Below are 132,477 nucleotides of genomic sequence, written 5' to 3' on the forward strand. Positions count from 1 at the left end.
CCCAACAAGAAAAATGAAATCTTTAGTAATGTAGCTTCAAAGAGGTCAAAAGAGAGATGGAATTGAGGCTGTGCAAAAGCTCACATATTAGATAGGGTTTTTTGTATATATAATAGCGTGTAAAAAAAGTGGGGTAGATGAAGTCGTTTAGAAAAATAGAAGGAGCATTGCAGGCATAAAAAAACTTTTTTAATCCTTCAGTGTTCTATGTTTTTCAAAGTGACTATGTAAAGCAATGTAATAGTAACTTTTAAAAGCTGTTGTGAAAAGGCTCAAACTTTAAAAATAAGCAGGTCAATAATAAATATTTACCAAATAGATTTTAGGTCTTTCACTTTAAAACGAAGTGGTTTTTTTTTTAAGAAAAAAAGCAATTTCAAATGAAGCTTAAGAATATTCAATAATTTGTTTAGACACACCAAAGTGATACAATTGGTTGACACACTCAAGACATATTTAAACTCTCTTTCTTTTTCTTTTTTTTTTGTGTGAATTTAAATGTAAAATATGACATGTTATATAAAAAAATGTACAATATGGAAATGGGTAAAGAATTCGAAATTTTTTTCATCACGTAGCACTATGGTTAATGATTTCTTATCCACTTGTAAGCGAGGGACTTTAGGTTCAACTCCCGTGAATGACAAGTTTGATACAAAATTATTATGATTGACCTATTTTGTGAGGTAACCAAAATCTCTCACCCCCTTAATATAAATATATGGTTGTATTAAAAATTATCTAGCACTTTCACACTTTTTTTTAATTTAGAAATGGAAAAGAGTTCATTATTTGAATTTGTGTTCACAATTCTTACCTTTCAAATAATTAAAACATTATAAAGGTATTTTCTTCATTTTCTTTTTGGAAAAATTTCATTAAAATCTTTTTACAACATTAAAGAAGATCAATGACCCAAAATTAACAAGGATATGTGAAAGGTAAAAATAGATGTGTGAATAACACTATCCTAACTTGAAAGGCACAATTAAACATACGAAAAAAAACAACTAAAGAGCATGTTTTGTATATTTTTAGGGAAGTGTTATTGGCATCCCGAAAATCTCATTCTATACTACTCATAAAAGTATTTTTTTCTTTCCTAATATAGAAAGTTTAGAGTGTAGAATAAAATTTTTAGAGTGCTAATAATAATAATTCCCTATTTTTATTGGATCTAACTTTTTGTTTTTGTAACTAACAAGTAATATGTAGTTTATTTACAATCATCACTTTCGAAAATTTTCACATCACTTTACAAACTATTTGCTTCATTTGTCACTCCTCACTCGTATTCCTTAGTTGAGCGCGTTTATCTATTTATTGTTTATGGGAAGTTGCGTGCCAAATTTAAAAAACGAGTAACCGCCCTTTGGCTGTCAAATTATCTTCAATGACTCAAACTGATTCTGGATCCTTTAACAAAAGGGATCCTCATTTAAAAAATAAAATAAAAATAGAGACATCTTTTTAAACGTTGGATTGATTTTAATGAAATTGTGTAATTAAGATTAAATCATAGACCATATAATCTTAATCATATAATTTTATTAAAATTAAATTTAACGGTCAAAAAAGTGTCCTCATTTAAAAAAAAAAAAAAAAAAAGGATTCATAAGGTTTAGATTCGATCCAATTACCTAACTAACACGAATATTCAAGCGCTCACTCCTACAAAGTTTCCACGATAATCAATTGTCGCAAATATATTATCCCTTAGCATGAAAGTTAATTAGGCCTTCTTTGTAGAAACTAAATACCATATTTTCTATATTTATTTTATTTCTATATTTTCTGCATACCATATTTTCTTTTACAAAAACTAAATAGCATATCAAATGAACTATTCTTGATTTATTTAAGGAACTATCTAGCATCTTTATATTGTCTGAACAAAGGGAAAGTAAGAAAGGTCAAATCTCCAGCGCATATCTAGATTTTAGCTGGAAAATCCAGACCTCCCGTAAAGAAACAAACTTTAGTACAAAATCCCATTACCTGTACCAAGTTGAGAGAAAGATGAGAGAGGAGAGAGAGTCATAGATCTGATAATTCAGAAGAAAAAGCTCGAAAAGGTTAGAAATTTTTTACTGTTTTTTCACAGACTTTCAGAGAGTGGAGAGTCAACCGGTCCTTTTTGGAGCTTTTGTATTTGTAAGGCTTCGAAGAGTCCACATAGTGCGTTTTATCTTCAGCGCTCTCTCTCTCTCTCTCTCTCTCTCTCTCTCTCTCTTCTGCTTCCTTCTTCTCTCTCTTGCCTTTTCTTTTCCTTTCTCTCTCTGCAACAAATCTTGGAAAAAAAAAAGCTTTTTCCTTTACTTTCTCTCATTTTTAAAATTTTCTCAGGCCTTTTTAGCTAGTCAAGCATGCAGCGGAACCAGGGATAAACACACTCGTAAAAACTAGGGTTCCCCGTTTAGATGTCCTCCAAACGAAATAGCAGTCATTTAAGCCCCCTTCTGGTGCTTAGCTGTTTTGGTGAGTTTTTAGAGAGAGAAAGCTAGATAGAGAGAGAGGGATAGAGAACGAAGAGCTAAGCAGCTGGAGTGTACCAAAAAAGGGTTTGCTTGCCTTCTTTCTCTTTCTTTCTCTCCAAAACCAAACTTTTCTCTTTCGCAAGAGAGGGATTTGGAGACATTTGGGTTATCTCTGAACCGTTTGTCTTCTTTGCCTCTCTTAAATTTTTTTTCTGTCCAAATATTTTAAGGGAGAGAGGAATTTAAGCTGTAAATTTGTAAAGAAATAGGAGGAGAATCTGGAAAGGCGTTTGGTTTGACAGGGTTGAAGAACCAAAGAAAAAAAGAGAGTCTTGGGGTTATTTTTGATGAGTTTTGGGGGTTTTCTTGACAACAGTACCGGCAGTTGTGGCGGTACGAGAATCGTGGCTGATATTCCTTACACCAATAGCAACAACAACATGCCATCGAGTGCAATCGGTCAGCCACACCTTGTCACTCAGTCTCTCACTAAATCCATGTTCAACTCTCCTGGACTCTCACTTGCCCTAGTAAAAATCTCTTATTTTTTTCATTTTTCCTATCGAATTTTTTTTTTTTTTTGGTTTCTGATGAAGTGATCTGAAATCTGATCTGGGTGTTTTTGTTATTTTTTGGTTCTGATTTGTGTTTTTATTTTTATTTTTTATTATTTATTATCAGCAGACAAATGTGGATGGGCAAGGAGATGTGACGAGAGTGGCCGAGAGTTATGAGGCAAACAACGGCGGGAGAAGGAGCAGAGAGGAAGAACATGAGAGCAGATCTGGGAGTGATAACATGGATGGTGCTTCTGGGGACGATCAAGATGCCGCTGACAACAACCCTCGTAAGAAGAAGCGTTACCACCGACACACCCCTCAGCAAATCCAAGAACTTGAAGCGTATTTTATTAAAAATCCCATTTTCTGGTTTATTCATTTATATTGTTGCTGCATAAAATGATAACTTTTTGAGTTCTTAACTTTTTTTTTTTTTATTTGTTTGGTTTTTTGTGGTTTTTAGGCTGTTCAAAGAGTGCCCTCATCCTGATGAGAAGCAAAGATTGGAGCTCAGCAGAAGGCTTAACTTGGAGACCAGACAAGTCAAATTCTGGTTCCAAAATCGCCGAACCCAGATGAAGGTAAATATGTTCATCTCCTGTATTTTTTTTTTTTTTTTTTTGGGGGTTTCGCTTTCAGTCTTAATTTTATTTTTTGCTTTGATGTGGATGGAGTTTTGGTTGTTGGATTTTTAGACGCAACTGGAACGCCATGAGAACTCGTTGCTGAGGCAAGAGAACGATAAGCTCCGAGCGGAGAACATGTCGATTCGTGACGCTATGAGGAACCCAATTTGCTCAAACTGTGGTGGTCCTGCAATTATTGGAGATATATCACTAGACGAGCAGCATCTCAGGATCGAAAATGCTCGATTGAAGGACGAGTTGGACCGAGTTTGTGCACTGGCCGGAAAGTTTCTAGGCCGACCCATTTCATCCATGGGGCCTCCGCTTCCGAGCTCCACTTTGGAGCTCGGAGTTGGGAGCAATGGGTTTGGTGGGATGAGCAATGTGGCTACATCAATATCCATGGGACCTGATTTTGGAGGTGGGATTGGGAGTGCTATGTCAATTGTGTCTCATGGTAGGCCGAGTGTGACGGGGCTAGACCGGTCGATAGAGAGATCGATGTTTCTAGAGCTTGCTTTGGCTGCCATGGATGAATTGGTTAAGATGGCTCAGACAGATGAGCCCCTTTGGCTGAGGAGTTTGGAGGGTGGAAGGGAGGTTTTGAACCATGAGGAATACATGAGAAGTTTCACTCCTTGCATCGGATTGAAACCGAATGGCTTTGTCTCCGAGGCTTCTCGGGAGTCTGGAATGGTCATCATCAACAGCTTAACTCTTGTTGAAACTTTGATGGATTCGGTAATAATCCGAACACTTATTTGTTTGAGATTTGAGTCAATTAATTGTTATAGCAATTGATGATGATGTTTTGCTTTTTTGGTATTTGTTGGTGCTTCCGATGCTTGTTATTTTTTTTGCTTATTTTATGTTCAAATTTTCAAATTTAGTTCTCATCTTGTTTGAATTTATTTTTCCACAGAATCGATGGTTGGAGATGTTTCCTGGCGTGATTGCAAGAACATCAACCACAGATGTGATTTCCAGTGGCATGGGAGGAACTAGAAATGGTGCACTTCAACTGGTAAATACGATCGTCAGTCCTAAAAAAAAAAAATTAAATTAAAACATGTACTTTGTTTTTCTGCAGTTGATCTCAATTAATCACATTTCAGATGCATGCTGAGTTGCAAGTCCTATCACCTTTGGTTCCGGTTCGTGAGGTCAATTTCCTGCGTTTCTGCAAGCAGCACGCAGAGGGCGTGTGGGCTGTGGTTGACGTGTCGGTTGACGTCATTCGCGACACCTCCAGTGCACCGACATTTATGAACTGCAGGAGGCTCCCTTCTGGCTGTGTTGTGCAAGACATGCCCAATGGGTACTCTAGGGTAAATCTAGTACTAATATCCTTGCCAGTCTCTCATGAGCTTCTTTGGTACATTACATATATTTATGCCTTGCAAATTAATATAGTTTCCCTACTGGTAAAATAGAAAACCAATTTACTAGCCTCGACTTCACATGCATCAACGGTTGGGAATCATCAAGTCAAAGTCATCCATGCCCGCGTGATGCGGACATGGATGATTAACTGTGGCACAACTCAAGTGCACACTTTCAGTTACATTACATGCTTCACATTTATTGTGCTTTTCCCAAGTGGGGGTGTTCTTCTCCCTTTGCTCTTTAATGAGTCTGTTGAAGTAACTGCAACATTGGGGCTTTGTTGAAATTAATTAGAGTGACATTAAGGAGATTCTCTCAAAAGTGAGATTGTCGATAGACTCGCAATCTAACATCAATTCTTGTGTTAATATTATAAAATATTGTATATAAAACATAAGGGGATAGAGTCTACGAGGAATTCCACTTTTAAGAGTCCTGTCATTTCTCAATTATTTAAGTCCAAATATCATGCATTTTTTTTCATTCCCAAAGCCACCACTTAATCAATTCTTAATTAAGTGATTAATTTAATGAATTAAGAAAAAGCTCATGCATCAAAGAACATTGTTTGTCTAGTGATTACTCACTACATTACCACACTGTCTCAGTTTCTTTGATGGTTTTCACCAACCCAATATTTTATGCCCTCCAGGAATCGGAACCTTCTTCAAAATCTTATCATCTGCGCTCAAATCTTATTCTAAAATATTAAACAATTCCAATCCGATTTTTTAATGACACTAAATTATTATTATTTTTAATTTATCACAGTGCCAAGGATTTGAGCCTTCAATTTTTTATTCATCAGAAGCCTCCATTACCCAAATTTCTGTACCCTTGAACACACTAATGGTCATATAAATATAATCCTAAATAACCCCAACTGCCTTGCAAATCTTCAAATTAGGTCAAATTAATTATTCATCCATTTGATGTTTCTATTCCAATCTTTGATGCTTGTCATTTGGCCCTATATTCCAGCCCTTTCTTAATCCAAGACCTCCTACTCTCAAACTCCCAAGACTGCCTTTTTGTTTGTTTCTATATGGCTCCCCTTCTCCCCTCTCTAGGGTTCTGTTAATATATGAACATATATATACAATATATATATATATATATATCTGTGTGTATATAATTGTATTGTATTATATACACCAACATCATTTACAAATCTCGATGTCACCTTCTTCCCCTTCAAATGTTGCGCAACTTTACCTACACCCAAATATTTTAAGCTCTTGTTTTTGCTTGATGGCTGTGTGATTGATTCCATGTCTATTATTATTATTTGCTCGACTTGCTGTATTTGCATTTTCGCATTCCACAACTATCCTGCAATAAAATTTTCGTATCGAAGAAAACCACTAAGGATGTATGTGTTATGTGTCATTGACCCCAAAATGCTGCAACCACTAAGGATGCACCAATAACTATTTTTGGAACAACTTCAATTTTGTTAGCTGGCTTCTGCCTACCTTGGCTGTAAACTGTTCTTGCTTTGTAATTAAATTTCCCACATTTTTGGTTTTTGTTAGGTGGGTTCAAGTTTTCCAAGTGTGCAAATCTGTAGCATATTGTGTGTTATTATGTTAAGCTAATTAACCTAATTACTAATGATGTACTAATGTGATCAGTAACAAAACGTTGCAGGTTACATGGGTTGAGCATGCGGAGTATGATGAAAGCCAAGTCCACCAGCTATACCGACCCTTGTTAAGTTCCGGCATGGGCTTCGGCGCTCAACGGTGGGTCGCCACCCTTCAACGCCAATCCGAGTGCCAGGCCATTCTCATGTCCTCCGCCGTCCCATCCCGCGACCACACTGGTAATTTATCAATAAGTCAATCTACATTATTTAGTGGATTGATTAATATGGATAATGTTTCTCAATTGAGTATTTTTTGTAATAGCTATCACTACCAGCGGGAGGAGGAGCATGCTGAAGCTGGCGCAGCGGATGACAGACAACTTCTGTGCCGGAGTATGTGCATCGACCGTGCATAAATGGACCAAGCTTAACGCTGGGAACGTCGACGAGGACGTCCGGGTCATGACTCGGGAGAGCCTCGACGACCCCGGCGAGCCACCGGGTGTCGTGCTCAGCGCTGCCACTTCGGTCTGGCTGCCGGTCTCTCCGCAGAGGCTATTTGATTTCTTGCGTGATGAGCGGCTGAGGAGCGAGTGGGACATACTCTCCAACGGCGGGCCCATGCAGGAGATGGCCCACATCGCCAAGGGCCAGGATCCCGGCAACTGCGTTTCCCTCCTCCGCGCCAGAGTACCTTTTTTTTTTTCGCCCTCTGAAATTGTCAATTATTTATTTTATTTTTGGATAATTGGTGGGGAGGTTGGGGAGGCGTGAGGTCAATTTACTTAAAAATCAGAAATGTGTCTTTTTGTGGGGGGTGAAAAAGGTAAATGTGGAAAGGACAAGTCTGGAATTTGGAAGTATGTGTAGGGTTGTTTTGGGGTGGCAGTGTTTGTTTCGTTAGCCTCCCAAAAAGTCAAAAGTTCGAGGACGATTGTCAACTTCTTGTGCAGTTACTTTCTGACCTCACCTTTTCTATTTTTTTATTTTATTTTATTCAATGAGAAGAAAAAAGTACAGGGTTTGACTTAAATTATGTAGTGGCATGGGTGTAAATTAATTGGACACTGAGGGTCTTGTTTTTGTGATGGTACAGGCAAACGCAAACCAAGGCAGCATGCTGATCCTACAAGAGACACGCATAGACGCTGCGGGGTCGCTGGTGGTGTACGCGCCAGTTGACATTCCGGCCATGCACGTGGTCATGAACGGCGGGGACTCCGCGTACGTTGCTCTCCTGCCATCCGGGTTCGCAATCGTCCCTGATGGCCCAGGCTCGCGCGGGCCCATGTCCGGCAAAGGCGCCACTCACGGCAGCAGCAATGGCGGCGGGTGCGGTGACGACGGTGGCAATAGAGTGAGCGGGTCCCTCCTGACAATGACGTTTCAGATCCTTGTGAACAGCCTGCCGGCGGGCAAGCTGACCGTGGAGTCGGTGGAGACGGTGAACCACCTCATATCCTGCACGGTCCAGAAGATCAAGGCGTCCCTCCATTGTGAGAGCTGATGATCCACGTATCCGATCGTACTGGCATCACGTGATCCACCCTTATCTTGTAGCTTTTGTTTTTCTTTTGTTTTGTCTAGCTCTTGTGCTTTTGTTAGGAGACTTTATTGACGGTTGTTGTGCATGTGCATGGCGGTGGCGGAGGGCGGTGGCGTAAGTTATTTAGGTGGTGGTAGTTTTATTTTGTTGTGTGGGAGAGCGGTTGGGGGGAACAACGAGTAAATGTGGTGGGGGTATTGAGTCAAGAACGAACCGCACGTGGAGAGTCCTCGCATGGTGATAAGGATATACATACATGGAACTTGCACGTGCGTGTGAAGTTGCACACGTGTGTGTTCTTAGCACAAGGCAAGGGTGGTGGTTCGGGCATTGACTCAGGTCCACCCCTGTTTAATTCCAGAAAGTGAGTCTGGCTCAACATAGATTGTGAAAAGGAAAAAGTGTTGGAGAAATTGACCCTTTTTCGGAGTTATCGATTTTATTTCAAGTTTTCTGAATTTAATATCAGATATTAATGTGATGTTCATGACATGGTTTCAGTATTCATGTTCGGTTTTACAATTCCTGTACCATTAGAGTAAATTAGAATAATGTAATCCTAAAAAAAATCCAACTTGTTATTAAAAATATCAAATGAAATTCGCTTACTTTGTTTTTATTCCTTTTAACAAATGATAGTATATAAGGAAATGGTTCAAGTTTCATAATCAGCTAGTAATAATATGGTTTAAATCTACTTTTGACGAGAATCAAATTTAAAATTGCTCACTTAAAAATGAAGAGAAATATTATTAAACCGTAAGATTAAGTGACACTTACATTTTTTATTTTGAACAAAAGAATTGATAGAAATATAATGAACATAATCCATATGCATATAAAGAAAGGAGATGTGCATATATGTGTTTGTGGTAGCTGTAGAGATTTATTCTAGTTGTTTGTTTGTCAAAATCATATTTATTTGTTCTCCTTTGTTTTTAAATATTGTTGGGCAAACAGTGAAATATTGTGGTGAAAATGTTTGTGGTGGTGGTGGTGATGGGTGAGTGAATGTGGTGGAGGCAATAAATAAGGGGCAGAATGAGGTGATGGAGAGGCGAGAGGATCCTCGCGGGATCCTTTTTGTGAGGATTTTGGGGATTCTCCAATCACATTTGTTCATCGTACATCGTGTGGTCAGTTTTCATCCAGTACTGTTGTTGACCCTAAAAACTACTAAGTCTACGTGGCGCGCAGGCCGAGTAACTAATGAGCTAACTATGTCATTCAGTTGATGCGGGGCGTGCCAACTCGTCGGCCGAGGAGTAAAATGTGTTCATATTGCGTTGAGTGGGCTGCTGATTTCTTGATCTTGCGACTGTGGTTGAGGAAGGAACACGTCTCGGCCTTCGGGTTCTAGAGCTTGAAGACAAGACTGCTAGTTTTGCGAAGTTCACGGATCGTCGGCGTTGTGGTTGGTTATAGTGATTATATTCGTAAGAGTATAAGCACGCCAAACCAGTACCAAACTGTATGGACACAAGTACTCAAAAGATATGTATGTCTTGATGGTGAATGTGGTTTGACCGTCAAAATGCCGAACTCTAAAACTTACTTGTGAATACCCAATCATAAAACAACTCGGTGTACAATGTGCTGAGCCCAATAATTTGTAACACCTCACTTCGCCAAGAAGGCTAATGAGATGACATCCGCCAATAAGGATTCGAAAATCCTTCTCGACCGAGACTTGGATAGGTAATCAGTCGGTCTCGACACAGTGCTGTCTATCCAAACTGAAGATGTTCACCGGTTGCCTTCATAGTGCTGTTTATCCAAACTGAAGATGTGTTGGCAAAAAAGGAAAACAAAAATCTCAAGGTTGTTGAGAGGTTTCGCGTAAAGCGAGGGTTTGCGCAGGGGCAGTTTGTGTGTTGAATTGGAAATGGCTAGAATGATGCACCCCTATCTTATTTATAGCAGCCAACCTCGTCATGGCCGAACTAGAACTATACTTGGGTTAGGATTCCTCATCCTAATCTAAACAGATCTCGCCCAATCGTTCCTCCATTAGGACTTTGAACCAACCTCTTTATCCGGTCACATTCACTTCTCAAACCTCAGCATCCTCATTCCTTTGAGACTCCTTATACTACTAGGATTCAACTCATTCGCTCCTACCCAGATTAATCCTTCTTGTAATAGGACTCGGCCGACCTGACTGGGTGGTTTATGACCACTGGACTGCCCATAGTATTTTTGGAAGAGCTTTAGACCGAACATAAACCTAACCTCGGCCTAATAATATTATTTTGGGCCCAAACAACTGTTTATATTTAATTTTAAATACAAAAATTACAATGATTTCTGACCACACGATGTATGATGAATGGATGTGATTTGAAGATCCCCGGGATCCTCACAAAGAGGATCCGGCGAGGATCCTTTCGTGACAGGGAGAACTGGTTGCTTTCAATTAATGCTTGTTTTTTGGTGTTGTTGCACGGTTAGATGCTGACATGTGTGTACGTACGTTTGTGAAGCATTATTTGATCATCTCACAACTATTCACAAGTCACGGATGACAGTTGACTAAGAGTGTAACGCTGTTTTGGTGAGAGAGAGAGAGAGAATAATAAGATCATCTCCAACCGATTTGATCAGAAGGTTAAAAATAATCTGAAATGACACGAAAATCATCTTCAACCAAGAACTAAGTTAAAATGCTCGTAGGCCCCACCGGGCTAAAAAAAAAAAAAAGAATCAGGCCGACTGGCTGGCCCAAAGGGCCAGCCAGCTAGCGCTGGGCCATACGTAGAATGGCTTGTAAGCGGAAGGCGAGGGCTGGAACCTCTTCAGGTTCTCCCCTGGAATCGAGGAAGCTGAGGCAAACCGAGGGTTTTGGAAAAACCCCAAAACGTAATCCTCCCCATCTCTTCAGGTGATTCCCTCTCTCTCTCTGCTCTTCTCTCTCCCCTTTATTTACGCTTTAATCTGGCTGTCATTTCCAGATTTTTTTTCTTATTTTTTGTAATTTAATTGTTGGAATTTAGGCATAATTAAGTGCATGGCAGCTGTAAGTTGTTGAGTTGTGTAAAATCCGTGTTTTGTTGATATAGATGTCTTCTCATGTGGGTTATTCTTGGATTTTGTTTCTGTCACTGTATGCTGATTTTTCCTCTTCAAAATGCGACCCTTTTGTACACATATATACAGATACACACAACAGAGTCCTAGTGTACGTTTTTCACACTCGATTTCTTCACTCGCAGCGGCCGGTTGATCGAAGATAAGATCTGTTCCCCATTTTACCTCTGCTGGCTGTCTATTTTCGAACCCCAGAAAGATAATTCAGTAACCCTTGAAATTTGGAAAGAGGAACTTACACTTGTATTGAAATTTCTTTATGATCTTGTTTTGAATACCGCTATTTTGATACCATTTTCAAATTGCAAAGAAATTATGATCCCCAGAAGTGTTGGGTCAGCTTTTGGTGTCAATGTGCTGGGTTTTTGTTCATGTACAAAAGAAATTTCACCATCTATTTTTCACTTTTTCTCCCTGTAAGCTGTATTGAATACGATAAAGGTGGTATAAATTTTTACATATTTTTTTCCTTTTTTCTCATGACTTAGTTAAGCTTCCATTCTTGACTAATAATAAATTACGATTCCCATATTAATTTAATTAAAATAATAAATTATGTTTGTTCTTATTGCCTTCCGACTTTTTCGGTTGAAGATAATTTTTTGTTACAGGATTATGTTTGACCTATGACTCTCTGACCTCTCGCTTTGAGATGATAAGAAATATGACATGATACTATTCATTAAAATATTAATTTTTTGGAGACCTATAAAGGGCTCTCTAACCTTCCTTGGTTGGAGATGGTCTAAGCATGGATGGATCGGATCTTGTTGGGTTTGGTCAGCTGGAACCATTGAACGGTGGGATTTTGAGATTGAGAGTTAACGATGTTTTTTCGGTGCGCCACTGTATTCATACCAAAGTTTTGGAGGCCGTCAGATTTCATCCTGCGGCTAAGATTGAATACCTGGTGACCTCCTATAAACTATTATATGTCGAAAATAGTGGAAGTCGCAAAGTTTAGTAGACGGGGAACAAAAGCAAACTGGACGGCTTGTCGGAAATACGAAATGCCCGGATCGTTGGTATCCGTCGGCTTCTTGAGCTTGTCGTTGAAAGCCTCCATCGTTACAGTCAGGGGCGGATGGAAATAAGGATTAAGGTGGTTTCAGGATCATTCGAATTTGAAAAATATATACGTGAAGGTCTTTCCCGTAATCTTTAGATGTTTGGTACGAGTTTCTTTTGTGCTTACTAAATATTTGATATAAAGCATGCTAGGCATATTTGACATGTTGCATCGGCAACACTCGACAAATTCTCTTTATATCGTTAATCAGATTGCTTCAAAATATGCCAGTATCTGTTAATGTATGGACAACAAGCCGACCAAGTAAATAAACTGATTTTTTTGCATGCTTCACTCTTTGTTCCTGTCTTAAAAACTTGTATTTAATATTGGGACCCCCAAGGTTCAAACATGCATGGATCCACCATGGTTATAGCGTTCTTCGTTGATGATTGGTTCGATTTAAATTACAAAATCTCTACCTATCTTGTTTTTGGAATGAGTTATATTCGTTTTTGCAAATTATCGTTTGACAAAAGTGTAAAAGTAGATCATTAAAAATATAATTTACAGTATACGTAAGAGTAAAATGCAAGGGTTGGTTACATGGTGGGTAAGTGTGTTTTTCTTTCTAATATTTGATTCTTAAAAAGTTTTAGTAGTATTCATTTTCACTTATAAGTGAGATGTCTTAAATTAAATATCGTAAATGACAAGTTCGAATCAATTTAAAAATATAATATTGTGTAAAAACAATTATATATATTTAACTCTTGAAGTGCATTTCTCTAACATTATGTGTTCTTAGGATGACTTTATTCCTACATGCACGACCAAATACTTGAAACTAGAGCATGTAGGTCGGCATTTTAAAGTTGTAAAACAAGCACATTTTTCAAAATTACTTCAGAAACTCTTATCATCGGACTCCATTTATTACTGCTAAATTTGAAAAAAAGTGCTAGCTTTGCAATTTGATCGTGAAATGTGCATATAAACTAGTGTTACACTAAGGAACTTAGGATATACATTCACAACAAAACCCTAGGTGTGACGGACGAAGGCAACAAAGTCAAGAAAATGAAAGTCTTCTTGAAAGAGGAAAATTTTTATGTATACCAAAACACAATCTGATACGTCATGTATTATATTTTAAGACAACAATACATCTACTTATATTATGACATATGGTGTACCACATTTTGTTTCGGATATACAGAAAAGTTCCCGGAAAGAGGGAATTACATCACATTAGGCCGTGATAGTCAAATGGTCATGGAGGACGTCGCCTTTTGGACCTTCATTTGTACCTAGTACGTCTATTCGACCATCTCAAATCTATCCATCCTCCAAAGTCCTTTACGCTTCACAAACACGATCTCCTCACCTTCTGCTGCAGCTGCTGAGTCCATCAGTTACCTGCATATACTGTTAATGTGGGCTCCAGCATACCAAATCACATGCAAGAGTGGGCTCCAACGTAGGCGGATCTTGAAGCCGTGATGGGTACGTCAATCTTCCACAGTAGTCCGGATGTATTATTTCTGGCCGTGGGCCATAACATGCGGCTGTGGATTACAGTGTGGAGGAGGAGGAGGAGGAGGCGGGACCATTGCCGTGTAGTAACCCTCTCACAGGCGAGGCGACGTTCCTCCTTAAGTCATTGCAACACGACTTTTACTTTGTCTCAACAGAAACCTTGTCCTACTACTCCTATACTCAGCCATTTCAATTAACAAATTTATGCCAGAAAAATTCAAGAGTTCAACATAATTCTGAAAGCAGATGGACAAAATTGTGTTAACATCCCCACGCGAGTGATATAGGGGCTCATTCCGTAAGATATAGACTGTTCGAATCGTTAAAATACATTACCAAATAAATCCTACAAAACAGGTGTAAACAACATGTATTCCTGAATTCTAACCCTATATATATAGCTATACGCTTAATGTTTGCATTTTCAAAAGAGAGACTTTCGTGGTGTCCCCATTTCATAACATTCCTCATTTCCATAATTTCTACAAGTCTCGATCCATATCTCATTGTGTGAAACAAACTACATGATCCAATGTGATGGCACCTAATTCAATACCCTAGGTTATACATGTATAAGTCAATCCTAAATTCCTAATATTAATTCCCAAACTCATGAAAATGTTTGGGTTAGCTGGCTTTTTCTAATCATGGAAACATGTATGTGTTTTTAGATATACGCAACTTTTCTTGGCTGCTCATTTGCCCTAATTGGAGTCCGCAGGCCAACTCACTTTCATGATATCGATTGCCTATTTATACAGATATGCACTCCATCTCCATCATTGGCGCCGCATCAGATGGGGCTGGCTGCATGCTGCTAATATTCAATCAATCATATTTGTTCACTTCGTCGATAATGTTCTGAGTTCAAATCTCATGTACGACATTTGTTGGAAAATGATTGATGAATACAATCACTATGTAGACATAATAACATGTATTAGAGCAAAGTAAGTTTGGATCATATGTTTATATTCAAAACTACGTCGTTTCAACTGTATATTTTAGTTTTATTCCATAAATTTCAAATTTTAGGCCTTAAACTATAACATTGATATACTTCCTAGAAAGTGTAAAAGTTACTGAGAGTAATGTGAGGATTTATGACCTCTTCATTCATCATTGTTTAAAATTAAACCCTAAACCCAAAATTCCTGATACGATTAGTTACAAACGCTTTTTGACAAGATTCACGGCACTGGTTCTCGTGTGAACCAAAAACCTATTAGCGCTTTTTTTTCTCTGCTAAACTGTAACCGAACAAATGTTTATATTGTCAAACTTTTGACTGCATAAAATCATGATTTATATTATGTTTTCAGGCCATGTATATAGTCAATATGTGTTGAATTTGCATTTAAACATTGAATGCAGTGTTGGGTACATGGATAATAATACAAGGAAACCTTTTTTTTTTCTTTGGTCCTCTTAAGCTTTGAATGAGAACGTGAGAGGTGGGTGTGGGAGACATGAACATGATGAGAGCTTAGAGGATGTAGATTTGCAATTTAAGCACACAGAAGTTTGGTGCATTTAAATTAGTAGGACCAATGCCAGGAGAGCAAGGCCCTCGAGTTTTTGTTGGAAATAAATAAATAAATGCCACTTAGTACTACAAAATAGGCATATTCTTTTTTACTTGTAAGTGAGAGGGATGTTCGGTTCTAACCAAATGCGAATTTGAACAACATTATTACTAGTCAATTGTGAGACTTAGCCACTCCCTCGCCCCTTAGTATAGAAAATATTGATCGTTCAAAAAAAAAAAAATATATATATATATATATAAATATAAGAAAAATCCCCTTTTTTTTCTTATAATATATTTATGCCAATTGTGCATGCGATCCAATTGTAGATTGCAGCAGACATTAATTTAGTGAGTAGGAGTGGGAGGAATATATTTTCAAGGTTTGAAGCTCTCCTCCAAATTCCATTAATCACATTATCAATATGAAACTTTATAGATTGAATTAAATTGCTTGGAAACAAAAGGAGCTCAAAGGTGACGTTTTCATGCTACTTTCGAGTTTATGTGCCAAAAATTTGATTTAATTTCTGAATATACACAGAAACTTTGTGCAAAAGGACTTCTTATGTTGACTTGCATTTAGAGCTCGAATTGCACACTCACGTGAGTTAACGTATCAACAAGTGCTGGTGAATTTTTCTGTTTGACAATTTCATCATCACATGATAATAATTTCACACTTATACTGTAACATGTATACCAATTTTTTAGTCGTACACTTTGAGTCCATAAGAAAAAAATCATGTATACTATTAATATGATAGTATCTTAGTATATAAATTAGTAATACCAGTAAGTAGCACACCCAAAAATTTCGTTGCAAACATTGTTTATAGTGTAATTTCAAATTACTTGTTGCTATGTCGGAATGCGTTGTTGAATATTGTGTTAATACGAATTATGAAATTCTATGACATGATATGTCAATCACCCATATTTTGGGAAGAAATGCAATGCAATCTTCCTCTTGGGACTTGGCACATGATGTACCAATGGACTCTGTTCTTTCCGATGGCCCAAGAGTATGCCGACCCATTTTTCTTGTGCCCATTAGCTAGGTAGAACCCAAAAGTGCAACAGCACCTAAAAGAAGGCCGTAGCGGCAAAAATGTAGAGCCCAATGGTGCATGGCTGGACTGGACATAGCACATAGGGCCGTTTGGTGCGGGATTGAACTTTTTTATTTTTAGAGGATTATCGTGGAATTAATATGACGGAATTTATTCCCATCCTTTTGAGGGGATTAGAATGAATTAGAAACATGTTTGCTTATAAGGAATGAACTTGCAAATAATGTGTATCATTTCCATTTTTTATATTACAATATGTTTACACTAAGGGGTAAAGAATAAATTCACGAGATTCATACCTAAGATGTCTTACTTACAAGTGAAGATGACTATTGTGGATGCAAATTTCCTCCTTCTTCTTCTTGGATGAAAATGCACCTGCAAAACAATTAACACCTAAGATCAAGGCCAAAGTTAGAATTTGAGAGAGAAAGTGTTTAGAGAATTTTAGGAGAAGAATGAACTTAGGTTTTTTGAGAAATGAGGGGCTATATATAGGGGTGTGGCCGGCCCTATTTGGGGAAATAGGGACCGGCCATTTATGGTGGTAATTTGGCTCTAATTGCAAGATATTATGCTACATAATATCTTGCAATCAATTAGGTAATTAGTCAATTAATTTTGGCAATTAAATAGGGACCGGCCACTTATGGTCGTAATTTGGATATAATTTGTCTATACATTCTTGTATATACAAACAATCAATTAATGTTACTACTACGATTTGATGGAATTCCTCTTCATTTGTAAGTAAGATATCTTAGATTCGAATCTCGTAGATGGTGAATTTGATACCAAATTAAGTTGCCCATAATGTGGCTTAGTAGAACTCTCCCTTTCTCTTAGTGTAAAATATATTTTTGCACTAAAAAAAAAAACCAATTAATGAAGAAAAATATATGCATATGAGTATCTCATACTTGAAAAGTCAAGGTATGAGATTACCATAGGTTTTATTTTTTATTTTTTTAATCTCATACTCAATTCTTTCATATTCTCATTCTTTAACATTATAAGTAAAAATGCCCTAGTTTTCTCAATAAAAAATTTACCATTTTTCGTTCATCTTCTATCTTTAAGTTGGACACAATTTTCTCATTTCTTCCCCTAATGCTCTAACATATTTATAATATAGTGAACTATTCAATCTTAAAAACCAAATCAGGTCATAGTTTAAGAAAAAGACATCATATTCCCCATCATGGTTGGAGATAGTTGGACAAATTTTATTAAATTCGAAAACCAGAGTGTCAATGGTGAGTTAGAAATACTTCAACTACAAGTTGAATTTAAGTTGAGAAGTTAGCAATCATATCACATTCGGTTGAAGATTGTGGGTTGTCTCACCTAAGTTCACACAAGATTTTCATATCATAATTTGCCTTTATAACTCAAACTTGTAACATCTAGTATATTAATCTGGATAATCAACAAAAATTATGTTCAATAAAACTTATTGCGATTAAAAATATGCAGTTAGTACACCCACTTAGAAACTTGTGATATCCAAGGGGTTAGGTTGGTTGGCAAGTGGCAACTTGGAAATGTTGTAACGGCGCTAATGAAGTTTGGTTGGTAGAATGACCATAGAAATTATGAGTAAATTGTAGTTATGGTGCCTTAACTTTAACTCAATTGGAGTAATGGTCCCTTAACTATAAATCTATTACCATTGGTCCCTCAACTCATCCAAACGTCCAGTTATGGTTTTTCTACTAAAAATCCATTACCATTGGTCTCTCAACTTTAATTCAACTGGAGAAATGGTCCCTTAACTTTAACCTAATTGTAGCAATGGTCCTTCTAACATAACTCGTTTTGACAAATTTTTTGACATAGTTGACGAAAAGGACCATAATTACACATTTTGAAGAGTTGAGAAACCCTAATTATATAAATGGTTATTCCAACATAACTTATTTTGACAAAATTTTGACGAAATTGATGAAAATGACTATAGCTACACATTTTGAAAAGTTGAGGGACCAATGGTAATGGATTTTTAGTTGAGGGACCATTGCTCCAATTTGATTAAAGTTGAGGGACCATTGCTACAATTTACTCTAGAAATTATAGACTCATACATTTCTTAACAATTGTTCAGTTCTTTTCACTGTTGCACGAGTTAAATAGGCGGTTATTAAGGAGACAGATTGTCTGCCCTCCTATTTGGATGCTCTTCCCATTCCCTTCTATTTTATGCATTCACAGTTAAGTCACGTCAACATTTTATATTGATTTTTTATTGAGATAATAAGATAAAAAGTAATATAAATATAAAATATTGACGCGACTTAACCATAACCGTATAAATAAAAAAGGATGAGAAGGACATCCAAACAGAAAGCCAGACAATCTGTCTCCGGTTATTTAATCCTTAAAGCTAGCACACTGTGTGCTTTTTTTTTTTATCACTGTTGCGCGAGTTACGCGGTTAACACGTGAACTTTTCTAAATTTACTGAACTGCTCATTCAATTATTACACCAACAACGCCCTTCCCTTCGAATGACCCTCCATCATTGCCTAAACACCTCATTACCTCTCACAAATTGGTTTACAACTAAAATTAACTATTTTAAATTTTATTTTTTTTTTGCAATGCTCTTTTTTACTCAATATTTTTTAGGCAATGCCCTCCATTTTCCAATTTCTTTTTTCTTAAAAAATAATAATATTTTAAAAAAACAATTTCGCATTTAAAAGGAAAATAGACCGATTCCTACGGTTAACGTGGCCAGCACAATTAATTAAGTAACCGTCCAATGACCAGTCAAAAAGGCACCTCAACGCGAATATTCCGTCACGGGCATTTCCGTAAATTTAATATGTCCTCTTCATCCGGAAAATCCGCAAACACGCGCCGTTTGATCCCCCATCAACGGCCGGAATTTAACCTTTGACCGAGGTACGATAAAGAAATGGTGCAAGGCTGGAACGAATGATTTTCTTCGGTCCAAGTTTGACCGCGGAATCAAAATTCCCAAAAAAAAAAACAGCTAACAGACGGAGAGATAAATTCTAGAGAGAGAAGACTACAAAAGCAATTCTAGAGAGAGAAAACCTGAAAATTTTTAAAGAGAGAGAGGGGGGGAAGAAAGGGAGCTTGTGGTTTTTTTCTTCCTTCCTTTCTTTTCGTGTGATTCTTCTCTTTGGGGGATTTGCAGGGTTTGATTTGAATCAGGGGAGGGGAGAGAGAGAGAGAGAGAGAGAGAGACAGAGAGACAGAGAGAGGAGAGGAGAGAGAAAGCTTGGCATTTCTCTCTCTTCTTTGACTTTTGTTCATTGGGAGGACATTCGAATTAGGGTTTTGGGTTGTTGAATCAGAGCAAGGAACGAAGATGAATATGATGCGCCGGCTCAAGAGCATTGCTTCGGGTCGGACCTCTGTTTCGTCGGACCCTGTAAGTTTTTGTTTCTTGTTTGTTTGTGTGTGTGTGTGTGTATTATTTTCATGTTTTGGTTTGGAGGATTTGAGCTTGTTTTGGTAAGCTCGGAAAGGGAGGAAAATAAGGCAAAAATGTTGAATGTTTTGGTTTAGGGCGCTTTGGTTATGTGCAAACACATGGTGGAGGATTTGTATGTAATTATTGACAACATCTACATATGTGTATTGTGGGGATTTGAAGGATCATTTGGTTTCCGTTGATTAGCGTTTGTATTTTGTATAAACTCTTTGGCCGCAGGGGCGTATGGATTTGCATTCTTGTGCATATATTTGATCAAAGTTGAAGGGAGATTTTGATTGTTGTTTTGTTACTTGCATATGGCTAAGGTGTTTAATGTTGGTTACTAGTTTTGATTGTCCTAGCATTTTTATCATGCATTGTGAGTGTAATTATCTGTGAGCGTCGGATTTTGTTTGTGTTACCACGGATACTAGTGTTTTAAAACAGCATCCTTGTTCGGATTGGTGACGGAACAAATGACTACTTTTGGTTTTTCTACGAGGCATCACACGTAATGCCCACTTTGTGTATATGTATACAAAGTTGGAGGAAAATGCTTTTCTACGTCATGAATGCCGTGGCTGTTTGGGTTTGCACATCAATGAGTCAGAATGTTATTGTAGACAAGTATATTGGATTTCTTCTTATTTCCGGGGCAATGTTCAACTGAAGCATACCGCTAACCTTGAGGAATGTGTTTCAATTTGAGTTTTGGGATGGTTTTGCATGGCTTTTAATGCGCCCAGTTAGCGATCAGTTTTTTTTTTCCAAACCTTTTCCTGGAATATGAATCTTCCGTGTTTATGTTAATGTTTGCATCTTACTACTTTCCTAATTTTCTTGTTATGAAAGGATCACGTAATGATCCATGCAGTTAGGCTAATAGGTAGACACACAACGGAGGCTGTGTGGTTTTTTTCTCTTTTCCACTATTTAGGGAATTGATTCTAATATAGCAAAGTTTAAACTTTTTTTTTTCTAGGGAATTGATTCTAATCTAGCAAAGCTTAATTTGTTTTAGGGAATTGATTCTGCCACAAAGAGAGCAAAGATGGATCAAGACAACGAGAAGAAGGCTAATAAACAGCCAAATACTGTTGAAAGAAGTGCCACTGGTCTAGAGCAGCATATGACTTCAACATCAGTGGAAACTGCTGCAAGCACATCCAGTGTGTCGTCAGTAGCTAAGACCGAGACCAAAGAAGTTAAATCTAGTTACGATCAGCTTCCCAAAGAAATGCATGAAATGAAAATTAGAGATGAGAAGGCCAACCACCATGATGACAAGGTATTTTTTTTGTTGACGTTGATTTTGTTTCTGTGAGATTTTCTTCCTCCATATGTGGCTTTATAAAAAAGGCATGTTTTAAACAAGCGAATTTTAGTTACGGAATAAATGGTGTAAATTTGCCCTGTGCAGGATATGGAAGAAACCATTATAAATGGTAATGGAACAGAAACAGGTCATATAATTGCAACGACAGTAGGTGGTCAAAATGGGCAACCTAAACAGGTGTGCTTAGTAATTCTGCATTTTTTATGTTGTCTCCTAGGAAGCCCTCATGATTGTTCTTTTTTTGAATTTCTCTCTGCATGACCTCGTTTTCTGCGGGTTTTACTAATTTTTCATTTTCGGTTACAGACTATCTCTTACATGGCGGAGCGTGTAGTTGGTACTGGTTCATTTGGAGTTGTCTTTCAGGTAGTTGGAGTTATTTGCATTTGTTCATTATTTTGGTCTCTTTGGTTCCTGTTCCACTGATACAGATTTCAGGGTCATTTTGTTACCTTGCTTACGATATTTATTCTGCAGGCTAAGTGTCTGGAATCGAGTGAAGCAGTTGCGATAAAAAAGGTGTTGCAGGATAAAAGATATAAAAACAGAGAACTTCAAATTATGCGCTTACTTGACCATCCTAACGTTGTTCAATTGAAGCACTGTTTCTTTTCAACTACCGACAAAGACGAGCTGTACCTTAATCTTGTCCTCGAGTATATATCTGAAACAGTTTACCGGGTTTCAAAGCACTATATCAGGATGAACCAACATATTCCCATTATTTATGTGCAATTATATACGTACCAGGTAATTTTGGAATCCGTCTATTTTTTCTTCCATGTTGTCAGGTTGTTCTGATTCCTTTTATGGCTAAAAAGTTGAATTGTTTTCTATTTTGTAGATTTGTCGCGCATTAAATTACTTGCACCATGTTATTGGTGTGTGTCATCGTGACATTAAGCCACAAAATTTGCTGGTAAGGTTTTCTTACAATTTATATCAATTTGATTTGTGTTGATCATGTACGAACAAGAGTTAAATTTCTCATAGTAGTCCGACTTTAATTGATCTGAGATTGTATCTTCAGTCATCGTACTGACGCTGAGGTTCTGATGCATATGCAGGTCAATCCACACACGCATCAGCTGAAGATATGTGATTTTGGGAGTGCAAAGATGTTGGTATGTTTTGTATTCTGTGAATCTGGAGGTGCTTTGATGATATTTGGAATTGATGGTCTTGGAACTAATGAATTCTTTTATTTCTCATCTTTAGGTGCCAGGTGAAGCCAACATATCATATATTTGCTCACGATATTATAGGGCTCCAGAACTTATATTTGGGGCTACAGAATATACCACTGCAATTGATATGTGGTCTGTTGGTTGTGTATTTGCTGAGCTTCTTCTTGGACAGGTACGTGTATAGCGTGTCATATTCTTATTTAACTTGTATGAGTTTGGGTTTGTTTTATTCTCATGGCTATTTCTGATATCTTTGCAGCCACTGTTTCCTGGGGAGAGTGGTGTTGATCAGCTGGTGGAGATTATAAAGGTAGGTTTGATGTAAACCATTTGTTTCTTGTCATGGTGATATTTGTGCTATTTTGTTTTCTCATCTTTCTTTTGGGTATTATTCTAGATTCTAGGGACACCAACCAGAGAAGAAATAAAGTGCATGAATCCCAATTACACCGAATTCAAGTTTCCTCAGATCAAAGCTCACCCATGGCACAAGGTCCGTTCAATTTTTTAATTCAGTATTTATGGTCAATTGGATATATTTGTGCTGGTCGAAATCTTAATTGTGTTTGTAATCTTTAGATATTTCACAAGCGAATGCCCCCAGAAGCAGTGGATCTTGTGTCAAGACTGCTCCAGTACTCACCAAATCTACGTTGCACTGCTGTAAGAAAATGAACTTGCTTTCAATAAGTTTCGATTAACATATGTGATTTATACAAGTCTTAATACTAAATTGTTTCCTTGTTTTTAGTTGGAGGCATGTGCTCACCCCTTCTTTGATGATTTGAGAGACCCAAATGTAAGCTTGCCTAATGGACGAGCATTGCCTCTTCTGTTCAATTTCACAGCTCAAGGTAAGATATTTCGCCATTCTATGGCCTGGTTTTAGCTGTTGTCACCTCTAGTCTTTATCTTGATGTCGATCTCCTTGCAGAATTGGCTGGAGCACCCACTGAACTCCGACATCGTCTAATCCCGGAGCATGCTAGGAATTGATTTACGAACCTGAGGGGGTCACATAAGTTAACGAGGTATATGCAGTTTTGATTGCTTGGATGCTCAGATGAGCCATGCTGCCTTGAACCCCAAGGGTCTGCTGTCTCTCGATCCTTTCAGTTCAGTCATGGAAGAAGTAGGCACTGGAGACTGTTTGTTCGAATGGATTTTGCGGGTGGAATTTTCAGGTGGATGGGAGCGGTGACTGCTTCGGCTTATTAGAGATTCCAAGACCAAATTTTTACAATGTATGTTGTACGCGTTGGCTGTGAAAGATGAGCTCATACATATAATGTTAAATCATGTTGTGACATGTAGTGTTTTGTGAGTAATGTGGAGACTGACTAAATTGGGATCATTTAGATAAAATTAGATTCTCATTGTATACCGTTCCCCTATTGCACAGAAATTCAAAAATTCGACTTCATTTTCCGGTTTGCCTTTTCTTCTATTGCTTTTCTTGCAGCGGCACTTCTACGGGTGGAAAAGTTTATATTACCGTTTAAGTCGGTGTTCACTTGACTGTTATAGGATTGAGGGCGTCGATGGCCGCCCTCAACCTCTGAAGTGTTGCAAGTGGACGGGTCACGGTCCTTAGGAAGAGGAAGAGCACCGCGAACGAGCCATTTGGTGTTAACAGATAAACCTTATACCAGTAGTCATCACAAGTGCAGTTCCCTTGTTTGAAACGATGAAATCAATTTGAATCTCTTAATATAATATGCCGAAGAAAGAGCTTCGATATAAATTTCATCTAAACAATTCGGATTGGTGCCCCTGTTGGTGTGGTTAGAACTTAGAAGCCCAAAAGCAACAGCCAACTTCTCAGCGTGATATGCTAGGCCAAGCTTCTTTGCAAAATTCATATCCGGCTGCATCCAGGCAATCTTCAGATTCTTGCAGCATCTTCCCATCCAGCAGCTGCAGAACACATGTCAGATAACTGAACATAAGGCACATCATTTAGAGGCGCCAATTTGAATAGGTTCGTTGCAGCCCGCTCTCCCAGTTCTATGTTCCCATGTGCACGACATGCAGTAAGTAGTGCCTTCCATACATTTCCATCTGGTTCCACAACCATTTCATTAACTAATACATCTGCCTCATTAAGCTCCCACGAGCGCTCCAAGAGGTCAATCATACATGCATAGTGCTCAGGACCTGGTTGTATTCCATAAACCCTACTCATTGATGACGACCAGCATGGCTCCAAGCAAATCATTTGAATTTGATCATAAAACTTTAGGGACTCCTTTCCTCTACCATTCTGGACATAACCAAGTAATCACATCTTGAACTTTCATAGAGTCGAAAACTCTATTTGCTTCTTCTATGCACCCGCTCTTTGCATGCATCGCTACAAAGGAATTATCTACTCATACGGATGCTTGAAGACAAGACTTACTAAAGTTTGCATGAATTTGTTGGCCAAATTCCAAAACTGTCACAGGCACTCAAAACACTGGCCATGACAAATTGATCGGGATAGGTCCCTCCAGTTCTCATCTCACAGAACAGTCTAAGTGCCTTTTCATGAGAGCCATTATGTCATAGCCTGTGACCAGGGAGGTCCATGAGATAACATCCTTGTCTGAAATATGCGTAAACACCCTCAAGCGCTGCATCTATGTTCCCTTGTTAGAATTTTAGATTGTAAGGAAGAAGTATGGTGCAAGAATTGAACAAAAAACCGAAAGAATTCAAAGGAATTTCAGTCTGCAAAACATAGCAGCAGCACTGAGCATTTCATTCATACATTCATCATAAAAAAAACATACATTCGTATCTGCACGAATTGCAGATAGTACATGTCCTTGAATTCACAGCTGAATTTGTAAATCTCAGCCTTTCACTTGTTCTAATCCTAGCCTTGCATCTGTTCTAAGTGACTAGGACTTCACCTACTACCCTTACATAAAAAACTAGCCGTTATACTTCAAATGGAAACTAGCCGTTGGAACCAATAGCAACACTTGGACTTCTTGGTTCTGCTATCGAACCCTCAAGGCTGCAAAAACAGCTTACATTTCAACGCCCATGCTTAGCATACATATATCAACAAAAGCATTTCCCACGAGTTAATAAAACCTCAAACCGGCCTTGACTATCGGACAATGAGTAGGCATTGCATTTTTCATGTCCTTCAAAGCGGCAAAGGAGTTTAGAACAGATAGGTACGTAAAGTGATCAATCTTCATTTCTTTTGCGAACCCTGCCTTAGACACCCCACAATCATGGAGTTCCAAGAAACGACATCGTCAGCCTCCATGCTTCTTAATGCCTTCTTAGCACCACTACGATCTCCACATTTGACATACATGTCAACCAAGGAGCTTTGGACAGACACATTAGCCCCGAAATCACTCTGAACATTGTATCTGTGCCCCTGAGCCCCGAAACTATGCGCTAAGACTAACGCAGAAGCTGTCAATACACTAGGGAACGTAAACTGATTGGATTTCAACTCCTTTTGTTCGCATGTCTCAAAAACATTTCCTCGATTAAAAGCCATCACCATTTTGAGAGTACCCAGTAAGCATGACAGTCCGCAAAACGTGGTTTTTCCTATCCGGCAGAGTCTCGGAGAGATACTGATCAGCTTTCGAAATGCGCTTGCACTTTGTATACATGCATGTTCACCAAACCCGTGACAACGAAAACATTAACGTCAAATTGGACCTTTGTCATATAACCATGAACAAGTTTACCTGTTTGGAGCAAACCTAATGCTGAACACAACCTCAAGAGTCTAAACTGTATGAAACACAGCACAATTAGTATATCCAATGCGCCTACGTTCACGGGAAAATTTTCGGGGCTTCGGCCTTATGCCAGGTGGTGCTCCCACCAATGGGAATTTGACACGGAAAGCTTTTAAGAATTTATTTAATTAGAAGAAAGAAAAGAATATCTAATTGAGTATCCGAAAAACTTCTCTTACGCTCACGTTCACTTTGTATACTAAACTTTCAAAAGAACAAAAAAAGTTCTACATTTGTTTAAAAAGAGAATACAAGGTTTCGGTTGTTTCTTCTTGTCTACAAAACAACTTGATAATTCTTTTGTGAAAGAGAGTGGTGTTCTTAGAATGTCATCCTACAACAGCTTTATAAAAACATGTTTTGTCTTTATGCTCATGCTAAGAAGGTAAAATTTGTAAACTAAATGATGTGTTATTCATAGGAATGAAAACATTTAAGTACTAAACCAATCATCAACTTCCATATCCTTTAATTTTTAAAATGTTATTTACAAATTTAATCTCCCTAACATTACCCTTTTATTCGAATACTTTGTTATATTTCTTAACTCACGTAATAAGAAAGAGATTTCCACTTGCGCTCATTTCTCGTTATGCATACTCATTTTCCTTTTCACCTTTGGACTGAATATATCCCTTAAGAAGCGATCTTCATTTATTAAAAGAAATGGAGACGAGTTATGGAGCCCACTCACCATTCTTCTTCAACGATCTGAACTGATCATTTAATTTTAAAAATATTAGTAAAACGGGAAATGATTAAGAAATCTAATTGTGGTGATCGAAATTAATGAATGTAGTGTTCTAAAAAAAATATCGAAATTTCACGATGAAAATTGTATGAGTGAATGATTTGGATTAAATGAGTTTTTTTGGAAGAATGATCTTTGAAAAGACTTACAACTTAGATAGTTCAGGGTATTGTAAAAGAACATGAATTGTGCCCTAAACCCTTTAAAGAAAATGAGGATCCCTCCTTAAAGGATAAAATTAAAGATCAACGTTTGAAAAGAATAAAAATGTGTATGATAATAATAATTTAGGGAGTTTTAATGAAAAATTCACTGTACTGTTCACTTTAACGAAAAACCATATTTTAATACTAAAAAGTCAATCATGGTACTATTCACTTTACCCTTTATTTTATCATTAGCATTAAAACTCAAAATTTTCAAACCCTTTTTCATTAGTTTTCCTAATAATTTATCATCCTATCCATTTCAATATTCTTATTTTGGAAAACAGATTGTTATTAATTAAAATGAATTAATGTACTTAAACAGTTTGGTTCAACTTTTGATTCCATGTTTAAGGGTGAGAAGGATGCTGATATTATGATTGATAGCATGGTATTGGATATACGACAGCTAGCTATGCAAATGGAATCCATTGAGTTCTCATCTGTGCCTCGGTGATGCCTCATTCGATGGCTTCGTTTGTGAATAGAAAAGGGGACAACCATAGATAGAGCTTGATTTTTCTTTAATTTCTATAACATTTCTATTCGATTTTAATTTTAATAGAATTTTATCGTTTGAAAAAACAAAAGAAAAAAACTTAAGCATGTATATACCAAAATGTACATAAATATATTAAGTGAATTAATACACTTAAATGAATAACACATATTAACCAAATACATTATAAAAAAATAGTCTACCGAAATGTTCTATGAAAAAAATGTACCAAGATGAATCGAATGAAAATTATGATTTAAAGCATTACCATGAGTGAACACATGGGTATTGTGACAACCCGTTCCAAATTTTACGTTTTTATTTTATTTTAAAAGCGTGAATTTTCAAAATTGCCCTAGAGGTAAGGACTTTGACTTCCATTGACCATCAACTCGAGAGATGTGGGACTTATTCTTTTAGCATATCCTCGTAGTACTTATTGGTATGAACGTATAGGCGAAAGCCATTTGCGAGTCCGGATTATAACGGTATAGTTACGGACGTTCGAAATTGGTTATTCAAGGTTTAGTGTTTATTTAAATTAAATCCCCACCTTGTGGGGAAAAGCCCAATCAGAAAAAATAAAATAAAATAAATAAATAAATAAATAAATAAATAAAAAGGAAAAAGGAAGTGGGTTCTCGTCCACCCGCACCCACCGTGGGTTCCCATTTTCCAAGGCCGATTCCGGCCAACTCCGGTGGAGTTTTTTGATGCCACCACCACCATCTTGAAGCTCTCATTCCCCTCTACAAAACTCACCTCACCCAAGAAACACCTTGATTAACCATGGGATGTGGAGGTTTGAGGCCACGAAAGTTGACGAAAATCAATGGTGCTCCGGCCACCCTTCTCAGTTTTCCGGCAAATCGGCAAAGCAATGGCTGATGCCACCATTTGGGCTTTGTAGCCCATCATCCCAGGAGCAAAACCCAACCAACCTTGACCCCGTTGGACCACCGTAGACGACGAATCGACGTCAGGAAGTTTTAGGCACCCGCCGGCTTCGTGGGAAAAATTGACCATCTTCCGTCCACTTTTGGACTTCGTGGCAGGTATGAAAGTTGCTCCACTCACTGAGATATTCATTTCTATGAAGTTTGAGAATTTTTAGAAATAGTTGGATTTTCCGGCAAGTCGGGGCGGCCGACTGCCACCAGCGGCGGCGCGTGGCCAGTGAGCCGCCAATGCTATTTTTAGGCTATGTCGAATGTTTTGAATTCAGTTTTGTCATTTGAATGACATAGGTTGATCGTTGGAACCTAAATTCGTTACGATACGTTACTTGATAAAAATGTGAATCGATGATCCAACCGTTGGATCGTCACCAAAATTGGATATATTATAATACATAATATTTAAAGATCATAGGAATTTACGGATCGGGAATCCGACTTACGGATCATCCTGAATTAGATTTGTAACTTAGTAAAATAAATGTTCATGGCCACTTGTTTTAGGCAATTGGAGGAGATCTGACTGTTGAATCGTAATGAAATTTTAATATGTTATTCTAGAAACATATTGTGGATCGTTGGGAGTTGCGGATTGGAAATCTGATATGCGGATCTTCCGAGTTAAGTTATACAGGGTTGTAAACCCTACCGTCGATCTTTGATCGACGGTTGACTTGTGGTCAATGGGTATCAAACTATTTTAGAATGTCGTTGAGGTTGTGTTTTATGTGAATTACGTATTCTACGGATAAGAGTTCTGAGATGTGATTTGATAATTGGCCACAGGGACCGATCATTCAGGACGCCTCGATGCGTGCGCTAGAGAAGTATAGCGTGGACTCCAGGTGAGTGAATCTTTTCCTTTTTATTGTGCATATTATTGAGAGTTCTATTGACAATTTTAAATTGATTAGGTATATTACCTTTATATAATTATTGTGAATGCTTGAAGTACCTATATGAACTACGAATGGTTTGATCCCTGTTTAGGGTACGTAGGCAGTCTAACGAGACGTTAGATGCAGCCATAAAATATTTGAGACAAAAGCCTTGCTTGAGAAATTGAGTAATGCGAAGGAAATTGGTAAAGACAAGTTTTAGTTTTGTGAATTAGTTAGTTAAATTAGAGTTAATTGGGTTGTCATAGATAATTATCCCTGAAAATAAGTAGTTTGGGAGTAGGGCGTTATTGATTGTACACTTCACACCATATTGTCTATAATTGAAAATGCTACGACATGGTTGAGTAGTAGATTGCATCATGATATATCTATATGTATATTACTTGCATATAATTATTGGGAATGCTTTCAAGTGCAAAGGTGAACTCAGGACATCCAGGTAAGTTCAAGTGAGTTTATGGTACTAGTTGAATTGATTGCGTTATAGCATGACTACAGTTATGAGTTAGGCAACTTCGATACTGTCGTACTGGTTGCCATGAGTTGCACATGTTATATTGAGATGCATTGAGAGCTCATAAACCTGCACCCTGGTGTTAGTGCTCCCGCCAATGGCCAGGGCACAGTCCTTCACGTGATGTTCACCTCCCGCACCTTACGCTCACCTTGGATCCAAGGGGGGTGCACAGTCATGTCGTACAGACCACTTTAGGTGGTTCCGACTCGTAGGTGACCTGCGATTATTCGCCCAGTCTTCACGTGATTGTAGCACTTGAGCGTATTTATTTACACTCAGTCCTGTCGTATAGACCACTTTACGTGGTTCAAACTCGTGTGCAGGTATACTTATTGAGCTATTGGCTAGCCAGGATTGATGAGATATGAATAAGTCGTACAGGTCACTATAGGTGGCTCCAACTTATATGCTAGCCAGGATTGATGAGATATGGATAAGTCGTGCAGGTCACTATAGGTGACTCCGATTTATATGCTAGCCATGATTGATGAGATACGGATAAGTTGTACATGTCATTTTAGATGACTCTAACTGATATATCACTGTGTATTGATTTAGTTCATTTGGCCTACTTATTAATGTATGTTGGATTTGATGGCAAATCGTGGTTTTTGTCATGTCTGAGTATCGTTTGGATATATGTATATATGTTGTACTGTCTTATGGAAAACGATACGGGTTTTACTTTTAAAGAGGTAATAATTTTGGAAAGCTTGGTTTTATTGCTTACTCACACCTTTTGTTTGGTGCCCTCCAGGTTTTAGCTGCTGAGTTTGTATTGACAAGAATCTGTGGCGAATCTTAGTATTGATGGATATTTTTGAGGGTATGATTCTTACCCACACTACTGTACCTTACTTATGCTCTGACATCGCGTGTGAAATGGGTTCGCTCCCACTCGCAGCGCACTCTGGTATTTAGACACTTTTAGATTCAAATTCATTCACTTTTTATACACTATCACATTTTATGGCATCGTCACCTTCTAGGTGTCGGCCAGCACAGCTCGATTTAGGGTCTAAGTGTACTTTTTGGATCGGGGTGTGTCAGGTATCATACGAAGAAAATGGGTGATAAAATTTCAAAATAGAAAAAATATATGAGGTAATAATTAAAAGTGATTTTGTTTTATAACAAAAATGTTATTCTTACTGGAGAACATTTTTCCTCACCACCATAAACTTTGACGTATGCTTACCATACACTTAATCATCTGCTATGTGTTATTTCATTTAACTTTAGTTTATTTTTTTATTATCTATTTGTATCATATCTCTAAATATATATGGAACCCACATATGTTGATAGACTCTATTTTTATTAGATCGATGATAAAAATAGATAGAAAGTGGACTATTTCTCTTTTTATGGATAAGAGTGAAATTTTTGAAAAATAACTAAAATAAAATTATATTATTATATAGAAGCTACCTGCCAGTGTGGAGTTGACGAAAAACATTTGGGCGGGAAGTTTAGGGAAGAAGGAGTTGGCGGCAGCAGGGCAGGAAACAAGACAGTAGGAGCGGGCGTGTGTCGTACAATCTTTAATCTTATCCTAACTCATGAAAAGCATTTCGAGTTCGGACAATTACACTTACATCACTATTCATAACGTAAAACTACTCAACCTGTACTCTTGTTTTAAGTTACGAGAAATGCAAAGAAGAGTCATCATGAACTTTCTTTCATCTTATACTTTTAGCATAATATTTTATAATATTAACATCAAAATCGACGTAAAACTATAAAATAACAGAGAATTCTTAAATATTCTTACTTTAAGAGAGTCTAGTTGATATTTCTCTTAAGTTATTGTGTTATAATAATTAGCTAAAGTTTTAACATAGTGGCGAAAACAAGGTGATAAAAAGTAGGATTTCTAACTCAGAGTATAATACTGTAAAACCTCATACAGCTGTACTCTATATTATGAATAATCTCCATTTAGTTATAAAAAAAAAATTAAAAAAAAAAATTGGTCTTAACTTTCTTTCCATTGTAAACAGAAGAGAACATATTAATCAAACTTTCCTTCCATATCGATAAAAGTTAGATATGAAATTTGAACTATTACATGTTACAAAATGTGCGAGTTTAATTTGAAATTTGTCTTAAATTTGTACGCTTTTTACATTTGTTAAAATTTAAATACATTATTTGAACTATCACATTTACAAAAAACGCGCGTTAAGTTTACGTGGCATCTTAAGTTTGAATGTGTCCGACCATTAGAGCAATATTAACGCGGACGATTGATTGCAGTATTTAATTGTTAAAAAAAATGCGTGAATTTACATAGCGTTGGAAATTTGAATACATATGACCGTTAGAGCCATATCGACGCAAACGATTGATTGCAGTACTCAAATGTTCAATAAAACGCGCGAATTTACGTAGCGCCGAAAATTTGAATACATGTGACTCAATTGATCAATGAAAGGGGTGAGGATTTTCTTTCTTGCCAACAAATGCTACGAAATTTATTTGCCAAATAAGTATTGCTTGGGAATTGCTCTCAAAGGAAATATGAACTGAAACGCACAAGCCCAACCAGCATGACTAGAACTGCAAATTTGAAAGAAACAGAAGCTTACAGACTTCAAATTTGAAAAGAACAAGAGATAAGAACAAAAGCAGTTTTAGTCCCAAACAAAACCTCCATCAATTCAGCCTGAAAAATTCCAAAATCCTACTGCAGAAACCCAACTCAGCTGCCACTCTGCACCAGCAACTCCTCTTTAAAACCCTCTCTCTCTCTCTCTCTCTTCCCCCTCCCTCGAATGCTTCATTTAAACCTTCAGCTATCTCTCTCTAGACTCCAGAACCCATTTTGATTCCCCCAAACCCAATTTCCAGCTCCCAAAAAGATCTCACCTTTACCCTTCAAATTGTTCAATCCAATGGATCACAGCAACCCAAATAAATAAATTTGAGTCCGACCCCTTGAAAATCACAAACCCAATTGCTGAAATCAAACCGTTTCGAAAGCCCTTTGATTTATCGTGATGAATTCTGTAGACACTCACCCACTCATCGGCTACTCAATCGGCGACGAGCTCTTCCAAAACCGGCGGCTCATGCGCCACGGTCCGCCACCGTTGCGGGGCGCGATGCGAATCCTTTCGCGCGTCAGCGGGCGCCGAATGAGGCTGCGCGAGCCGTCGGTTCGGGTCCGGGAGAACGCGTTGGAGGAGCTGGAAGAGCGGCAGAACTTCTGGGCTTACTCGGAGCCCGCCATAATTCTGGACCTGCTGTGGAATTTGGTTTTCGTGATTGTTGGGTTCACTGTGCTGGGGCTGAGCGTGGAGGAGAAGCCCTTGGTGCCTATGAGGGTTTGGGTTGTTGGGTACATTTTGCTGTGTGTTGTTCATGTTGGGTGTGTGGTTGCGCAGTATCGGAGGAGGCGCGAGGAGGGCGAGGCGGGTTCGGGTGAGGTGGGTTGGGGGAGTATTGGGAGTGAGAGTTCGGCGTCGGGGGGTAATGTTGGGGGTTATGGGGGTGAGCATGGTCTGGCTGATGATGATACAAGGTAAACAATTTTGGAGATTATAATTATTATTCTCAACTGTTTGTAGAAATTAGGATTAAAAGTACACACATCAATGACTTTATGATGTAGAAGTTTGAATTTTGATTCAAATGTTGCATGTATGATCAATTTTTTTTTAAAGTATGCATTTATGCATGTGTTGTGATAATGTTATAAGGAATAGTGGATAGGAAATTTCGTGTTCATTGGTTTAGTACAACGGAAATGGGAAGTATGGTTTCTAAGTCAGTATAAGAGGGTGAGCGTTTTTCGAATTGTGGAGTAGTATTGCTGTTCATATATAGTTGCTCATTTGGCAAGCTTTTTAGCTTTTTTTTTTTAAATTAGTTCAATTCTGTTCTCTATTTAGATATGTACAATCGAGCAGGGTGTGCATTCTACGATGTCCTTTATCTGATAACTAAAGTCAGTCTGTTTTCAATTTTGCGGTGCATTTGTTGTGAATGTGATATTCTCCGCTTAGAACTAATCTTGTGTGGCTCTATCCCATGAAGTATATTTAACTATCTTCATTTTTTGTGCAACAGTGTCACCACGAGTCTGGAGTCAGCCATTAGCATGTTTTCATTTATATGGTGGAGCATTGGCTTCTACTGGGTGCTTAATGGCGGCCAGACTTTGCTATCCAGTTCACCTCGCCTTTACTGGTTACGATTGAACTGTTTTTACTCTGAAGTGGTTTCTTTTGAGTGATTGTCTTGAATGTGTGTGCGTGTGTGTCCGCACGTGTTTGAACTGTATACACTCTGCTCTTTTCTTGCAGGCTCTGTGTTTCATTTCTAGTTTTTGATGTCACCTTCATCATTGTATGTGTTGCTGCTTCATGTCTTGTCGGAATTGCAATCTGCTGCTTCCTTCCATGCATAATTGGAATCTTATGTGCTGTGACAGATCAGGTAGACCTCCATAAGGATTGTATGCAAGCTTTAGTTTATTGTCTAGAAAGAGTCAGCTTCATATAATCTTTCCTCTGATCATGTGACTTGAGCTGAATTAAAAATTTTTTGCTCTCATCTAAGCTTAAAATTCATGCTGTACGTGATTATATGATATACCTCTACATAGAGAATAAACAAAATGATACAGCATATTCAGTGATAATAGGAAGTTAGTAGATCTCGTCAATGCACGTGTCATGCACATTATGTACAAATATGGAAATATGTGAATGGAAACCAATGATACTTGACTATGCGGTGATTGGCCAATAGGATAATAGATTTGCTGGTCATTGTTGTGTTTTGTATGTTTGTGGTTTCTTATATTATTAGACAAAGTGTGAGAGCATCTCCGGTACTAAATGGAGATGTATAGGCACATTTAGACCTCTTGTTCCAATGGGAGTTGTATTTGGGCTATAAAACCAGCAACTAGCCGACAAATGTATAAATAGTTGCAAATTTGCATCTGTTTTGAGTCGTACTTTGGAGGGCCCCACGAACAAAAACAAGTTCAAGAATGAGTGAAACGTGTGAAGCCAAGAGAAAGGAAAAATAAAGGGCAGTAATTACTTTCTTGATTTGACACTAAACGGCTGGGATTAAATTCCCAATATTACATCCTGTAAGTGCATCCAACCCACTGGAGGAAAAACCACTAGAGATGCAATTTTGGATGTAAAATGTGATTTTACATCCCAAATTTGCATCTCCCCATTGGACACGCTCTGATACATGTGAAGGCTGCTGACTCGTAATCTCATTCGATATTTATAAGGAATTCTTACCTGTTGATGACTTCATTCTCTCCTTCAATTTCATCACGAACCAGATGTGAACTCCCTATTTAAGTTGAAGCATTAGATCTCATGCTTTCTATTTTATGCCAATGTTTGAGTTCGAGTTTTCTGTAGAGACAATTAATTTGAATGAGGTGTCCTTACACTTTCCTATCTTGCACTAGTGAATTAATTCGATTCTACTCAATCATATATGTAGTTATATAACTTCATACGACTTCTGGATGAAACAGGATGGGGCAACAGAAGAAGAGATTGATGGATTGCCAAAGTTCAAATTCAGGAGGGTAGGTGACTCAGAGAAAGTTAATGGTGAGGTCCAAGCTTTTGAAGGATTCATGGTCGAATGTGACACCAATGCACCAACTGAGCGTCCTATTTCCCTGGTTGATGCTGTAAGTTTCCTTGTGCCCTTATATCAGATCCCTACCGCGTCCTAATTGGCTTATACTTATAGTTGTATTCTGTTGTGTAATTTTGGCAGCTCATGCACCATATCTACCATAGCTGGTCCAGTAATAGGATTGTTGGTGCCATAGCTTTTCGTTCCAAACTTCTTTTGGATTTTGTTGATAGTCCTTCCCTTACAATCCCCCTCCCTTTCCAATTTCTTATAAAAGAGCATTTCACTAATTTACTCCCTTAATCTGCTGCTGATTTCACCCCTTGAAACCCCACTGCCGATTTTCACCCCAAACTTTTATATCGGCCAGTCCCCATCGCCCCTACCTTCATGTTTACCCACATTCCGTCCCCATTTTTTGTCCAAAAATGTCACATGCCGGTCATTTAATGTGAAGTTTTCAATAAAAAGTTAGATGAAACACGGGGAACATGATCGTAGGTGGGAAACCGGCCATATACAATAGTTTTGGGTGAAACCATGCAAATCTTGTCTCTGGATCTCTAATGTGCTCCCAAGTGATCATTTGACGTTTGATTTGGCAATTCATCACTGTGAAAAAGTATACGACTAGAAGGCCCTCGTGACATGAATATTTTTCGTAAATTGCAGGAATGCTGCATCTGCCTTTCTGTCTACGAGAATGGAGCAGAACTACGCGAGCTTCCTTGCCTTCATCACTTTCACTGCACTTGCATAGACAAATGGTTACATATCAATGCTATCTGCCCTATGTGTAAGTTCAACATTTTGAAGCCTCATGACCGACGTGAAATCGGGCAAGTGTAAACGGGATCAAATATATCGATATTAGGGAAACCGAAATCGATATGTTATGTGTATTAAGTTAGTGTAAACTAACTTGTTATAATGCTAAATAAGAAAATAAAATATATGGTGCTTAATTAATGCGTGGGGGATTATTTTTCATGAAGGATTAGGCATTAAACAAAAAGATTTGGGTAAACATTCAAGTAGACATTTTTATGTTTAAAAGAAAATTGGATGGGTCCCTAAATTTTAGTGTAATTCGAGCTTTGGTCCATTAATTAAAACTTCATGAGCGTTGATCTTTTAACTTATCACATTGTAAGGCAATGGGTTTTTTGGGTAGATTTGTTAAAACTTTCATTTCCTATTTTTCGTTTAAACTTTATATTCAGAATGAAAGTTTTAATGGTTTTACTTGAAAGAACAATTATTCATGAAATTTGAGCTCATGGACCAAAACTTCTATTGGGCCACAAAAGGTAGCTAGTAAATCAACGACGAATGGGAAAGTATTGTTAGAAAGTGGCAAACTGTCTAGGTGGTTAAGGGCATCTTTTTCAACTCATTGCGATCCGGGTTCAAATCCTCTCCTATCCCCCTCTAGTGTAGATTAGTATTTTGTTTGGTCAAACATAGTGTAGGTTAGTACAGAATATTGTTTGCATTGAGAAACAACCAATGGGAGAAGCTCACATGGCTGAACATGATAAGCTTGGAGTATCGCTATATGGATGTTCCGTCGTTTACATTGACATGTTTCTCCCAACCCTTGGTGCTTGTTTCTTGGAGAGTCCTCTCTCTAGGGAGGGTAATTCAAACCGTTAAACCCGATAATCGTAGATAACTGTTCGAATAAAACGAATTTTGGATGAAAATTCGATTATATTTTGGATATGAGGAAAAACTGGAAATATTATTCGGTGATAGTTTCGATATGGTTATAGGGTTCCCAATCCATATCCGTTTCCAAAACTAACCCGAATAGTACATATTATATATAATATGATTTATATTATGATAATATAATACTATATTTACCGAATCCATTACCTGGAGAATTACAAGCTTTGCATTTAATTTGTGGGAAAGTTCAAAAGTTTTGAATCAAAACTAATGAGAATTCAATGCTGCTTATGGAAGAGATCAAAGATCAGCCAATATCATCAATGTATATAATATCTTATAATGACAAAATTAGTATCTATCATGTTATAATGCGTTAATTAAATGAATATATTTTTGGTATCGACGAAGATAGAAATAACCGATAACCGATAAGAAATCTATTTCCCGATAGATATGATTATGGATCATCACCGATAGTTAATTTGTAATTATAAATATAGTTAATTTTCGTAGTTACGGTATAGATATAATATTTCCGTTTTATTTGTTGCCATTCCAATCGCTTTTCCCTCTTGTTTATTTAACAATGACGCAAAGCATATGACTTTTCGGTAAAGTCAAAGCTGGTCTGCGTTACTGGACCGCCGCCGCTGGCGGCTGGCTGTTTCAAATTTCAACGGTAAAAACTTGTTGATTCCTCCGCCTTGTAAATAGTATTATTATTATATATACTAGCATTTGTTTATACATTTTATGTATGAACACATATTTTTTTAGAAAATGAGATGGAGAGAGGGAGAAAGAGAGAACCTGGGGGAGTGGTAGGTTTCTGCTTCTGAGTTATTTTTTTATTTATTTTTTATTTTTAATATTGAAGATATTTTAACATCACCGATAGGTGAGATTTCAATAAAAAAAAGTAAAATTTGAACCTGTGAAATTACATTATTATCCAACATTTTTTTGATTAATAGAAGACTAATTTGTTTTTTCATCTACTTTTGATTGACAAAAAATATTTCATTAATTAATAGAGATATACACCACCGGCAGCCGCTGCTGCCACATTGTAAATGCGTTGTGTAAGCATAAAAATAGAAGAAAAGGTGGACGGTGATATTGTAATTTATATGTCAATTTTCAGGATTAGACAATTTGGACTGCATGAAATTTGTATTGACCATCATCACAGAATTGCCTATACCTTAAGTCAATCGCAATAGTTTTTTTAGTTTATTTTATCTATATATATATAAAATGAGCATCCTAAAATGATGAAACATTCAAAATACCATAAATTGCCCTTTAAAAATTTCATAAATTACAATTGAACCAAAAGAAGCTAAAGTATTTAACCATATTTTTATTTTGAATGCATTTAATATTTAAAATTAAAAAAAAAACAAAAACAAAACCTCCCACGTTAGTGGGTGGTTTCATGTCTTTAATTCATTTTTTTTAAAATAATTTTTTAAAAATATGTAAATTAATTATTTAAATAAAAAAATATAAAAAGATCAATTGCCACACTCAATAGTAATATTTATTATTTGAAAGAGATAGGTTCGAAGTTGTGACATCTTTCAATGACTTGGATGAAAAATACCTCCCGACTAAATTAATTCATTAATAATTAATTTGATTTGGTTAAGCGGTTTAGCAGATATTCTTCAGTTTTCAAACATGTTCCAAATTCATATTACTACTAATAATCAATGTTTACGTAGACTAAAGAGAAGTAATGAGGAAATTAGGAGAGAAAAAACCAAGTATGAAATGAGATCAATCTAATTTACCATTTTCAAGTAGTAGACTACATACTAAGATTATAGTAGGAAATTTGCATAATCTTTTATTTCATTCACGAAAAAACCAACAATGGTTTAATTGAATTCGATGCAGTGTAGGTCTCACAGCTCCCTATTTTTCTAAATAATTGCGAATTCCTTCCTTGAAGGCTCTCTCTCTCTCTCTCTCTATATATATATATGAGGGAAATAAACTTCTTTTAGTCAAAAGGAAAACAATCAAGTATTGTAATTTGTAACAATGAATTCAATGATTGCATAAAATTTTCTTCAAGAACACAAAAGTCATTGAGTTTGCATTCTCATTAACCAGAGAGTAAAATTAGGTAGATCAATTTTTTAGATTACATTTGTAAATTATTATGTGTTACTAATAAAAATAAGCACATTAATCAACACTACTAATTCAGTCATCAACAAACACGCTATATAATTTATAAAATATAATTTAAATAAATGGTCTCTCGAACACTACTCTTAATGAGAAAAATCTAAATCCTCTAATATTTACACACAAAATTGTGAGTGGGACTCAAAAGAAAAAGAAGTTTGCACGGAAGTAAGCGCAATAACGTTCGAGCTTCCATACAATCGACCATACTTAATGAGATAATGTTTTGTTGTCGTTGGTTTCTGCAGGTGAATCTTCAATAATTTTTCTGATAAGCACCGTACCAAACGGGAACTCCTATCGCAACGCCGCCGCCAGAATTATTGTTCCCAGCCGCCGGAAACCCCATTTTCGAGTGAGACGACGTCGTTGAACTTGAGCAAGCGTACATCTCCGGAACCTTCATTCTCACAGAAATATTAATAATCCCATTCCTCTCCCCCATGTGATTCCTCAGCCTGTAACTCAAAAAATGCAAGTAACCCTCCGGCACGTACCCACCTACAAAATCAGACGCCGGGATCGACGCCGTCCCGATCGTCCTGACGCCGTACGACGTCTTGCATTGGACCTCCACCGTGATGGACCTCGAGTGAGTTGGCATGTCGAGCACGAGCTTCTCGTTCCATCGAGGGTAGGAGCCGCCTTCAGTTTCCATTTCCGTGGTGCGAAACTGACTGTTGGTGTCGGTCCGGACGGTGACGGAGGCGTTTTTCTTGATGGGTTTTCGATCTAATTTCAGATTCTCGGCGGAGATGACCGTGATCTCGAGCGTCCGGGAACTGGCTGCCATGGTGGATGAAGAGTGCGCGTTGAGAGGAACTAGGTGTGGGCGGGGAGGGGTTATATTGGAATAGGGGATGGGATTGTCTGCCCTCCGCTAACCATCCCTTTTCCATCCCATTATATTTGAACGGTTACGGTTAAGGCATAGTAATATTTTATATTAATTTTTTTTTATAAATATATTAAAATAAAAAGTAATATAAATATAAAATAATAACGTAATTTAATCGTAACCATTTAAATAGAAGAGGATGGTAAGTAGAGGACAGACAATTCCATCGTGGAGTAGGAGCGTTGAGGGAAGGGTGCGAGAAAGGAGAGAGCAACAGCCACGTTTCTTCTGTGGAATCCGAACTGGACTATTATACAAAAATACGCGCCGTATTTTGAATGGATAAGAAAGTGAGTGGCACAAGTGCAATTTGCATTCCTATTTGGGTTTGGGTGGTTTCCAAGTTGACTTTTGGGACTTTAAATGGGTTATGAGTTTTCTAAGAGATAAACTTTTTGGTATTTATATATGTATGTATAAGTTAGTGTAAATTAATTAACTTGTTGTAACTGCTAAATAAGAACGTATGGTAGATGGTAACAATGCTCAATGTGTGGAGGATTATGTTTCATGAAGTATTAGGCATAAGTAGACAATTTTTTTATAAGAGTTAAATTAGGAGTAGTCGCTCACTTGTGTTGGTGTGAGTATCAACATGATTTTTTTTTTTTCCGGATAATTTTGTTAGAGACATCTGTCTACGCATCATTGGTGTATGTTTCATGGTAAGGCTGGTACAAATCTACAACATTTTGACAAAGGAACGTGATCCTAACTATATCATTTTTGTGAGGATCCTAAAAATCAGTGCATATTTTCCATTTAACAATTATCATACAATTAAAAATAATTTTAAATTTTTTATTTAAAATTAAACATAAACGATCGAGATGAATTGATCTATAACATCATGACAAAGAGAATCCATGGCAGATTCTCATCCTTTGAGAAAGGATTATGCCGGGGACATGTGGACTGCAAGGGTATTTTATTACCATTGGGTGGGTGCGGGGCAGCCTGGCGGCACATCGTAAATGTAAATGCGTTGTGTAAGCATAAAAATTAGGGGTGGGTTCAAAAAACCGAAAACCGAAAAAAAACCGACAACCGAACCGGACCGAGGTTGAAAAAAACCGAACCGAACCGAATCTGACCAGTTCGGTTTCGATTTTTGAGGCTCGGAAACCGAACCGAACCGAATCGATATATATATATATATAATTTTTTTGAATATTTATAAATAGTTTAGTCATACAATCATAACAAAACAGAACCTGTTGCCAAGTTGGTTTCAATGAAACTTTACAAGTTGGAGGCATGGGTTCGAACCCTCATGCCTCTAGGATTTGTGAGGTTATTTTTAATTTTTTAATCTTTTTAACAAAACCCTTAAACCTTTATTGCATTTGATTTTGTTAGATTATTTTAAATAACATTTTAATTAGTATCTTTTCTTTTATTATTTCTATGTAGAAATGGCAAGCGGAAGTTCAAAAAAAGGTGATATGTTGCCCCCTAGGCCACCCAAGCGTTAGCAAGCAAATTGTCGTTGAAAAAGTACGTGGATCACTCTCATTGTGGGGCACTTGAGTTGAAAGTTGAAATTTGGAATGTTTATTTTAGTCTTTTAGATGTGGAATACTTGAACTTTGATGTTTATTTTAAGTTTGGACTTTTGGAAGATTTAAACTTTGATGTTTATTTAACTTTGGACTTTGGAACACTTGATTATAATTAAACTTTGAATTGAATGTTTATTTTCATTGTCTTTGAGTTGAGACTATGATTATATTAGAAATTTGGAATGCTTATTTTGAGTCTTGACGATTATGTTGAAATAGGACTTATTACAAAATGGATGCAAGTTGTTTTCATATACTTTTTTTAAGCTACTTGGGGAAAAAAGCAAAAAAAAAAAAAAAAAAAAAAAAAAAAAAAAACCGAACCGGGCCGAAACCGAACCGAATACAAACTGAACCGAACACAAACCGATAGAAAACCGAACCGAACGGAATCGAACCCACCCCTAATAAAAATAGAAGAAAAGGTGGACGGTGATATTGTAATTTACATGTCAATTTTCAAGATTAGACAATTTGGACTGCATGAAATTTGTATTGACCATCATCACAGAATTGCCTATACCTTAAGTCAATCGCAATAGTTTTTTTAGTTTATTTTATCTATATATATAAAATGAGCATCCTAAAATGATGAAACATTAAAAAAACCACGTTAGTGGGTGGTTTCATGTCTTTAATTCATTTCTTTTTTTTTTAATAATTTTTAAAAAATATGTAAATTAATTATTTAAATAAAAAAATATAAAAAGATCAATTGCCACACTCAATAGTAATATTTATTATTTGAAAGAGATAGCTTCGAAGTTGTAACATCTTTCAATGACTTGGATGAAAAATACCTCCCAACTAAATTAATTCATTAATAATTAGTTTGATTTGGTTAAGCGGTTTAGCAGATATTCTTCAGTTTTCAAACATGTTCCAAATTCATATTACTACTAATAATCAATGTTTACGTAGACTAAAGAGAAGTAATGAGGAAATTAGGAGAGAAAAAACCAAGTATGAGATGAGATCAATCTAATTTACCATTTTCAAGTACTAGACTACATACTAAGATTATAGTAGGAAATTTGCATAATCTTTTATTTCGTTCACGCAAAAACCAACAATGGTTTAATTGAATTCGATGCAGTGTAGGTCTCACAGCTTCCTATTTTTCTAAATAATTGCGAATTCCTCCCTTGAAGGCTCTATATATATATATGAGGGAAATAAACTTCTTTTAGTCAAAAGGAAAACAATCAAGTATTGTAATTTGTAACAATGAATTCAATGATTGCATAAAATTTTCTTCAAGAACACAAAAGTCATTGAGTTTGCATTCTCATTAACCAGAGAGTAAAATTAGGTAGATCAATTTTTTAGATTACATTTGTAAATTATTATGTGTTACTAATAAAACTAAGCACATTAATCAACACTGCTAATTCAGTCATCAACAAACACGCTATATAATTTAAATAAATGGTCTCTTTAACACTATGAGAAAAATCTAAATCCTCTAATATTTACACACAAAATTGTGAGTGGGACTCAAAAGAAAAAGAAGTTTGCATAGAACTAAGCGCAATAACGTTCGAGCTTTCACACAATCGACCATGCTTAATGAGATAATGTTTTGTTGTCGTTGGTTTCTGCAGGTGAATCTTCAATAATTTTTCTGATAAGCACCGTACCAAACGGGAACTCCTATCGCAACGCCGCCGCCAGAATTATTGTTCCCAGCCGCCGGAAACCCCATTTTCGAGTGAGACGACGTCGTTGAACTTGAGCAAGCGTACATCTCCGGAACCTTCATTCTCACAGAAATATTAATAATCCCATTCCTCTCCCCCATGTGATCCCTCAGCCTGTAACTCAAAAAATGCAAGTAACCCTCCGGCACGTACCCACCTACAAAATCAGACGCCGGGATCGACGCCGTCCCGATCGTCCTGACGCCGTACGACGTCTTGCATTGGACCTCCACCGTGATGAACCTCGAGTGAGTTGGCATGTCGAGCACGAGCTTCTCGTTCCATCGAGGGTAGGAGCCGCCTTCAGTTTCCATTTCCGTGGTGCGAAACTGACTGTTGGTGTCGGTCCGGACGGTGACGGAGGCGTTTTTCTTGATGGGTTTTCGATCTAATTTCAGATTTTCGGCGGAGATGACCGTGATCTCGAGCGTCCGGGAACTGGCTGCCATGGTGGATGAAGAGTGCGCGTTGAGAGGAACTAGGTGTGGGCGGGGAGGGGTTATATTGGAATAGGGGATGGGATTGTCTGCCCTCCGCTAACCATCCCTTTTCCATCCTATTATATTTGAACGGTTACGTTAAGGCATAATAATATTTTATATTAATTTTTTTTATAAATATATTAAGATAAAAAGTAATATAAATATAAAATAATGACGTAATTTAATCGTAACCATTTAAATAGAAGAGGATGGTAAGTAGAGGGCAGACAATTCCATCGTGGAGTAGGAGCGTTGAGGGAAGGGTGCAAGAAAGGAGAGAGCAACAGCCACGTTTCTTCTGTGGAATCCGAACTGGACTATTATACAAAAATACGCGCCGTATTTTGAATGGATAAGAAAGTGAGTGGCACAAGTGCAATTTGCATTCCTATTTGGGTTTGGGTGGTTTCCAAGTTGACTTTTGGGACTTTAAATGGGTTATGAGTTTTCTAAGAGATAAACTTTTTTGTATTTATATATGTATGTATAAGTTAGTGTAAATTAATTAACTTGTTGTAACTGCTAAATAAGAACGTATGGTAGATGGTAACAATGCTCAATGTGTGGAGGATTATGTTTCATGAAGTATTAGGCATAAGTAGACAATTTTTTTAAAAGAGTTAAATTAGGAGTAGTCGCTCACTTGTGTTGGTGTGAGTATCAACATGATTTTTTTTTTTTTCCCGAATAATTTTGTTAGAGACATCTGTCTACGCATCATTGGTGTAGGTTTCATGGTAAGGCTGCTACAAATCTACAACATTTTGACAAAGGAACGTGATCCTAACTATATCCTTTTTGTGAGAATTCTAAAAATCAGTGCATATTTTTCATTTAACAATTATCATACAACTAAAAATAATTTTAAATTTTTTATTTAAAATTAAACATAAATGATCTATAACATCATGACAAAGAGAATCCATGGCAGATTCTCATCCTTTGACAAAGGATTATGCCGGGGACATGTGGACCGCAACGGTATTTTATTACCATTGGGTGGGTGCGGGGCAGTCTGGCGGCACATCGTAAATGTGTTGTGTAAGCATAAAAGTCAAGAAAAAGGTGCGGGCGTAGCTGTATATGTCATTTTCAAGATTTCGGCTGCACGAGATGTGCATTGACTTTATAATCAGAGAGAAAGAGAGTTGCCTGGTGTCGTGTTTCATACAACATGAATTTTTTTTGGTTCCTGTCCTTGTGCGCACTTTGGATTCTTTGTGAAAAACAAGCGGCTATGCACAAATTGCGGCTCCACTTTGGATTATTTTTCAACAACTTCATAATTCTTATGACTTGATAATATAAATTATTTTGGAGAATAAGATATTACATTCTCGCATGACAAAATAAATATACGAGAGAGACTTTATTTTTAAAAATTTATCGAGATTTTATGTAATAAAATTTAACGCTTGGTAAAAAGTAATTAAGGGCATCTTCAAAGAAAAAAAATACAAATTAGAGATGCAAAAATTATATTTACATTCCATTTTACATTTTTTGCATATGCAAATGAAGAATCTACTTCAATGAGAATGTAAATTTGTGATCCCAATTAATTTTCTTTCTTTGATTAGTGGGGGACCTACACTAAAAATGTAAAGTTGTGAATGACAATGAATGATGTATTGGATTACTTGTTTTGTAAGCCACTTGTTTGTCGAGTTGTTAACAACTTAAGTAATCTGATAGTACTAATAAAATAAGGATTATGGAGTCTTATCCTTTGCAATTGACCTAAAGAAATCTGATGGATTTTGCGACTTTCGTAGCTGTTAATAGGCCGGCTAATAAGGAACCCCAATGATATATAAATACTAGATTAAATCCCTGCTTCCATATGTTGAATTCCTCAGAATACTAAAACCTATTCATATAGTAGAGGGATATTTTGGAGTATTGGAAGGATAAGGCAACCTTTGTGAACTCATCTTTTGTCATCTGGAAGAGTCATGTTTTCGTATTCTACAAATAAGTTCAATATATTTAGTTCATCTCTATTTTATATTGATTTGATTTGTTCGTGATCCTAATGTCTTATTGTTGTGATTTCAGAATATATCTTACATGTGGTATCAGAGCCGCATAACAAGCTTAGGATATGATATAAAGGTATAAGCAAAATTGTTTATTGAAGATGATTCACTTACTAAAGAAAATTTGCTTATCGTTTTGGTTGGATGCCTTCTACAGTTCCATCTCATGAAAATTTGTTTTGATGCTTTCGCAATTTTGTGTTGGTGTGCAATGATTTTTCGTGGTTAATAATATATGGATTGGTCTGGGTGGTGACTATGCATAGTGCTACCGTTAAGTAGTTTTCATGAAATTTAATTATTTATTTTTATGAGAAAAAGGTGCGGGGCAGCCTGTCGGCACATCGTAAATGTGTTGTGTAAGCATAAAAGTAGAGAAAAAGGTGCGGGCGTAGCTGTATATGTCATTTTCAAGATTTCGGCTGCACGAGATGTGCATTGAATTTATACTCCAAGAGAAAGAGAGTTGCCTGGTGTCGTGTTTCAGAGCAACTCCACCGTCGGTGGATGCTCGGAGGACAGGCCCGAGGTCTTGTGGATCGGTTCCAGTGTGAAGGAGTCCAAGTGGAGGTGGAGGCCCGAGCTTCGGGCCCGTGAAGAATTGCTAGCCCCAGAGCCCGAGTGGATGTGATGTCAGGGCTGACGTCAGCCTGGCATTAGGCTTTTTTTTAATTTTTTTTTTGTCAGGCGCATGCACCCCACTCGTGCTTGAGGGCGCGTCGCCGACACAATTTTAGAAAAATCAGCTCCCTTTTCAGATTCAAAAGTTACCGTTGGAAAGCCACATGGCTTCCCATGGTCCGTTCGATCTCAACGGCTCTTTAACTTGGACCGTTCGATCTCAACGGAAAAAAAAATAAAAAAAATCTTATTTAATATCCACCGTTCGATCTGAGATCAACGGTCGATATTAATATGCTTTATAAATAAATAAATAAAAGAAAAAATAGTTTTAAATTTAGAAAAGTTACCGTTGTGACACGTGGCACAATCTGGAGTGTTGGAATTCAAATTTTTTAATATCCAACGGCAGATATTAATTAGTTGAATAAAAATTTAAAAAAAATTGTAAAAAATTCGAAAAAAAATCTGAATTTTTTTTTTTAAAAAAATTGTTTTTACTTTTCTATAAATACCTTCTCATTATCATCTACCTTACACCACAATTTCATATTTTCTCAACTACTTTCAATCACATTCCTTTCTTTCTCTCAAAGTTTCAATCCATTTTCAACAAAATGACTACTGATGCAGGTACGAATTGATCGCTTCTTGAAGATGTTGCGTTGTGTACTAGTTGGGTTGAAGTTACTCATAGTTCACTTACGGGTAATGAGATGCAGTTGCGAGAAATGTGGAGTCTTATTCATACCAATTATCTTGAGAAAATTGGTGGGAAAAGAACCAAAGAGTCGATGTCCAATCGTTGAAAATTACTTAGCCAATCGTTTAGTACGTGGAGAGACGCCTTGGCACGAGCTAGTAGTAATATTCAAAGTGGGGAAAATTACTCGGATCAGGTAACAATATATTATTTATTTGTTTGTACTATACCCAAATTTACATTATAATTATTTGTTTGTATTATTTATTTGTTACCTACTTACATTATAATTATTTGTTTGTATTATTTATTTGTTACCTACTTACATTATAATTATTTGTTTGTATTATTTATTTGTTACCTATTTTCATTATAATTATTTCTTCTCCTGCATTGTGTAGGAACTTCAAGTACAAGCTTGGTACGGTGCCAAAACCAAAAGCAAAAATAAATCATTCAACCGGTGGTGCAACGAGTACGATTAAAAATCCATCACCAATAATTGTATGTTCGGATAATGACACGTGGCGCAACGAGTACGATTAAAAATCTTATCGGAAATCCATCCCCAATAATTGTTTTTTCGGATTTTATGACAAGTGGCGCAACGAGAACGATTAAAAATCTTACCCGAAATTACAAATAAAATTATTTTGTATTATTTAATAGGGGCTTTTAGATCTAGGTCAAAAAACATAGATGGTTTTTAGGAGCGAGTCCAATTATCTAATTACATGTTTTTATTTCTTTTATACTCATTTTATATTTTTTTAAAATATTAACAAACAATTAAAATCTTCTAATATTATGCATTTTTCAACTCCAAAAAATCTAATTAATATCTTACAAAAAAAAAAACTAATATACTAACATAAATTATCTACAAAACATTGTACCTTAACTCAAGTAATAAATATATGAATATATATTATACCTGTACGCGAGATATGAAACCTAACTAAAAGGTAGGAAAAAAACATAATATACCTATAAGCAAGACACATGAATTTTTGACAAGTTGATTATAAAAAAGAATCTGTCATATAGATACATAAAAATAATTAACCTGTGATATAGGTTGATTATAAAAATTAAAAATAAAATCTATAAATGGGCAGGAGGAAGAACAAGAAATAACAAAAAATAAAAATAAAAAGAAATAATCAAAGAGATAATTAGGAAGAAATTTGATTTTTATAATAAATTTTCTCATTGAATAGATAATTATTGATAATAAAATAATTAAATTTAAGGAATTGGACTTATTTTAATAATTTGGACAATTTCTACTATTGGCTAAAAAAATTGGACTTATATCAAGTTTTCCCTATTTAATAATACTTCGGATAATGACACGTGGCGCAACGAGAACGATTAAAAATCTTATCCGAAATTACAATTAAAATTATTTTGTATTATTTTAAAAATGAAAAAAATACTAATATTTTATTGCCTATTACCATGGCTATTGAAGTGTAACGGTGGAGATGCAAAAGGCGATTACTGTTCATCAGGTGGATTGAATAGTGAATAGTCTGGGAGGAGGGCTCCAACGCTGGATTTGCTCTCATACAACGTGAGCTTTTTTGGTTCCTGTCCTTGTGCGCACTTTGGATTCATTGTGAAAAACAAGCGGCTATGCACAAGCTTGCGGCTCCACTTTGGATTATTTTTCAACAACTTCATAATTCTTATGACTTGATAATAGAAATTATTTGGAAGAATAAGATATTACATTCTCGCATGACAAAATAAATATACGAGAGAGACTTTATTTTTAAAATTTATCGAGATTTTAGGGCATCTTCAAAGAAAAAAAATACAAATTTGAGATGCAAAAATTATATTTACATTCCATTTTACATTTTTTGCATATGCAAATGAAGAATCTACTTCAATGAGAATGTAAATTTGCGATCCCAATTAATTTTCTTTCTTTGATTAGTGGGGGACCTACACTAAAAATGTAAAGTTGTGAATGACAATGAATGATGTATTGGATTACATGTGTTGTAAGCCACTTGTTTATCGAGTTGTTAACAACTTAAGTAATCTGATAGTCCTAATGAAATAAGGATTATGGAGTCTTATCCTTTGCAATTGACCTAAAGAAATCTGATGGATTTCGTGACAAAGATACAGTATCATGGTGGGACTTAAACACTTAAGTGTTAGGGTTTGACTTTCGTAGCTGTTAATAGGCCAGTTAATGAGGAACCCCAATGATATATAAATACTAGGTTAAGTCCTTGCTTTCATACGTTGAATTCCTCAGAATACTAAAACCTATTCATATAGTAGAGTGATATTTTGGAGTATTGGAAGGATAAGGCAACCTTGTGAACTCATCTTTTGTCATCTGGAAGAGCCAAGTCTTTCGTATTCTACAGATAAGTTCAATATATTTAGTTCATCTCTATTTTATATTGATTTGATTTGTTCGTGATCCTAATGTCTTATTGTTGTGATTTCAGAATATGTCTTACATGTGGTATCATAGCCGCACAACAAGCTTAGGGTCCGATATAAAGGTATAAGCAAAATTGTTTATTGAAGATGATTCACATACTAAAGAAAATTTGCTTATCGTTTTGGTTGGATGCTTTCTACTGTTCCATCTCATGAAAATTTGTTTTGATGCTTCCGCAATTTTGTGTTGGTGTGCAATGATTTTTCGTGGTTAATAATATATGGATTGGTCTGGGTGGTGACTATCCATACTGCTACCGTTAAGTAGTTTTCATGAAATGTAATTATTTATTTTTGGCTTTCATTTAATTATTAAGAGTGGGTTTGTTTTGGTTCGACTAATCGCGCTCTTGTGATATGATTCTGGGGTTTTTCTTGCTTCCGCGTTTTTTCTTCTTGTATGGATATGTTAACCCTGTATTGCCGTGAAGATCGTGTCATCTATGTTGTGATTTTTCCAATTATATGAATCAAGTGTCTTTAAATAAATTATCTATCTAATGCCAAAATAAAGAACTAGGAAAAGGGATTGTTGAATCTGGGCAATGAGGTTTTTCTTCCATAACCATGCTTCTGTTTTCTGCAAATTTTTTCTTGCAATTTTTTTTATCACGTTTACCTGGGCATCAAGATAAACTGAACAACTCTAACAAGGTTTGTTGTATGCGACTTTATGGACTCCTATTTGATAATTATGAATTAATAATTATCTTGGGTAATCTTATCTTGGGTAATATTTTGATTTATTATATAATTTTCTGATTATTAATTTAGTTGATAATATTACCGGTTTTTATTTGATTATTAAAAAAAAAAAAAAAAAAAAAAAAAAAGAGGTTAAAACATGCGAACAGTAAAGGGTTTCTCCCTCGCGTGAGGGTTGCTGTTCATCAATGCCCATCTTTCACCAACCTCCTTCAATCACTGTAATGCTCGAATTAAAGCTTGAAATTTCGGGGTATTCCCGCGAAGGCATGAAACTGCTTTTCATAAATTATTGCAATTTGGTTGAATTGAAATTAAGCTTTTTGTTTCAACCGAATTGATTTTGTGATATTATAATTGAGAAGTTGAAAAACTATCTTGTTGTTTCTGAGCAAATATAGTGTTTTCATTTGGGATTAATTCAATTTTGCATTTTTCGATTCTTATCCTTATAGTGCTAAATGAATAAGTTTTGGTTCTTGGTTATTTCTCTATGAAATGATAGTCGGTTCTATTGTTGCAATGAATATTACTTTTAGTAGTCTATATAACTGATGTAATTTTCGTAAGGAAAACCATTCATGACAACAACCTGGGCTTGATAGACTTCCACAACTCCAAATATTATGAAATTCGATCTTGTCGTAATATTAAATGGATTGTAGATGCTGGTATTTTTCCACGTTTTTGGGACAAGAAATGGATTTATGGTAAAATTTTAAGTGTGATATGATACCATGTTGCTGGAATTCTGCAGACTTCTGCAGAATAGTCTGTTTGTGATATTATTTTGATATATCAATGCAACTCATAAATTCATGAAATTTTAGTATGATATATATTGAGATGTTTTTTTTTTAAATATGAAAATTTTTATGAGCATTGGTTTGAAAATGAATTATTGATGATTTTTTTTAATCTCGAGACCGTACTGCAGAATTTATGTGGTTTCTGCAGCACATTCCATTTAGATTTTATTTTTAGCCCACTTGTAAAATTGAAAAAATTATGGAATTTTGAGTGACAGTAAATTTATATGTTTACTTCATTTCTGGAAATTTTCATGCACATTGGAGCAAGATTGAGCTTTTGGTGAATTATTTAGTCTTGGGTATGTTTTGCAGAATTTCTGTTGTTTCAGCAGCACAACTTATTTCGAATCTGTTTTTAGTACACTTGTAAAATCTAAAAAAATTATGAAATTTTTGGAAATAACATATTTTTATGTTTACTTTATGTCTGAAAATTTTCATGCGTATTGGGTGAACCATGAATATTTGGTGAATTTGAAATCTCAGGTCGGTACTGAACATTTTCCGCAGTTTCTAAATCACCTCTCTTTTCGAATTCATGTTTGGCTCGCTTAAAATTTTTAAAAATCATGAAATTTTGCAAAATAGTAGCCATATATGTCTTGTGCATACCTAAAAATTTTCATGACAATCTGAAGAGAATTGAGTTTTTAGTGAATTTGCAAACTAAAGTAGTACTGCTGAATTTTGGTACTTCAAAACTAGTTTTGTTATGTGATATTGTATCACTGATTTGTGCACATCTATTGGTACCGATAATTATACAAGTTTATGGTTCCAAGATGTTCTTATTTCATGCAAATTTTCAATACTAATGACTTTTATAGACAACATTGATTAAATTTTGATTTAAAGATGTATTGATTTATTTTGCTTAAACCAATGTTTTGTTTGGTCATCAATTCAGATTATGATGATAATTGTCTTTCGAGAGAAAATTGGAAAGGGACATCAGTTTACTAATTGATCATTTTGGTTCCTATTGAATAACTGAATAACCATGTTTCCTCTTTCGAGAACTCTATTGTTCAATGTCAACAACGACGTACTTTTGTGTTTGATTGAATCTTTTGAGAATCATTGAATATCCAACAAAACATTTATTTAATATTGTTCTAAAGGATTATTTTGAAAAATCAAAATTCTAATTTATATGGTGAATACTTTTGTCCCAATGGGAATTTCAAGAAATCACTCACCAATTATAAATTAGTATTATAGCAAATCATAAAGTACTATGGAAAAGTAATTAAAATTATAAATGAGTAGGTAAATTTGCCAATCTTTTGCCTTAATTTTATGTGAATCCTAAATTGGATTAAAATTATTGTTGAAAAAATGATGTTGTTGAGATATCTATGTGTTTACTTTAATCGACTTTGTTTTAGAATTAAAACATAAATTTTGAGTTTGGATTCTCTTGTTAGGTTTCATTTTAATTTATGACCTAATCTTTAACACATATGTGGGTCTTCTCTCATACACTAAAATAAAATAAAATTTGTAGTCATTGCATAAGTTTTTATGGAACTTTTAATTCTATCCTACTTTAAAAATAAAATAAAAATTAAAAAAAAATTATGTATTTGATCTTTATTGATTCAACTAGCCTATATTTTGTTATATGAAAACCACTTTCTCTAGTGTTTAAACTTGCAATTTTGAGTGTTTGCCCAAGTGGGAGAAGTAATGTATTATGGGCTTCACACTCATCAATTTTGCATGCTTTTAATGGTCATGGTTTTGGTAGATAAAACGTTTATTATCATACTTGTTTATATTTTATTTGTTATATATGCAACTAATCTTGTAGGAACTTCAAGAAGGGTTAATGAGCATATTTTGCTCAAAAATGTTTTGCTTATTAATTCTTGTTTGTTGTTCAAGAAATTGGACTTGTGATTTATATGTTATTGAGGAATAATTAATTTGCTCAAAAGTGTTTTCTTATTCAGTACAACTATAAATCAATGTATAGTGAAACATGGAATTGACAAGATTGTTTATACTTCATCTGCTCAAAAGTGGAGCTATATACGTTTACCCTTGTATTTTATGTTTTAGCTATGAAAACCTAATATAATTAGTTTTTGTCCAAAGATGATTTTGGAATTATATGCTTTTGATGTGATAAGAAAACATTTAGTTAAAGTTTTCTATTTTTGTCAAATGTTAGATGAACAAAACTGATCAAATGATTTTGTATAGTTTTTCAGTCACAAGAGCCTCTTCCCTACATATATATAGAATAAAGATGTTAAGCTCACAAATTTTATGTTTTAGATCCCATGACTAATGTTTTGCTAATGGGATTATTTGAAAGGTATCTATTTCATTTTGTAGACATTTACAAAGTTTTGTTTTACTCTCTTAATCAGTGGGAGTAATAATAATTTATCTATATATAATTTTGTCTCTGTTAATCAGTGGCAGTAAGAGATTACCTTTTGTGTTGAAAATTTAAGAGTAAATTTGGTTTAAATTTTGTTCATAAGTTTTAATAAGAGGTTCTAATTTTGTAAATAGTATGTCGTATTTTACTTGTTCTCTTATCATATTCTAAATTGACAGAAAAGTTGGATGTTGTTACCAACGTTGTTGAGTTCTTTTGTGAACTACTTTTGTACTGAAATATATTTTCATATTTTCAGTTCGACTATTGTGAGCTAATGTTTTGACTATTAGCTCTTGACACCATGACTTTGATAGCAACAAAGTGCTTTTTGTTGAATGTGTATGCGATCTTGGAGTGCAAGGAACATACCAAATTGTTCTTTGTTTTCTTTGGTTCTGCATTCGATTCAAAGTGACAAGTTGCTAGGAAAGGTTGTTGCATACTTATGAAGACTCAGTGATCACCATGAGTTCTTATTTGTTAGGATAAATCATTGACATTCAAGTGGGATAATGTAAAGTTGTGAATAACAATGAATGATGTATTGGATTACTTGTGTTGTAAGCCACTTGTTTATCGAGTTGTTAACAACTTAAGTAATCTGATAGTCCTAATGAAATAAGGATTATGGAGTCTTATCCTTTGCAATTGACCTAAAGAAATCTAATGGATTTCGCGACAAAGATATAGTATCATGGTGGGACTTAAACACTTAAGTGTTAGGGTTTGATTTTCGTAGCTGTTAATATGCCGGCCAATAAGGAACCCCAATGGTAAATAAATACTAGGTTAAGTCTCTGCTTCCATACATTGAATTCCTCATAATACTAAAACCTATTCATATAGTAGAGAGATATTTTGGAGTATTGGAAGGAGAAGGCAACCTTGTGAACTCATCTTTTGTCATCTAGAAGAGCCATGTCTTTCGTATTCTACAGATAAGTTCAATATATTTAGTTCATCTCTATTTTATATTGATTTGATTTGTTCGTGATCCTAATGTCTTGTTGTTGTGATTTCAGAATATGTCTTACAAAAAAAATGTAAAAATGAATGTAAATTTAAGTTTTATTTTTTTTATTTTAACAAATGATATTATTTACACCAAGGGGAAGGGGTGGGGTTAGCCTCACAATGAGCTAGTAATAATGTGGTTAAACTTCGCATTTGGCAAAATCTAACCTAAGACCTCTCACTTACGAGTGAAGAGGAATACCACTAACCATAGTACTCAGTAGAAAATGTAAATTTAAGTTTTATTTACATATTCCGGCGAAGATGGATAATTTCCATTTCACAATTGGAATTTTCTGGCCAAAAAAAGGTGTAAAATGCCCAATCTTTCTCCAGGTTAATTTAAGAATGGGAAATGTTATTGGCATTCTAAAAATCTCATTCTACACTCCTCACAAGCGTATTTTTCTTTCCAAATATAGAAAATTTGGAGTGTCAATAACAATTCTCTTTAAGAACAACTTCTCGGAGAATTAAATGATCCTTATGGATCAATTAGATTTTTACACTTGAACAGCCGCAATGAACTCAAAGCGTTGGATTATTGAGAGAGGGAAGGAGGTTCTTTATACATGTTTGTGTCTGATTTTGCAAGGTGCTTACTCATCAACTTTTTCACTCATATAAATTCGTATAGTCATGACTGGATTGCATCCACGATTTGTTTGAAAGATTTTCACGAAACAAAGTAGATAAATGAAGACGCAAAAAAAAAAAAAAAAATCAAGAGTTTTTTAACAAAGATATTTTATTATATTTACGTATAGTATGTTAATTATAAATTAAATCACATTTCATTATTTTTTATTGGGTTAACCTCATTTTACTACCGTGAAGTTTCTTGGTTTTCAACATTTGGTACATGAAATTTTTTCGTCCCAGAGTGGTATCTAAAGTCATAATTTTGAGGATCCTGGAAAAGTAGGTGCTTATAGGAAAAAAAACACAGATAGAAGTAGCATTGGTGCACGACGAATATAACCCAATTAGTGTTGTAATAAAGAGACACGAAATCCAGACAATCCTCTTCAACCACCCGACGAGGGCGAGCGTGATGCTTTTCATCACTTTCCTTCGTTTCTTTGTTCTCTTCACTCTGCGAATTGAGATTCATCATAATCCTTACGGATTGAAAACAACTGTTTGGAGGGCAGCTTAGAAGCTTGTATCATTATATTCTTTCTCCAAAGCAATTGCATGATTTGATAATTTAGAATTTACAATGACTGTAATATATTGAGGGAATAGACAGATATATCTTGTTCGAATATAAATTTCTTGTAATAAAAAAATTGATCAAGTTTTGTAAATGGTTGCATACAATTTCCTTCAAGAACACAAAAGTCATTGAGTTTGCATTCTCCTTAACCAAAACTCTAAATCCTCTTACAACTTCTTGAGTTAAACTTCCTAGAAATATGGATATATCTCTCTTTCTTATTTCTCAATAATCGCGTGGAGAAATTATTGGGCACGGTTGCTACACGAGAGTGCACAATACATGTAGGTCCGTATTCTTTTTATTTTTTTTATTATTATTATTTTTTTTTTATCCAAGTAGTGTGAATAAATTCTATTTCTACGTAATTGAGTATATGGACTATCTCACAGATGATCAATTTTCATGGCATGAATACACTATTGCGGTAACAATTATATGAAATGTGACAAGCACGTTTACACATCTCTCGTAACCACCATACTTATCACTTGGTGAATAAGAGTTTTGAAGTTTAACTAATTGTAGAGGAAATTCAAATTAATGTTGTAGCATAAAAAATAAAAAAAAATTAATCTTGATGTGGTAGACAGCATGGACAACTAAAAGCTTATCCAAATTGATTTCTATTTGTATAAATCAAATATAAGGAGTGTGCCAGAGCAAATATAGATTTAAAGCGTATTTAAAATATATTATATTTTTTAAAAGAAAACTAATGAAAATGGTTACAAAATTTTGCATTTTAATTAAAAACTATCTAATATTTATATTTATTGATAAGAAAAAGAGAAAGAAAAATAAAAAATAAAAAAATAAAAAACTTACCAAACGCGCGTTTCCACGCTTTGCTAGAGTGGACCGACCAATGGACTGTGCCCAAGTTTTCATTGGTGGAAACCACATCGGTGGATGCGACAAAACACTGCTATTGCAACTTATTGCCTTTTTTTAATAATGGAGAAGCTCGGTTTTCATCCTAGGTGGTGTCGACTGATTATGGGGTGTATTAGCTCGGTCAATTTTGTGGTGCTTCTTAATGGGCAACCGAGCAATAAATTTTCTCCCTCCCGGGGGCCTAAGACAAGGGGATCCTTTATCTCCTTATCTGTTTATGTTGGTTAGTGATGTTTTCTCCAGACAACTTCAATGGGCAGTGGAGCGACACTAGTTGGAAGGTGTGTAAATGAGCCTACATGGTCCGATTCTTTCCCATCTTTTCTTTGCTGATGAAACCCTTTTTTTTTTTAGGGCTACCAAGAAAAATTGTTGTAAGTTAGTTTAGATCATTGAGGAGTATTATCAGGCTTCGGGCCAAAGGGTCAACTTTGATAAATCGTGTGTGTTTTTTTGTGCTAATACACCGGCAATGGTGTCAACGGAGCTCGCCCAGGTTCTTAATGTGCCTTTGGAATCTGATCCTGGTAAATATTTGGGTATTCCTACCATGTGGGGACTATCAAAGCAGCAAGGGCTTGCTTATGTTAAAAGCCAGATTTTACAGAAGTTACAAGGATGGCGGCATCATACACTTTCTCAAGCTGGGAAAAAGGTTTTACTTAAAACTGTTGTTCAAGCTATTCCTGCCTACCCTATGGAATTTATTTAAGTTTCCGGCTGTGATTTGTAAGGATTTGGACTCTTTGATTTCTTGCTTTTGGTGGGGTGCTGTGGGTGATGAGCGTAAGATCCATTGGTTGTCTCATGAGACTTTGGGTCTTTCCAAGGGGAAAGAAGGCTTGGGCTTTTGGAACTTTAGTGATTTCAATGATGCCTTACTGGCCAAGCAGTGTTGGCGCTTGATCCACAATTCTAATTCACTTTGGGCTTTGGTTTTGAAGGCTCGTTACTTTCCGCATTGTTCTTTTCTTGATGCTCCTCGTGGAAGTAGGGCCTCTTGGGCGTGGAGTAGTCTTATGGTGGGTCGAGATATGTTTATGAAGGAAGCCCATTGGAAAATCATGAATGGGCAAACTGTTAGACTTTGGGTAGATTGCTGGCTTCCTTCACTTCCGATGGGACATTCTATTCCTTGTGGGGAGGCTCCTGTTACTCGGACTACTCGAGTGGACACTTTGATTATTCCTACTTCACATTCTTGGGATCTAAGTTTCTTCCAACCATTCTTGTCGTATGTGGAAATGGATGCAATATGGAAGACACTTATTAGGGATAGTAGTAGGCATGACCGGTTAGTATGGCCGGCCATAAAAAATGACTCGTATGTTGTCAAATCGGGGTATTATTGTGCTCGCTCTTTGCATGGGTCACTGGTGCACCTTTGGCCCTCTTCTTCTGGGCTTATTTCGAGACATATATGGAATATTATCTGGAAATTGTGTGTCCTGCAAAAAATTCAACATTTCATGTGGCGACTTGCCTATAGAACTGTGGCTACGATGCAAAATTTATTTGTTCGTAAATCGGCTCCGTCACCGCCATGTTAGATTTGTCATCGTCAAGAAGAATCTATTGAAAATCTCTTCTTACTGTGCCCTTGGATTGAGCCGGTCTAGTTTGGTAGAGTTCTTAATTATAAAATGGCTCGAAATGAGATCTCTTCATGGATTTATTGGTTCCAATCCTTAGAGGCGGTTGGGATCGAAGGAAGAGCACTGTGTTTTGCTTTCTCATAGTGCCTTTACTTGTTGGTATATTTGGAAAGCTAGATGTCAATTTTTGTTTCATCATTATCCCATTAATCCTACACAAGTTCTTCTTGCCATCTCTACTCCGACTTCTGTGTTTTGAGCAGTTCATGCTCGGCCTTCCTCTTTCCTTGCGGGGCTCTCTTCGCAGCAGCATTCCGTCATCCCTTCATCTTCCTTTCTTTAAGATTAATGTGGATGCTAGCTGGTTGTCTTCTTTACAGAACGGGTTTGTGGGAGTGGTGATTCGAGGAGAACAGGGTCGGTTTGTTGTTGCTGTGCGCTATAAGGTTCATGCGATTTCTGCCACCATGGCTGAAGCATTGGCCTTATTGAGAGGATGTTAGCTTGCTGTTAACCTGGGGCTTCGCTAGATAATCTTTGAATCAGATTCTCAGGACAACATTTCATCTTTGTCAAGTTCGTTAGATGCCGGCAATTGGGAAGCTTTGCCTACCTTAACGCTTGTTAAACGGTATGAGAACTCTTTCCAAGACTATCACTAGTCTTGGGTTTCAAGATTAGCTAATTTGGCGGCGGATTTCTTGCGTCACGGCATAACATGAAGAGGTGCAATTGCATTTGGGTAAACCGCCCTCCATCTTTGTTAGTGCATGTCCTTAACAAGCATGGTTTACCATGTCCCCCTGGTTCTTGTTGATTTTGGTTGCAGTTAAAAGGGCGATGCTCGAACTAGGTTCATGTGTCTTTCCCTATCCCCTTTGCTGTTTGTTTGTGGTATTTTTGTCAGTTAGCCTTGTGCTAGGCTATCCTTTTATCTCACTAGCTTTTGCCCTTGTTTTATTGCTAGTTTTCAAAAAAAAAAAAAAAAAAAAAAAAGAAAACAAAAGTCACTTGCATTTCTTTTGCTTTTTAATCACTACATCCATTCCTTTCATTTTTTTTTCTAACCTCCACATAGTAAGATTCTCCCCTCTCTTTTTTTCTTCCTATTTCCTTTCTTCCTATTTGAAAGGTCATGTTTAAATCACGTTAATATCTTATATTAATTTTTTTATAGAAAGAGAAAGACAAAATAAAAAATATGAGAGAAGAGGATGAAAGGAGATGGAAAAAGAAGAAGAGCGAATCCTAGTCCAACATCCACTCCCCTATTCCCTATGTTCATTTGTTTTCCTACTTGTGCAATCATCACTCTGCCATTTTTGCTTTGCCTTCATCTCTGTCACACTCAACTCTCCATCTCTGTCAACTCTCACCATCTTTCCCTTCTCTGTAAAACCCAGAGGCCGAAAGGCCTGAGTCTACATAACAACTTGCCACTTTTGGACCTCCCTCTTTCTTTTCTCTATAAACACCGACGCACACCAACGCCTCTATTTCCTTGTGAAAGATTACCTCAAAATCACCATCCCCACGTTCAGTTTTTAGAAATAGTGTTGTTCAGAAATAATGTAGTACTCGGATTTAGTTTCAGAAATAATTAGCGTTTAGTTTTCAGAAATAGTGTAGTACCCGTGTTCAATTCTAAGAACAACGTAGTACTCATTTAATTTTAGAAATAATTAGTGTTTAATTTTCAGAAATGGTGTTTAGTTTTAGAAAAGTACCGTTCAGTTTCAAAAATAGCCTAATACTTCTTAGTTTTTGAAATAGTGTGTGTGATAGACTCATGTCAATTTAAATTACTTTTTTCTATTTTATTTTTATTATATTAAACTTTTGTCATTTTCATTAAAGTTTAAATTCTTTTCATTGAATAAAGTTATAAGATAGTTTTTAGTTAAAATAAACTCAGCCCAAACCCTTTTCATTAAAGCTCCCTTATGCAGGTTAATATTTTTTTGCCATGGCTAGTAGCATATTTAGAGCAAGTCGACCCCTAAAAAATGTGTTGGCACCCAACCTATTTAATCCACTCAGTGAACAGTGATAGACCCCATGAACAGTTTAATTAGCCAAACCATCTCCACCTCTAAAAAATGTGCTGGCACAAAGTCTAAAAAATGCGCCGGTACAAAGTCTAAAAAATGCATTGGCACAAACGATCTCCACCCCTACAAAATGCGATGGCACCCAACCCATTTAAAATATTATTAATTTTTTTATAAAATTAAAAAAAATAGTTTTAATTTCGGATAGGATTTTTAACTAATCTTGTCGCGCCACGTGTCATTATCCGAAAGTACTATTTTGGTTGAAAGTGTTGAAAATATTGAAAAGTGGTGTAAGGTGGAAGATGATGGTTAGGTATTTATAGAATAAAATAATAATTAAAAAAAATTTTGAATTTTTATTAAGATAATTAATTTGAACTATTGGATTTGAAAAAGATTCAAATCCAATAGCCCAGATCACGCCACGTGGCTAGGCGTTGGATTTGAATTTCAAAATTTTTTTACCGTTTGAAATCCACGTCCAGAGTGAGCCACATGGCATCCGGGCCTTCTCTGTCTCGCTTGTCGGAACGTGCGGCCACTTATGTGTGTTTTGCACGCACCTAGTGCAGAAAAAAAAAAAAAAAAAAAAAAACTGGCATGTGGCGTCATGCTGACGCCATCATGACGTCACATAGGCCGGGCCTTGGCTCAACATATTCTGGGCCAGCCTATTAGGCTGGGCTGGAGCACTTTTGGGGGGTGTTGGGTTGTTTTGTGTGCTGTGAGCCGGCCTACCTACACGGGGTGGACTTGCTCTAAGCAAATAGACCATGTCACAATATATTACTAAGGGACATTTAAACAAATTGGAGGTCTGTTTAAATATATATGTTGTATTTTTTTTTAATAAGGTCCATGGTCACTTTAGATTAAAATAGCGACCATGGACAAACTTGCGGCTTAAGTTTTGGATGCTTCGGACTTCTCATTCAATCCTTGGGGAATGAAGTTCATCGTAATCCTTACGTACGTCGGATTGAAAAGAGCTGCCGACAACCTCGATTCGCCGCCTTATGCCTTGATAATATGAATATTCCACTCCAATCCTTAGGCATTGGAAACAAAGGGTTTGAGAAAGAAGCAGGTTCTTTATACATGTTCTTGTGTCTGATTTTGCAAGGTGCTTGCTTACCGATCAACTTCTTTAACTCATACAACGTTTAATCATCGAAACGCATCTAAGAATTGTTCGAAAGATATTATAGAATGAAGCAGACAAAGCGAAGATCCACAGAAAATTTTTACTAGGACATTTTATTTTATACATTTGTGTATATATAGTATGTTAATTATAAATTAGAAAACTTCATTTTAATCCTTAAAAAATATGAGTTTTAGACTATAACCTTGTGTAAGATTAAAATCCAATTTTAGTCCCTAGTACATTTAATCATATCATTTATTAGTTATATTTTGATGTTTTATTTATCTTTTTATTTTTATTTTAATGTATTAATTACATTTAAATTTAATTTTTATTTCATTCATCATAATATATTTTAATGTCTACATTTAGGGAACTAATTTTTTTATAATATATATTCCGATAACAATTTTTTATGTTCTTCATTTAGGTACATTAATACATTTGAATATTTCGGTATATCCATCGGTACAAACATATAATTACATTGATTCAATATAATGCATTTCATTACGTACATTTTGGTACACACATTTGAGTATTGACTTTTTGGTACATTAATTCAATATATTATATTTCGGTACATACATTTTGGTACATACATTTCTGTATTGACATTTAGGTGTATACATTTTGGTATTGACATTTAGGTGCATATATTTCGGTATTGATATTTAGGTACATTAATTTAATATAATACATTTAGGTTCATTATAATATATTTCGGTACAATCATGTATGTACTAATATTTCGGTACAAAAAAGTCAATTATATATTTCGGCATAATCATTTTTGTACACTTATGTATTTATATATTTTTGTATCGCAAATTTCTTTTAATATTTTCTCATTTACATTCATTTGTAATTAAAAAACTAAATATGTGCATATTAATAAAATTAAAATTTAATGTGGAGAGATTAAATAAAAATACACATTAAATAACAAAAATTGAATGTAAATTTTGATAAAAGTACACTTCAAGGGATTAAATTGAATATGTTATCACCAGGTTTTTTTTTTTTTAAATTTTAATCTTTTATAAGGACTAAAGTTCAAAAACCCCATTATAAATTATGTGGAATTTTATTATTTTTTATTTGGTTTATTGTTTTTGTACATTGAGTCTCTTCATAGAAAATGTGTGTAAGAGTTAATTCGTAAAGATTTCTTTCAATGTCTAATAATTAATATAAAGATAAGGATGGACCGTTTCTAAACGAGTCAGAAAAAATAAAACCAGACAAGGCATATCAAAAATCAATACTGCACATAGATTTATACCCAGTGTGTTTTCAAAAATTATATTCTAGATCTTTACTCTTAACTATGAAAGGGCCCCATGTTTGTTGTCCTCAATTTCGTGTCTTCTTCATGTCTTGTGACATCCCACATTGCCTAGGGGAGTGATCCTTATATGTATATTCTCATCCCTACCTAACACGAGGCCTTTTGGGAGCTCACTGGCTTTAGGTTCCATAGGAACTCCGAAGTTAAGCGAGAAGGGGGCTAGAGCAATCTCATGATGGGTGACCCACTGGGAAGTTGCTCGTGAGTTCTCAAAAACAAAACCGTGAGGGAATGGTAAGCCCAAAGCGGACAATATCGTATTACGGTGGTGGAGCGGGCCCGGGAAGTGATATGTCCCGGGCCGGGATGTGACAATATGGTATTAGAGACTAACCCTGGCCGTGGTGTGCCGACGAGGACGTCGGGTCCCTAAGGGGGGTGGATTGTGACATCCTACATCGTCCAGGGGAGTGATCCTTATATGTATATTCCCATCCCTACCTAACACGAGGCCTTTTGGGAGCTCACTGGTTTCGGGTTCCGTAGGAACTCCGAAGTTAAGCAAGAAGGGGGTTAGAGTAATCCCATCATGGGTGACCCACTGGGAAGTTGCTCATGAGTTCCCAAAAACAAAACCGTGAGGGAATGGTAAGCCCAAAGCGGACAATATCGTGCTACGGTGGTGGAGCGGGCCCGGGAAGTGATCTGTCCCGGGCCGGGATGTGACAATATGGTATTAGAGCCTAACCCTGGTCGTGGTGTGCATATTGTCACATCCCGGCCCAGGACAGATCACTTCTCGAGCCCGCTCCACCACCGTAGCACGATATTATCTGCTTTGGACTTACCATTCCCTCACGGTTTTGTTTTTGGGAACTCACGAGCGACTTCTCAGTGGGTTTATTGGGAATTCACGAGCGACTTCCCAGTGGGTCACCCATCATGGGATTGCTCTAGCCCCCTTCTCGCTTAACTTCGGAGTTCCTACGAAACCCGAAGCCAGTGAGCTCCCAAAAGGCCTCGTGTTAGGTAAGGATGGGAATATACATATAAGGATCACTCCCCTGGGCGATGTGGGATGTCACATGTCTCCTCTTCGTTGGATCGACATGTGTCATTCTACTTAACAAAGGTTTAACCATGTTAAGATCATCTCCAACACTGGCCTATAACCTATTTTTCCCCTTCTATTCCTCCCCAAATCCAACCCAACCCAAGCTTAAATTGGACCTAAAACCTAAAACAAAGCCAAATTTAGCCCAGGATTAATGGGGTTGGTCCACCATATATATATATATATATATTATTTAGATTTTCATTGAATCCAACGGTTAAGATCTAATTTGATAAAATTCAACGGTAAAAAAAAACATTAACGATCCAAATTTAAATCTAACGGCTCAAGTAATTAAAAAAATCTTTTATTTGTTTCATATTTTTTCATAGTGTTTAACGAGTTTCATGGTGTTGGTTAGTGATTTTTCAGTATTTGTCAGAATCTAAACATTTTTAGGTTAAAATGTTCATAAAATTAAATGAGGATAGTCTACATAATTTTTTTCTTTTAAAAAAAGTTATTTTAAGAAAAAAATTAGCCTAAATTCATTCTTTAATAATCTGAGGCTAAAATTTTAGGCCAGAAGGGTTGGACTAGAAAAACTGTTTCTGGATTAAAACCTAAATTTTCTGGGCTAAAATGCTTAGGTTTTAGGTTAAGGGTTAGAGATGGTCTAAGTCTTACAATTTTGTTTTACAAAATAAATTAGGGTAAAGTACAAAAAACTACCTCAACTATGGGTCAAATGACACTTTCATACCTCATCTTTTAAAATTGACAATGTCATACCTCATCTTACGAATTTGTGTCAATGTTATACCTTCCGTTAGCTTGGCCGTTTATTTCTCAGTTAAATGCTGACGTGACTTGATCCGGGACCCATTTTTATTAAAAAATTATTAAAAACAAAAAAAATCATTTAATATTATTTAAATATTAAAATAATAATAAAAAAGTACATAAAAAAATAAAAAACAAACATCTCCTTTCGTGCATCTCCCCTCTCTCTCTTCCCCATCATCTTCCTGCAACCCAGAAAAGAAGAAGGAGAAAGAAGAAGAAGAAGAGAAAAAAAAAAAAAAAAAAAAAAACCCAAACCAAACCAAACCCAGTTCATCCCCCCTCCCCCCACCACAAACCCAACCCCCTGCAACCTAGAAAGGGGGAGGAAGAAGATGGAAACAAAAAAACAAAAAAAAAACAACAACGGAAACCTAGTTCATCCCCCCTGCAGAAGAAGAAGAAGAAGAAGAAGAAGAAGAAAAGAGAAGAAAAAAAAAAAAAAAAAAGGGCAAACCCGTCCCCTCCACCCACCCAACCTGCAGAAGAAGAGAGAGGACCAAAAAAAAAAAAAAAAAAAAACAACGGGAAACCCTTCACCCACCCACCCAACCTGCAGAAGAAGAAGAAGAAGAAGGAAAAAGAAGAAGAGAGAAGGAAAAAAAAAAAAAAACCCAGTTTGTCCGCCCCCCCTCACACCCACCCTCTCCCCTCCACACCCATTCCCCCACCCCCCACACACCACCACCACCCCCCCCCCCCCGGGGCGCCCATTTTCTCCTCGCCCAAGGGAATGGGTTTTTTTTTTTTTTTTTTTTTTTTTTTTTCGGGGTTGTAGGTAATGGGTGCGAGGTTGGGTGCAGAGGATGGGGTGCGAAGGTGGGGAGGTTGGGTGCGTGGGTGTGGGGAGAAGAGGGGGTGGGGAGCAGGGGAAACAAATTGGTTTTTTTTTTTTTTTTTTTCTCTTCTGTTTTTCTGGGTTGCAGTTGCAGAAAGGGGAAGAAGATGAAGATGGAGAGAAGGGAGAGAGGGGGGAAGGGACGAATTGATGTTGGGTTTTTTTTTTTTTTTTTTTTAAATAACTTTTCTTTTTTATTTTAATATTTAAATAATATTAAATGATTTTTTTTGTTTTTAATAATTTTTTATTAATTTTTTAATAAAAATGGATCCCGGATCAAGCCACGTCAGCATTTAACTGAGAAATAAACGGTCAAGCTAACGGAAGGTATAACAGTATGAAAGTGTCATTTGACCCATAATTGAGGTAGTTTTTTGTACTTTACCCAATAAATTAATAAAAAATAAATAAATAAAATAAAATAATAAACCACAAGATGGGAGTTTGGGAGAACATGACGATGACAACACTCCCAATTAATAAGCTACCCACAAATCTAGCTGGCAACCGCAACAACCACCCCACCTTGCCGTCAGAAGCCCGTCGCTTTCCTCTTTGCTACTGCCAGCCCTCCTTCTCTCTCTCTCTCTCTCTCTCTCTCTCTCTCCCTCCCTCCCTCCCTCCCTCCCTCCCTCCCTCCCCCTCCCTCTTCAAACTCGCACAACAAATCCAGGAATCATGGTCGTCGTCGGCGAGTATATACACCAATCCCAGCGTTTTAGTAATTATTGGTCAATCAATTAAATCAAATTGGAGTCGACGAATCGAATTGAACACGAGTCTCCCATTCAAATATAGCCGAGAGTTGGAATCTCATTGAACAATAATTGTTCTGTCTCTATTACAAGGTTGAAGAGAGAGTAGAGAGAGAGAGAATGAGTTTCGTTGGCGAAGAGGAGGGGTGGTGGTTGCGGTTGTGTTACTGGGGAGTTTTGGCTCTATCAATTTTCAATTTTTTGCAGGCGGTTAAAAAAGCTCCATTAAGTAGGAAGACACAAACGGAAATGAGACATGAAGGACTAAATTGTGTACAGCAAAACTGCGACCCTATAAAAGGGAAATGATGCTGGTTTGTTTTGTACATGATTACAAACAAGATATATCATGATCTATAATTGCTTTAGATTTTGATTTATGTAGAGAAAATGATATAAAGTTTCGAGACATTTGATGACCAAGATGAAGAGAAGTATGGTGTAACTTTGAACAACTTGAATCATGTGCAGTTGTAAAGAATCGTATCTATGATTGATCAGAGATATAAACTAACTTTTACTGCTCTTCTATTCATTTTTCAATTTAATCTATTTATGTATGATTTTCAAGTTTTATTATTTTCATGTACATACCTGTCTATATAGGACAGTGTATCAACTAATATGTCAGTTCAGAGAATTAAATCAATAAATAAGCCTTCTTTCTTTCACTAAAAATCAATTTGATGGATATATGATACACAAAGTATGGGACGTCGAAGCCCCTATATAGGTCGCGGGTCTGCCCTATACAGATTTACGTGGCCAAGAAAGGTTGATTGTGTTGTGGAAATGATATTTTTGTTATTTTATTGTTTTTTAGTAGAACGACAACATAAGTGGATTAAATAGTTGTTAGGTGGGTGGGGAATCGATGTAGATCGAGCCTGCACAAGAGCAATGTATAATTGTTTTTTCCGGTTGCGTTGCTGCAGCTTCGATATTTTATGGTTGTTGTATTTGTCCTGGCTTTGGATTCTTTGTTAAAAACCAGCAAGCGAGCATGGATAAGCTTGCGGCTTCAGTTTTGGAGAATGGGTGAATTATTTGATGTGAAATACTTTATGTTATAAAGGCTTACTATTTTTCTCGTCTGGAAACAGGTGATGTTCATAGGCAGCCATTGAGGAGCAGCCTGCACTGTATCCACTTGAAAGGTGTAGCATTAGAAATGCATGCCGAAAGGAAGAATCTGGAGGACATCTAGAAGGAAGAGGACGTGGTCCAAGCTGTTATCGCTGGCAGCTGGCGGCTGGCTGAGGTAAGGTCCCGCTAAACTTGATCGCAATAGTTGTTTATTTATATTCTTACCATGTTTTATACCATATTTATATACCACTTTATGTGGCATCTGATGTGAACAGCTACATCATTTAAAGAATAATGTTAGGAATACCATCTTTTTTGTTAGATATTGTAAATTACATGATGTGATTGTTAATGGTTAGACTTCTTTTTTAATGATTTAAAAAAGAAATCCAACGATCATCTGTCACATTGTGTAGCTTATAAAATATGATTTAAAATGACGTTTCTCTAGCATCACCCTTTTAGTTATTTTAATTTTTAATATTTCATTATTTGGAAGAGATAATTTTGGAACTTAAAACATCTTTCAATGACTTTGGAGAGAAATACCACCAAACAAATCAATTCATTAATGGCTAGTTTGCTTTGGTTTGTTTGATTAAGCAGTTAAGCAAATATTCTTAAAAAATTTCATCATTTTTCAAAACAATTTTTTTTTAAGAACATCCCTTGAAAACAATTTTTTTTAAGACTCAAAAACTTGTTTGGTATGAAATTTATAATTGTTTTAAATCATAAAACTTAAACTGGTGTTTTTAGTGAATAGGGTTTTTTTTTTTTTTTTTTAAGTTAGTCTTGAGATTAGTTTTTTAAAATAATTCAATCAAACAAGTTTTTAAGGCCTAAAATTTAAAAATTATTTTCTAGTTAAAAAAAAATGGATTCAAATAGAGCAGCCTAGTTTTCCATCATGTTTCAAAGAAAATTTCATACTACCACGAACGAATGTTTACAAGAGAAGTTGGAAAAATATAGGAGAGAGATAACGGGTATGAGATCAATCTAATTCCTGCGTGTTTAGGTATTAGACTACAAGATTAAGATTATAGTGGGAATTCTACGTACTCTTTTAATCAAAACAAAAACAATCAGGTATTTGTAATTTGTAACAATGAATTCAATTGTAGCATAAAGATTACCAGAAAAAAGTGGGCATAAAATTTTGTTCAAGAACACAAAAGCCATTGGCATTCTCCTTAACCAAGAGTCTAAATTTCGGGAGTATTTTTTCTCGTGACTTTTAAGTGAAGATGATGCTCACCTCATTTGAATGATTTTAAATTTGAAGATCTGTATAGTTAATAGACACAAAATCTAAAAATTTAAGCTCATTGGTGGTGAGCAAAAATACATATTGTTCTTATTCTTTCAGCAGGTGGATCTTCAATAATGTTTTTTCTGATAAGAACCATACCAAACCGGAACTCCTGTCGCAACGCCGCCACCAAAATTATTGTTCTCAGCAACCGGAAACCCCATTCTCGAGTGAGACGACGTCGTTGAACTTGAACAAGCGTAAATCTCCGGAACCTTCATTCTCACAGAAATATTAATAATCCCATTCCTCTCCCCTCTGTTATCCCTCAGCCTGTAACTCAAAAAATGCAGGTAACCCTCCGGCACGTACCCACCTACAAAATCCGACGCCGGAATCGTCGCCGTCCCGACCGTCCTGACGCCGTACGACGTCTTGCATTGGACCTCTACCGTGATGGACCTCGAGTGCGCTGGCAAGTCGAGCACGAGCTTCTCGTTCCATCGAGGGTAGGCGCCGCCTTCGGTGTCCATTTCCGTGGTGCAAATCTGACTGTTGGTGTCGGGCCGGACCGTCACAGAGGAGTTTTTCTTGATGGGTTTTCGATCTAATTTCAGATTCTCGGCGGAGATCACCGTGATCTCGAGCGTCCGGGAATTGGCTGCCATGGTGGATGAATTGGTTGTGCCAGGGGACTTGTAAGAGCCGTCGAGGGGAAATAGTTGCGGGTGGGGTTATATATAGGAAACGGAGTGTTGAGGGAAGTGTGCGAGAAAGGAGAGAGCAACAGCCACGTGGTTTCTTCTGTGGAATTGAAAATTAGACTCTGAAATAAAATCGCGCGGAAATGGGGAGAAGTGTAATTTGGTTTTTTAGTTGACTTTGCGCCTTTTACTCAGTTTTTGAGATTTTTTCGGAGAGAAATTTCCATGTAACTAATTACCTCATGCCTCTTACGTCCACAAAGAAACTTTTCCAAGTAATTCATTCTTTCAACTTATTGCGGAGAGATTTTTAGTGTGATTGGAACAATGATGGTACATTATGTGTTATTATATAAATAGTAGGATATATGTGTTAAAAAGTTAATAACTTAAAAAACCAAAATTTTCACCACTTATGTAATAACACATGGTGTACCATGCATATTCCGATCACAATGAAAAATTTCTCCTTATTGCGGGGCTAATATTTTTGGAAATAAGGATGTATCTCTGTTTTTATTTCTCAAAAACAGCAAGGAGGAATTTTTAAGTACGGCTGATGCATATGAACATGCTCGCATAGTATAGGTAAACCCCGTTATTTATTTACTAGTTCTCATGTGGATAAACTAAGCGATAATATTTTTATTTACGTTGACAAACATGTTCACACGCCTCCTAACTTAACTTATTGCGCGGTGATAAGAGTTGGAAACTTGCAACATTTTGCGGAGGAAATCCAATTATGGCGTGCTGCGTGCGTAGAGAGTTATTTCTAGTCATGCTTGTAATTGAATCTTCATGATTTGTTAAGAAAATCCAAACTCTTTTTGCTTTGTTGGGTGAAGCTTTCATAATTTCAAAAGTGCCATTTTCTTAATTATTTTAAATTATAATAAATTGTAGATTATTATGTAAAATAAAATAAAATATTCAAGAAAAATAAAGAATAAAACAAAGAAGAGGCTTTAGTGTTATATAAATTGAAAAGTAAATTGCTTATTATTTATATAAACATTGAATGGAAATTGGCGTGGAATGTGATTGAAGTTTCTTTGAGTAAAATAATGTTGGGCAAATTTAATCTAGCAGTCAAAGTAAAATTATCATCTTGTTCACGCTTCTAACGCTACTCCATCTTTACATCACTGATCCTATCATATTCTATTAATTTCTTGTTAAGCATTATCCCAAGATTATACTATATTTAACTCGAATACTCTATAATTAATCTTGTCTATTGACTAGGGAGAAACTATTGTCCAAACAATATAACACGTAAAAAGATAATGCTTAATCACAATTGCAAAAGACATCAATTTAGAAAAGACGTGACGTTGAATATGAGTATAAACTCATCAAGTGACCAATCCCAAAATTACGTTTGTTAGAAACCCAAATATAAAGCTAAAATGACGAGAAGAGAAACACGTACAAGCCAAATCATTTTCATCATAAAATTCCAAATCTCGATTGGTTTATTCAATTACCTCTTGTAGTTGTAACCTGAATGTTCACGACTCATTTCCTTTGCATTAGGAGTAGGACTTACACAGAACGAATTTACAGTAATTGTGATGGTTAGTTTCATTAAAACAATAATATGTATGTAAGCTTCTCAACACATAATAATATACTTTGAATCAAAACCATACACAATGATGAATCTGTTGACGTAAGTTGTTATTCTTGTATGGTTCATGGCATGCGTCATGTCTTAGAAATGGTTACCACTTTTTAAAACAGAGATTCTTTTCACCACTATTGGCCATCCTAGTGCAATGCGCCTCCATAATACTTTGTTTTGTTGACGAAGACCGAGTTTTAAATTTAAGGAAAATGGTGTGCCTTTAACATATAGTTGTATCGCACAATCGTATCACGTCAGCTGAACACGCACATTAGCACAGTACTTTGAAATTTCTCCGGCAGAATGTTTCTGCGTTTGTTGAGGATGGTGACGGGTAGAAGTTAGGTGGACAACTCTTTGACTATGTCATTACATAAACTTACTTTCCAATGAGCTTTGCCTCCAACTCACATATCCCAAACCATATGTGTCCTTTGTATGTCGTCTGCTTCATTGCGTAATCAGCTTGACGATTGAAATACCCCTAATTATATCATGCCCCACATCAACGCATTGATCTTGTATGAGCTACTTTCTTTAGTGGCAAGTAATACATCCTCCTTATGCCAACAGGATATGGAATTGGTCGAGTAAACTGCTTTATCCAATTTGACCGAGCTTAAGTTTCCCTTGTACTCATTTTATTTTTAAGATAGTTGCTTGTACTTATAGTTGTTGTCAATGAAATAATTTTTATGTGGTCCGTATAATTTCTTCGAATGTAAATTTTTAAGTTAAAATTTCCGTAAAATAAAACAAGTAATATACAAAAAATGAAGTTAACCTCAAGTTGTAACAATGAACAAACCTGTCGTATTAAATTTTGAGATTGCATGGTTGGATGAATTTTTTTTTTGTGTGACTTGTGTATAGATGAACTGGTGTATTAGGGAGTCTTAAGTTTGGGTTCAAAACTTTTGGGTTGAAGATGGTTTAACATATGGGCGGAGCCAACATAGGCTAATAGTGGTCAACAGACCCTTGTGGACTTCATATTTTTTTTCATCAAATTATGTTTATATTTCGTAAAAACTTATGAGAGCTACAAGACCCATTCCACAACCTTATTTTTCCATCCCATTTTATAATCTCACCCCTTATAAAGTAAGTTTAAAAATTAAAACACTCTCCTCACCCACCATATTCCTAAAATGTCCATCAATTTAACTATTTTTCAAAAATTAAAATTTCAAATGATTCTACATAAGAGTGTCAATGTTGAATCATAGTAAATTAACTGAGAAGATTTGAACATAAACATGGCTGCCTTGCATTAAAGAAGAACACAAGTACAAACACCAACCTTTGAACTTAAATCAGAATTACTTTTTCCTTTCAAAACATTGTCCAAAATCATTGGAAACTCAGTGCCAGTTTTAGGTTCCACTACATGTCTTCTCCATGTTCAAGTCGGGAATTGGTAGTCCTGCACATCTGTAATGCCCAACCTCACAAGGTCTTTGATCCATGACGTCCGTATTCTCCAATGGAACAACTATTACATTTGAAGATCTGGTGGTATTTAACAAAGAAGAAGGTTTGTAATCAACATAAAAAATAAAATAGATTGGGTAATTTTACACTTTAATCAACTCCCTCGCGAAAGGTGTAAGACTTACAAGTTGCCAAAGAAAGATAGTGTGTTCTCTTCGTGTTCTTTAATTTTTTTCAGTGTTTTAAAAAACTTGGCTCGAGGCACTCCTAGGCGGCCTTGGAGGCACGGACTTCACCATTTTCGCCTCTGTTTTGTGGAACTAGGCGAAATACTTGCCTAGGCTCGTCGAGGCATGCCTAGGCGCCTGAGGCGTCAACTGGGCGTCCCTTTTTCATTTTTAGGTCGCAGAAATTTGGATTTCTTTTAGTTGTAGGGCTGTTTTTGAGTTGCAGACCAAGAAACCAGCGAAGGAGGCGAAGGAAATGAAGGCAACGACTAGGGTTTTTAGGCTGAGTTTTTTTTAATTTAAAATTTTTGTCTTTAAAGCTTTATGTGATTTCATGTCCTAAGATTTATTGTATATTATTCTTAGTAGTAATGAAATTATCAAAATGCTTTTGAGATGCCATGTAGGCCATCCACGTGGACCTCAATCTTCTTTTCAGTTTTCCACTCTTATGTTATTATTTTCGAATAGTACTCATTTTTATAGACACATGGTCGCAGATGGAACTCAATTCGAAGTTATAACGAAGAAGTTATATTCGAAACAGTGTAAATTTATCAGAGATAAATTTAAAGCCTAAAAACTGACCTCATGCAGTGTGCATCACTGCTTGCGCTGGCCTTGTATGAAATAAATAATTATTTTGAGGTTTTAAAATCGGAGGCAGATTGTCTGCCTTTCTGTTACCGTGCCCTTCTTATTCCTTCCTATTTGTGTGATCACGGTTAAGCGACTTCAATATTTTATATTGTTTTTTTAATAGAGATAATAAGACAAAAAATAATAGGAATATAATATATTAACGTGGCTTAATCATGACCGCATAAATAGAAGGGAATAGAAAGGACATGGTAACAGAAGGGCAGACAATCTACCTCCTTTAAAACCCACTCTTGTCAACACACATCCATCAAACATCATTCTTTTCCTTTTTAAAATATATTCTCTCTCTCTCTTTCTCTCTACTTACACACTTAACCATTATTATATTCAACACTTCACTCATCTTCTACCATTAATTCTCACGCTTCACATCAGTCAATCCTTCTCTTTTTTCCACTTATCTCCCTCACATCTCAACTTTGCCTCTCCCGTAACTCTCTCTCCCTCTGCAACTCATCTTCTCCTTTTCGGCACAACTCAGACAGCCACCATACCACCTCCAAATGCAACCCAAACTCAATGAAAAATCACCTAAGCTTCTAGACCATATACTCGAGAAAATAAGAAATCTAGAGAAAACGAAGAAATTCTAAAATCGAAAAATAAGGAAACCCAACGAACCGAAGTCCTCCATCTCAGTAAGGTGAACCTCCCACCTCTAAAGCTTAATTTTTGGACTTTCTAGTGCGTTTTACAAGCTTGCTGTAGAAATTTTCAGGTCGACGGGCCGAGGGCCCACTCCAACAACACCGATACTGTTCCCACTTAACCACATGCACAATCCTCAGGTGTGGGGTTTTATCACAAAAGGCCTCGATGTTAGTTAGAGAGGGGTATTTCTATTTAAAGCACTCTTCTCTTCTCCCTCTGTCTGATGTGGAACTGGGGGTTCCAACACTCCCCCGCATGTGAGATCCCACTTATGGGTCACACGTGAATTTCCACACATCGGCAACCACGTGGAGCCATGTCGGGACTCACCCAATCACGTGGGGCCAATGGGGACCTACCCAAACACGTGGCATCTTTGGCCTACGTGGACAATCACGCGGGGCCAACGGAGACCCACCCAATCACGTGGCAGTACGGGCCCGCCTCCTAGCTCTGATACCATGTAGAAATTTTCAGGTCGACGGGCCGAGGGCTCACTCCAACAACACCGATACTGTCCCCACTTAACCACCTGCACAATCCTCAGGTGTGGGGTTTTATCACAAAAGGCCTCGATGTTAGTTAGAGCGGGGTATTTCTATTTAAAACACTCTTCTCTTCTCCCTCTGTCCGATGTGGGACTAGGGGTTCCAACACTTGCATGCAAGTTTCTGTGTGTTTCGAAGTGTGTTTATCTAACCTATCATTTTTCCGGCGAGTTTGTAGGATTCTCGCTCAGAACCCTGCCAAATCTCGTTGGTTTGGTTAAGTTGAAGGGGTAGGACGACTTCCCACTACCCCTAGGCTACGGGTTTGAGCTTGCATGCCCAAATCCACTTCGAAACGGATAAAAACAGAGAACTTTAACTCCGCCACTTTCGGGTCATTTTCTAATGATCTCCGACCAACTTTTGGCCTTGAAATAGGTATAATCTTATTCCTCTCATCCTAAGCTTCGTTTTGATATATTATTGGCAAATTTGAATGTGAAATGGCTCTGGACGGAGCGTTTGAACCCTCCCTAGATTTTCAGACGAAAATTTGCAACAAACCAAACATTTCAAAAAAAAAAAAAAAAAAAAAAGGGCCCAAAACCCGATCCATGAACTGACCCAAAACCCATGACCCTTTAACCTTAACTCATTTCTGACCTGGATTTACGAGATTGACCCAGATCCATTTCTTAAAAAAAGAAAAAAGAAAAAAGAGGATTCACGAGATCGACTTAGATCCATTTCTTAAAAAAAAAAAAAAAAAAAAAAAGAGGGCCTAAGCCCAAACCTTTGATCATGTTCCAGATTGGCCCATTTTCGAAATGGACTCAAAATATTCTCTGGAATATTCTGAGAATATTCTCTGGAATATTTTGGGAATATTCTCTAGAATATTCCTTGTGTTGACTTTTTTAAAATTCTCTCATAAACCCTCTTAGGCTAATTTTAACGCATTGAGTCCGTTTTTGACATCCATTTAGTGAAATTCTAAACCTTCCTTAGCGTATTTTGACTTTTTAGGGTTGATCGTTGACTTTTTACAAAATTTGCTCGAACCTTTCTTAGCGTATTTCGATGCATTGATTTTGAATTTGCCATTTATTTTTCCAAATTAAATCGCTTTAGTTGAGTTTTACTAACGGTATCTAACCTACCATTTTTTCGACGAGTTTGTAGGATTCCCATTCAAAACCCAGCCAAATCTCGTTGGTTTGGTTGAGTTGAAGGGGTAGGACGACTTCCCACTACCCCTATGCCATGGGTTTAAGCTTGCATGCCCAAATCCACTTTGAAACTGACGAAAACAGAGAACTCCAACTTGGGCTGTCACTTTCGGGTCATTATTCGATGATTTCCGACCAACTTTTGGCCTTGAAATAGGTATAATCTTATTCCTCTCATCCTAAGCTTCATCTTGATATATTATGGGCAACATTTGGTTGTGAAATGGCTCTAAACGAAGCGTTTGAATCCTCCCCAGATTTTTTGACGAAAATCTGCAACAAGCCAAACCTTTTCAAAAAAAAAAAAAAAAAAGCCCAAAACCCATGACCCATTAACCCTAACCAGGATCTGCGAGATTGACCCAAATCCATTTCTAAAAAAAAAAAAAAAAAAAAAAAAAAAGGAGGCCTAAGCCCAAACCCGGCCTAAACCTTTGGGCCATTGTTCCAACCCGGCCCATTTTCAAAATGGGCTCAGAATATTCTGGGAATATTCTTTGGAATATTATTTGGAATATTCCTTGTGTTGACTTTTTTCGAAATTTTCTCGGAAACCCTCCTAGGTTAATTTCGACGCCCCGAGTTCGTTTTGACATCCATTTAGTGAAATTTCGAAGTTTTAATGTAGTTGACCATTGGGACGTCTTAGTTGACTTTTAGGGTTGACCGTTGACTTTTCGTAGATTTTTGTACAAAATTTTCGACACACTAATTCCGAATCCGTCCGTTTTTCCAAATTAAATCGTTTTAGTTGACTTTTACTAACGGGACCCAATATTATGCTTAGGTGCAATTATTATCTAAGACTCCAGCTTTCCTAGCTCAAATGGATGTGGCATCGCAAGTAACTGTGAATGGGTCTTTTCGTTTTTGCGTATATATATGTATATGTGATTTTTCTTTGACAACTGCTTTTATATATATTATGATGTGACATGCTATGTTTAGCTTTACAAATAGACTTTATGTACACTTTATGTTTTTAATATTATTTGTGAGCATAAACTTGTCACATGACATCTTTGCGTGTTATCTGCTCATTACTACATGTTTGCACGGTGTCCCTTAGTTGTTTATACTGTCCTAGGTCAAGGACCAACTTCACCTGTAGTTCACATGCACCGTTTACATTCGCTTTGGATTCAAAGTTAGGTGTTAGCCTGTCCTTTTGTGTGATGTTATGGACTCGTATGTAATGCAACTAGCGCAGCTCACGTGATATAGTATTAGAATGTAAAACCTACACCCAACCTATTCCATTGTTTGAATATCTCCACAATGGCTTTGTGTGTCTACATAAATTAATGAGTATTGATTTCTTATAACAACGAATTGAGATTTGATGTTGAGATACCTTGTTGTTGTGCCTGCATCCTTTAGCTCACTTGTGATGCATGACACCTGTTATATACTATTATTATAATATTTTTGGGAAACCATATACTTGTTTTACATCAAGGGGTTACACTTTGCGAAAAGGTTTTACAAAACTTTATTTTTTAGGCCCACTCACCCTTATTTTTCATCACCCCCCCTCCCCCAATGTTTTAGTGGCAAAGGTTTCATGACGACGAGGAATATTGGTAAAAGCTGTTATGTTGGAGACTTTTCCTTTCGATATAAATTTCCTTACTTTTCTTTTATTGCAATATATCTATGCTCTGACATCACTTGTGTGATATGGGTTCAATCCTGCTCACATGCGCACTCTAAATTAGTCTCTTTTAGGTTTTAATTTATTCACATTTTCCCCATCACTACACTTTATGGCTTCGTCACTCTTCGGGTGTCAGTCAGCACATTGCGATTCAGATGTCTACATAGACATTCCGGGTCGGGATGTGTCACCTTAACTGCCCACTTTGTTAATATTTATTACCCCACTATCTTCACTTATTGACATTTATTACCCGCAATCTCCTTACTCTTCACTTTTTGCTTTTAATATTTATTTTCTCATATACAAGAGACATATGAGATAACATTTTTTTTTTCTTTCTTAAATGTGCTTATGATTGCCCGGTAGAAAAAACATATTTTTATTATATTTTTTAATGTTATATTATTCTTTTTTCTAAGTCTTTATATTCATCCTTATTTCTCTTTTTCTCTTTATAATATATATATATATATATATATTATTATTATATATATATATTTATAGGCATTTACTTAAGCAGATGCTTGAATATTGATTAATTTGATTGCTTGATTAAACTTGGTTGACACACCTCGAGACGGAATGTCTACTAGGATCTCAAATCGAGCTGTGTTGGCCAACACCTGGAAGGTGACGAAACCATAAAGTGTGATAGTGTATAAAATGTGAATAAATTTGAACCTAAAAGTGTCTAAATACCAAAGTGCGCTACGAGTGGGAGCGAACCCCTTTCACACGCGATGTCAGAGCATAAGTAAAGTACAGTAGTGTGGGTAAGAATCATACCCTTAAAAGTAGCCACCAATACTAAGATTAGCCATATATCCTCGTCAATACAAGTTCAGCAGTTAAAACTTGAAGGGGTACAAAACAGAAAGTGTGAGTAAGCAGTAAAACCAAGCTTCCCAAAACTATTACCTTTCTAACATTAATAGCCCCTCATTGTAATTCCCTTATCGTTTTCTATAAGACAGTACTACACACACCTATATATATATATATATATATATATCTATATATCCACCCATGCTCAAAAATGGCCAAACCCATGGGTATGCCGTGTCCATAGACTCTACAATACATTAACAAGTAGGCCAAATGAACTTAATCAATATAAAATGATACATCAGCCGGAATCACCTAACGTGACCCGTACGACTGTACTCATATCTCATCAATCAATGCTAGCATATAAGTCGGGAGTCACCTTTAGTGACCTGTACGACTTATCCATATCTTATCAATCATCCTTGCTCACGAGTCGGAACCACCTCTAGTAGTCTATACGGCAGGACTAGGTGTAAATAAGTACGCTCAAGTGCTACAATCAAGTGAAGACTGGGCGAATAATCGCGGGTCACCTACGAGTCGGAACCACCTATAATGATTTATATGACAGGCCTGTGCACCTACCTTGAGTCCAAGGTGAGCTTAAGGTGCGGAAGGTGAACATCACGTGAAGGACTGTGCCCTGGCAATGAGCGGGATCACTAACACCGGGGTGCAAGTATCCATATCTCATCAATCAATACTAGCATGCAAGTTGGGAGTCACCTATAGTGACATGTATGACTTAATCTATAGCTCATCAAACTTCCCTACACACGAGTCAGAACCATCTCTAGTGGTCTGTACGACAGGACTGAGTGTAAATAAGTACGCTCAAGTGCTACGATCACGTGAAGACTGGGCGACTAATCGCGGGTCACTTACGAGTCGGAACCACCTATAGTGGTTTGTACGACAAGCCTGTGCACCTACCTTGAGTCCAAGGTGAGCGTAAGGTGCTAGAGGTGAACATCACGTGAATGACTGTGCCCTAGCCACGGGCGGGAACACTAACATCGGGGTGCAAGTTTATGAGCTTTCAATGCATCTCAATATAACATATACAACTCATGGCAACCAGTACGACAGTATCGGAGTTGCCTAACACATAAATGTAGTCATGTTATAACTCCATCGATTCAACTAATACCATAAACTCACCTGAACTTACCTGGGTGTCCTGCGTTTACCTTTGCACTTGAAAGCATTCCCAATAATCATGTGCAAGTAATATACATATGGATATACCATGATGCAATCTAATACTCAACCATGTCGTAACATTTTCAATTATATACAATACGGTGTGAAATGTACAATCAATAATGCCCTACTCCCGAACTACTTATTTTTAGGGATAATTATCCATGACAGCCCAATTAACACTAATTTAACTAACTAATTCACAAAACTAAAGCTTGCCTTTACCAATTTCCTTCGCATTACTTAATTTCCCAAATAAGACTTTTGTCTCAAATATATTATGGCTGCATCTAACTTCTTGTTAGACTGCCTACGTACCCTAAACAGGGATCAAGCCATTCGTAGTTCATATTAGTACTTCAAGCATTCACAATAATTATATGAAGGTAATATACCTAATCAATTTAAAAGTGTCGATTGAACTATCAATAATATGTATGATAAAAGGAAAAGATCCACTCACCTAGAGTCCACGCTTTCATTCCTAGCGCATGCATTGAGGCGTCCTGAATGATTGGCGCCTGTGACCAATTATCGAATCACATCTCAGAACTCTTATCAATAGAATATGTAATTCACGTAAAACACATCCTCAAGGACATTCTAAAATAGTTCGAGACCCATTGACCACAAGTCAACCGTCGATCAAAGATCAACGGTAGGGTCTACACCCTGTATAACTCGACCCGGAAGATCCGCATATCAGATTTCCAATCCACAACTCCCAAAGATCCACAATATGCTTCTAGAATAACATATTAAAATTTCATTACGATCCAATGGTCGGATCTTCGCCAATTGCCCAAAACAAGTGGCCACGAACATTTATTTTACTAACTTACAAATCCAATTCGGGAAGGTCCGTACGTCGGATTCCAAATCCATAAATTCCTATGATCTTTAAATATTACATATTATAATCTATCCAATTTTGGTAACGATCCAACGGTCGGATCGTCGAGTCACATTTTTATCAAGTAACGTATCGCAACGAATTTAGGTTCCAACTATCACCCTACATCATTCAAATATCAAAACTGAATTCAAGACATTTGACATAGCCTAAAAATAGCATTGGCAGCCCACTGGCCACGCGCCGTCGTACACGCCACCGTGGGTGGTGGTCGGCCACCCCGACTTGCCGGAAAATCCAACTATTTCCAAAAATTCTCAAACTTCACATAAATGAATATTTCAGTGAGTGGAGCAACTTTCATACCTGCCACGAAGTCCAAAAGTGGACGGAAGATGGTCAATTTTGCCCACAAAGCCGGCGGGTGCCTAAAACTTCCCGGTGTCGATTCGTCTTCTACAGTGGTCCAACTGGGTCAAGGTTGGTTGGGTTTTGCTCCAGGGATGATGGGCTACAAAGTCCAAGTGGTGGCATTGGCCATTGCTTTGCCGATTTGCCGAAAATTTGAAAAGAGTGGCCGGAGCACTGTTGATTTTCGTCGACTTTCGTGGCCTCCAACCGCCATATACTATGGTTAATCAAGGTGGTTCTTGGGTGAGTTCTGTAGAGGGGAATGAGAGCTTTAAGATGGTGGTGGTGGCGTCGAAAAACGCCATCGGAGTTGGCCGGAATCGGCCTTGGAAAATGGGTGGTCACATAGGGTAGGCATGGGTGCACGGGAAGCTTTCCCATTTTTTTTTTCCTTTCTCTTCTGATTAGGTCTCACCCTCTCCCTCTAATTCTAATTGGTTCCTTGGCCTTATACTTGATTGGTCTTTCCTATTTGTGCCTAAAATTTGATTGACCACTTTCCCACAAGGTGGGAATTCAAATAATTTATAACTAAACTTTAAATAACCATTTTCAAACATCCATAACTATACCGTTATAATCCAGACTCGCAAACGGCTTTCGCCTATGCGTTTACACCAACGAGTACTACGAGAATATGTTAAAAGAATAAGTCATACGTCTTTCCAGACGATGGTCAACATAAGTCAAAACTTTGCCTCTAGGGCATTTTCGTAAATTCACGCTTTTAAAATAAAATAAAAACGTAAAATTTGGAACGGGTTGTCATATGGTCATGTGAGTTATACTTGTTTATAATTTGTGCACTTTTGAATGACAATGAATATTTGTTTTTCAAAGTATTATAATATATTCATATATATAATATATAATATATAGTATGAAAATTAAGTCTTGTGAGGCTTCGCCTTACGTCTCAAGGCTTTCGACTAGGAGGGATATCCATCAAATGCCTTGCTCACGCCTTCGCCTTTTAAAACATTGATTTTTTTTTTCTTTCTTTTGGCTATTCATTTTTATTAGGGCTTTAGAAGTCATTTTACAAAAGGTCAAATGTGTCATTAAATTTTTCATCAAAATGTAGGGGAGAAAATAAGATTGTAGGGTGGGTATAACAACTCTCAAACTTATTATGTACAATATGCTTGTAATTGACCATTCTGGGTCACTAAAAATTCCTAACCCCTGAACATTAATTATGTACAATAGGCTTATAATTTTATTACTTCAATTTTTTACCATATTTAATTACCAAATATTATATCTAAACAAATCAATTAGCAATTCAACTCTTAAACCGGTAGGTTGTCCCCTCCTTGCCCATTGCTTTTGGCAACTCCAGGACAGCATGGCTCCCTCTTTTTAATTCTTCTTTGAATCAAATGAATCATGTAATTAAGTAATTACCTAACTTAGACAAAAAAAGAAGAAGAAAGGAATCCTTAACCCTAACTTTGCAATTGTCTATGGACAAAACACCATGAATAAGCTGATATCATTTTTGTTTGTTTGTTTATATGTTGTTTATTGGGGTGAGATTGTTTCTTATTAAAGGATTTAGATTTTTATATGATTTTTTGTTATTATACTCTCTCCTTATAGTTATTTAAGATTGACCCTCCTTGAAATAATTTATGGCTTTGGTTTAATTGTTAAACACAAATGAACACTACTTGGCTATTAAAGGTTTTGAAGAGAGTCATTCTTAGAACACTTTGTAGCCGACTCACAAAACTCTCTGTTTTTTATTAGATCCCTTCATATTATATGTCATTATGTAAAGATTATCTTTGCAAACAAAATCAATTTAAACTTAGATCACTTAGTCATCACTATAATAAATCGATAGATGCTACTTAATACTTTTACCGATTCCAACAATATGTTTATATGTTCTTATTTAGAATTACAAGTAAACGACCTTATTTTATTTTATTTTATTTTGTTTTGAGAAATTTCATTTGAACCCATATAACCATACTTTAGACCAACTTAAACTTAGATGCGAATTGTCACATCCCGGCCCTGGGGGGACCACTTCCCAGGCCCGCTCCACCAGTGTAGCATGATATTGTCCGCTTTGGGCTTACCATTCCCTCACGGTTTTGTTTTTAGGAACTCACGAGCAACTTCCCAGTAGGTCACCCATCATGGGATTGCTCTAGCCCCCTTCTCGCTTAACTTCGGAGTTCCGATAGAACCCGAAGCTAGGCGAGAAGGGGGCTAGAGCAATCCCATGATGGGTGACCCACTGGGAAATTGCTCGTGAGTTCCTAAAAACAAAACCGTGAGGGAATGGTAAGCCCAAAGCGGACAATATCATACTACGGTGGTGGAGTGGGCCCTGGAAGTGGTCCCCCCCGGCGGGGATGTGACAATTAGTATCAGAGCCTAACCCTGGTCGCGTGTGTGCCGACGAGGACGTCAGGCCCTTAAGGGGGGTGGATTGTAACATCCTACATTGCTTAGGGGAGTGATCCTTATATGTATATTCCCATCCTTACCTAGCAAGAGGCCTTTTGGGAGTTCACTAGCTTCGGGTTCTGTAGAAACTCCAAAGTTAAGCGAGAAGGGGACTAGAGTAATCCCATGATGGGTGACCCACTGGGAAGTTGCTCGTGAGTTCCTAAAAACAAAATCGTAAGGGAATGGTAAGCCCAAAGCGGACAATATCCTGCTACGGTGGTGGAGCGGGCCCGGGAAGTGATCCGCCCTGAGCCGGGATGTGACATTTGGTATCAAAGCCTAACCCTGGCCATGGTTCGCCGACGAGGATGTCGGGCCCCTAAGGGGGTGGATTGTGACATCCCACATCGCCTAGGGGAGTGATCCTTATATGTATATTCCCATCCCTACCTAGCACGAGGCCTTTTGGGAGCTCACTGGCTTCGGATTCCGTAGGAACTCTGAAGTTAAGCGAGAAGGAGGCTTGAGCAATCCCATGATGGGTGGCCTATTGGGAAGTTGCTCGTGAGTTCCCAAAAACAAAACCGTGAGGGAATGGTAAGCCCAAAGCGGACAATATTATGCTACGGTGGTGGAGCGGGCTCGGGAAGTGGTCCCGCTTGGGCTGGGATGTGACAATTTGGTATCAAAGCCTAACCTTGGTCGCGTGTGTGCCGACGAGGACATCGGGCCCCTAAGGGGGGTGAATTGTGACATCCCACATCGCCCAGGGGAATGATCCTTATATGTATATTCCTATCCTTACCTAATGCGATGATCATCATGGGTGTGTCTTTAAATGATGATCATTGCATTAGCTTTCTGAGCTTTGTCAACATGTTTGTCGTCGATAGGTGTCTCGATGGTGGCTCTAATGCCATTTGCAGTAAGATGGAGTTTCACATCTTGAACCCACTTTAAGTAGTTTCTTCCATATACTTCCAGAGCGATGAAATCAAGCTTGTTTAAGTTCGACATGTCCCAAAAAAGAAGGGTACAACAAAAACGTAATTAGTCATATGGTGATCCATTGACATATGTCGTAGAACATTCGGGTTCTATAGACATGTATTGGTTTAATTTATGCATGAAAGCTACAGGTTTCATGTGGTAAGTTTTGAATGAAAAGTTCAGTTTTCAAAGGCACTAAATATGAAACTACAGGTTCAACTTAGTTTTATGAACGATTAGTTCATAAAGGATAGGTACCTGCAAGAAACACAGAATGCAATATCCTGATTTAAGTATAGTGGATTTAAGTTGATTCAGGAACTCAAGTGTGAAAGCTTCGTGACTACGAAAGTATGACAACGGTTCAAAGTATAAAAATAAATTATTGAATTGTTAATGTCGAAAAGTGATATCAAGTTAATAATTTTGGATTCATTATCAGATTAATGGACTGCATGTCACTTTTAATTAATTCAATAGATCACGACCAAATGGGGTTGATCGTGGAAACAAAATAATATGGGAGAAGGGCCTTGCAGGTTCAGTTGCAGGCCTCAAGTCGAGCGAGTTTGGGGAGACCAGCAGCCAAGTCTGCTGGCATTGTGACAAAATTGGGCATAGGTACAGGCCCAGTGAAAGCTGGCCTTTGGGTTGGTCTCGGGAAGCCCAGTCGAAGTTGGGTTTCGGGTTGGGGCTAGGGGCAGGTCAAGCCAGCAACAAAAACTGTGGGCAATAGGGCTGAACATTGTGGCGAACCCCAATAGCCAAGGATGCTAGAGTTGGGCCATGGACTCAGGACAACGAGCTAAGAAAAGGTTGTAGGCTTTCTTAGGTAGGCTAGGGGACTTCAACCTTTATAAAGCTTATCAGGCTAAAGGCTTAGGGTTTGGGTTAGCATAGTAAAGCCCAAAGGGCTGCTACCGTGAGGTCCAAGGTGTCAAAATGACACCGTTCCATAACGTGCTTCACGCGGCTGAGCTTCAGGCCAGAGGTGGTGGTTCGACGGTTGTGTCGCACAATTGCCAATTTTTTTTTTTTTTGGCTTCTCTAAGGTTTGAAAAACCCTAACATGCTTCTAATTTATTTATATGCTTTGACTCACAATTCCACATAGCAATTTAATTGCATAATGCATGAAACATATATATATATATATATATATATATATTGACAAATATATGAAACATATACAATATATATATCAGAAGGAAAATATAAACATAGGGGGTTCATGCATCATGAAGAATGTTTTTATGCTTCAATGTCTTTTCAAATATTTTCCTTTGTTTTAAGCGTACCTGATTGGCAGAAAATAAATAAAAGCCTTTGAATTTTGTAGAAGATAGTCTCATCCTACGATCCGTCAATTCCTTAGCTTCTGGCAAGAGCACGTTGATAACGTGTTGTACGCTTATTTAACTGAGCTATTCTAAGGGAATAGAGAGAGGGAGGCCGGCAATAGTGAGAGAGAAGAGTGATTTAATTGTGAGGTGTATGTTGAATCACCTCGTTGTGCCTTTATTTATAGTAGTAGGACAGGTAAAATTCTTACCTTTTTAGAATTACAACTCCTAATAGGAATATAAGAGATATACCTAAATTAACTAGGATTTATACAATCACATTCTTATTCTAAACATGACTGTAATATATATATATATATATATATATATATATATATGTGACTTTTATATAATTTTATGTATTAAAATTAGTTCCTTCCGGCCTAATACGACGACGTTTCCAAAGGCGCCAACACAGAATACCCACTGCAAACTTTACCACATTATCCGATATCCGAAAAACAATCCAGTCTCAGCTCAACAGCAATGGCGTCGCGCTTGCCTTCCTCTCTCCCTCATCGTCTCTCAGTCCTCTCCAAAACTTCACCGCCACAGCACCACTACCTCCTGCTAGCCCCTTCCCGGCCCGACCATTCCCGGTTCAAATGCCGGGCGGGGGAGACCGGGTTCTTCACCCGGCTCGGAAGGCTTATCAAGGAGAAGGCCAAGAGCGACGTGGATAAGCTCTTCTCGGGATTCTCAAAGACTCGCGATAATCTCGCTGTCGTCGACGAGCTTTTGCTCTACTGGAACCTCGCCGACACTGATCGAGTCCTCGACGAACTCGAAGAGGTTTTCTATCTATCCCTGTTTGTTTCTTGAGAAAATATTTTACCATCAATTTTCAGGGAAAATGTAACTTAAGTCTGTTGTTTTCGGTTTCAGGCTCTGCTGGTATCCGATTTCGGGCCGAAAATCACGATTAAGATTGTGGAGAGCCTGAGGGAGGATATAGCTGCTGGGAAGCTTAAATCTGGAAGCGAAATTAAGGTAAATCCTAACAGTTGACAAGAACTTTAACATTGCCTTTTAGCATTTGAATGTTATTTGTATGATTTGTCTTGCTTTTATTTCTCCGAAAAGTAATTGAATTTGCCCCATTATATAAGATTTAGGTATGTAAATTTGTCTGAGGAATCGATTGCAGTGTTTTTAAGTTAATTGGTATGCACGTGAAATGTAATAATGTGGTATCGCAATCGGGATGTTTGTAGGATGCGTTGAAGAAAAGTGTGCTGGACTTGTTAACTATTAAAGGCAAAACTGAACTTCAACTCGGATACAGGTCACGAGCTTTTTCGAGTTTTAGAGATTCTGTTGATTTTTAAGATGTTGTCTTCAATTTTGGAGTTCATGTTTTGTAATGCAGGAAGCCGGCTGTGGTTATTATTGTTGGCGTTAATGGAGGTGGGAAGACAACATCTCTTGGTAAGAATAGAACTTAGTTTGTATCATGTGGTGTGCTGAGGTTTTAACAGACATTTTGATATCCAACCGGTTTAATCTAATGGCATGCATTTTTGGGGAAAAGTTACTGGACATGAGAGCCGACCTTAAGTTGAGAAAGCTTTAATACGAACACAGTAGTGACATATCCACTACATAAATCCTGCTTGCAGTCTGTTTTCTTATTGTATTGTGGTTTAAGTGGTTAAGGGCCCATTAAGATTGATAATGATCTGATCACCTATCCTCATGCAGGAAAACTCGCTTATAGATTGAAGAATGGAGGGGCAAAGGTGAGAAGTTTTCATCTGTTAATTGTCCTGGCTGCAGTGAATTGGTTTTGTCTTTTGCGAGTAAAACATGTTGTGGTCTAAATCCCTTTGCGTTTTTTAATTGGCCAGGTATTAATGGCAGCAGGGGATACCTTTCGAGCAGCTGCCGGTGACCAACTGGAGATATGGGCCGAGAGGACTGGGTGTGAGATTGTTGTGGCTGAAAAAGAGAAGGCCAAAGCAGCATCAGGTAGGTAGACAACTTTGATTGGACAGAGAGATGAGCTTATAATTTCTTTTCCTTTCTAGAATTTTTGTCTGTGGAATTCATTTAACGTGGTATAACTACTGACATACAGTCTTTAAGTGCTTTCTGAATAGTTATTTCTCAGGCTGTGAAGACAGGGAAAGAACAAGGTTATGATGTTGTCTTATGTGACACCTCCGGACGTAAGTTTGTCGGAGAACCTTTCATACTCCTCTTGAACTGTTTACGTAATTTTGTGAGCTTAGCTGATTCTCTGCGCTTAATGTATAAAATTTCAGGTCTGCACACTAATTACAGCTTGATGGAAGAGTTGATTGCATGTAAGAAAGCTGTGACGAAAGTCATGCCTGGCGCTCCTAATGTAAGCTCGGCTGTTGGACACTTTTATCATATTTTTATTATCAAATTCGAAAATCTAGGCATGTGATACTTCCAGTGTATTAAAAGCGTGAGGCGTGGACGAGGCGTCTGAGGGATAGCCCAGACTAGGCATGAGGCGAAGCCTCACAGGACCTAAATTTTTTTAATATATACCCTGAGCGTACACATATATTATATTAAAAAAAAATTATTAATCAATAATCACCCTGAGCACACACATTATTATACATATATGTACACATATATATACATATATTATGTTATATATATATATATATATATTTTTTTTTTTAAATAGAGTATGAAAAGCACAATGAGCACACATATATCAATGCACACAACACACACATCCATTATATAAAAAAATAAAAATCAGAAAAAAAAGACAGAGAGACGATAGTGCAAGGAAGAGGTATGAGCCAGTTAAAACCCTACCCAAAATTTGGGTTTGGGAGTAGTAAAAAAAATAAAAAAATAAAAAAAAAAAAACCAGCCAAACAGAGTCGCCTGAAAGACTTGAGGCGCGCCTTCACCGCCTAGGCGGCTCCGGCGACGCCTTCCACCCACTCCCTCAAAACAGAGGTCGCAACCCTCACACCCAGTCTTAGAGGCCGCCTAGGCGTGCCCTGAGGTGAGCCTTTTAAAACATTGGACTTCCCATTGAACAGAATATTTCTGAATAGACTATGTTCTTTGATAGTGTATCATGTATCGAGAAATAGCTCTTGCAAGATGTTGCATTTAGGTCCTTGGAACCAATACGGTCCATGAATGAGATTTACGGTGAATGGAAAAATCAAGTTTAGTAAAGTGATAGCTGAGGGAAATTTTAGATATATTTTTTCCAGAAACCTTCTATTGGATTAAACCAAGGAACACCTTTCAACTACTTTCTCATGCTCTCAAGCCTTCCAGCTAGTGTTCGTTTCAGATGTTTAACTGTATCTTTATGATAATCATAGCTTTCACAGAGAGTAATAAGTTGCAACTCATGACACATGCTACAGGTTTCATTGCTGTATTCACCTGTATGTCTTTCCTTTTTTATGCCATATTTCAAATAACTTCTTTATGCTGTACCTGGCACCTGGGCCTTTCAGTTGTTTGATATGTGAATCAATCTATTCACGCCTTCCATTACCATACTCATCCGTTTTGTCTGGTGTATTCTTTGATTTGTATGTACCCATTTTATTTGTTTAGATATCTAGTAACTTCTCCAAATTCATACAATCTGTCTAGTGTACCATGTTTCTAAATGTACCTATCAATATTTCTTTTAATACATGCAGGAGATCCTACTAGTTCTGGATGGGACCACGGGTTTAAACATGCTTCCACAAGCAAGAGAATTCAATGAAGTAATGTTCTTATCCTTGATCTTCTGGATTAAGATGGTTGGCTATTCCTCGCATGATCTTGTTTGTCTCACCTCTCAAGAATGTTTTGAGTTTGTTCCTTTTGGGTTCATGTTTAGGTGCAGCATGTTATATTCCAATTTTGTCAGTTAGAGTAGAACTTGGATATTTGATTGAATGTCTTGCCCTTAATTTGTACTCTAATTCTTTGTGCCACTTCATTTGTGTTTTGATTGTTTGCCTTGTAAATATTTGACAGATTGTTGGTATAACTGGTTTGATTTTGACAAAACTTGACGGTTCTGCTAGAGGAGGTTGTGTGGTATGTTCAAATCTTCTGTCCCGTATAGTTTTCGATCTGTTATTGAATTGAGATATTGATGTAGCTTCTGTTGTTTCAAGACTTAGTTCTCAAGTTTTTTTAGCCTTCACTAATCATAAGATTGCGTCTTATTTTAGGTCAGCGTGGTGAATGAGCTCGGCATCCCTGTAAAGTTTGTGGGTGTTGGTGAAGGCGTAGAAGACCTTCAACCGTTTGATGCTGAGGCCTTTGTCAATGCCATATTTTCATAGTCCGAATGTAGGTGAGTGTGCCAGTCTCATATGTCAAGTGACTGTGACTATACTCTTGTGATCTCAGATGTTATTATTATTTTTTTCAATGCAAGTAGATGTTAGTGATTTTTATCTGATGTTTTTCTCTCACTGTATAGAACTCCCGAATCCCAATATATATGGGTGCTGGAGGTCGGTGTTTATCCCTGTATTGAGCCAATAACAGCAACCATTTAATCCGATCGGGGAAAAACGGGGCTAGGATGAGACTTCCAAGTTGAAACTCACACGTTTGGTTTTGAGATGATCATTACTGCACATGAAGTGCTGCCACTTTCCGCTATATTGGTGATGTAGGATGAAAGGTAAGGCTTAGAGTTGATGCAAAGTTGTGAAGCCTTAGGCTGCTGGGCGGTTGTATCTTCTCATCCACTCGAATGTATTTTCTCTTCCCATGTTTTGTCAGTGTATATTATTTTGGTGCAACTCTGTGATATCACCTTGAGTCATATTCGAATTTGAAGACGTCGTGGATCTTATTTCAGAGTAACTCTGTATAATACTAAGCCATAAACATTGATAAGATGATCATGTGTTACAAAATTTTAATCTCTGAATTCATAATTTTGCAACCCGCGTGTGATACAAGGTCGCACGAGCAGTGTAAGCCAACTGTTGAGTTTCCTTGAGTTTGAAATCAACTGCTATCACGCTCAGAAATCTTCCACTCTTCACGACAGATCCTTCACCTATCAGCTCCGCCTGTATCGTAATGTCAATGTTCTTTTCAGATGAAATACTGGTCAATCCGATAAAAGGAAACGACTGGGGATTATGGTGGACTAACTCACATTCTTTGGTGCAGCAGAGAGGTGGGAGATGCTCAGTTCCCCTAGGAAAATCTTCTTATCCTCGGCCACTATCATTCTTGCACAAGCTATCGATACTGTCTCGGCTACAGCAGCAATAGCTCCCCCGTGAAATCCTCCGCGGATATTCTGCACATTCATGGCAAAATGAAAAACAAAAGTTGAAACAAAGAAGGGAGAGAATAAGCAGCGAAATATTACAGCAACAGCAGGTTTTACGGAGACAAGGCAGGTGACGCGGCCTTTTCGGATGTGCAAAGGCTTGAGGATGCAGTGAATCAAGGCAGAGTGGTAGTCTTTTGTATTGCAACGATCCGGGATAGGGTCAGAAATCCCGACTCTATGAAGAAAACACACAACTTGGTTCAAGTTATGGCTGTGGAAGAGAAAGCAGTGGAAGGTTTTGCCATCTTTGTGTTCATGTTGCGTCGAAACGCCAAACCCATCAATAAATGCATCCCCCTCTCTAGTTTCAGTGGATCTAACTGCACGTGATTGCGGTTAGCTGTCTTGTTTCTTTGCAGAGTATGTCAAGATAAATTTTGGGCAGGACCGAATCCGAAAAAAATAAAACCCAATTTGAAAAATCGAACCAAATCGATTGAAACCGAACCCAACCCTATGTTTTGCTTTCCTCTTAAAACACACTTCTTTGGGTCTCCTTTCCTTCTAATTATAGAACAGTACCAATTGCTCAACAATCAAAATATGGTTGCTAGGCATGAAATCAAAGACACTACAGATATGAATAGAACTTTCATATCCCCGTTGCACGCTATCGTATGTATACACGTAGATATAATTGATCTTATAGTTACTGCATAGTGATCTATATCGGAATAACTATGCAGATGGCAGCAAATTGACAAGATGTGCTATAGAAATGTGTCCAAGAGGTACGAATTTGGGTAAACACATAGAGAGAGAGAATTAATACGCGAAATCATAATTTTGCAACAGGCGTGTGGTAGAAGGTAGCACGAGCAGTGTAAACCAAACGCCCAGTTTTCTTGAGTTTCCATTCAAGAGCTATCACGCTGAGGTTTCTTCCACTCCGCACAACAGATGCGTCAACTATCACCTCTTCCTGTAAAAGTCCCATTGGTAAGTAAAAATCAAAACAGAGAGAAACGAACAGCATGAACAACGCAAATTATAAACAAGATTCAAGAGTGTAAACTTCAGTTTACTGAATTGCCAATACTGGAAAACGTGGATATTTCTCTTATGATGTCTCGGTTAGCTGACTGCACCTTAACCGATGTCCAATGACAAATTGAATACCTAATTAAATTTTCAATATCTTCATCAGAATCTGGAAGCATTGCGTGCAAATAGGGCAGTTATTCTTGGAACCTATACCTAAACAGAGTTCGTGGGGTTCAAAACCACCATCAGCCTGAGTCAATCAAGTATCAGACTGCCAAAATTATGTTGTTTAAGGTTCGGAAACTTAGCACTGTCTGTATATCCCACTTTTTGGCCCATTTCAGTTGGTATCACATTCTGTGATAAGGCAATTCCACATTGGCATCTTCAGAAAATGGATTCAAAGTTCAGCAAGCAACTTCTTTTTTTCTTTTTTTTTTTTAATTTTATTAGTAAGAGATTCTATAAACAAAAAGAAGAAACGACTCAAGAACCCCGGAAGTTTAAGTTCTCAGCATCAAGACGCACAAAAGGCAGACCTTTGACATTCAAGGAATTGCACACAAAAGGTACAAATCCATCATCACAATTTACAAATTTAAAGTGACATCAAAATCCTAATTCCTTCCTTTAGTCATTCTATACCAATACCATTACCATTTGAAATGCCTCAGACGACCTTTCGATTTCCAATGAAGACAGCTAAACAATCATAGTAAAGCTTTGAATTCATTTCATTTCTATTTTGGCATGTGCATCAAACTTTATATATCTACATTTAAAGGAACAAATGTACATTCCAAGGGCCTTACATTCTTTGTTGCACTAGAGAGGTAAGATATGCTTAGTTCCCCCAGAAAAAGCTCCTTATCCTTAGCCACAAGAGTTCTTGCACAAGCCATGGACACAGCCTCAGCAACAGCAGCAATAGCTCCTCCATGAAATCCGGAAAAGGAATTCTGCAGATTCATGAACAAAACATCTATACATTTGTTAGGTAACTTAGGTTTCAAAGACGATGAACGAAAACATACGAAAATTAACCCGACGTTTAGTGGAATCTTCTTTTCTCCCAAATACAAGAACAATTGAAGCACCAAATACAAGAACAATTGAAACAGACATCAAATTGAAATAGAAGTACACATTAGTGAGCAAAATGGCAGAATTCGATGACGATGTTAATAGCTCTGAAATGGGGTCTAACAAAGCATCTTACTTTGCTTTGTATAAGATCAAAGTCCCAATCATACAAGCTAATAGAATGGGCCTCCATCAATATTAATTTTGAACTGGTTATACAAGTAACCATTAAATCAAGCAATTTTCTCTTCCTTCCCTAAATTTTCTCAGCAAGCAAGCAAGAACACAGCTCAATTTAGTCAAACCCAGATAGAAAAACACAATGAAAACCCAATTCAAATCAAACACATCCCGAAAGGGTCCAATCCTATTCCTCCAATTTCCCCACTTCGGGTATAAATAACCCATACCTAGAATTTTCTCAGCAACCAAACAGAACCACTGAAAATTACAAATTGAAGCAAAAAAAAGAGACAAATAAAGAGGGGAAGATAGATTACAGTGACAGCAGGCTTCACAGATACGACGCAGGTGACACGGCCTGGGGAAATGTGAAGGGGCTTGAGGAGGTCACGAATGACGTCGGAGTAGGTGTCCTTCTTAGCATCGAACTCATCTGGGACAGGGTCCGAGATTCCAACAAGTCGGAGAAATTTCAGAACTCTGATTGCATCTTCCCGAGGAATGTCGTCTGCAATTTTTGCTTCGGAAGCGAAGCTCTCAGTGATTGCAATGGAGGGTTTCGCCATCTTTGTATTCCTTCTGAATAGCTACGCTCCTCTTCCTCCTGTCTGTTTGAACGATTGAACCAACTGCATGTTACCAACTGTTACTCTTTCGTTATACGCAAGTGGTATTTGTATTTATCTTCATCTGTAAATCGGATCGAAAAATACGATTTTGAATTATATTAGTAATAATACATTATGAGGTTTAGTCCATTCCTTCACTTTTTTAATTTAGCTCAAGTTTTAGTTAATTTCTTAAAATTTTAAATTCAGTCAGATTACACCCTAAGATTTAGATGTGTGTCATAAGTGTCACATGGCTAAAAAAATTAGTAAAAATAAAAAACGTTTTAATTCAAACTTTTCTTTGCATAATTTTGTTAAAAAGAAAAAAAAAAAAACAATGGTCCAATTTATGTCATGTACGTTGTGGCCTATAAATTAACTAAGGAAGAGAGAGGTGTGGCAGCAGAGCGAAAGAGAAATAGAAAATAGGATTGAGGAATTCTGTGTGTTATTCTTCAGATCTTGTGCCTTTATTTATAGTAATACGGACGAGAGAAGTTTGCTCTCCAAGTAAAACAAAGTATAATAGGAAAGATCTTCTAGATCCCAAAGGATTCCTAATTTATATCTATTTAGGATTTATTCAAAAAGAATTTTACTCTATTTTCTATAGTGGTTCCAATATAGTAACTCGAATATCCTTAAAGCTCAAAAGCGGCTTCCCTTAAAGTTAAATCATTGGACAACATGATATGGGCAGTGCCATGCCTCACAATCAGGTTGGATAACCCTGAAAAGGGTTGTCAGGAAGGTAATTAGGTATGAAGTTAGCACATAGAACTAGACCGCTAACTACCCGCAAAATATACCTAAGCATGAGTTAATTGGATTAGTTGCATGTATAAACTTTTGTCAACTAACTCGAATTCAAGAATAGTAATGATATCCAAACACCAACTTAAATCTGGGGACATAAGAAATTGTTCACAAAGTAAACCAAATGTACTAGGGGTTCGACCAACGTGGCCTTCCATGTCAAAATTTCGCTTTTCCAAATGTGTTTGGTAGAGCAAACTTAGTCTCATGATTGACTAGGGAAATGTACATAACCAATGATCTTTTCTGTCAAAACGGAAGTAGATACTGTAGGGTTGAGGTTCTGAATATTGTCCCTTATTCTTGAAGTTTTAGGTTATAAGTACCAAGGAATCATGTTCTGGGTGTGATGTCACCCCTTGGCAGGTCCTAATTCTACCATATACTAAAAACAAACTTGATCGTGAGTGTGAGAGAAAGATAGACCTAGATGTGGTTTCGTGAGGTTCTAGCCGAAGCTGGAGGAGTCTGTTCAACCTCTGCCGAAGCAAAGCATACCTTTCGGTGCAATTATGCCAAAGCAGAGCTTGCATGTCGGTGTATCCCTCCCGAAGCAGGGTACCACCATTCAGTAGTCTTCAGTCGAAGCTGAGTCTATATCGTTCGATATCTCCTAGCCGAATCGCTGGGGTACCATTTTCTCACAGGTGTGGTAGTAATCAAATCCAATAATTTTCCAAACTTTTGCTCTCTTCACTGCTGCTGAAGGAGCAAGTTAAAGACATAGAAAGACGAGAAAATTTTTCTCTAGTCAAAATTCGATCGGATATAAACTTCAAAATTACCTATTCATGGACATAAAAGTTTCAATCATGTCTTGCTTCAGGTAAGAGATCATCTTTTCATGATTGGAATGGACCATATGAGTGAGTCAAAGAGCCATGGAATCCTCTTTAGTGAGGTACTTCCATTTATAATGTTTCAGGCATAAATCTTTGAATAAAGAGCATGGTGGAGGCTTATTCAACTCTTCCGTGCCATAGTTGGCTTCAATGGTTTCGCAGTTTTTCGTAGTCAAGTGGAGTGTCAAATATTATATCCACATAAAATAGTTTTTGTTTGAAATGTCCAAATCAGCGAAATCAAACTTGTTACGGTTCGACATTTTGTTGAATGTAGGGAACAAAATTGTGATTGGTGCTATGGAAAATAAAATCATCATAAGCATCCAAATTAGAACATTTAGGTTCTACAACATGTTTTGGTTTAAACAGTTTAATCATGGAGAACTTCGAATCTCAACATGAATGGTGCCTGTTAAGAAACTTCAAGTTTGTATGACATTTTTCTGAACTTCGGGTTTGAAATTATGAATTTTAGGTTCAAACACAATATATACAAGACAATATATAAAGAAATTGAAGACAAATATAATAAAAATGGGTAGCTTCGGGACCCTTTTTGTGAAATTTTAGGAAACGACCTTAAAAAGTATGAAGCTTTAAGTTCAAACATAAATTATTATTTTAATCAGCTGAGATGTGGACCAGCAAGAAAGAAGTTGGGCTTATAGAATCTAGGCCCAAACACTAGGTAAGAAAGAAAAAGTGAAAATCAATTCCCATTATATGTAGCAGTTTTTCATGGGGCCCAAAGGAATTAAAAAAAAAAAAAAAAAACTGACCATACCGAGTTTAAAATTAAAGAGGGCGGTCACGGTGGGAAGAAAACAGCAACTCTTCTAGTATTTTTTTTCTCAATTATCATGGAAGAATATAATAATAATAATTATTATTATTTTTTATTGATATATAGTGTTTTATTAACAGATAGTATAGATAAAGATTTAGAATTTGGAATGAGAATGAAGAGTGGCAGTCAACCTCTAGTCAAACGGGGGTATGGGAAGTTGGTACGAAACGTCAATAAATAAAGGTTTCGTCATGCATTGGAGGAGTCAGAAATGCAAGTACAATTGTCACATGAAACTTGAAAACTGCACCATTCCTTCACAACTTTAACACCCTCACTGCTTCACTCTCTTTTCATCCAACAAATTCCAAACCCCAAACAAACCAACCAAAGAAAGATGCCTCTCGGAACCCTTGAAGTCCTTCTTGTTGAAGCCAAAGGCCTCAAGAACAAAGATTTTCTCTGTAACTCACTCACTCTCTCTCTCTCTCATGTTTGAATCTTTGATTTAATCATCTGAAATGATTTTTGGTGCACATGGTTTGGTTCTTAAATTTATGCTTCTCACCATCTGCAGATCTGAATTGTTTGGTTCTTCTATCAGCTGGATGCTGTTAATTTCAAGGCTTTATGAGCTTTCTTTTTTGTTGTTCATGTATGCATTTGTGTATGCATGTCTGCAAAATTAGTTTAATATTCGATTGAATACCCCAAACAAAAAATCATCAATTTTTTAAAATCCCTTTTCACTGATTCTTGGTAATATCAAGTGATGCAGAAAAGATCTGATTTTATTTCTGGTGTTTGTTTTCTCCCCACTAGCATGATCTTTATGTCTAATCCATTTTTTGTATTTTGCTTATATGTTGGTAGATGCGTTTCATTTTCCTGTAATCGGCAACAGACGAACATACATTTCCCAAAACAAAAGAGAATAAAGATACCTTAATGACAAGCACACACCTTTTTCAATATTACCATTGTTTTTGTTTGATTAATTCAATCCGATGGCCAGAACGAGGAAAAGGGGTGAACAAAAGGAGAAAAATGTTGCGCATAAATCATTTTCTTAACGGTATTTTAAGCAATTTTTCGTCTATATATATGATATGTTATTTTGATTTCTGATTTGAACACGCCGCTCGGTTAAATTTGTTTGCATTTGATTTCTGAATAGTGCTAATTAATGTATGTATGTCATGGGTTGAATAATATGTAGCAGTTAATAAGATGGATCCCTATGTTATTTTCACTGTGAAGACCCAAGAGAAGAAAAGCACTGTGGCTAAAGGTATACAGTTGTAGCTACCCCTTGTGTGTGTGTGTGTGTGTGTGTGTGTGTATTGTTTGTGCACATTCCGATCGGATCCATCTGGTGTTGTCTCCGATTAACTGTGATTTAAAAATCGTACATGCAGGGAAAGGATCTGACCCCGAATGGAATGAAAGTTTTTTGTTCACAGTTACGGATGATGTTTCTGAGCTTCGTTTGAAAATAATGGACAAAGATACCTTTACCAAGGATGACTTTGTTGGCGAAGCAATGTGAGTACTCAATAATTTGTCATCTTTTTTCATTTCCATCTTTATAAGGTCACTCAAAAGTTATTTGCAGCCTGTTATAGTGTTCTATCTCTGGTAAAGCTATCTAAAACGTGTATAGTTCGATGTCTAATTTATCCATGGCCAATGCAGCGTTCCTTTGGAGCCATTGTTCGCTGATGGAAGGCTTCCTCCGACTGCATACAATGTTGTCAACAAGGACCAGGAATATCGCGGGGAGATCATAATTGGACTTACTTTCACTCCTGAGCCTCAGGTATTACTGTTTATAGCTTACCAAACGTAACCAGAACTTCCGTTTTTGACTAGATTCGAGTTAGTGTGTGGTGAATCGACTATTTGTTTTTACAGAGAAGTAGCTTCTAGAAGATATGCTGAGGAGAGCTATGGTGGATGGAAAGAATTATCTTTCTAGGAATGACCCTGTGATTTAAAATGCAATGTATGATGCTCATTTAGCTGCTAGGTATTGAAATAAAGAGCATTAATCATGTTGAGGTTCCCTTTTGGTGTACTTTTGCGTTTAGACTGATATTTATGTGCTTCAACTTATTTGGCGGAATCGAATATTCAGTTAATTTTACTCAGCGTCCCTTGATTTCATATTGGAAATGTTATTGGAACTCCAAACTCATGCTTGCTTTCATACGAGGGATGTTCTTGGCACTTTAAAATTCAAATGTGTGCACGCAGCGCACACGTGAAGGGTATTGAAACCTTTTGCAGTGTTAGTAACATTTCATATTATCGTAATCAAGATTTGAGAGGTCCCCTATTAGAACCGTCATTAGCCAAACTCATCATTCAATTATTCAAAGTCATTGTTTCTCAAACCTACCATTTTTTTTCTTTGCATCTCGAATTTGCATCTCTGTATTGAAAATGCTCTAAACCAACGAGAGTCAGACAATGCCAACCATGCAATATACACATATGGCTATGTTCATTACCTTGCGTTTTTAAAAAATCAATAAGCTACAAAAGGAAAGACGTCAAAGAACCATGAACTTGACAATGGACACACGCATACTTGTCCACAATGCACTTGCAAACTAGCTAAGGTTTCGTGATGGGACTGATTAGTGACGAATTAGAGGTGTATTCAATTAAAGATCAAATTTTGAGTTTGATGACATTTTTCGCTAGAAAAACTTTAGCGGCTGAATTTCTTAATGGGAAGTGTTATTGGCACTCCAAAAATCTCATTTTACACTCCTCACAAGTGTATTTTTCTTGCTAAATATCGAAAGTTTGAAGTGTAGAATGAGAAATTTGGAGTGCCAATAACAATTCCCTTCTTAATTTGTCAGCCATATTTTTGAGTTATACATGTTATCTTTTGAGAATGTTATATCCACCGGGCATTCATTTTTTTTTCTTTTTTCTTGAAAGTTAACATTAATTCATTGATAAAAGATGAGTAACAGATCAGTACAGTGGGCTGGCCCGAAAATCTAGGCAGTACAATCAGAGAGAGTAAAACATCCATGAGAATGTCGGGAGGCTCTTTGAAAGATATTCACATGGGTCAGTTAAGGCAAAATGGGCAAGACGGTGAGCAGCTTCATTATGTTGGCGGCGTGTATGTGTAATAAAAGCTCTAGTAATAACATATATCATAGCATATGAATCCTCGACAATGTGCCCAATGAGGGACAAATTCAGAGGACCCTTTTGTAAGGCAAAGATGATCTGGAAAGAATTGCTCTTAATAATAATGTTATGTAAGCCCCATTGAACCGCCAACAAAAGCCCTTCTCTAACCGCAAAGGCTTCGATTAGGAAAGGCGAGGAAACATGCTCGAAAGTCTTTGTAGACGCAGCAACAAAATTACCGTGCTCATCACGGACCACAACACCAACTCCACCAGATTTAAGTGACTCACTCCAAGCACCATCGACATTTACTTTGAGGAATCCCAGTGGAGGTTTAGTCCAAGCAGAGGCAAGAGCCTGGGCCCGACAGTAGCTTCCACCTTGAGAGCTTTTTGAAAGTCGAGCCACCAGCTTGTGGCTCTGGCCAAGAGAGCATCAGGTTTCTCAACCGTGCCCTTCCATAGCATATCGTTTCTTGCCACCCACATCGCCCAAACCATTAAGCACAATTCGAAATTTTGATGATTGAGAGAGGAAGCTAGGGATGTGCCCCCAATAAAAAACAAAGAGGACATGTGAATCAGAATGGGGTTTGCCAATGGAAGTGGAGAGCTAATAACATGAGGCAAAACAACAATCTCGCAAAAGATGGAGGAGGGATTCCACATGGTTGTTGCAGAGCACACACATTAGATCCGTATGCATATGGCGTATGTCAAGGGTAGATTTGGTGGGGATGATGTCTTGACAAAACCGCTAAGCACCTTTGACTTTGGGAGGGACCCTGGCTGACCATATTCTTTTCCAGAGAGTGGATGATGTGGAAGGGACGTAAGAGGAGGCTCTATTGTTGGGGTTTTATAGCCGTCACCACACTACCTAATAAGCACTCTTGACCGAAAAATGACCTTTCGTATCATAGTGCCAAATGAGTTTGTCTGACAGATTTTGAAAGCTGAGGGGGTTAGAAATGATCGCTTCCATTTCAATGTCGGTGAACAGAGACTTGAGGAAAGGAAGGTTGCATTGGTGAGATTGATGACAGATAAGTTGGTCCATAAAAATGACGCAGTAGCCTGTGGGTTTAAGTGAGAAAATTTTGAATTGAGAAGAGGAAGGTAACCATCATGCTTCCCAAATTTTGGTATTGCAACCCAAACCAATTAACCAGTGGGAATCCCCTTCAATAATGGGCCTACCAACACAAATACTTTTCCAAACAAAAGATGCATTGTATCAAACATGACCTGAAGGAATTTGCTAGTAGGATAATACTTTGCCTTAAGGGTTTGAGCCACCAAAGAGTGGGGTTCGTAGATGCTCATTTAGCTGCTAGGTATTGAAATAAAGAGCATTAATCATGTTGAGGTTCCCTTTTGGTGTACTTTTGCGTTTAGACTGATATTTATGTGCTTCAACTTATTTGGCGGAATCGAATATTCAGTTAATTTTACTCAGCATCCCTTGATTTCATATTGGAAATGTTATTGGAACTCCAAACTCATGCTTGCTTTCATACGAGGGATGTTCTTGGCACTTTAAAATTCAAATGTGTGCACGCAGCGCACACGTGAAGGGTATTGAAACCTTTTGCAGTGTTAGTAACATTTCATATTATCGTAATCAAGATTTGAGAGGTCCCCTATTAGAACCGTCATTAGCCAAACTCATCATTCAATTATTCAAAGTCATTGTTTCTCAAACCTACCATTTTTTTCTTTGCATCTCGAATTTGCATCTCTCTATTGAAAATGCTCTAAACCAATGAGAGTTAGACAATGCCAACCATGCAATATAAACATACGGCTTTGTTCATTACCTTACGTTTTGAACAAATCAATAAGCTACAAAAGGAAAGACGTCAAAGAACCATGAACTTGACAATGGACACACGCATACTTGTCCACAATGCACTTGCAAACTAGCTAAGGTTTCGTGATGGGACTGATTAGTGACGAATTAGAGGTGTATTCAATTAAAGATCAAATTTTTGAGTTTGATGACATTTTTCACTAGAAAAACTTTAGCGGCTGAATTTCTTAATGGGAAATGTTATTGGCACTCCAAAAATCTCATTTTACACTCCTCACATTCTAAATATAGAAAGTTTGAACTGTAGAGTGAGAAATTTAGAGTGCCAATAACAATTCCCTTCTTAATTTGCCAGCCATATTTTTGAGTTATACATGTTATCTTTTGAGAATGTTATATCCACCGGGCATTCACTTTTTTTTTTTTCTTTTTTCTTGAAAGCTGCAGCATTAATTCATTGATAAAAGATGAGTAACAGATCAGTACAGTGGGCTAGTAAAACCCGAAAATCTAGGCAGTACAATTAGAGAGAGTAAAACATCCATGAGAATGTCGGGAGGCTCTTCGAAAGATATTCACATGGGTCAGTTAAGGCAAAACGGGCAAGACGGTGAGCAACTTCATTATGTTGGCGGCGTGTATACGTAATAGAAGCTCTAGTAATAACATATATCATAGTATATAAATCCTCGACAATGTGCCCGATGAGGGACGAACTCAGAGGACCCTTTTGCAAGGCAAAGACGATCTGGAAGGAATCGCTCTTAATAATAATGTTATGTAAGCCCCATTGAACAGCCAACAAAAGCCCTTCTCTAACCGCAAAGGCTTCGATTAGGAGAGGCGAGGAAACATGCTCAAAAATCTTTGTAGACGCAGCAACAAAATTATCGTGCTCATCACGGACCACAACACCAACTCCACCAGATTTGAGTGACTCATTCCAAGCACCATCGACATTTACTTTGAGGAATCCCAGTGGAGGTTTAGTCCAAGCAGAGGCAAGAGCCTGGGCCAGACAGTAGCTTCCACCTTGAGAGCTTTCTGAAAGTCGAGCCACCAACTTGTGGCCCTGGCCAAGAGAGCATCAGGTTTCTCAACCATGCCTTTCCATAGCATATCGTTTCTTGCCACCCACATCGCCCACACCATTAAGCACAATTCGAAATTTTGATGATTGAGAGAGGAAGCTAGGGATGTGCCCCAATAAAAAACAATGAGGACATGTGAATCAGAATGAGGTTTGCTAATGGAAGTGGAGAGCTAAAAACATGAGGCAAAACAACAATCTCGCAGAAGATGGAGGAGGGATTCCACATGGTTGTTGCAGAGCACAAACATTAGATCCGTATGCATATGGCATCTGTCAAGGGTAGATTTGGTGGGGATGATGTCCTGACAAAACCGCTAAGCACCTTTGACTTTGGGACGGACCCTGGCTGACCATATTCTTTTCCAAAGAGTGGATGACGCAGAAGGGACGTAAGAGGAAGCTCCATTGTTGGGGTTTTATAGCCGTCACCACGCTACCTGATAAGCACTCTTGAACGAAAAATGACTTTTTGTATCACGGATTTTGAAAGCTGAGGGGGTTAGAAATGATCGTTTCCATTTCAATGTCGGTGAACAGAGACTTGAGGAAGGGAAGGTTACATTGGTGAGATTGATGACAGATAAGTTGGTCCATAAAAGTGACGCAGCAGCCTGTGGGTTTAGGTGAGAAAATTTTAAATTGAGAAGAGGAAGGTAACCATCAGTCTTCCTAAATTTTGGTAGTGCAACCCAAACCAATCAACCAGCGGGAATCCCCTTCAATAATGGGCCTACCAACACAAATACTTTTCCAAACAAAAGATGCATTCTATCAAACATGACCTGAAGGAAGTTGCTAGTAAGATAATATTTTGCCTTAAAGGTTTGAGCCACCAAAGAGTGGGGTTCGTAGATGAGTCTTCACCTTTGTTTGGCAATCAAGTCGAGATTGAATGCATACATATTTTTGAAACCCAAGCCACCCTTTGATTTTGGGGCACAAAGTTTGTCCCAGGAGATCCAGCGAATCATTTTGGAATCGTCGATGCCATTCCACCAAAACGCTGTAACTATACGGTTAAGATCATCACATAAGCTTTTGGGAAGGAGAAAGCAATGTATGGTATAAAGAGGAATGGCTTGGGCGATAACTTTGACGAGTAATTCGTGATTCACAGAGATTAGAAGTCGGCCCTTCCAACCCTGCAACTGTTTCCAAAGTCTTTCCTTGATATGGCTGAAACATGCCTGCTTATTCCGGCCAACTAGAGTAGGAAGCCTAAGATATTTCTTGTGTTTATCCACTCTATCCAGCCCCAGTAAACAACTTAGCCCATCCTGATTGATACGCTTGATATTGTGGCTGAAAAAGATTACACTTTTCATAAGGTTAACAGATTGACCCGAGGCCTCTTCGTAAGCTTTTTGAACTTTGGAAATCTGGAGGCAATTGTCAATATCCGTTTTGGCGAAAAGCAGACAATCATATGTGAACATGAGGTGATTGATAGACGGAGTGCCACGTCAAATGGAGATCCTCTGAATTTGCCCCTCATGGTCGAACTTGGTGAGCAAAGTCGAGAGGTTTTTTGCACACATGAGGAATAAGTAAGGGGAGATGGGGTCGTTCTGCTGGAGCCCCTTAGCCAGGTGGAGGTAGCCACGAGGAGACCCGTTGATAAAGGAATATGAAACAATGCTCACACATCACATCAACAGATTGGTTCGGTATGGAGGGAAGCCCATAGCTTCCAGAATACCTTTAAGAAACCCCCAATCCACATAATCATACGCCTTACTAATGTCAAGCTTCATAGCCATGAAGCCCCTTTTGCCTCGTTTACTCCTGAAAATGAAGTGGACAATCTCTGTGGCAAAGATGGTGTTGTCCGAAATCAAGCGTCCAGGAACAAAAACGCTTTGATAATGGGAAATAATCTTGGGGAGGATTAGCTTAGGGTGATTAGTTAAGATCGTGGAGGCAATTTGTAGACGACATTGCAAAGGCTAAAGGGGTGAATGTGAGGCATCTCGTTGGGATTTTCTTGTTTTAGGATGAGATAGACGTATGTGTAGTTGATTTTCTTGAGCATTTTCCTGAATTCAATGAATGTGAGGACTACCCTGGAGACATCAGAGCTGATAACATTCCAAAATCGTTGGTAGAATAATGGTGGGAGTCCGTCTGGGCCTAGGGCAGTTAAGGCATCCATTTGGAACAAGGCAACTTTGACCTTAAATAATTTTGTCGCCTCATTCCCACCAAGTTAAGACTTGAAGATGTTAGAAAAGTAATCCAACATAATGTTTTCAATATTTCCTTCACCCTCAGTTAAAAGCCACAAATTTGATTTTTCACCTTTCTATCAGCCATCTTACGGTGGAAGAAGCGGGAATTGCTATCACCCTCATTTAACCAAGTGCATCGGGAACGTTGCCGCCAATAAGACTCTTCGAGGGAGAGAAGACCATCCAGCTGGGATAGTAGATTAGCTCTCTCAGCGATGAGATTCTCGCTAGCGATTGATTAAGAATAAAGCCTAGCTTTGACCATATGCGATCCATTTCCAGTTGTTGCGAGTGAAGCATCTCCTGATGCCATTTTAAGAGAGCCATGTGAACCACCTCGATTTTCTTGCAAATCTGGAACATAGGAATACTTGCCACTAGGGTACTTCAAGCCTGGCGAACGACATCCTCACACCCCTCATGCTTCATCCACATCTCTTCAAAACGAAAGAGGATGATTTTTTGATGTGAGAATTACTTGACACTCAAATTAAACCCTCGTTTGACAATTGTAGTAGAATGGATAAGTGAGAGATCGTTCTAGACCGGGGATTAAGAGGGCTTGCTAAAACCTTCTAAATTGACTTAAGAACGTAAAAACAATATAAAACACTAAACTAGACTCAAAGAATGCAAAACTAAAATTTAAAACATTAAGACAAACCAAAAGACTCAAAACTAATTTTGGACGAATTTAAGATTATGGCTTGATTCAAAATACTTTAAAACATAAACTAAACAAATTCTAAGCACTAAAGAACAAGAAAGTAAAAGGGGGGGGGGAAAGTTTTGATTTGACGAAAATTGAAATAACAAAACAAGTTAATAAACTAAGCGGAATGTAAATATGAATTTGTGATGGAATGAATGGAATGAAGGCTAGCTAAGGGGTTCTTCTCCACACATGTTATACTTGCATACAAGATTGATTCTCAGTTGGTCTTTCGATAAATTATGAAACTCAACACTCCGGATTAATTAGGTCCGCTTAAATTAACCGTCAAGTTTTCCTTAAGTTAATGAATTGGATGGGTTTGCGCAACGCAATTCACAACATTCTCCAAAAGTCCTTTACGTGAATAGCACAATAAAGATACAATCAAAGATCATTAAGTATTATGAAAACTATAAGTGTTGACGAGGCATTCGTTACTATGATGAGCATGAAACTCGTGCCAAGAATTCATTTAACGCGATTGTTTATAAGCAACCTCCACTACTTGTGAATATAAGTTCATAACGATTAGGTGAAAATCACTTATATTCTAGCGTCATATTTATGCATGAAAATTAAGCGCGCATTCTTAATAAACATTCATAAATAAGTTATCAATCAAACGGTTAAACAAATTGAATCCACAACTTATGAAATTCCAACGAAAGTTAATCAATTCATATTGCAAATATAAACATAGTTTCGAATCACCCCCTAGCTAAAGGGGGTTTAGTTCCTCATAACTTTGAAATCAAAGAAACACCTAAACATTCCAACAACTCAAAACTTGAATTGTATGAACGTTTAAGCACTCTTCTCTTCCATTCCTTATACGTACAAAACAAAGAGAATTAAAATGAAACTTTGAAATCAAAGAAACACCTAAACATTCCAACAACTCAAACTTGAATTGTATGAACGTTTAGGCACTCTTCTCTTCCTCGTTGTTGTAGCACAAGGTTTAAGGATAGGTTGGTTGGGGGGATGGAAGTGTGGAATGGAGTGGAAATGGAGAAGATGGAGAAGGGGAAGTGTTTGTGTATTACAATGGAAAATGAGATGATTTGGTGAATGGAATGAATGGGTATTTATAGGAAGAGAATGGGTGTTAATGGATGTTTGTTTAAGGTATTTGGTGGATGGAAAAAGGTGTGGATGGTTGGAATTATGGTGGATGGATGGTTTAGTGGATGTAATTTAGGGTTTATTTAGGTGAATGTGGATGCATGGTTTAGTGGATGTAAAGGATAATGGGATGGAGTGGAATTAAAAGCTAAAAAAAATGGGATAATGGGCATTTAAGTGTGAATGGAATGGTGGGATGCACTAATGGAAATTATGGAATGGAATGGTGGGATGCACTAATTGAAATTATGGAATGGAATGGTGGGATGCACTAATGGAAATTATGGAATGGAATGGTGGGATGCACTAATTAGGAGGAAGAATTAGGGTGAAGGGCTTAATGCATGGATTTGGGCCAATTAGGGTGAAGGGCTTAATGCATGGATTTGGGCCTAAAATGCACCCCCTTGCATGGCAAGGGAAAGGACTTGGGCTAAAGCCCACGGCAATGGCTCTAAAATGGGCTAAGGTTAGGGTTTAGGTGCGGCATAGGCTTAGGGTCCACAAAGAGTTAGGGTTTAGGTGCTCTAAAAGCCCAAAGCCAAGAATAGAAACTCACGACAATGGAAACCTCCAAGAATAGAAACTTCCAACTTTAGAAACTTTGGTTACCAATTCCGACTTCCTTGCTCTTCACTTTCATTTCTTCATTTCTTAAGCTCCTTTGACCTTCAACCTCGTTCATTCCTCGTGCTCCATTTGCATACACCACATTCCAGCTCAGTTTTGCTCCAAAAGCTCCCAATTGCATCATTTCATGTAATATGTCCTTTAAACCTGAAAACACATGAAAGTAGCTTAAAAGACTACTTTAACGAATAAAACATAATAAAAATGCATAAGAACTAGCTAACTAAGGCGCATAAATATGCTCCTATCATTTTTCCAAGTTGACATGGGTTAGTGCCTAACGTTTAGGAGTAGTGGTATATGATCAAATTTGCTAGGTTAGAGGTGGTGCACCACAGAGAAATGGTATTTGGATTTCCAATCAAACATCGTGAGGACCAGATCCAAGCACTCATTAATGCCACTATGGCAATTGGTCATCCAGGTAAACTTCCCCCCCTCCCTCCTCGAGAAACCCATGTCGCCCAAGTTGCAGTCGCCAATAGCTTGTCAAAATTTCAGAATCTGGTGGATGTGCCTGGTCCCCCCATCCTCATTTTCATCTAGGTGCATTTCATTGAAATCCCCACCACAGTTCTAGGGGAGCGAGGATTGGGTAGCCAGAGAACGGAGCAACGACTAGGATTCGTAGCGAATACTAGTTTGATGGTGACCATAAAAACCAGTGACAGTGATCAATGTTGCCATAACCACTTATTTATGCATCAATGTGTTTGAGGGAAGATGAAAGGATCCGTAATGGGGTCGTTAGATACCACAGCAAGATTATACACCTAGACTTTCCCACAGAATTAACACAAAAAGCCAAATCGAAACCCAAGCTTAACTTTGAGAGCCATGATAGCAAGACTATTGCATGTGGACTCATACAGAAATGCAATGGTGGGAGCTTGCTGTTGGATAAGCCCCGTTAGGGCTTGAACTGTCCGGTGGTTCCCAAGCCTTCGGCAGTTCCAGGACAATACTCTTATTGTTTTCAGCGGGGCTAAGTTGGCTCAACCGCCACTGATTTACCATAGAGACAATTATAGTTTATTTTCCTCCCTAGCCATCTAGATGTCTCAGCTTCCTCAAGTTCTTTAAAGGAGCTGATGCAAACCTCGTAAAGATTTTTATATAAAAGGGCCGCCAACCTGACCATCGATCCATGGGAGCCCACTGAGCCACCTTTTCCCTTGAGATGTTGTTTATTTCCCTTGATTACAGTGTTAGAAAAATGGAGAGGCTTCCTTTGTTTAGGATTGTAGGATGCCTGAGCTTTCTTAGGAGATAGGCTCATCAGGACATCAAATTAAAACGGAGATGCTTCCTTTGTTTGGGATTGTAGGATACCCAAGCTTTCTTAGGAGATAGGCCCGTCAGGATATCAAATTATATCAAATGATGGATTAGATTCACTAGGGAGCTGGGCTAAGTTGAAGGTAACACATGGTGGGTTTGGTTCACATCTTAAGGTAGCAAGTTGGGCTCGACCTTAGCCCCGAGTTCAAGCCCAAAGAAATGGGGCTCATAGAGTAGCACATTCGACTTTGAGAGGGCCCGAGGTGGTACCCTTTTTGGATCACATGACACTCAATGAAAGTCCATTCATAGCAATGGTTAGACAGTCATTAGAGAATTAGGTCCCAAAACTGTCTAGATGCCACACGTGGTCGAGGTCAATGAGGGATGCTCGACGTGTGTACATAACAACCTATGCCAAGCTCTGATAGGTACAAAGGTGTCGCACCCAACTATGGCAGATGTTGTTCCGGATAGATGGAATTGTCATTTGTTGTTATCGATCCAGGTGACTGATCGTTTGACATCTTCCTAACACTTCCTCCTTGCTGTGAATTGCCTTGCCTACTCTTCCCATGCTTTGTCGAGGAGGCCATAGAAGTCACCCTCCAAGTTCCATTTACACCGCTAGTGACGTTCATTGGAACCCATTGCCGTTAGATGTCGGGAAAAGGGAAAAAGGAAGGTCGTGGCAAGTAAGATGTGAGAGGCACGCAGCTTAGCAAAAAACTGGCTATTGCTAGACCAACCCACCGACGATTTCCATGGGCAGCCCCTAAAATTTCCCAATCGGCCACAGAAGAAGTAGAGCTGCAAGAGACCTTTGTATTTGAACCTGATGACTCAAGTACCCGATGTGGGGCTCAATAAGAGAACATGAGTGTACAGAGGCTTAGTGGTGTCAAAATAAATGTGCATGCGGATAAATCCACAAAAACCCTCATGCACTTCCAAGACGGCCCCGAGTTTTTCCCTAAGGTAACGGGCATTCTTTTTGGTGTAGAGGTTACAAGGAATCTCGTAGGCTTGAACCCAATAGATTGCCATGTCCGCTTTTATGTCGTCCAATGAGTGGTAAAGCGGCTAAGGCTTGACCGAGAATGTGTAACCCTTGACAAACCAAGGGTTACCTTCAAGAATTTAATGAACCCCTGATTTGTGCCCCACTGTAATGGAATAGACGTTGGATTTCGCCTTGAAAACTCTGACAACTCTGAATGCGTTCCAGGCCACTAGGTATTCACTTCAAATTAAAATTAAGTTACAAATTGCAAGGGATTTATAGCTCAGCTAGTTAAGAGTATTATTTTCAATTCTCTCTACCCCAGTAATGCTTGTGTTAGAAAAACAAGATTATATTACAGATTTAAAAGCTCTTTTCACAAATTAATTAACCACTTCTTAGAGTCATGTCAGAGTTAGAGTTACTCAGCAAATCATGGAAATCCTAAGCCACCAATTTATCAAATGGGTGCATTTTTGCCCACCCACATTAACTTTAGGGTATGCTCACCATACACCTTATTAGGTGCCATGTGTCCATCCTTGTAACCTTAGTTACTTGTTAATTAAATATATCATTTTCAATTTTCAAAACTAATTTTAAACATTAAAATAAAAAATAAAAACGCAAACCCTTCAAGTTCCCCACCTAGCCAAACCCCAGAAACAACTACGCACCCACACCACCCCTTCAATTGATTCTTCAAAGTCTACCACCTACCCCCGCCCCACCTCACCCACACCCCCCCCCCCCCCCCCCCCCCCCCCCCCCCCCCCAAAAAAAAAAAAAAAAAAAAAACCAATCTTCTTCGTGCCATGGTGAATCACCATGTCTCTGTTCTCCTTCTTACACTGTAACTCTAATTTTATTTTAGTTTATAAAGAAACCCAACAAATGCCATCACCAAGAAAATAATCCCAAATTAGAAAATCAAATCTATATGTGCATAGAAATATCCTCGCAAGAAACAGAAAGGGCTGATTCTTTAGGTGAGGTTGCTATCGAATTTCATGGCTGCAAAGGCGTAGCCTTCGTGGTGGTCTCCGATTGTTGTTACACTGGAAGAAAAATGAGGGAGGGCGGAGGACGGAGGACGAAGTCATGGCAAATTCGCCATGCACCTAAAGAAGAAGATTGGTTGGGTGGGTGAGTGGAACTTTGAAGAATCAATTGAATGGTTGGCATGGGTGGGGAACGAAACACTGCTGGGTAGGGTTTGAGTTATTTATTTATTTTTAAGTTGAATGTTTAAAATTAGTTTTAAAAATTGAAAATGATATATTTAATTAACAAGTAACTAGGGGTTAGAAGAAGGGACACATGACAGCTAATAAGTTGTATGGTGAGCATATACCAAAGTTAATGTGGGTGAGTAAAAATGCACCCTATCTAATGCAACAAATTATCTGGCATTTGGAAACAATGTATGTCAATTAATTGTTTTTTCTTATTAGCAGATATTTTTCTTTAATTCCAAGTTATACATGCATAAATTAAAAACGTCACCAGCCAGAATAGGTTAGAAACATATACGCCTGGTTGTCACCATATGATTGTTGTGGCGGGACGGAAAGATGAAAACAACATCTAGTTTTATATATGGGAACAGAAGTATCTCATGAACCTGTCAACCCCTAATTAGCCGGGCTTGGTAAGAAATGTAACAACATCGTAGACTTTCACTCTCTTAATATATAAATGAATTGATTGTCTGTTGTATTGTGTTGCGTTGCTTTAGGTGTGTTGATAATTTCATCTCATCGGAAAGATGCCTCACGGAACGCTTGAAGTTCTTCTTGTCAGTGCCAAAGGCCTCGACAACAATGATTTTCTCGGTAAATTTTGATTAATTCTTTTTTATTTTCAATATTATTTGTAGAAAACAAATATACATACATAAGAGAAATGATTTCTGCTCCATCTTCATCTCAAATCTGAATTCATACATTTTTGGCTGTCCATATACCTAATGCTGGCTAGCTGTTACAGATTTTTCCAGGCCGGATGAACATGTTCTAATTTAATTCATGTGTCGTGTATGTGTATCGAATACATGTATCCGTACGTTTGTAAATATGTCTTCGAATGTAAAAAGTTGGATCATAGATACAGTATCCCAAAAATAATCTCTTCACATCGAGCTGTAGTAAATTTTAAATGATGATATATAAATTCTCTCTATTTTCCCCCATGTTCCTGTTTTTTTTTGTATTTACATGATCTAATTGTTTTATTATCTGTTTGATATTCGTGTATTTGGATTTAATTATCCTGTAATCAATCTACAATTGCCGTCAATAACAAACGAGATGATCTGCTAACATTATGATATTATGGAGGTGTTTGCACGCGGAGATTCTTACGTATACGCGTCAATATAACCTGCTTTTGATATCTCTCTCATCACGAGACAACAGAATACATCCCTAGGACAACAACAAATCTCCTGCTTGTGTGTAATTCATTGAGATTATTATGATTTTTTCTTTTAGATTTGTCTCCACATATAGTTTCTGATTGCTAATTAAGTTGCTAACTATATGTATGCCTGTATAGATTATGGGGTTGAATGTTTTTTTATGAGCAGGTAACATGGATCCCTATGTTATTTTAACTGTAAGGACCCAAGACAAGAAAAGCACTGTCGTCTCAGGTAATTTCCATATATCTCTTTCGCCCTCTAGGGTTACATTGGTGTGCAGAATACCGTTATCAATTGATTGTGCAACAAAAACAAATCTGTACATGCGTGCATGCTGCAGGGCAAGGATCTGAACCAGAATGGAACGAGACCTTTTCCTTTACAGTCTCCGACGATGTTGATGAACTTCGCTTGAAAATAATGGACAAAGATACCTTTAGCTCTGATGATTTTATTGGAGAAGCAACGTGAGTACTTCTCCTTTTGTCCCTTAATTATGATTTAAAAGTACTTCTAAGTTTTTTCCGTCAAGCATTAGTGTGATCAAGCTAAGACTAGTGCTCGACAATTATCCTTGTAAAAATAAAATGTAATTGTAGAAATAACTTAGCACAGTATAATGTGACATATGTTTGTTACCTTACATGTTTAATTAGCTAACCTTTGGCCTACGCCTAATTAATGTAGGGTTGCTTTAGAGCCGTTGTTCGCTGAAGGAAGCCTTCCACCAACTCCATACAATGTTGTCAATCAGGACAAGGAATATAGCGGAGAGATTAAAGTTGGACTCACTTTTACTCTTGAGGTAATCATAAAAAATTGTTGATTACACTTGTAACTTATTAATTTTGTGATATGACTAAAAGTAAGTTAGTCTTGATTTAATTGAGACTCGATTGGATTAGCTTATCACATTTACAAGGAAAGATGGATGTCCTTTCTTTCTTTTTTTTTTTTTTTTTTTTTCCCTACTTTTAGTCATTTTTGGTCATCATTTTCTTTTAGTTTTGTCACAACTTTTATTTTTGATGTGGAAAGGCACTACTACTATCCCATGACCCACTGCATATTTTCTTTGTTGTTATTGTAGAGAAGCGGCCACGGCGACAGTTCTGGAGACTATGGTGACGTGGAGAGCTATGGTGGTGGGAGGAAAGGATCACATAAACGTGAGGAAAGGTATGGTGGTGGCGCTGGTGGCGGCGGTGACTATGGTGGAAATGGTGGCGGTTATGGTGGAGGCGGAGGTGGCTATGGTGATAGCGGTGGTGGCTATGGTGGAGGTGCTGGTGGTGGGAGGAAAGGATCACATAAAGGTGAGGAAAGGTATGGTGGTGGTGGTGGTGACGGCGGCAATGATTATGGTGGAAGAGGCGGCGGCTATGGTGGAGGCGGAGGTGGCTATGGTGAAAGTGGTGGTGGCTATGGTGGAGGTGGTGGCGGCTATGGTGGAGGTGGCGACGGCTATGGCGATCATGGTGGTGGCCATGGCGGTGGTAGTGGTGGCTATGGTGATGGCGGCGGCTATGAAGGTGGTGGCGGTGGCCTCGGTGGTGGTGGTGGTAGTAGTTATGGCAGTGGTGGTGGATGGAAAGAATCATCTAAATCTGAGGACAGCTCTGGTGGATGGAAAGAATCCTCCACATACAGAGGATGAGTTTATTATCATAATTGACAGTACTGTAATGTATGATTGATTATCATTTAGTTGCCTGGTCTTATTAGACAATAAAAGAATAAAGTGCTTTAATCTTGTTCGAGGTTCCTTTCTACCTGTGGACCAAAAATTTTACTATGTTACAATGTATGACATTATCGAATAATTAAAGTGTGAGATGTGCATCTATGAAGTCATTAGTATGATTGTATTCCATGTTATTAATGTCAGTGCATTGCAAGTGAAAGGCTTTAAGTTCAAAACTCGTAGATGATTAAGGCTTTAAGTTCAAAACTCGTAGATGATGAATTCGATACTAAATTAGGTTGTTTATTGTGTGGCTTAGCCGAACTCTCATTCTCCTTATACCATCTCCAACCTTGGGCTAAAACCTAAAATTTTTAGCCTGGAAAAATTAGGTTTTAACCTAGAAACAGTTTTTTGGCTCAAACCCTTTTGAGCTAAAATTTTAGTCCCAAATCATTAAAGAATGAATTTAGACTAAATTTTTTCTTAAAATAACTTTTTTAAAAGAAAAAAATTATGTAGACTATCCTAATTTAATTTTAGAACATTTTAACCTAAAAATATTTAGGAAAACTAATGAAAATGGCTTGAAAACTTTGAGTTTTAATGATAAGGACAAAATAAAAGGTAAAGTGAATAGTACTAGGATCGACTTTTTAGTGTAAAAATGTGGTTTTTCATTAAAGTGAATAGTACCGTGAGCTTTTCGTTAAAACTCCCTAAAATATTTAGATTCTGACAAATATTGAAAAATCACTAACTGACATCATAAAACTCGTGAAACACTATGAAAGAATATGAAACACATAAAAGAATTTTTTTTAATTACTTTAGCCGTTGAATTTAAATTTGGATTGTTAGATATTTTTTTTACCGTTGGATTTCATCAAATTAGATCTTAACCGTTGGATTCAATTAATTTATTAATATAAAACTAAAAAAAATATACATATATGGTGAACCAGCCTTACAAACCCAAGAGGAATCTTGGGCTAAGTTTGGCCCATAAGTTTTGAGTTTGAACTCCTATTTGCCCCCAAGGGTTGGAGCAAGTTTGGGTAAATTTAGAACCTAAAATTTGAGTTTGACTCTAAGAGTTAGAGTAGGTCTTTAGTGTAAAGTACTAAAAAAACAAAGGAAAAAAAAAAAAAAAAAAACAGAGCATACTTGAAAGTGAGCATCCAATGACGTATATGTTTGGCACTGCCAATATTTTCAAGATATGACCTTCACGGGCATGTGCTTTTGACATTTTCGTTTACTCTTAACACAATTCTCAGCCATCATACACCAAATCATTCATGTATTAGGCCCACTGGCAACCCATCCCTTAAGCCTTAAGCTATTCTAAATCTTTTAATTAAAAAATAAAAGTCAAGGCAAGTAGTTGAAATTCTTATCATAAGTGTAACGGTAAATGCTCTAACTACTTAAGCTATAAGTCTAAAATTATTCAAAGATAATATTTTTGAGTCAAATCTTCTCAGTTAGCTTGAATAGTCCCATTCACAAGATTTTAAATTGCACACAACAAATAGATATCAACCTTTTGTCGATAGAATTTGAACATAAATCTTTTTCGAAATCAAATTAGTTGTCTTGTGACATCCAAACGTTCATTCATCCGATTCATGCTATCGTCACTTCATTCTAAAATTTTTAATGAACAAGTGTAATAACTATACACAAAGAAATAAATTTCAGTTGAGGTTACTTGGAGTTGAAAACAGGAAGCCAAATTTTGTAGAAACCGATCCAAGTGAACAAAGTCAGCTCCTATTCAGATTCAGACAGGCTTGGTAAATTGGTAAACTGGTAACTGATGGTAACTAGTAACTCCTGAGAGCTCTTTAAATAGCTGACAGGCCAATGACTCGGTGAGTTGTTCTTCCTAAAGCAATTGCAGCTTATAAAACTGCAAAACCAAACTTGCAAACAACTCGGTCTTGTCTCTTTCTGGTGATTTCAATCTTCATCCGATCAAACATGCCTATCGGAACGCTTGAAGTTCTTCTTGTCGAAGCCAAGGGTCTCGACAACAATGATTTTATGGGTAATTATTTTCTATCCCCACTCTGTCTCTGTATGTGTAATATTTAATCATGAACCTTAGATCTTCAACATTAGTTTATGCTGATCATTTTTCTGTATATAATTGTATAAAACGACATCGGGGTTGCTTTCTTACCCATCTATATTGATATGTGTGTGTGTGTGTGTATGTCTGTGTGAGGGTAAAAAGTTGAGTCTTTGATGCAGTAACCCAAAATAAAGAATCCCATGAAAGTTCTTGATCCCTTTTCATGGATCCATACTAATTCAAAGTGAAGTAGAAAATAAACTTTTTGATAAAAGTGATAAAAAGGAAGGGATCGTAAAAATTCGGGACGTCAGGTGTAAGGGTGATTGCTCTTAACAACGATCTATAGTCCCTTTACAGTAAAGTAGAAAAGATCTATCAAAATTTCACTGGTGTTTTTCTCATCAGTATTACTTTTGTGTTTTGACATGTTTATTTGGATTTACTTAAAATTGAAAAGATCCGATCAACATTTCCTTATGAGTTTATGATCCTTGAGTGCTAATTTTCATATCATGAGGACATATATCGGCTGAATTCCGGTTAAGTTGAATCGATATTTTTGTAGATTGTTTCATAATTTGATCTGAACCTGATGTTGCCTTCTAAAATCTGTCTGCATTGAATTTCTGAATATGCTAATTATGTGTATACTCACGGGGTTGAATACTTTATGAGCAGCTGACATGGATCCTTATGTCATCTTAACTGTAAAAACCCAAGAGAAGAATAGCAATGTGGTCTCAGGTAAAGTTCTAGCCATCTTCATCATTCCGGCGCATTTGCTGCAATAAAAATTGTGTTGCTTAAAACTTGTGCATGCTGCAGGGCAAGGATCTACACCAGAATGGAATGAAACCTTTCTATTCACCGTCTCAGATGATGTTTCCGAACTTTATTTGAAAATCATGGAGAAAGATAACTTCAGTGCGGATGATTTTGTCGGAGAAGCAACGTGAGTGTTTCATTACGATTCTTTAGTATGCGGTCACTCGAAAGAAAATTGCACCCTGTTCTGTCTGGTGCTGCCTTGGTCTGATTAACTTATGTGTGGCCTATATGCAGCATTTGTTTAGAGCCAGTGTTCACTGAAGGAAGCCTTCCTCCGGCTCCATACAATGTTGTCAACAAGGACAAAGAATTTTGCGGAGAGATCAAAATCGGACTCACATTCACTCCCGAGCCTGAGGTATTGCTTCTCGAAAGTTCGCTGCTCAGTCTGTTAAATTTCGTCTGGTTGTTTTGTTTCTGCATTCGTGTTCAGTATTTTTCAGACACTGGAGTGTGTTTGACTTGACTGTATTCATTGTTGCAGAGAAGCGACAACATTCCTTCTGGAGGATACGGTGAGTCCGAGGAGAGCTATGGCGGATGGACACAATCGTCTTACGGGGAGGAGTAGAGGATGGAGGAGCTTCAGTCATGTTGGAGGTTTCTAATTTGGTGTGTTTCAGTGTGTAAACCTACATATTTATATGCGCCTCAACTTGTTTGATGGACCGAAATAATCAGTCAAGTTTATGTAGTTTGATTTCGATTGTTTTTATAGTTTCTTTGTTCGATGGCGTTCGAATTTTATCTTTCGTTTTCAATCCAACATTCTTGCTCAACACAAGATAAAATTCTTAACAAATAAGTTGTCAAACATTCTTCACAAATAACTTGTTTGAAAGTTAATCCCAAAACACCTTGGATCGAATCAGATTGAAACAACAATCTGTCCATTTTATTCGTTCTTATAACGCATCGTTGGTCTCTCATGCCATAATGCATACAAGACTAAAATTGAAATACCAAACCGAAGTAAATTCAGGAATTAACCAAACTGGAAATGCATTATTCCGAAGAAACCGGAGAAAAGAGCAATCCGACAATCAAAAGAAAAGTGAATACTCGGCAGCCTGCAGAGACAATGGATAACCTGGAGCCTTATTCTTTCATAGCTTCTGATGCTTCAAGGTCACCAGCTTGAATGCTCTTCCCAGCCTCACCAGCTTCAGTGTCCTTCCCAGTATCATTGCTTTCCATAGGGTTGGCGGTTTCCTCTCTTTCTTTACCTGAAGTAGATGGTGCAATTAATAAATCATGAGAAGGAAACACAAAACACTACTAAGCGAACCAGCCGTCCAGCGGCAATGCATTCCAGATAAAAAATTTTCTTTTCTGTAGAAATTAAAAGACACCAATATAATGCGTAATGTACAAGCGAAAGCTAGCATTTTTTTGATGTTATCACATGATCTTTAACTAATATATATCTTCAAGTTTGAGTGCAAGAGAAAGACAACTTTGACGATATGATACGTGCAAAGCTTCGGAACAAATCAAAGGGTCCTTGCAGTTCAATCCTATTAAAACAAACTATTTCTTATAACTTACTACAGATAAAGAAATGGAGGTGTCAAACACCTTGTAGTTCAGAAATTTACCCAGATTCACAGGCAGCGGCCTTGAGCTTTGACCGCCAGAGTTTCTCCTGGTTAAAGAGATAGGTTTGTTCTTCCTGCGTTTCCTCTTCAGTTTGTTGATCTTACAATCCTACAAGAGGATATATGAGTAAGACAACGTCCGACAGTATAGGATGTCTGATAGGTCTTCTACATAATTTCATGTAGTACACTTAGAGGGTCCCATAAGTAACAAAAGAAAATCAAGTCCATCAAGCCTCGCAGATATATTATGAACAGTAATGCGAAGATTCTCAAGGTAGCGATCATTACAATATATGAGAAGTGAATATGAACGAAGAAGACTAAATGTTTATAGAAGCAAAGCAACAACGATAAAACTCACCGGTGCATATATTGAAAGCTTGTTTTCCTTCGCATAGTTCACATATCGCATAAGATCTTCATATGTTGAAAAATGCTGACCAGTTGCAGGACACAAGTAGTGCTATAACATCGAAACATTAAAACAAGCAATCACTCAGTTCTGAAACCAGTTGAAACATTTGGGGGGGGGGGGGGGGGGGGAGACGGGGACACAAACATTTAAAGTCTCATAAATTTTGCTTTCAGAAAAATAGCATGCCATTCTAAGTAAAGTAATTTTTATATTTTAAGCCAAGAAAGTGGAAAGTTGTCTACTGCCATTTGATGATGGAGAAAACATGCCACAATCAAAGTACTGATCAGGCTAAATATGCCAAATCAATTATTGATTACATAAACCAGTAAAGATAGCCCAAATAACTTGACAAAAATATTTATTTGTATCATCAAAGTTAAGAAACGGGCCTGCAAGCTACATAAATGTTCATCTATTCGCAAGCACAAGCACACAAGATGACACAGAAAGAAATATCAAAACAATTATGCTCACTTATGGAAAATACTTGACTAAGGACTCCTTTAACATGGATTAAAGATCTTGGATATTTATATGAAAACAGTAACAGAAAGCTTCTGTTCAAACTGTCAAAAATTGATGGCTTAGAACCCTAGCATCATATGACTCTGGATACGTTTCTTTAAACTCCACAAAACGCTACTCTGAAGAGTGAAATTAGTGCACAGAGGCAAGACTTCTATCAAAGAAGAAACCACCATATACAGCGCCATCAAACATTCAAGAAGCAATCTAACATGCATGTTTTAACTAAAGAATAAAGTATTGTGCAGTAAGATTTAAACCAAATTTGCTAAGTTGATCTAACACCAAATACAAAATTCACTTCCCAATTTACTAATCTTATGCAGATGAAAATTCTATGCTAAATCACAAGAAGATTGAGATTAGAGAAATAAATGAGATTTTTGTTCAGTAAAAAAAACAAATGCCTTTTCAGTTTAATAGAAAATTAAATTAAATTTCAACTACTAGGAGTTCATACAAAAGGAGAATTACATCAACTGTCAATCTACTACCAAAACTGAAACATATTACAGCAGTAATGGAACTCATGCATGTGTAGAGCATAAGATTGGTTTAAAATTCAGATCTAGAACCAAATAAAATCAGTAGACATAAATGAGAGCCTGGGAATCAGGTGTTTAATTACCGAGGTTTTGGAGCCTTCGTCCTTCAACTCCCACCCTTCAGGAATTGGCTTTTCCAAATTCTTATCTTCCATTGATGTTTCCGCTCCTGCGCTCTGAATAAACTCCCTTCTATTTCCACTTTGCTTGAGGGTCCTTTTAAACCTAAATTTCGATGACAACGAGGCATTGCGATGGCAATTCGATAAACACAAAAGATGCCTCCAAGTCCACGTGTTCCCATCTCTCAGTGTGTTTGGATGAGAGGCCAAAACGTAACTGAATATAGAGAGAATTAATTTTTCCGTAAGAATATAGTAGAACAACTGGAAATGACAAACCAAACAGCGCACCATTCACAAGAAAATTCAAACATTCAAAAGGGGGATGAATGCAAGATAGAGGCAAAAGTGTTACCAAAAACGAATAACCAAAAAAATTCAAACATTCAAAAGGGGGATGAATGCAAGATAAAGGCGAACGTGCTACCAAAAACGAATAACAAAAGCTTTGGAACATTCACACTTCAGCCCTTATGATATTTGATTTTAGAAATCCGCAAACTTATGCGTTGCATACCAAATAAGCATATGAAGAAAATAATGCATATTTCTGACCTCAAACTAGAAATGACAAACTAAACAGCACACCATTCACAAGAAAATTCAAACATTCAAACGGGGGGATGAATGCAAGATAGAGGCGAAAGTATTACCAAAAACGAATAACCAAAGCTTTGAAACATTCACATTTTGGCCCTTATGATATTTGAGTTTAGAAATCCGAAAACTTATGTGTTGCATACCAAATAAGTATATAAAGAAAACAATGCACATTTCTGGTGTTAAACTGGATAACAACCATGAAAGGAATCAATAGGCAACACTTTGAGCCTAGTAGAAAATTATAAGATATGAGTAGCTTAACTGGGGTACATAAAAACAGTAGAATCCATCAATGTCAAAACACATTTGATTTCTTATACGCCCACTTGTTAAATTCTTACACACACGCGCACACACTTGAATTAACACTTTCCAAATTCTGCATTCAAGATAGCTAGTAGCCAACCAAGTGAGATACAAAACCCGAAACCCTTAACATTCATGAAGTTCTTAATAAAAATTTCCATTAGTCTTAACAGCTGAATTCCAAAACCCCAAAAAGCAATAATCACTTCATAATAGCTGAATTGCTACGAATTGCCACAACATACACTAGATTTTCTTGTCCCATGAAATAAAAATGAGTTGAACAGCACCAAATAGAGATCGGAATCTGGAATCCGGATTCAATTCAAATACCTTTTGCCTCCAATTGGAGTAATAGGATCCTAACAATAGTGGCAACAAATCTACCCCAAGTTGAATGCACACACACACACAATCATGCAATCAAACAAAGCAATATGGGAGAGAGTGTTTAAATTCCATAACAATTCCATATATGCAAATATGTTCTAACAATACACACCAAAACTAGAACGTAGTATCTGATAAGTTTCTACACAATTTTTTTCTAGGAGCACTACTAAGTTTCATAAAACATTAAAAATTTAAAAACCAAACAAGGCAATATGGGAGAGTGTTTAAATTTTCTCTTGTCGATCAATTAGAAACCGTTGGCCACCATTTCCTCGGCAACCAAACAGAAAGAGTAACAACTACACTAGGCCAAATACAATTGAGAGGGTTCGGTTCTACCTTCGGATTTCTTCTTCTTCTTCTTCTGCCTCATGATCCGCGAGCTTACAGAGATGAGAGATTGCTCCGTAGTTTTGCTGTGTTGACAGTTGAACGACACAGCTCAAGCGTTGGGTCGGTGGGAATTAAAACCCCTACGTCAAAACGCCAAGTAACGACACCGTTGGATCGGCCTCCGGAAAGGTGCGTGGGCCACATTTTGTTACAATGCCTCGTGTCGACGGAGTTCGACTCATGTCGTAGTAATGCAAGTCCTCTCCACTACTGTTGCGAGGACCACTTGCACTTAAATTGTGCGTAGTTGCATGACTTATTTCCGCCTTCAAAATAATTGGTGTAATTTCCACTCCTAGTAGTTCAAAAGGCCAGTGGCTGTGGGGTTTATAGATCTAGGTTTTTGAGGAAGGAGGAAGAGCTTTACGTAGAGAGTCACGAGAAAGTATATATTTTTGTGTTTGATTCAGTCGCCATAAATGTTGGAGTTGCAGGAATTAGATAACCCAAATGTAAGCCCATTTTACATTGACATCTATGCCCCAAATGGGTTGTCATAAGTTTGTTAGGGTTTCTTTGAGATCACGCTTAGTTTTAGCGATGCGGGGTTTATAGTTGTTTATGCGACTTTTGTTTGCTTTGGTTTTGTATTTGGCTGTAACTACATTTTACCTCGTCCATGGAAAAGCAGGATAGAGTGAGCAATACAGCCTATGGGACGCAGTTAGAGCACCGGTCCAAATATTGTTGCTGCATAAACAGTCGAGCGCGATGAAAATAACCAAGTAACCACACGTATTAAACGTAAGTAGTATCCACAACAATGTATATGTACACTGCAGTTATAATTACAAATGCAAGTTACCCCTCCCTCTTGTCCAGAAAGACTAACAATGACAAATTAAACACGACGTTATTCGCAACAGTGTAAATGAACATAATTCGACTCTTGTATTTTGTATAAATTATCCCTCGATTCCCACCCACTTCTCAATTTCGTTTACCTGCAGGCATGGCAAACCCAAGCTCTTTACATTGTTCCTCATCTGGTTGCAAACTCTTCGGGATTGCACCGAATATTTTCCGTGTTGTTTCAAAACCAGAAGCCACATGATGCACATATGCTGATGCATCCTCCACTGTACTCCCAGCACCTAATGAGGTAGACATAAAGCTTTTCGAAGGATTTTTTGATAGCTTCCTGGCAAAAGCCTGGTCTAGCTCAGCAACCCTTAGAAATCGTTCTGTGGCAGCTTCCCATGAAAGCTCATGCCTCTGTGCATCAGTCAGCTGGGCAGGCTCTTCAGCAAGCGCCTGCTGTGTGAGCTTAACAAACCCATCAGCATTGTCATATGTTCGACAATTCGGGAATTGCTTGAAGAATTCATTTGAGGGGTGATTGGCACATACAACGATTTTACCCATTGCCAATGCTTCTGCTGTGGTTGTGCAAACCACATCCGTGGTGCTTGGATTGAGGAATACTTTATAACTGAAAAAGTACAAGGATAATCTGTCAATATCCAACCAGGCCGATCATCTCTATGAGAGAACATCTCAAATGAATAGAGGTATTTTTGGAAAGAGAAAGGTACAAATTGGTAATAAAACTGCCCTTGAACAGCCCACTGATAACCATGAGACTAATTCAATTTCAACCCCCAGAATAACTACAGTACTTGTATAATAAGGGTGAGCCATCCTATCATTTCAGTATCCAGAATAAGAAACGATTGGTCAAGGCCAACCATTTTCCGCAAGAATTGTTGGTCGTGTGTGTAATGCAATGTTGGACAACTAAACTTTCTTTTTCTGAATGTCATTAAAATTTAGACAAAATGAATTTGATCTTATGAGGAAGCTGGACAGATAGCTAGGAAGCTTACTCGTGAAATTGAAGATCAGCATGGTCATGACCAGGGTGGACTCGAACGGCCAGTTCCAATCTTTTGGCAGCTTCCTGAACTTGATCAGAGTCCTCCCCACTTCCATATAAATCAACTTCAAGTCCAGTTAATTCCTTTTGATGATCCTGCAGAAGCTCGAGTAGCTCCTTGTAGCCTTTGCTCCATACCATCTTCCCAATGTAATAGGCACCTTTGGTGAAGGCCTGGACTCCATTTTGTTGTTGCTCTAGCTTTTTCTTGCCTATCTCCAGAAATTTTGGGTTGACTCCATGAACATTGCAAACAATGGATTTAGGATAATCCTGGGTGGCGGCAGATAACCGGATTACCTACATTATGGCATAGGTGAGATCTGGTTAGCATGTATAGCAAGACAATGACAATGATATCCGCATTCATCTCTCTCAAGCTTCATCATCATCAATCATAAGCAGACTTATAAAAAGGATACAACAAACTACCGGCACAGCTTTGTTGTCATACAGTAGCAACTTGAAGAGCATATTTACCAAGTCTAATGCAAAAGCTAGAAGAGGCTAGATAAAATAATGAAGGAAAGCAAAAGATATATTACTATTCATCAAAAATAATTTATATAAAAGAAAACTAATATTTATCAAGATGTACCTTATGACAATATATTCCAACAACCCAATTATTTATATATTTAAGAAGAAATGATTTCATTCTTCCATTCCTCTCCCTTCTCACATATTCCAAATAATTGGTGTGGATGATTCCTACAACCAGCCGGAACTTAATCTTCCATCTCTTCCCGTGATGAAACCATGTAAGGTGCTCAGGCTCCTCAAGGATGGCAACATCTGCATTTTCATCAGGGACTACTTCTGAAATATCTCCAGCAGGAAGGATGCTCCTTTTATCTAAGGAAAACTGCGATAGAATTGACGTCACAAGTTGGTACTACAACACAAGGAATGGAAACAAAACAGCAGACATCCTTGAAGGTACCAAAATAAGAAAAAGGAGAATATTGGATAGATCACAGGGTAAGATGGGTCAACTTGGATGTCCACCACGTTGACTCACGCCATGGGCTTCCACCATCAGATAGACTAATAGTTATTAAACTCATAATATATTGGACTGAACAGAACAGAAAAGATCAAAAACGGAAATTAAATAAATATGACACTTTCTTTTTTCTTAAAACATCATAGGTTTCAATAATAAGAAAAATGGACAGCCACGCAGCCTCCCCTTAAAGGACAGTATCTTTTATATTATGAAACCCTTGACTAGCAAGTAAACTGGCTTGTACTTCTATTAAATCTTTGGGTATATATACCTTTCCAGGATAAAAAAGTATACTGAAATCAGATTTGAATCCAATCCTCTCGTCAAGCCAGTGACGGACATAAGCCTCCTGCTCCGAAGGTCTGCTGAATGTGATATTGTTAGGATATACTAGTTTTTGATCTTTCAACGATAACCAAGGGATAACCAAAGAGACAAGTCTCTCCCCATCTTTTGCAAGATAGGCTGCACGGAAAAGAGGGTTGACGGCAGTTCCAGTCATCCATGGAAGGCTTGCAGTAGTAAATATCACAATATGTCGCTTTTTATCCATCCAATCATCAGGAAAGCATGCGAAAACCAATCAGCTCTGTACACTACTTCAGCACTCTCTAACAATTTGATCAAACAGACTGTAAACTGCAGTAAGTAAAAAAAACATGAACAATCACTCAAATTGCATAACGAACAATGACCGTTGCAACACATTAAAAATCGAAGCAGCACAGGTAATTTTCAGCATAGTTTGTATTAAATGCACACACAAGGAAATAACAATGTCATAGAACTACGATTTCTGGACACTTGGCTGCGAATTCGATACTAATTTCCAATCACACCTAGTTATATGATTCTTTTACACACAAAAGGGACAATTAAACATTGATTATAAATATGATTTACGGTTAATACTTGATTAAATTTTCTCGAGATGGATAAAATTAGACAAGAATTCGGCAATATCCTCAAAATTTCTATGATCCAACACGCAGTATCGAAGCGACCTAATTCGAACGATACAGCACAAACAGGTACAGAAATTTCATTAATTAAATTAAAAGCGTAAAACGTATATAAAATTAAAAAGTTTCTGGGAAAATAGTACCTTATAAGTATTCCGGGAAAAAGGGAGGAATTGAAGCTCAGGTTTTGAAGGAATTGCAGGCAGAGAGAGAGAGCCGGGGGGCCCGCGGGGGGGGGAGGGGAATTTCAGGCACAGAGAGAGAGAGGGAGGGGGGGGGGACAGGAAAGTTGGTTGCCTGGTTGGATACGTTAAGTGGAGGAGGCGGTGAGGGAATAAGCGGTATCCTTCTGTGGAATTTTACGCGGTTTGACCCAAAGACATGAGAAATATTTCAACAGGAACATTTTGTGTTTTTATATAAGCAGTGACAAATTTTATTTTTTAAATTATTAACTTTTTAACTTATAAATTTAATTATTTGTATAATAATACTTGATATATTATCTCGTGTATCGGTTAAATTAAAAAATCTCTTTAAAGATATGCCCTAATATTAGGGAAATTTTATTTAAACTCATGTAATCTTTTTCTATACCCAACTTAAATTTTAAATGTTAATTGCCTATTTTATCATATTGCATAATTACTATTAAGTACCAAATAAAATTAATAATAAAACTCAAATTTATCAATAAACCCACACACTATAATTAAACCCTAGCATTACTCTTTGTTTATTCTACATTCATTCTGGCTAAAATCTTAATAGCTCTTATAGAGAAAAACAATTTTTCTTTATTTTTATTTTTATTGTTATTGATAGATGATGATTTTGAAGTTTTAAAATTTTCAATTAAGGTATGACTCGATTTATGGATATTTTATTTGTTTGATTTAACTATTTTTAGAATTTAAAAAATGAGTATTTGGGTTTCAATATTTGTTCATCAATCCCGCATAGTACCCTTTGTTAAACTTTCTGCAACAACAAATTGTTGTAGGCACTCTCCCGGTGTCTGTCTGCATCCCAAAACACCCTCCAATATGATTTCTGCTGCTGCTGGTACATGCATGGCTGCTGCTGTCCTGTGTCCACATGCCCTCAAATACGATTTACAATTTTCTTGTGACTGATCAATGCTTGAAGACACTGATTTAGGAAATGAGTCGTCCACAATCACTCTGTATAAAGAATTAAATAGCTAACAAATCCACCCACTAAACCTTGCCTGATACCTTTTCAAAAGCTAAAATCATTGGATGGCTGCACAATGTCATTTTAGAGTTACGTGTTAAATGTGCGTAAAGATAAATTTGTATATTAAATTAGGTTTGTAAGGGTATTTTAGGTAGTAAATTTGGGTTTAAAAAGATATTGATTGTTTAGTTAAAAATCAAATGGATGCAAAAAGTAAGTTTAATGTAGAAAGAGATTATATGAGTTTAAATAAAATTTCTCAAACACTTGTCATCCAGACATTTGTTGTCTTGTTAACCAAACACCCCACTTCATCTTAAAGCCATAACCAAACACACATCTTCTTCCTTGCTTCTTTTCTGTTAGTGGCCCACGTCATAGTAAGTACACTTGTGGTACTGAACAGTCAGTTCTTTGGGCGGATGGTTTGCCATACGACGTCATAAAATGGCACCTCGGGGGATTTACAAGGCCAGGCTGCCACTTTAGTCAGCTCGGTTGGTCCGGACGTCAACTTTAAACAGTTAACTACGAAGGCCGTGGAACCTCGTTGTTGTAGAACTTTTGGTGTACTGATTTCAACAGCTAAATTGATTGTTTGTTTTGATTCTCGAGTTGTTTTTTGTTTGCTGGTAGTGGGGTATTTTTTGCAATTTCACTTTTATGTTATGTAATATTAAATATTTTAAGTATTAAATTATTTGTGTTTACGGAATTCTATTAAGAGTAATAATTTAAATAAGTTTAGTTATTTATTGCTCATGGCATTTAATATTATGCAACATAAAAAAAAAATTCCGTAATTGTTGATATAGTAATGTTTCTTCCTTAAAAAATTGACAAGATTGAGATTTTACCTACAAAGGTCGATATAGTATTTATTTATTAAATAGTAGTATAGAAAGATAGGAAACTAAATTAAATAGTAGTATAGAAATATTAGGAAACTAATTGACAAATGAGAAGGATGGACTTAGTCTTATAATAGGCTAATAATAATATGGTTCAAATTCATCTTTAACGAGAATCAAACCCTAATACCACTAGACCGTATTACTAAGTAGCAACTATATTTTACATTTTTAAGTTTGAAGCAATTTTCAAGTGAGTTACAAAGTTCCAATTTTTCTACATTAAAATTTTGAATTAATTTATATGTCTTTGAGTCATTTGGTACTACAGTTTAGTAGTATTTCTCTTCACTTGTAAATGAGAGGTCTTAGATTCGATTCTTACCAAACATGAATTTGAACCACATTATTGCTAGCCTAGTGTGAGGATAAACACAACCCCCTCATCTTAGTGTAGATAAGATTGTTTGTTCCAAAAAAAAAAAAAAATCTTGTCTTTGAACGTCTAAACCTTTTATAACTATTCACCCATATTTTGAGGGGAAATTTTGAAAATTAGCCAATTTTGAAAAATAGCTAACATATAAGTTATACAAGGTTGTAAAGTGCTCACCAATAGGCTCAACGCCGTTCTTCCTCTGATTATTTCATAGACACAAAGCGCCTTTGTTTCAGGTAAAACGATATCAGGACAATACCATTCTTGCATCAGAGATATCTAATTACATGTTTAGAAGAAGACGGTGAAAAAATGGGTTCTTATTTTTAAAGTTGGATATCAGCAAGGCATATGATAGGATCGGGTAGGGATACGTGCATGGAATTCTCACTAAATTGGGGTTCTCTTCCAATTAGATTAAGCTAATTATGACTTGTGTGACTACTGTTTCATATTCAATTGTAATTATGGACAACCACGATGACACATCCATCTGGAGCGAGGCCTACAACAGGGGGATCTTTGTCACCTTACATGTTTATACTTTGTGCTATCAGCTTTGATTGCCAATAAGGAAACTGAGGGTCAAATTAAGGGCATTTTTGTTTATCCGGAGGATCCATCAGTGCACCATTTGCTCGTTGAAGATGATAGCTTGCTCTTTTGTCAGCCTAAGGAATCTGAATGTCGCAAATTATGGATGTACTTCACTTGTATAAGTGTGCCTCGAGCCAAAGTGAGGTATGTTTCAGTTGTAATATTAAGAGGCTTGAGCAGTTAAAACTTACTGCATTATTGGGGGTACATCGAGTTGATCGTCATGAGAAATACCTAGGCATGCCAACAATTGTTGGAAGGAATCGACAACTCTGCTTCAGTTATTTAAAAGATCAAGTATGGAAAAGACTACAAACCTAGAAAGGTAAGATGCTCAGTGTCAATGCAAATTTAAGCTGTCTTCAGTCTTGACTAATATGCACCTGCAAAACAATCAACACATTTGATCAAAGACCTAAACCTCACGCACCTATGAGGTGGGGGGAGGGGAGGGGTTAGGTCAATGGATCTTCGATGCTTAAGTCAGTTTATCTAAGAGAGTAAAGTGTTTAGGGCTTTTTAGGGGTAGCAAAAGCTCTGAAAATTTGGTAGAATATAGGGTATTTATAAGGATAGGGTCGACCATAGTGTTAGGATTTTACCTTACACATGACGGCATCCTATTGGCCAAGGTGTTTATGGAGAAATATTTTCAAAATATTCTCAAGATATTAAATTGGAAATAATATCTTGAGATAATGGTGTAATTACCCTAATTTATTTAAATTGGGATTACTTACTTGATTGGAGTTAATCTTCAATTTGGAATGTATTAAAGATAGGATTTGGGTAATCAATTCTTATCTTTAATGCTTTGACTTTTCTTTGCTAAGGGCACGTGAGCTGTGGACAATCGTATTTAGCTGCTGGGACCTTTAAGTGTGTAAGTTGCGTGTGGGAGTATCTAAGAAACCTGCCCATTTATTGAGGGCAATCTTGTCTTTCTTGAGCAAAAGTCCACGCGTTGCCTCTAGAATTTTTAGGATTATTTTAGGCTCCATAAATGCCCTCACACCTACTAAGCTGCATGCAGGAAAGGATAGTAGGTGTAAAAATCCCAAGCTGCTTGGGCTTGCAGAGTTACTTCCCAATTTGAACTTGATCTCCTTTCTTGATTTAGAGATAGACTTCTTCTAGGAAAAGGAAACCAATTGCCCCCAATACCTACTTAATTCTGCCTTAAGTAAGGGATTAAATAAATTTGGAGAGCAATCATCATTCCAACAAGGAAGATAAGCTAGAGGAAAATTTCTTCCCCCTCTCCCTTAGCGTTTTCTTTCTCTTATCCTTGCAAATAGTCATCTCTCGTTGTTGTTATTCTTCTTTGTGCCGCACCAAGGTAAGAAAATTTGAATCTTTTTCTTTTTGAATTTTTTTGGGAGTTTTGGGACTACTTGGTGGCACGGCATAGGTCGGCTCGGCTTGGCCGAGGTACTAGCAGTGCAGTAAGGCCGACTTGGGTTGGACCTTCAAGGTTGCTAGGCAGGGGCCTATGCAAATGGGTGGCGAGGGAGAGAGAGACCAGTACGGGTTGAATGCTAGGCTGAAAGGCATTGGGTCATTTGCGATGCGTTTGAGCGTGAAGAAGAAGGGGAGATGAGGCATATGCATCCCCTTAGACTAGGTTGAGCTGCTTGCAAGAGAGAGAGAGAGAGAGAGAGATCGGGTCCTATGCTGTGAGGCCTGGCTTGTAACTAGGGCCTAGGCCGAGAGAAGTGGTGAGGGTCGTGGGACCTGGTGCAAGGGCGTTAAGCTCGTGGTCTTTTATGTTTTTTTTTAATTTTATTTTTATTCTTTTCTCGCGAGCTGACTTCTAAATATTTTTCCTCGTACTTTTTGCAGAGATTTTGAGATGGCTTCCTCCATTCGCAAGAGTGACGAATATCCTCCACCCTTGTTTCGTTAAGGTGGTTCTTCTAGCAAGGTAGGCCATTTCAAGGTTGCGCATGCGTATGTCAAGATCAATTCTGATGAGCTATTTCGGGATTTTCTTGAGGCGTACAAGCATGCAATTTTGTCAGGGGTTTGCGTGAAGTGGGTGAAAGATGACAGCGGCCATGAATTATGCAGCGAGGGCGCCACTACTAGGAAAAGGGCCATCAAATTCCATCCGTATTACTTTGTGTTGGGATTTACTTTTCCCAAGCTGCGTCTTTTCCAGGAGGTGATCTGCTTCATGAAATGCGCGCCTGCTCAGTGCTCCCCAAATACAGTTCCTACGATGGTGGGATTCTTAAACTTGAACAAGTCATTTTATCTTGGCTTGACCATAAATGAGTTATGGTACTTCTTTGAGATTGGCCACAAGGAAGGTGTGGGGCAGCTGAGGTCTCATCATAGGCTACTCAATGCTTCTTGCAAAAGTGATCATGAGTGGGCGAGAGACACCTTGGAAGTGAACGGGGAGTAGGAGTCTAACTTTTCTTTTGAGTTGCGTGTCCCAATTACCTTTATCAGTGGTAAGTGAATTACTTCATTCTTGCCCTGCTTGAATTTTTGTTGAGCTGCTCCATGACTTTAATTTATTGATCGTCTTTCTCACTTTGTGTAGATTTGAAGTTTGGCTTAACTCCAAGGACTTCGGCAGATATGAAGAAAGTGCACATTTCCTTGGGCATTCTTGCTGAGTACCGTGAGTAGCGCTGACTGCTCAGCTCTCTTTGTCGGGAGAAAAGTGGCTTACCTTCGAAGAAAGAGATAAAATGGATAAAGGACGAGGCGTTGGCTTGTTTAATCACTACTGTAAAGCCTACTACTAATGAGGGTGGAAAGAAGAGATCTTCCTCACCTGCTTGTGAGCATTCGACAGAGAAGAAGCCAATGACTTTTTCTGTTGCTCATGGAGCTCGTCTACTGCAAAAAGTTAGTCATTGATCTAACTTCCCCTTAGGGGGTGAAGAAGACCTTTGAGCTTGAACTTATAAAACTTGTTGCTCCGAAGGTGACCACATCCATTGCTAAGAGACTTGCCCAGTAGAAGGGCTCGGTGGCCATCTGCAATGTCCAGGTTTGTATCAAATCATTCATCGAAAGCTAAGTCCGGTTTAGTGTCTGAGAGGCTCGCTGCTATGAAGAATGAAAATTTGGATTCTACTACTAAGGTGGTGTCTGGGCCTATTCCTCCTTCTGCAGTGACTGACTCATCTATTGAGAAGGGGAAATCTGCTCGCATGGGCAGTTGTGAAAGATCCACCGAGTTTGGGCTGGTAAGTTTCACAAAATTTGCCTGCTGCTGAAGGCTAACCTACATGAGGACGTCAGTGCATGTGCCAAGTTTGTTGATAGTGCTAGGAAAGTTATTGTCCGCTCAGACTTTTTTGTGAAGAATCCTGCCTTTTGGAGAAGGTCCTCCCTGATTGCTACAATGCATAATACTTTAATCCTGATAGCTGAGTCTATGCGCGTTAATCAGGATGCTGTCGAGTATGCTAAGAAGGCTAAAGTGGCATTGTTGGCTCAGCTTCGCTCGGATACTGAAATGATTGAGAAGCTTGAATCTGAAATCTTTGAAGGGGTCTAATGTCTTTGCTCCCACTTCTGTGCAACTGGAGATCGCTCATCAAAAGGTCGTCAACTTGAAGACTAGGCTTTGTGTGGCTTAAGCGATGTTGGAAGCTGCAGAGAAGGAAGTCGGTTGTGTTTCTCCAATGGTCGAGGACCTTGAGCGTGTCAATTTGGAGCTACGATTTGCTTGTTTTGCCAAGGACGAGGAGCTTATATTCATGCATACTAAAGTGTTTTGTGTCAAGGAGGTTGCCAATAAGCTTAAGTCCAAGGAAGTGGATCTGCAAGGTGCGCTGTCTTCTAGCAAGAACCTGAGAAAGGAACTAGATGAGCTGCATAGTGCTCATACTGTGCAGTTGAAGAATAAGAAAACTAGTCACGAAATGGCGCTTGCTTCTTGTTAGGCCGATTTCTACAAGCTTGGCTATGTAGACCATCTTCAGAGCATGCCGTCAGATTATGAGTTTTCCGAGAAGGACTTCGAGATTTCTCAATTTTTCCTGTTGATCCGCTTGATTTCCTGTTTGAGGTTACCTTTGGGTAGAGCAGTTGAGAGTCAGGCAGTCAAGGCAGGGGCGGCTGAGGATGAGCTGATGGAAGCTTTGGCTGCTAGAAGTGGTGCGACTGTTGAAGGCATGGTAGTCGAAGAACCAGTGGTTGCGCAGGTTGCCAAAGAGTAGTCTTTTTGCTTAGACTTAGGAATTTTCTTCTTTTCCTTTTTGTTCTTCTTTATTTGAAATTTGTTGGCCTTTGAGCCGGTTTACCAATTTGCTAAAAATTTAATAAATAGCTTTCCTTGTT

The 132,477-nt window shown here is 37.3% G+C and overlaps 15 protein-coding genes and 1 pseudogene across 22 annotated transcripts; 8 read left to right on the top strand and 8 right to left on the bottom strand.

Annotated features, from left to right (window-relative positions):
* Nucleotides 1–2,211: 2,211 nt before the first annotated feature.
* Nucleotides 2,212–8,705, top strand: LOC103941477 (homeobox-leucine zipper protein ANTHOCYANINLESS 2). 2 transcript variants are annotated; one of them, XM_048570427.1, is made up of 9 exons: nucleotides 2,212–3,007; nucleotides 3,162–3,379; nucleotides 3,501–3,618; nucleotides 3,733–4,404; nucleotides 4,586–4,687; nucleotides 4,779–4,991; nucleotides 6,700–6,874; nucleotides 6,960–7,327; nucleotides 7,734–8,705. In XM_048570427.1, exons 1-9 carry the CDS (start codon nucleotides 2,825–2,827, stop codon nucleotides 8,142–8,144), a joined length of 2,460 nt encoding a protein of 819 aa, XP_048426384.1. In that variant the 5' UTR covers nucleotides 2,212–2,824; the 3' UTR covers nucleotides 8,145–8,705. The 2 variants fall into 2 exon arrangements, with proteins under 2 accessions (XP_048426384.1, XP_048426381.1); XM_048570424.1 differs by having other exon boundaries at nucleotides 2,213–3,007; nucleotides 3,159–3,379.
* Nucleotides 8,706–10,745: 2,040 nt separating this feature from the next.
* LOC125470683 lies at nucleotides 10,746–11,729 on the top strand. 2 transcript variants are annotated; one of them, XR_007252995.1, is made up of 2 exons: nucleotides 10,746–11,064; nucleotides 11,340–11,729. XR_007252995.1 is itself a non-coding variant. In XM_048570028.1 (2 exons), exons 1-2 carry the CDS (start codon nucleotides 10,943–10,945, stop codon nucleotides 11,688–11,690), a joined length of 417 nt encoding a protein of 138 aa, XP_048425985.1. In that variant the 5' UTR covers nucleotides 10,747–10,942; the 3' UTR covers nucleotides 11,691–11,729. The 2 variants fall into 2 exon arrangements, 1 of the variants encoding a protein (XP_048425985.1); XM_048570028.1 differs by having other exon boundaries at nucleotides 10,747–11,064; nucleotides 11,396–11,729.
* A 7,738-nt stretch (nucleotides 11,730–19,467) lies between these two features.
* Nucleotides 19,468–23,813, top strand: LOC125470800 (shaggy-related protein kinase theta-like). The gene is made up of 13 exons (XM_048570435.1): nucleotides 19,468–19,822; nucleotides 20,889–21,155; nucleotides 21,288–21,380; nucleotides 21,510–21,569; nucleotides 21,681–21,953; nucleotides 22,048–22,122; nucleotides 22,271–22,327; nucleotides 22,422–22,562; nucleotides 22,650–22,700; nucleotides 22,788–22,883; nucleotides 22,970–23,053; nucleotides 23,142–23,244; nucleotides 23,325–23,813. Exons 1-13 carry the CDS (start codon nucleotides 19,760–19,762, stop codon nucleotides 23,384–23,386), a joined length of 1,425 nt encoding a protein of 474 aa, XP_048426392.1. The 5' UTR covers nucleotides 19,468–19,759; the 3' UTR covers nucleotides 23,387–23,813.
* A 1,411-nt stretch (nucleotides 23,814–25,224) lies between these two features.
* On the bottom strand, nucleotides 25,225–26,845 carry LOC125470701 (annotated as a pseudogene).
* Nucleotides 26,846–32,505: 5,660 nt separating this feature from the next.
* Nucleotides 32,506–36,579, top strand: LOC125470802 (E3 ubiquitin-protein ligase At4g11680-like). Of its 2 annotated transcripts, none has more exons than XM_048570452.1 (5): nucleotides 32,506–33,508; nucleotides 34,057–34,176; nucleotides 34,293–34,425; nucleotides 35,501–35,662; nucleotides 35,752–36,324. In XM_048570452.1, exons 1-5 carry the CDS (start codon nucleotides 32,985–32,987, stop codon nucleotides 35,911–35,913), a joined length of 1,101 nt encoding a protein of 366 aa, XP_048426409.1. In that variant the 5' UTR covers nucleotides 32,506–32,984; the 3' UTR covers nucleotides 35,914–36,324. The 2 variants fall into 2 exon arrangements, with proteins under 2 accessions (XP_048426409.1, XP_048426400.1); XM_048570443.1 differs by having other exon boundaries at nucleotides 32,515–33,508; nucleotides 36,283–36,579.
* Nucleotides 36,580–39,500: 2,921 nt separating this feature from the next.
* LOC125470684 (BON1-associated protein 2-like) lies at nucleotides 39,501–40,505 on the bottom strand. Its single transcript, XM_048570032.1, has one exon. The coding sequence runs from the start codon at nucleotides 40,277–40,279 to the stop codon at nucleotides 39,743–39,745; it is 537 nt and encodes a 178-aa protein (XP_048425989.1). The 5' UTR covers nucleotides 40,280–40,505; the 3' UTR covers nucleotides 39,501–39,742.
* A 2,832-nt stretch (nucleotides 40,506–43,337) lies between these two features.
* LOC125470806 (BON1-associated protein 2-like) lies at nucleotides 43,338–44,430 on the bottom strand. Its single transcript, XM_048570460.1, has one exon. The coding sequence runs from the start codon at nucleotides 44,093–44,095 to the stop codon at nucleotides 43,559–43,561; it is 537 nt and encodes a 178-aa protein (XP_048426417.1). The 5' UTR covers nucleotides 44,096–44,430; the 3' UTR covers nucleotides 43,338–43,558.
* A 24,425-nt stretch (nucleotides 44,431–68,855) lies between these two features.
* LOC103965556 (BON1-associated protein 2-like) lies at nucleotides 68,856–69,651 on the bottom strand. Its single transcript, XM_009378621.3, has one exon. It carries the CDS (start codon nucleotides 69,592–69,594, stop codon nucleotides 69,055–69,057), a length of 540 nt encoding a protein of 179 aa, XP_009376896.2. The 5' UTR covers nucleotides 69,595–69,651; the 3' UTR covers nucleotides 68,856–69,054.
* A 16,448-nt stretch (nucleotides 69,652–86,099) lies between these two features.
* LOC103965557 (cell division protein FtsY homolog, chloroplastic) lies at nucleotides 86,100–90,511 on the top strand. 2 transcript variants are annotated; one of them, XM_009378623.3, is made up of 12 exons: nucleotides 86,100–86,438; nucleotides 86,532–86,636; nucleotides 86,861–86,931; nucleotides 87,016–87,074; nucleotides 87,348–87,385; nucleotides 87,494–87,614; nucleotides 87,746–87,814; nucleotides 87,911–87,993; nucleotides 89,306–89,374; nucleotides 89,631–89,693; nucleotides 89,831–89,951; nucleotides 90,085–90,511. In XM_009378623.3, the coding sequence occupies exons 1-11, from the start codon at nucleotides 86,133–86,135 to the stop codon at nucleotides 89,942–89,944; spliced, it is 1,098 nt and encodes a 365-aa protein (XP_009376898.2). In that variant the 5' UTR covers nucleotides 86,100–86,132; the 3' UTR covers nucleotides 89,945–89,951; nucleotides 90,085–90,511. The 2 variants fall into 2 exon arrangements, with proteins under 2 accessions (XP_009376898.2, XP_009376897.2); XM_009378622.3 differs by having other exon boundaries at nucleotides 86,101–86,438; nucleotides 89,831–89,955.
* LOC103965580 lies at nucleotides 90,442–91,296 on the bottom strand (the record flags this gene model as incomplete). Its single annotated transcript, XM_009378657.3, has 3 exons — nucleotides 90,442–90,688; nucleotides 90,778–90,924; nucleotides 90,997–91,296. Coding segments are annotated over 3 exons (591 nt in total), but the record flags the coding sequence as incomplete, so codon positions are not given.
* A 244-nt stretch (nucleotides 91,297–91,540) lies between these two features.
* LOC103965559 (acyl-coenzyme A thioesterase 13) lies at nucleotides 91,541–93,868 on the bottom strand. The gene is made up of 3 exons (XM_009378626.2): nucleotides 93,528–93,868; nucleotides 92,757–92,903; nucleotides 91,541–91,882 (listed from the first exon to the last, which is right to left on the bottom strand). Exons 1-3 carry the CDS (start codon nucleotides 93,774–93,776, stop codon nucleotides 91,739–91,741), a joined length of 540 nt encoding a protein of 179 aa, XP_009376901.2. The 5' UTR covers nucleotides 93,777–93,868; the 3' UTR covers nucleotides 91,541–91,738.
* A 2,658-nt stretch (nucleotides 93,869–96,526) lies between these two features.
* Nucleotides 96,527–100,881, top strand: LOC103965560 (elicitor-responsive protein 3). 3 transcript variants are annotated; one of them, XR_007253203.1, is made up of 6 exons: nucleotides 96,527–96,733; nucleotides 97,489–97,560; nucleotides 97,688–97,814; nucleotides 97,965–98,088; nucleotides 98,184–98,298; nucleotides 100,765–100,881. XR_007253203.1 is itself a non-coding variant. In XM_009378627.3 (5 exons), the coding sequence occupies exons 1-5, from the start codon at nucleotides 96,667–96,669 to the stop codon at nucleotides 98,196–98,198; spliced, it is 405 nt and encodes a 134-aa protein (XP_009376902.1). In that variant the 5' UTR covers nucleotides 96,528–96,666; the 3' UTR covers nucleotides 98,199–98,415. The 3 variants fall into 3 exon arrangements, 2 of the variants coding, with proteins under 2 accessions (XP_009376902.1, XP_009376903.1); XM_009378627.3 differs by lacking the exon at nucleotides 100,765–100,881 and having other exon boundaries at nucleotides 96,528–96,733; nucleotides 98,184–98,415; XM_009378628.3 differs by lacking the exon at nucleotides 100,765–100,881 and having other exon boundaries at nucleotides 96,530–96,733; nucleotides 97,492–97,560; nucleotides 98,184–98,415.
* A 10,171-nt stretch (nucleotides 100,882–111,052) lies between these two features.
* Nucleotides 111,053–113,579, top strand: LOC103941222 (glycine-rich protein DOT1-like). The gene is made up of 5 exons (XM_009351416.3): nucleotides 111,053–111,150; nucleotides 111,903–111,968; nucleotides 112,078–112,204; nucleotides 112,425–112,542; nucleotides 112,828–113,579. Exons 1-5 carry the CDS (start codon nucleotides 111,084–111,086, stop codon nucleotides 113,392–113,394), a joined length of 945 nt encoding a protein of 314 aa, XP_009349691.1. The 5' UTR covers nucleotides 111,053–111,083; the 3' UTR covers nucleotides 113,395–113,579.
* Nucleotides 113,580–115,312: 1,733 nt separating this feature from the next.
* On the top strand, nucleotides 115,313–117,049 carry LOC103941224 (elicitor-responsive protein 3). The gene is made up of 5 exons (XM_009351418.3): nucleotides 115,313–115,474; nucleotides 116,183–116,248; nucleotides 116,330–116,456; nucleotides 116,567–116,690; nucleotides 116,817–117,049. Exons 1-5 carry the CDS (start codon nucleotides 115,408–115,410, stop codon nucleotides 116,901–116,903), a joined length of 471 nt encoding a protein of 156 aa, XP_009349693.1. The 5' UTR covers nucleotides 115,313–115,407; the 3' UTR covers nucleotides 116,904–117,049.
* Nucleotides 117,050–117,214: 165 nt separating this feature from the next.
* Nucleotides 117,215–121,657, bottom strand: LOC103941223. Its single transcript, XM_009351417.3, has 5 exons — nucleotides 121,185–121,657; nucleotides 119,505–119,760; nucleotides 118,295–118,396; nucleotides 117,931–118,039; nucleotides 117,215–117,558 (listed from the first exon to the last, which is right to left on the bottom strand). The coding sequence occupies exons 2-5, from the start codon at nucleotides 119,574–119,576 to the stop codon at nucleotides 117,431–117,433; spliced, it is 411 nt and encodes a 136-aa protein (XP_009349692.1). The 5' UTR covers nucleotides 119,577–119,760; nucleotides 121,185–121,657; the 3' UTR covers nucleotides 117,215–117,430.
* A 293-nt stretch (nucleotides 121,658–121,950) lies between these two features.
* Nucleotides 121,951–125,384, bottom strand: LOC103965563 (digalactosyldiacylglycerol synthase 2, chloroplastic). 2 transcript variants are annotated; one of them, XM_009378631.3, is made up of 5 exons: nucleotides 125,229–125,384; nucleotides 124,395–124,762; nucleotides 123,713–123,979; nucleotides 123,065–123,414; nucleotides 121,951–122,670 (listed from the first exon to the last, which is right to left on the bottom strand). In XM_009378631.3, the coding sequence occupies exons 2-5, from the start codon at nucleotides 124,674–124,676 to the stop codon at nucleotides 122,169–122,171; spliced, it is 1,401 nt and encodes a 466-aa protein (XP_009376906.2). In that variant the 5' UTR covers nucleotides 124,677–124,762; nucleotides 125,229–125,384; the 3' UTR covers nucleotides 121,951–122,168. The 2 variants fall into 2 exon arrangements, with proteins under 2 accessions (XP_009376906.2, XP_048426461.1); XM_048570504.1 differs by having other exon boundaries at nucleotides 124,395–124,734; nucleotides 125,229–125,362.
* Between the last annotated feature and the right edge of the window lie 7,093 nt (nucleotides 125,385–132,477).

This window comes from the organism of the source record quoted next, unplaced genomic scaffold, assembly GCF_019419815.1.
Source record: "Pyrus x bretschneideri cultivar Hongxiangsu unplaced genomic scaffold, Pyrus_bretschneideri_v1 Contig102, whole genome shotgun sequence".
Classification (NCBI taxonomy): Eukaryota; Viridiplantae; Streptophyta; class Magnoliopsida; order Rosales; family Rosaceae; genus Pyrus; species Pyrus x bretschneideri.

Bases quoted from the DNA above. Each gene is read 5' to 3' on its own strand.
- LOC125470684 (XM_048570032.1), bottom strand. From the start codon at position 40,279: ATGGCAGCCAGTTCCCGGACGCTCGAGATCACGGTCATCTCCGCCGAG.
- LOC125470800 (XM_048570435.1), top strand. From the start codon at position 19,760: ATGAATATGATGCGCCGGCTCAAGAGCATTGCTTCGGGTCGGACCTCT. The intron at 21,570-21,680 runs GTAGTTGGAGTT...TTTATTCTGCAG, and splicing joins CATTTGGAGTTGTCTTTCAG to GCTAAGTGTCTGGAATCGAG. The intron at 21,954-22,047 runs GTAATTTTGGAA...TCTATTTTGTAG, and splicing joins TGCAATTATATACGTACCAG to ATTTGTCGCGCATTAAATTA.
- LOC103965560 (XM_009378627.3), top strand. From the start codon at position 96,667: ATGCCTCTCGGAACCCTTGAAGTCCTTCTTGTTGAAGCCAAAGGCCTC. The intron at 97,561-97,687 runs GTATACAGTTGT...TCGTACATGCAG, and splicing joins GAAAAGCACTGTGGCTAAAG to GGAAAGGATCTGACCCCGAA. The intron at 97,815-97,964 runs GTGAGTACTCAA...TGGCCAATGCAG, and splicing joins GACTTTGTTGGCGAAGCAAT to CGTTCCTTTGGAGCCATTGT.
- LOC103941224 (XM_009351418.3), top strand. From the start codon at position 115,408: ATGCCTATCGGAACGCTTGAAGTTCTTCTTGTCGAAGCCAAGGGTCTC. The intron at 115,475-116,182 runs GTAATTATTTTC...CTTTATGAGCAG, and splicing joins CGACAACAATGATTTTATGG to CTGACATGGATCCTTATGTC. The intron at 116,691-116,816 runs GTATTGCTTCTC...TCATTGTTGCAG, and splicing joins CATTCACTCCCGAGCCTGAG to AGAAGCGACAACATTCCTTC.
- LOC103965559 (XM_009378626.2), bottom strand. From the start codon at position 93,776: ATGGCGAAACCCTCCATTGCAATCACTGAGAGCTTCGCTTCCGAAGCA. The intron at 92,904-93,527 runs GTAATCTATCTT...ATGAATCTGCAG, and splicing joins CTGTGAAGCCTGCTGTCACT to AATTCCTTTTCCGGATTTCA. The intron at 91,883-92,756 runs GTAAGGCCCTTG...GGACTTTTACAG, and splicing joins TCTCTAGTGCAACAAAGAAT to GAAGAGGTGATAGTTGACGC.
- LOC125470806 (XM_048570460.1), bottom strand. From the start codon at position 44,095: ATGGCAGCCAGTTCCCGGACGCTCGAGATCACGGTCATCTCCGCCGAA.
- LOC125470802 (XM_048570443.1), top strand. From the start codon at position 32,985: ATGAATTCTGTAGACACTCACCCACTCATCGGCTACTCAATCGGCGAC. The intron at 34,177-34,292 runs GTTACGATTGAA...CTTTTCTTGCAG, and splicing joins AGTTCACCTCGCCTTTACTG to GCTCTGTGTTTCATTTCTAG. The intron at 35,663-36,282 runs GTAAGTTTCCTT...CGTAAATTGCAG, and splicing joins CTATTTCCCTGGTTGATGCT to GAATGCTGCATCTGCCTTTC.
- LOC103941477 (XM_048570424.1), top strand. From the start codon at position 2,825: ATGAGTTTTGGGGGTTTTCTTGACAACAGTACCGGCAGTTGTGGCGGT. The intron at 3,008-3,158 runs GTAAAAATCTCT...ATTTATTATCAG, and splicing joins CTGGACTCTCACTTGCCCTA to CAGACAAATGTGGATGGGCA. The intron at 3,380-3,500 runs GTATTTTATTAA...TGTGGTTTTTAG, and splicing joins CAAATCCAAGAACTTGAAGC to GCTGTTCAAAGAGTGCCCTC.
- LOC103965563 (XM_009378631.3), bottom strand. From the start codon at position 124,676: ATGGATAAAAAGCGACATATTGTGATATTTACTACTGCAAGCCTTCCA. The intron at 123,415-123,712 runs GTACATCTTGAT...GCCATAATGTAG, and splicing joins TTGGAATATATTGTCATAAG to GTAATCCGGTTATCTGCCGC. The intron at 122,671-123,064 runs GTAAGCTTCCTA...GTACTTTTTCAG, and splicing joins GCTGATCTTCAATTTCACGA to TTATAAAGTATTCCTCAATC.
- LOC125470683 (XM_048570028.1), top strand. From the start codon at position 10,943: ATGGCTTGTAAGCGGAAGGCGAGGGCTGGAACCTCTTCAGGTTCTCCC. The intron at 11,065-11,395 runs GTGATTCCCTCT...CTTCACTCGCAG, and splicing joins AATCCTCCCCATCTCTTCAG to CGGCCGGTTGATCGAAGATA.
- LOC103941223 (XM_009351417.3), bottom strand. From the start codon at position 119,576: ATGGAAGATAAGAATTTGGAAAAGCCAATTCCTGAAGGGTGGGAGTTG. The intron at 118,397-119,504 runs GTAATTAAACAC...TCGATGTTATAG, and splicing joins ACGAAGGCTCCAAAACCTCG to CACTACTTGTGTCCTGCAAC. The intron at 118,040-118,294 runs GTGAGTTTTATC...ATCCTCTTGTAG, and splicing joins AGCTTTCAATATATGCACCG to GATTGTAAGATCAACAAACT.
- LOC103941222 (XM_009351416.3), top strand. From the start codon at position 111,084: ATGCCTCACGGAACGCTTGAAGTTCTTCTTGTCAGTGCCAAAGGCCTC. The intron at 111,969-112,077 runs GTAATTTCCATA...TGCATGCTGCAG, and splicing joins GAAAAGCACTGTCGTCTCAG to GGCAAGGATCTGAACCAGAA. The intron at 112,543-112,827 runs GTAATCATAAAA...TTGTTATTGTAG, and splicing joins GACTCACTTTTACTCTTGAG to AGAAGCGGCCACGGCGACAG.
- LOC103965557 (XM_009378623.3), top strand. From the start codon at position 86,133: ATGGCGTCGCGCTTGCCTTCCTCTCTCCCTCATCGTCTCTCAGTCCTC. The intron at 87,994-89,305 runs GTAAGCTCGGCT...TAATACATGCAG, and splicing joins TCATGCCTGGCGCTCCTAAT to GAGATCCTACTAGTTCTGGA. The intron at 89,375-89,630 runs GTAATGTTCTTA...AATATTTGACAG, and splicing joins AAGCAAGAGAATTCAATGAA to ATTGTTGGTATAACTGGTTT.
- LOC103965556 (XM_009378621.3), bottom strand. From the start codon at position 69,594: ATGGCAGCCAATTCCCGGACGCTCGAGATCACGGTGATCTCCGCCGAG.